Source organism: Diceros bicornis, chromosome X (genome assembly GCF_020826845.1).
Source record: "Diceros bicornis minor isolate mBicDic1 chromosome X, mDicBic1.mat.cur, whole genome shotgun sequence".
In the NCBI taxonomy this organism is placed as follows: domain Eukaryota; kingdom Metazoa; phylum Chordata; class Mammalia; order Perissodactyla; family Rhinocerotidae; genus Diceros; species Diceros bicornis.
In genome coordinates this window covers 35353204-35497382 of record NC_080781.1, presented here as the reverse complement: position 1 = coordinate 35497382, position 144179 = coordinate 35353204, and the positions used below count along the sequence as shown (strand labels likewise).

Genomic DNA, 144179 nt, shown 5'->3' with positions numbered 1-144179 from the left:
TCTGTTCTCCTTATAAAACGACACAACTGAAAACACTGGTTATATTACCAAAGCTTTGACTGGAATGTCATATTTGAGAGAAACATGCAGACTCAGATGTGACCAATCAGCTTGACTTCATGGAATAAAGCCACTTGGAAATATTGGCCTGGTACCTTGCTTACGGTTTCCCAGCAACCTTACCAGGTAAGTAAAGAAGGTCACTTCCCTGGCAGGTGCAAAGAACCTCAGGATATTTTGGGGAACCTCAAGATAAGAGAGGAATTCACCCAAATCTATAGGTATTGCAGGCAGAGTCTGATGACAAGTCCTTGGCTTGGTTTTCCTGGTCTTGAGAGGCCTTTAAAGTTCAATCTGAGATTCCTTACGAAAAGTTCCAGCAAAGCAGATTTAAAAGTGTCTATATGGTCAATTGCCATTCTTGTTGTACTTATGTAAATAATTGGGCCAAGTTTATTGAAACTAGACTTATTTTGCCAACCAATTAGTCCTAATTTGGCTATCTTTGGTAAAAATGAGGGTGATTTTAGAGAGAAAAATTATGTTTCAATAGAAACTATAGTACACATTCATGGATATTAGATTCTAGTTCTGATCATTGTCTTTGAGGTTTTGTTTTATATCTGTAAACTGGACTGGATCCTGAATTCTTCTAGTCTCCTGAAATATCTGGCTACAATCTCCAAACTAATGTTTTCAATTTTTTCCATCATTTTCCCTTGGAATCACTGAGAACTGAAACTGCTCTTTTTCCTGAAGCCCTGCAAACTGAAGCCAGACAACTTGATATAAACTTAAGAGAGATACATGTCTGTTGCTGTGTAAGCCATTCAGAAAGATACCTGAACACCCAATGACATCATCAGAGACATTTCAAACTGCAAAAGATGCTTTGACTCTGATATCTGGAAATCTTTTTGACTGGCTGCCCCCTGGGCTCAAAAACTGGTTTATAATTTGCTCTAACCATTAACTTTGTTTTTCTTTTTGTTTTTCTAGATAAGCTTCTTATTAAATACCTGGTTACTGGCTTATACAATATAGGCCTAACTTTGGGAGCCCATCTGTATCACCATCTTACTAAGAGACTGGCTTAATGAGATGGAATAACCTATGCCCCTTATTAGCAGCAAGAAACTAGAGCAGTTGTTACCCTATATCCCTCAAGATTGAGGAATGAACAATAAAAAGGGGGGATTTGTAACCATGGGTGGTCCAGGACCAGTTCAACTAACCCCATCTCTTATGAACAGAGTGATTAAGAATTGCTTGTCATAAAATTTGTGAAGTCATGTAGCCAGAGCATGCACAGAAGAAATCTTGATCTGAAATGACAGCAGAACCAAAGATTCTCCTCCCCACAGAACCAAAGGACCAGGACATGACTGGAACTTAAAAGTCAGACTCATCAGAAGTGAGAGGTCCCTGATTCAGGAAGATCTAGTGTTAAAATTCCTTCCCCACCCTATCATAAATGTTTAGAACCTTATCATAAAAGTTTAGAACTCTGTCAGAAATGTTTAGAACCCTACCATAAATATTTGAAGCCCACCAATCAAAACCTGTCCTGCCAGTGTTTCCAAGTGCCAGCCTGTTCTCCCTAACCTCTTGAATTTCACCTCACATCCTGAATTGGGGAGACAGATCTGAGGGCACAAGGCCCCTGTCTCCCTGCAGATCAATCTCACAGAATAAAGCTGATCTCTTTTTCCCAAAGGCTGATGGCATAATTAATTGGCTTTTTATGCACATAAGGCAAGAGAACCCCAATTTTGTGTGGTAACAATATTAAAGACCTAAATGAATTGAGAAATATACCATGCTCATGGATTAGAAGACTAATATTAAGACATGATTTCTTACCAAATTATAGATTTGATGCAAACCCAATCAAAACATCAAGAGACATTTTTGTGGAAACTGAGAAGCTGACCCCCAAATTGGGGAATTTTTGGTCAGGGGGAGCTGAATGATCTCTTCTCATTCATTTATTTCAAAGATAGTATGTGTCAAAGACAAATAGGGCTATCTTGGTCTCATATTGCTCTAATCCCTGCCATGATCTCTCTGGGCTCTATAGCCTGTGGTTAAGACTTGACCTCTGACAGTCTAGAAGAAATGATTAGAAATGTCCACAGATAACTAATGCAAGTTAGAGAAAGATAAATGTCATAATATGAGGACATATTTCTGAAACCACCAGATCTTTTCTGAACAGTCATAGGATACAATAACAATAATAATAATAGCAAGGTGCTAAGTGCCCTAAATAATTATCTCATGGATAGGAAAAGGCATTGGAAAATGGAATATACATATATATCATTTTCCCAGAGAAAGCCTGGAGAAAATAAAGATGGAGTGAATGAAATTCAGATAGATCTCAGCAAGAGTGGAAAGACATTGAGCTAAGCAGTATGTACCACAGTGTTAACTTTGGACGTGAGGAGTAAAGCCCCAAGGGGTTCTCTTTGTTTCTCAGGGACTTGAGGTCCCTCCCATCCCATGATGCTCCCTGGCCTAGTGGTGCTAGCTGATCACAAATCTATAAGCTACACTTAGCTGTCTATCCTCTGGTATAGCTGGCTGGGAATTGTGGGAGAAGGGGGGTGGAGCTTCTCACTAGAGTGTTCTTGGATGAAGGAAGAATGGAGCCTCTGTACTTTGGTCACACTGTGGCCTAGCTATCGGAAACAAGTGAATTTTCTGAATTTTGTTTTCAGTCCAGTGATCTATCATTTAGGGAGAAGAGGAAGAAGAAAATGGACAAAGTGTAAATGTAGGAAGATTGTTGGGCCCCTGTGGATGTTACCAAAAAATCAAAGTGATTTAGTACAGAGCTCAGGCAGAGGGAATGGTAGGAGGCTGCAGGGATGTCAAAGGGTTCTTCTTCCCAAGCCCTGGAAGGCTGTACTCAGAGCAGGGCATTGACTTTCCCAGGCCACTTGAGGGTCATCCAGAAAATCCCAGCATTAGTGAAGTGGGCATTTTCCCTCCATCCCATAGCCTCGTCCATTTGCTATCTGATATCTGAAGTCTCCCCAGATGGGGTGTTTATATCTTTAGCTTTAGGACATCCATCTCAGTTCCAATGTTAACATGACTACTCCCAGCCATTTCCTCCCTAGTGCAAATGAAGAGTTTACAAAGGTAGACTTCACTGGGAATAAAAGAAGAGACCAAGACGCATGAAAATATGATCCCATCTTCTCCTGGGCTAGAGGGAGACAGAGTCACCTTGGGGAAAGTTTGGAGAAGGAGAGGTTAGCAATCAAAGCCAACTCCACATTTTGGTCAGGACTGGCTCTGGCAACTGGGTGTGGGGGAATGATCAATGGGCCAGAAATGATGCAGAGTTAATGCCCCCAGGAGCAGCCCCAGTCAATGAGGGATGGGAATTTGGTGATAAATATTGCATGTGCAGCATCCACCTCCCTCACTCTGTGAGACATGGGGGCTGCCTGCTGTGCCATGAGTGACACATTCTTTTGCCTCTAACCCAGGAGTCTCCCATCTTCTGCCAGCATCTATGAATCTGTGGCAGGCTAACTTGTTAGCTTGTCAGTAGGGCAAAATCCCAGACCTTTCACAGTTCTTGACATTTACATCATATAATATTATACATGTATATAGTCTCTATGCATATACATCTTTTCTGGAATTTCTCTGGTAAGCATTTATTATTTTCAATATTTAAAATGAATGAATGACTCTGTTCAGTTCTTGACAATAATGTACCCTTTATTGGCTTCCTTCCCCTTCCTGTCTCACTTCCCAATTCCCCTACTGGTGTTTTCTAGGTTCACCTCCCAAATAAAAAACTGGCACTCAAATTCTTGACTCAGGGTCTTCTTCTTAGACAACACAACCCAAGACAATACGTTCCATAGATGTTTGTTCAACCACCCTCCACACTCCCTACCCCCAGTCTGAAAGAGAGATTAATGCAAGTTTCTACTAGATTGAGCAGACTGAGGGACAGAGAGGGGAAGTAGAGGAAGGGAAAGGCTGAGGCTTTTTATGTATTTCCTGCTTGCAGGGAAAGGGGTGCTCTGCATAAGCCTCACCACTGCCTCCTTTACCTCCTCACCACCTTTGGATGCCCTTTCCCTTGCTTTCCATTGATTTAATTCCCAAATAACATATTCATTTAATGACTGTGAAATGGTTTAGACCCCATGGATAATGGAGTGTAAAGATTGATGTGGGATGTGGTATATTTTTCTGAACAAGAATTATAGTAATAAACATTTATCAAATACTGAATAAGAAACACCAAAAAATATTTAGTTTAAAAAAGCATTCTGGTAATAGATGCAAATAAATAAAAAGCAGGGTCAAATTAAAATGCAAAATAGCGACTAGACAAAAAACTATAAAGGATGGATAAGCCAGTGGGGGCCTTAAAGATAGAGAGCATGGAATTTGATTCAAAATGTTTTTCTCTCATATGCATAATAAAAACATACTATTCATATTCAAGTATTCTGAAAAATGTAATGAGGAGAGCAAATCAAATTTTAAATAATGATGCTTTTAAAAGGCAGTTGGACAAAAAAGGCAGTGGGACCTTTTTAAAAATACAAATTAAAATCAACGACTGTTTAGGGATGACCTTTTAAATTTCAAAGATCTTTTCTCTCCTACCTGGAAAGTCCTCTTTTTCTTCCTCAACCCTCTGTCTATTCAAACCCTACACAGCTTTCAAAGAACCAGCTTAAGTGCCCCCTCCTCCAGAGACCCCTCATACCCTTTATTATCTTTACTACTTGTTTTTGGCACTTACTGAAAATAGCTACCATTTAGTGAGCATTTATTATGTGCCGACTTCTGAACTAAATCTTCTGGGGCAATTGCCTCACTAAACACAACAATCGTTAAGGTAGCTACTCTCATTATCCCCATTTACATAAAAGGAAATGGAGGCACTGAGAGGCCAAGTGACTTGTCCAAGATCACAAAGTGAGTTGCAGAGTTAGGATTCAAACCTGGCTCTTTTTCATTCAGGGACCCACTATACTATACTGTCCCTACCCCACAACCTAGAGCCTTTTGAATTAATCTGTGATTGGCTCATGTAGCACCCCTCCTCTTGGACTGTAAACTTCCCAGGATAGACATTCCTGAGCACGTGCCTGTGATGCCACTATATGTGTCACATTCTACATTAACAGATTTTTTTTTAGATAAATAATGTAACTCATTTTTTTCTACTTATAAATTTAGGAGTTGACAGTTATGTTAAAGATGATCAATAAAATAGGACTTGATGAATACTTCCTTAACATGATAAAATATATATACATTACCCCCAAAAGGCCAGCATCTTACTGAATAAGGAAATAATAGAGGCTTTCATGCTAAAGTGAGGACTAAGACAAGGAGGCCCTTTGTCTCCACTAGTTTTAAACATTGTATTGGAGGTATTAGCCAATGCAGTTAGACAGGAAAAATCAAGTAGGGGCATAATAATGAGAAAAGAAGAGGTAAAATTTATCTTTTTTTGCAGCTGCTATTATATATCTGAAAAACCCAAAAGAGTCAGTGAAAAACTACGACAAACAAGAAGAAAATTCATTTAAATAGCAAGATATAAATTAGCAAGCAGAAATCAAAAGCCTTTACATATATAAACAATAACCAGTTAGAAGAAATAATGGAAGAGAAGGCACCATTTACAATAGCAAAATAGAAAATAAAGTGCCTAGGCACAAACATAACGAGAAATGTGAAACACCTTTATGAAGAAACTATAAAATACTCCTAAAACATTTAATAAGTAGAAAGACATACCATGTTCTTTGATAGGAAAATTTAACAGCATAAATATGTCAATTCTTTGCAAGGTAATCTATAAATTTAACACAATCTCAATAAAATTTCTTTAGTCTTCTTTACTGGAGCCAGAAATGTTGATTATGAAGTTCATTTGGAAGAATAAACAAGCAGGAATTGCTATGCTATCCCTTAAAAAATAAAAGCAATGAGGAGAGATAGCTCTAACAAATATGAAAACACATAAATTGACAAATGGAACAGAATATAAAAAAGCCAGAAATAGAACCATGTGCACATGGAAATACAGTACATAATAAAGGCTTATTTCAATCATGGGAAAAGAAACATTCTTTAATAAGTCACATTGGAACTACTGGATGGCCATATGGGAAAAGATAAAATTTTACTTATTCTTTACACTGGATAAATTCCAGATATATCAGAATTCTCAATGTGAAAACTGAAACTATACAAGAAATAAGAGAAAATATGAGTGAACTTCCTTATAGCCTAGGAGTGGGAAAACTTTCTAATCTATGACTCAAATTCCAGAACGAAAAAGGAAAAAGATAAATAAATTTGAGCAAATAAAAGTAAAAAAGTTTTGCATGGCAGAAAGCATCACAAGAAAAGTGAAAGGACAAATGACAAATTAGGAAAAATATTTGCAACTTATATCATAATCAAGGGGTAAACATCTTTAATATATAATGAGCTCCTTAAAATTGAGGAGAAAAAAGCAACAACCCAATAGAAAAATTGCTGAGAGACATGCACAGATAACTCACAGAAAAAGAAATGAAAATAGCCCTTAGACATACAAAAAGATGTTCAATTTCACTCATAGTAAGAGAAATATAAATTAAAACTATACAGGTATAGCATGTCTCACTGACAAGAATGGCAAAAATTCCCAAGTTTGACAATATATGCTGTTGGCTGCCTGATCTCCCTGAGCACTGGTCCATTTTGAGGGCACAGCATTGGATTCTGCTGCTGGAAGGTTGGGCATTCAGCAGTGGCAGTAGGTAGACTGGCCATGGTGAAAGAGAGTCCATGTTGTTGGGCCCATGTAGAGCCTCCACAAAATGTTGAAGACAAACTTCTAGGAAGGGCTTTTAATTCCACTTCAGGGATTTGGAGTTAGTTAATAAAGGTAAAGCCTGACATTGGTGACAAAGTTGCCACATGCAACCTAGATGTTTAATGCTTTTTTTTTTTTTTTTTGTGAGGAGATCAGCCCCATGCTAACATCTGCCAATCCTCCTCTTTTTTTTTTGCTGAGGAAGACTGGCCCTGGGCTAACATCCGTGCCCGTCTTCCTCCACTTTATATGGGATGCCACCACAGCATGGCTTGCCAAGCAGTGTGTCGGTGCACACCCGGGATCCGAACCGGTGACCCCCGGGCCTCCACAGCGGAGCGCGCGCACTTAACCGCTTGCACCACCAGGCCGGCCCTAGATGTTTAATGCTTTCAATGTCTTACTTTATATAGAAAAAGTCTGGAAGCATATGAATCAACTGATAATAGCTGTCATGGCTAGGGCACGGGGTGTATATTATATATTTAATATATTTAGTAGATGTATATGCAATATACATATTTGATATATTACTTTTATAATTTATATACATAATACATAGTATTCTATGTGATTTATACATGATTAATATATATTTAATTTTAGTAGACATATATACATGTATATGTATTTAATATACAGCTACTTAAATCATTTGGCTTAAAATGTTATTTATAGTGAATATATTTGATCAAGTGCATCAGGATAGGCTGGTTATAAGAAGTAAGGTAACAAATAACCCTTGAATCTCAGTGGCCTAATCCAACAAAAGTCTGTTTCTCACAGTCACCCAGGAACCTAAGCTGTCAGAGCTTCAGCATCTTGTATCTACACTATCTGCAACACGCAGCCTCCTCAATCCCCCTAGCAGAGGAAGATAGACTGGAGAATCATCTAGACTTTTCACCACCTCAGCCCAGAACTGACTCCTCCCCTCACAGCCCATTGACCAGAACTAATCACATGGCTCTGCCTATCTGCAAGGGGGCTGAGAAATGTAGGGCAGAAAATGGAATATTTGGTGAACATTACTAGCTCATAAAGCCTGCTTTTTTATTAGACAGCTAGATAGCCAGACAGATGAAAATTCACTGCAGCACTTGGTGCCATTATACCTAATCTGCCAAATTGGTTTTCTCAGAGGTGATTAATAATTTGGAGACTGAATCAACAAAATGAGAGAGGTAACAGTAATATCACTCACAGCAGGGCTTCATACAGAGCGAATATTAAGCTACAAAACATCTAGAATCTTACCTAAGTAGGCAAAGCATTGTGTTGCCAGTTGGGTTCCTTAGGAAGCAAATTCTGAGATGGAGTTTACTGTATAGGCTGTTTATCAAGAAGTGTCCTTGGGACTAACACCTGTGGAATCAAGCAGGCGTGGGCAGAGAGAAGTTGAGCTGTAACACAGGCCTGATGATGGCCTCATCCAACCCTAAGGGGAACTCCAGAGCTAAAATGGTCCTTCAGAATTGTCTCTCTATGAACTGAGATGGCCAGGCCTTCATACCTATGCATCTATTAGTAATTGGATGTGGGCTGCCCCGGGAAGCACATGACCTTAGTAGATACATTTAAAAATACACACACACACACACATACATTCCTGGCAGCTGGGGCAACAAGTTCTTCATTGAAGAGGGATCAGGACAGCACATCACAGTGTCCTCCACACATCACAAAAATCTATCTGGTTACTATTGCTCTCTCAATAAACATAAGCATTATGTAACTTTTAGAAGCATTTACTGTTACTTGTTTTCTTGCTTTTCTTAAGCTGATAATTAAGAGTATCCTACAACCCAATGGCTACTGACCACCTCCATTTTCTGTGTTGAAAAGACGAAGTTTAAAATATTTATTTTGCGAAATGAAAACCCATTCATAATAGCTCTTGCAATTGCATATTCTAAGAGAGTCCAATCAGAGACTGGGTGTTAAGAGGTCCCGACCCCGGGATTGATTTCCATCAGCTGATTTACTGTGAGTCAAAGCAGAGCCATGAAAAAAGACTTTGAACAATGTCAGTGACTGGGTTCAGACATAGATCGAGATATCTGAGGAAGAAGTGCCAGAGACAAACATAAAGAAGTGACTGTCAAGCCAGCCCTCATAGCCTAGTGGTTAAAGTTCAGTGCTCTCATTGCTTCAGTGGCCCAGGTTTATTTCACAGTCCCAGAACCACACCACTGTCTGTCAGTTGCCATGCTGTGGCGGCAGCTCACATGGAAGAACTAGAAGGACTTACAACTAGGATATACAGCCATGCACTGGGGCTTTGGGGAGGAAAAAAAAAAAGAGGAAGATTGGCAACAGACGTTAGCTCAGGGCAAATCTTTCCCCGCAAAAAAAAAAAGTAACTGTGGGCCCCCTTTGAAGGTATCTACCCCTGAAGAAGAAAAAGGTTGGTACATATAGATAGGGTAGTTTGTACAGGTATAGCGTGATGGCTGTTGCTTGGGGCCTTGCCCAAGTACACTGGCTGCTCTACTGTGGGGAAAAAGGCTGTGCAGATATAAAGCCAAAAGCGCTGGCCACCTTGGGGACCAAGGGACCTCTGGTATGGGCTTCCTCTAAAATCCCCTAACACAGAGATCATACTACATTCCTTTCAGTGATGCCGTATCTTTGCAAAGCTGGGGTTTTGGTAGTTGCTATGAGAAAATCAAGTACCATGTGAGAATGAATGTGCAACAGGAAACGAGTGTGGTGGTGTCCAGGCAGACTCCAAAGTTTGAGAAACTGCACTGCCCAACAGGTACACATATCCCATTAGTAGATAACTGTGGTTTTATAAGAATGAAATAAAAACATTCTTTTTTTTCCTTTCAATATGTGTAGTAGTTTTTCAAATGGCTAGTAAACTGTTAGGACATAAATACCTACTAAGTTGTTTGGATTCAACTACTTAATAAATAGAACTGTTATTTATTTTGGCTTAGGGGCACCATGAACAAATTACTGAGATGTTAAGAGCTCTGTGAACTCTGTGAACTGAGAAAATTCAGGACGTTGAAGCAGTTCTTGGCCCCCAGCTAGTGCTGCTAACTCATGCAAGGAAGTGGACAAACGGGGTCAAGGAGGTTGGACGAGTGTGTGTGGTCTACAGTTGACTTTTTTCAGGGAATTTCTGGGCCATCCTTTCTAGAATCCTGTGAGACAGAAGAGGTGCTCTGACTTTTTGTTGCTTTCCCTAGGACAAAGACAAGAATGCCAAGTCCAAAATGAAGCCTTAAACAACCAGACAAACTCCCTATATAGGTTACGATGAGGTGGGGTTGCCAATGGGATCCTGAAATATAAGGATAGGATTTGCAATTGTTATTTATTCTCCCTGGCTACAAACATGTTGGTAACTCCATTGAAAGATACAGTAATATTTGGCAAATCTTGCTTAAGAACACTGATCACAAATGTAATAAAATCTCTTTTTCATAAGAAGGAAGAGCAATTCTTTGGAGAGTACCAGAAAGTCAACCTTCCATGAGAATTTTCAAAACACCCTCTAGAATACCTACTTTTGTAGATCTAAAACTAGATATAAAATATAGAATAATATTTTCACTTTTGTCCTGCATTAAATAAGCCACATGTTGGCAGCTTCACTAAATTATAACTAATATATATGAGTAGGGAAAAACTCATGTATTTTAATTTTATTTTAACATAAGAGAATTATCCATAGCCTAACCCACTTCCCTGTCTAATAAGAAGGTAGGATCCAAGCTTGAGTAATGAGTGAAGGGGACAAGTGACAGGTACTTGAACAAACTTAATTGATTTCCACTAAAAAGGGTAGGGGGTACTAGCAGAAGAGAGATGAGTAGAGTTGGAAGGTGATAAAGGAGGGAGAAAAAGACAAAAGCTAGCTCTAAGTGTGTCTGAGAGAGGATGGAGGGTTTTGCAGTGAGATCCTTTGGAGTCTTAGCCATGTATGTGAGATGTTGAGGTTGGGGGATAGGAAAAGAAGGAGAAATGGGGAAAAATATTTTCTAAAGTTTCCCTGTATTAAATAGAGAGCCCAAAAATAAATCCATGCACCTACGGTTCCCTGATCTTCAACAACGGTGCCAAGAACACACAATGGGGAAAGGATAGTTTCCTTAATACATGGTGCTGGGAAAACTGGATATCCACATGCAGAAGAATGCAATTGGACCCTTATCTCACACCATATATAAAAATCAACTCAAAATGGATTAAAGGCTTAAATGTAAGACCTGAAACTATAAAACTACTAGAAGAAAATATAGGGAAAAAGCTTCTTGACATTGGTCTGGGCTATGATTTTTTGAATATGACACCAGAAACAAAGGCAACAAAAGCAAAAATAGACAAGTGGGATTGCACCAAACTAAAAAGCTTCTGCACAGCAAAGGAAACAATCAACAGAGTGAAAAGGCAACCTACATATTGGGAGAAAATATTTGCAAACCATATATCTGATAAGGGGTTAATATCCAAAATATATAAGGACCTTCTATAACTCAATAGCAAAAAATAAAAATAAAAATAAAAACAAAAATAAAACCCCAATTAAAAAATGGGCAAAGGATATGAATAGACATTCCTCAAAAGAAGACATGCAAATGGCTAACAGGTACATGAAAAGGTGCTCAACATCACTAATCATCAGGGAAATGCAAATCAAAACCACAATGAGATACCACCTTACACCTGTCAGGATGGCAATTATCAAAAACACAAAAGAGAGCCAGCCCTGATGGCCTAGCAGGTAAAGTTCAGCAGCCCAGGTTCAATTCCCAGGCGTGGAACCACATCACTCATCTGTCAGTAGCCATGCTGTGGCAGCAGCTCACATAGAAGAACCAAAAGAACTTAAAACTATACACAACTATGTACTGGGCCTTTGGGGTGGGGGGGAGAAGAACAAAGGAGGTAGATTGGCAACAGACATTAGCTTAGGGTGAATCTTCCCCAGCAAAAAAAAAAAAAAAGTATTACATTACTTGTAAGCTTGATGAAACATTAAAAAAAAAAGACAAAAGATAATAAGAGTTGGCAGGAGTGTGGAGAAAAGGGAATCCTCGTACACCGTTGGTGGGAATGTAAATTGGTACAGCCATTATGGAAAACAGTATGGAGGTTCCTCAAAAAATTAAAAATAGAACTACTTTATGATTTAGAAATCGCATTTCTGAGTATAACCCCAAACGAAATGAAATCAGTATCTTGAAGAGATATCTGCACCCCCATGTTCATTGCAGCATTATTCACAATAGCCAAGACATGGAAACAACCTAAGTGTCCATCGATGGATGAATGGATAAAGAAAATATGAGATATATATATATAATGGAATATTATTCAGCCTTAAAAAAGAAGGAAATTCTGCCAATTACAACAACATGGATAAACGTGGAGGACATAATGCTAAGTGAAATAAGCCAGACATAGAAAGAAAAATACTACATGATCTCACTTATATGAGGAATCTAAACTAGCTGAACTCACAGAAGCAGAGAGTAGAAAGGTGGTTGCCAGGGGCTCTAAGGAGGGGCCATGGGGAGATGTTGGTCAAGGGGTACAAAGTTTCAATTATGCAGGATGAATAAGTTCTGATGATCTAATGTACAGTAATGTAAATATAATCAACAATACTGTATTGTATACTTGAAATTTGCTAAGAGGGTAGATCTTAAGTGTTCTTACCACACACACACACAGAAAAAAGGTAACTATGTGAGATGATGTATATGTTAATTAGCTTGATTGTGGTTTTTATTTCACAATGTATATGTATATCAAAACATCAAATCAGACACCTTAAATTTATACAATTTTGTCAATTATACCTCAATAAAGATGGGAAAAAAAGTTTTCCTGTGTAATATGAATAGAACCCCCATTTGGAATTTTAAAAATTATTTTATTAAAAAATTAAATTGCTTTTGACATTGTTTCTTGAATGTTGAACTGACATTTCTTTGAAAAGAGCACTTTGTTAAGACTGGACCATGGTATAGCTCAGCTTCATGTGGGTTATATATACAACCATTATTTATTTTAAAATAATTTATGAAAGCTCCTACTTTGCTCAGTTCTAGGGAGAGTGGGAAGTATTGCATAGTTATTAATAGCCTGTGTCACACAGATACCCTGAGAATTAAGGAAATCCCCTTATAAATCTATGCTTTATGTTAACACTCATTCAGATGATTGATTCAACTACCAGAAATCCAGAGATTTTCTCTCATTAAAGCACTTTGTGGGGCCGGCCCCGTGGCTTAGCGGTTAAGCGCGCGCGCTCTGCTACTGGTGGCCCGGGTTCGGATCCCGGGCGCCCACCCACGCACCGCTTCTCCGGCCATGCTGAGGCCGCGTCCCAGGTACAGCAACTAGAAGGATGTGCATCTATGACATACAACTATCTACTGGGGATTTGGAGGAAAAAAAAAAAAAAAGCACTCTGTGGTTCCTTCCTCTTTCTTCATTCATCTTTTCTCCCCATCTTCTCAAATAAAATCTGAAAATGGTGGTAAGTACAAATGAAGTTGAGAACTTAGGCAGAAAAATTTACTCTAAATATAAATTTGGGGCTTAAAATCTATTTAAATGATGCAAATCACATTCTAGGTTATATGTGGAAAATATATACATTACCACGCTGATGAAAGCATGTTCAGTATAGCTTTCTGGTATTTTTCTGAGTGTCAATTTTGACATTACTAGGTGTCATGTGCTTAGATCATCTTATACAAATGAAAACCATTATTGGAATTATTACCTACCTTTTAAAATTCTCCTTATATTTTTTACATTTTTGTCTCATTCATCCTTACACAGTCCATCTGAAATGACCGTTTCCAATGGTATTACTTTTCTGTTTAACATATCTGTGGATAACACTGCAATAGCAATGAGCACACATAGTGCCCAGATCTTCGTTTGTAGAGATTATACCCCACTAAAAAGAACCAAGGCTCCTTGGAGAAGTGGATGATTCTAGGCTAGAGTAGGGAAAATATAAGTGTGGCTTGGAATATCTTGTGTCAGAAAATATGGAAGTACTCAAAAACTTATGGGGTCATGTAAAGGAAAACAGAAGCCAGCTTAAAAGGGCTCCTACTCGCTAAATACAGGACAACTTGTGTGTCAAAATGAATAACGACTGGAATAGATTATAACACATTGAATAAAAAAAAATTCAGGCCAACACTACTCATTAAAAAAATTAAGGTAGGAGGAGGAGGTGAAGGAAAAGTTGTTTACAGAAGAATGCCAACTAATAAATGTAGGATCATTAGAAGTAGAAAACCAACATTTTGCAATCACCATTGTAATAATTGATTCAGGCAAGAATCATCAATAGATGTAAAATCATTGAATGAAAGGTTGTTAGGGAAGAATATAGTCACACAGTCTCAAAGTACCATTGTTACAATTTCTAATTACAAAGAGGGAAAAGAAAGGTACCTTTATAAATGGAGAGGTCTAGTGGATACCACTTGAACCAAATGATCAAACTTAATGTCACCAAAATGGGAAAAATTGATATCATGTGTTCTGTGATGTGATGCACTGAGGACACAACTCATGCGTGAAGTATGCCTGTAAAAAAAAAAAAAGATTATAATCATAAGGAAATAATCAGACAAACCAAATTCAGGAACATTATGCAAAATAGCTGATCAGGACTCTTCAAAAATGTCAATGCCATGAAAGACTAGAAAGTTCGGAAATCATCTTTAAAAGAAAATAAAGAGAAAATGGCAACTAAATGCAATGTGTGATCTTTAACAGGATCTAAGATTTTTAAAAAACAGTATAAGAAGGACACTATTGTTATTGGGACGATTGAAGAAATACGAATACAGAATGCACGTTGGATAACAGTATCATATCAATATTAAACTTCCTGAGTGTGATACTTTTCCTGAGTGTGATAAATGTATTATAGTTATGTAGAAAGATGTCTTCTTTCTTAAGAAAACTATGCTTGAAGTATGTATGGGTGAAATGTCAAGATGTTTAAATCTCTTGGATCTTTCATAAAAAAGTGTGTGTGTGTGCGCGTGCACATTTACCCCAAAACACATTTAAATAGAGAGAAAACAAATTTGGCAAAATGTTAACAACTGGTGAATCTAGGTAAAGGGTATATGGGTGTTCATTGCACTATTTTTATATCTTCTCTGTAGGATTAAAAATTTTCAAAAAAAAAAGTTGGAAAAAGAAAATAACACGTAAAAAATAAAATAAAATAAATATGCTGAGCCAAAGATAAATGCAAGAGACAAAGTTGTGATGGGCAGAGTTAGAAGTAAAGTAAGGACAAACAGTCTAAATCTATAACTTCTCATGGCTTTATTCCTACGAGTCCACCCTGCTACCTCTGAATAGTCTATCATATATCACATACTCTTCAAATTAGGGACCAAACACATTTCCATGTTAGGATCATAAGCTCCCGACCTTGTGTCACAAGAAAAAGATGGATGAGTAATTCAAACACTCTATAGCTTAAACTGCTTCATGTCCTGTCTCCTACAGACGTGGTCTCCAGCGCCTTCTTGTTTGAAAGGCTGACTGAATTTTATTTTCCTTGGCTGCAGGTTTGTCATAGGGACAACACAGTTCCCACAGTTTGGAAGGAAGGCTACATGCCAGCAATTCCAGTCACTATGAAATGTATATTTGAAAGTCAGAGAAAACTTTTTATCTGGTTTGCAAGGCTTTCTTCCTCTAATATTTATATGAACTTTTTCTGCTCATATTCTGCATCTGACTCCTCTCTCTTCCCTCATGGTTTTCCCTTGTCCTGGTGACCTAGCAGAATGTCAATGTTGATTCTTTATGTGTGTCACCCGTGAGCACGTGTGCATACTCCTTCCTCCTTCCTTTGCTCATTATTTATTCATTCATGATAATCACTTATTTATATAGGTCACTTTATTTTAAACGATTATTTTACAAATGTTTAAGCAGATGAGCATTTGTAGGGCAGGAGAGATGAACAAGAGACACAAAACGTATCACAGAGAGCTGGATTAGGAAATAAAAATAAACACAGGCCTGGAATCTCTTCTTGTACCTCAATAATCATCTGGATTTTTCATGTTAGAAATTGTTCTGATCTCCTGATTTCAATTTTACTATTTTAAATACCCTTGTGATTGTTTTGGAATCTACTACCTTGAAAGTAAAGCAAGGTTTGTTTGCTGTTTTCAAGCAGGAACCACAATGGCTACAGAACATGGCTAGCCTGACCAAATTGGAGACTGGAGTCTGAGAGTTATGCATCCAGACTCAGCCAGGCCCTTGGTTGGTCAATCAATTTTTACTGAGCACCTGCTGAGATAGGTAGCTAGGTAGACATGAGCAGCACAGCTGGAGACCTTGCTGCATCAAAGAAGCGTCTTGCTGGCATCCCACAAGATACAGATAACACCTAAGTCTGAGACCTTCAACCATGACGATAAAAATAACGAGTGCACAAAACAAGACATACAAAGCCTTCTGCTATACACCTCTAGAGGACATTGACCTTTCTTTAATTTACAAATTCCATATGCATTATCCCCCCTTCCATGGGGGATGACTGCCATGACAGTTCCAGAGACTCCCCTAAAAGGAGAAAAACTCCCCCTCCCGACATGTGGGTGGAGGAAGAACCATTACCAGATAATGCTAATTCCCTCTAAACAGCCCAAATAAAAATAAAACTAACCCAAGACATAGGGCAGATGCGTTCTCTGGCACTGCCTGCTCCTCACTTGGAGTGTATCTGACCTTTCCTCTAATAAACCTTTGCTTGCTTACTGTTGCCGTCGTGTCGGTGTCTGAATTCCTCTCTTACACTGACGAAGAACCTGGGTGATCAGACTCTTCAGTCCGGTTACACTACTGTTTGGCAGGCACTATGTTTGGAAGTGGAGAGAAAGACCAACTGAGACACAACCCTAACATAGTGGTCCAAAGTATTCTATGTCAGTTTCACACTGGTCTCATCTGAAGAAGAGTATTGGGGAGAAGACGTTATTATTTAGGAATTGTGTTCATCTGCTAGAAAGAGACACAATAAAGGATGGATTAAATAAATTGGGAGGTTATTTTCCTCTTTTTCAGGCAGAGGTAGGCAATCCAGTGGTGGCATGGCAAGCCCATGAAGTCATCCAAGTCCCAGGCTTCTCCTATCTCGCTGCTTTGCCCTTCTTAGCATACAACTTCCACCTTAAAGTTTGCCTTATGGTTGCAAGATGGCCACTGCAACTCTAGCCATTGTGTCCGCATTCCAGGCTGGAGGAAGGAGGAAAAGAGAATTGAAAAGGGGCAGAAGAGCACTTTCCAGGTGAGTCAACTCCCTTTTAAAAGAGTTTTCCCAGAATCCCCACCCAAAACTTCTGTTTACATCTCAATAGCCAGAACTTAGTCACTTGGCACCGATATCTGTAAGGGAAGATCTCAACAAAAAAAATCAGAGTTCTGTGAGTACTTACTCATTTTTAAGTACAAGTCCAGATACTTCTTATATTGGCTTATCTTTTCAATTGGGCCCTGGTACTTTGTAAGTTAACTTTGCTGGTTTCTATTCATTACCCAATTATCTAAAACAATCATCATCTTTCACTTAAAATACATAGTCGTGGGGCCAGCCCTGTGGCGTAGCAGTTAAGTGAGCGCGCTCCACTGCTGGTGGCCCGGGTTCGGATCCCGGGTGCGCACCGATGCATCGTTTGTCAGACCATGCTGTGGCAGCGTCCCACATAAAGTGAAGGAAGATAGGCACAGATGTTAGCCCAGGGCCAGTCTTCCTCAGCAAAAAGAGGAGGGTTAGCTCAGGGCTGTTCTTCCTCACACACACACAAAAAAATCTACATAAAAAAAATACATAGTTGTTAAAATTCTGACTAAGGAAGAGGGATAGTCCAGAAGATGTATCCAAAAAAAGAGTTAATTAATTCTGGGGTGAGGAAAAGGATACATCATATAAGAGAACCTTAATTTTGTAGCTGTCACTTCTGCTGCCAGCACTCAAGGGCATAAAAGGATATCTCTTCTTTATGCTATTAGGGACACAACTTTTTGTTAGCTTAATCATTAGCACTTGCTTGAGATAATGAGCCATGATAATAGGAGTTAGAAAGCCTTAAAAGCAGAGCTGAGGCTCCCCTGAAACAGAGAAGAAATTTTGCCTGTGGACAACAGCTTTGGCTTGTGCCTATGGAGTTCTACTCTGTTTGTGATCTTACCTTCCTGACTGAATGCTCTATGGAACAAGATATGACAGCATATTTATCATCAGAAACAATGGAACAACATCTTTAAAGCACTGAAAGAAAAAAAGTCAACTTAAAATTCTATACCTAGAAAAAACATATTCCAAAAACAAAGACAAACAATACTTTTTTACACTTACAAAACGTGAAAGGATTCATCACCAACAGATAATCACTATAAGACATGTTAAAGGAAATCCTTTAGGCAGAAAGAAAATGCTACCAAAAGGAAATATGGATCTACACAAAGGAAGGAAGAGCACTGGAAATAGTAACTATATGGGTAAGTACCTAACATATTTTCTTATTCTTTAAATGTCTTTAAAAGCCATTTAACCATGTAAACAGAAATAACTAACAACGAAGTGTGGAGTTTATAATATATGTAAAAGTAAAATGCATGACTAAAATAGTACAAAGTCCAGGAGAGGGGAAATGGAAATACACTACTGTAAGGCTCTTAAACTATGCATGAAGTGGTATAATATACTAGAAAATTGACTGTGACAAATTAAAGATCTATACTATAAACTCAAAAGCAAACACTAAAATAACAAAACAAAGAGTTACAGCTAATATGGCAAAAAAAAAAGAAGAAAAAATGAAATCATAAAAGACACTCGATTTGTTCCAGCTTTGGCCATTGGCAGCTCTTTCAGGTTGGTTCCTGTGTCACTTTGACATACCCTCATCTTTTTGTGTTTCTTTTTTTTGGTACTTTCTTATTTTCTGATGCTACAAGATGCTCTCTACCCTGGTCCTAAAGTCAACCATTTACCTAAGGATTCCAGTTCCTTCTATTGGGGATAGTATTTAGAAAACCAAGATCTGGGTGTCAAGTGTGCTTATTGCTATTGGGTGTCATTGCTTCTAGGCCCTCTCAGTGGATAGAGCTAAGTAATATATGTATGTATACTAACCCACATATACACACATATCTATAAATTGTTTCTGTATCTATCTATCTATCTATAGCTAAACATAAGTTTATACTCATGTCTATGACTCTAATCCAGTATCACAGTTCATCTTTGCTTTCCTTTCTTGTTTATCTGTAACTTTCTTCTCTGACAGTAAGAAAACTGGACATACCATCCACCATCCATTTACTTATTTGTTTAATCCCAGTACAGTCACGCATTCCTGAACAAGGGGGATACATTCTGAGAAATGTGTTGTTAGGTGATTTTGTTGTTGTGCAAACATCATAGACTGTACTTACACAAACCTAGATGGTATAGCCTACTATACATCTAGGCTATATGGTACTAATCTTATGGGACCACCATCGTATATGCGGTCCATTGTTGACTTAAATGTTATGTGGTGCATGACTGTGTACATGTAAAGTGATTTTAAAAACTATATCCACACAAAATCCTGTACACACATGTTTATAGCAGCTTTATTTATAATGGCTAACAACTGGAAGCAATGAAGATGTCTTTCATCAGGGGACTGGATAAACAAACTTGGTACATCCATACAATAGAATACTATTCAGTAATAAAAAGGAATGAGCTACTGATTTATTTATCAAGGTGGATGAATCTTAAGTGCATTTGACTGAGTGAAAGAAGGCAGAGAAAAAGGCTGCATATTGTATATATTGTATGATGCCATTCATATGATGCTCTGGAAAAGCCAAGGGACAAAAAACAAATTAGTGGTTGCCAGGAGTTGGGAAGACTTGAGTTGTTGACTACAAAAGGGATGCACAGGGGAACTTTTAGGGTGAATGAATTGTTCTGTATGGTACTGGGGTGATGGATACATGACTGCATTCGAACTGTATAGAATCCATAGAACTGTATATTTCAAAGAGTGAACTCTAATATATGCAAACTTAAAAAAAAAAGAAGCTGACATGCAACTTTGGAAAATGATTGTTTGAATGGAAGTTATAAGGCTACAGACAAAAGGAATGGAACACAGTCATCGTATTCTAGTTAGTAAATTTGTTTCTCATGAGGGTATGCGTTAAGCAATGCACTTTAAATATAAAGACACAACTAGGTTAAAAGTAAAATGATGGAAAAAGAGATATCATGCTAACACTAATCAAAAGGAAGCTTGAGGAGCTAGATTAATATCAAAGTAGATTTCAGAGCAGAGAATACTATCAGGGATAAAGAAGGTCTTTTTATACTGATCAAGGAGTCAATTTATCAGGAGGACATAAACCAAAACATTTATACATGTAATAACAGAGTTTCAAAATATATGAGGCAAAATCAGAGAAAACTGCAAGGAGAAGTAGACAAATTCACAATTATAGTTTATTTAATATCCCTTGTAAATAATTGATAGAGCAAGCAGAAAGAAAATCAGTAAAGCTATAGAAGACGTGAACAACACAATCAACCAACATGACTTAATTGACATTTGTAGCACATGCCATCCAACAAGAGAAGAATACATATACTGCTCAATTGCATATGGAACATTTACCAAGACAGACCATATTACGAGCGATAAAATGAGTCTGAATAAATTTAAAAAGATCTAAGTCATATATAATATGTTTTCTAAGCACAATAGAATTAAGTTAAAAATCAATAACAAACATATCTGCAAAATCCCTCAACATTTGAAAGCTAAATAACACATATCTAAATAACTCATGGGTCAAAGAAGAGATCAAAAGGAAAATTAGAACATATTTTGAATCGAATGAAAATGAAAACACAACATATCAAAATTGTGAGATGCCACTAAAGCAGTACCTAGGGGAAATGTTATAGCACTAAACACTTATATGGGAAAATAAGAAAGGCCTCAAAGCAATTACCTCAACTTCTACCTTAAGAAACTAGAAAAAGAGGATCAAATTAAACCCAAACTAAGCAGAAGAAAGTAGATAATAAAGATCAGAGCAGAAATCAATGAAATAGACAACAGAAAAACAAAAGAGAAAATAAATGAAACCCAAAGCTGCTACTTTCAGAGCAATAAAATTGATCAGTCTTTAACCAAGCCGATAGGAAAAAAAAGAAAGAAAACACAAATTACCAATATCACGAATGAGAGAGGTAAAATACTACAGATTCTGAAGATATTAAAAGAATAAGGAAATATTATGAACAACTTTATGACAATAAATTTGACAACTTAGATGAGATGGACAAATTCCTTGAAAAATACAAACTACCAAGTTCACTCAAGAAAAAACAGAAAACCTGAAAAGTCCTACATTAAATAAATGGAATTTTCAGTTAAAAACTTTCCTACAAAGAAAATACCAGGCCTAGATGTCTTCACCAGTGAATTCTATGAAACATTTAAGGAAGAAATAATACCAATTCTTTGCAACTCTTACAAAAAACTGAAGATGAAGAAATACTTTCCAACTAATTCTATAAGGCTGGCATCACCTTGATACCAAAACCTGACAAGGACATTATAAGAAAAGAAAATTAAAGATCAATATCCTTCATGAACATGGATGTGAAAATTGTAACCAAAATTTTAGCAAACTGCATCCAACGATATATTAAAGGATAATGCATTATGACCAAGCGGGGTTTGTCCCAGGAACGGAAGTTTGGATCAACATACAAAAATCAATTGTATTTTTATATACCAACAACAAACAATCAGAAATTAAAATTTAAAAATATCATTTAGAGTAGCATCAAAAAATATTAAAAACTTAGCAATAAATCTAACAAAAGATACGAAAAATCTGTATACTAAAAACTACAAAGCATTGCTGAGATAAATTAAACAAGACCTAAATAAATGGAGAGAGATACTATATTCATGAGTCATAAGACTTATTATTAATATGTCAATTCTCCCCAAATTTATCTATAGATTAAATGCAATCCCAATTCCAGCAGGCTTTTTGGTAGAAACTGACAAGATGGTTCTAAATTTCATATAGAAGTGCAAAGGACCTAGAATTGCCACAATAACTTTGAAAAAGAGGAACAAAATTAGATTAAAACTAATTGATTTCAAAAACTTATTATGAAGCTACAGTAATTAAGACAGTGTGGGATTAACATCAAGATAGACAATTAGATCAATGGAATGGATTAGAGTCTAGAAATAGACCTACACATATATGGACAAGTGATTTTTGACAAAGGTGCAAAGACAGTTTGGAGAAAGGACAGTCTTTTCCACAAATTGTGCTGAAACAACAGGCTATCTATTTGCAAAAAAACGTATTTGGATCCATATCTCACACCATAAACAAAAATGGATTCAAAATAGATCAATGGCCTAAATGCAAAAATTATAAAACTTCTAGAAGCAAACATAAGAGAAAAACTGTGGCCTTGAGTTATGCAAAGATTTCCTTGAAACAGCACCAAAAACCTGATCCATGAAAGCAAAAAAATAGATTTCATCAAAAGTTAAAACTTCTATTCAAAAGATACAGTTAAGAGAATGAAGAGATAAGCTACAGATTGGGAGAAAATATTTGTAAGTCATATATCTGATAAAGGGCTTGTATTCAGAATATATAAAAAACTCTCAAAGCTCAATAAGAAAACAAACAACCCAATAAATAAAGTGAGCGAAAGATTTGTACAGATACTTCACCAAAGAAGACACACGGATGGCAAATAAGTACATGAAAAAATGCTCAAAATCACTAGTTATTTGGGAAATGCAAATTAAAATCACAATAAAATACTACCTCACATGTTGTAAAATGGCTAAAATTAAGAAGACGGACCATACCAAGAGTTGGTAAGGATGTGAAGGAACTTGTAACTTGTATACACTGCTGATTGGAACATAAAATTAAGACTTTGGAAAACAATCTGGAAGTTGCTGAAAAATTTGAACATACACCTACCATATGATCCAGCAATTTCACTTCTAGGTATTTATCCAGGAGAAATAAACACATATGTCCATACAAAGACTTGTACATGAATTTTCACAGAAGCTTTATTTAATAGCCCCAAACTGGAAACAACCCACTCAAATATCCATCAACAGGTGAATGAATAAATAAATGGTGGTATATCTATAGACTGGAATAATACTCACCATTAAAAAGGAATAAACTATTGATACATACAACAACAGATGAATCTAAAAATAACTATTCTGAGTGAAATAACCCATATAAAAAGAGTACATAGTAGTATAATTCCATTTATATATAATTCTAGAAAATGCAAGTAATCTATAGTGACAGAAAACAGATCAGTGGTTGCCTGGTGGGTGGTGGTGGTGGTGAGGAGCAAGAGGGAGGTGGATGAGGAAACTTTTGAGGGTGATGAATATGTTCATTATCCTGATTATGGTGATAGTTTAATGGGTGTATACATGTATCTCAAAAGTTATCAAATTGTATACTTTAAATATATGCAGTTTCTCATATATTAATTACACCTCAATAAAGGTGTCATAAAAAGGATTTTTCAATGACTGCTCAATATTCATTGCATGGTTGTATTTAGCCATGGTCTCTTTGATTATCTCCAAACTTTTGGTATTATCTTTGTTTATAAACCTTTGCATACATTTTAAGTTATCTTCTTAGGATAATAAATTCCTCAAAGTGGAATTACTATGTTTTTTTTTTGTCTCTCTTTTTTTATTGCTGAGGAAGATTTGCCTTGAGCTAACATCTGTGCCAATCTTCCTCTATTTTGTATGTGGGTTACTGCCACAGCGTGGCTGATGAGTGGTGTAGGTCCGCGCCTGGGAACCAAACCTGGGCCACCGAAGTGGAGTGCGGTGAACTTAACCACTAAATCACCGGGCCAGCCCCCATATTTTGTCTTAATATACATTGATATACATTTACAAATTGCTTTCAATAAAGGTTATATCAATCTACACCCCTACCAGCACTGTACGAATGATAGGCTTGGGTCATTTTAAAGAAATTTATGTTCAAAACTCATTGAACACTTCATAAACTCACTATTTTGCTTTCTGAGCAACCCTTCCTAATACTATTGCTCTGCTCTAAAATTATCTGAAACTACTTACCTCAGTTATCAATTAATTTGCTCAATTATCCTTAATTTTCACTTATTGCTATGCTCTGTCATTTCTCAATTTCATAAATATTCTTCCTTCTTTTAAAAAATTTTTAATAACAGCTTTATTGAAATATAATTCACATACCATATAATTCACCCATTTAAAGTGTACAATTCAATGGTTTTTAGTAATATTAACAAAGTTCTGCAATCATCATCACAATTGATTTTAGAACATCTTTATCACCTCAAAAAGGGACCCTGTATCTATTAGCAGTCACTCCTCATTTCCCCCCAAATCCACCAGCTCTAGGTGACTACTAATCTACTTTGTCTCTATGGATTTGTCTATTCGGGACACTTCATATAAATGGAATGAATACAGTATATGGTCTTCTGTGACTAGCTTCTTTCACTTAGTATAATGTTTTCAAGGTTCATTTACATTGTAGCATGTATTAGTACTTCATTCCTTTTCTATTGCCATATAACATTCTATTGTATGATATACCACATTTGGCAATTCAATGGAGAAAGAATAGACTATTCAGCAAATGATATTAAAACAATATGCAAAAAAAGTGAACCTGGATCTAAGCCTCATATCTTATCCAAAAAGTAATTTAAAATGGATCCTATATCTAAATGTAAAACAGAAAATTGTAAACCTTTTAGAATGAAAAACAGGAGAAAATCTGTCAGTGGTTAGGCAAAGATTTCTTAGATATGACACCAAAAGTATGATCCAGTAAAAAAAAAGGACTTGTATCCAGGATATATAAAGAACTCTCAAAACTATCCAATAAGAAAAACAGCCCAGGGGCTGGCCCGGTGGTGTACCAGTTAAGTTCATGCTTTCCGCTTCGGCGGCCCAGGGTTTGCCGGTTTGGATCCTGGGCATGGACCTACTCACCACTCATCAAGCCATGCTGAGGTGGCGTCCCACATAGAAGAGCTACAACTCTACAACTATGATACACAACTATGTACTGGGGCTTTGGGGAGAAAAAAAAGAAAAAGAGGAAGATTGGCAACAGATGTTAGCGCAGGGTCAATCTTCCTCAAAAAAAAAAAAAAAAAGAAAGAAAGAAAAACAGCCCAATTTTTTTACATGGGCAAAAACTTAAAATACAACCTAGCCATCACACTCCTAGGCATTTATCCCAGAGATATGAAGATTTATGTCCACACAAACCTGTACACAAATGATCATAGCAACATTATTTGTAATAGCCTAAAACTTGAAACAACCAAAATGTCCCTCAATAGTTGAATGGTTAAACATACTGTGGTACATCTATACCATGGAAGCTCTTGCTTACAGTGGTGGTTACACAAATCTGCACAAAAGACAATGTGGCATAGAACTATACACATACATCATACCAATGTCATTTCCTGGTTTTGATATTATATTATAGTTACATAAGATGTAATCATTGGGCAAAACTGGGTGAAGGGTACATGGGACCTCTCTATACTATCTTTGTGACTTCCTGTGAATTTAGTTATTTCATAATAAAAAGGTTGTTTTTTTTGGCAAAAGACCTGAACAAACACTTCACCAAAGAGGATATACAGATAGCAAACAAGCACATGAAAAGATGTTCAACATTGTTAGCCATTAGGGAAATGCAAATTAAAACCACAAGGAAATACCACTATATACCTATTAGAATGGCTACAATTAAAAAATACTGACAATACCAAGTGCTGACAAGGATGCAGAGCAACCGGAACTCGCATACATTATTGGTTAGAATGCAAACTGGTACAGCCACTCTAAAAAACAGTTGGGCAGTTTTTTATAAAGTTAAACTTACGCTTACCACATGACCCAGCAATCCCACTCCTAGATATTTCCCTAGAGAAATGAAAACTTATATTCACCCAAAAATCTGTACATTAACTTCATAACAGCTCTATTCATAAATGCCAAAAACTAGAAACAATCCAAATGTCCCTCAACAGGTGAATGAATAAACAAATGGTGGTACATCCATACAAGGGAATTCTACTCAGCAATAAAAAGGAAAGAATTATTGATAAATGCAACAACATGGATGAACCTCAAAGGCATTGTGCTCTGAAGTCTCAAAAGGCCACATACTGTATGATTCCATTTGTGTGACATTTTCCAAAAGACAAAACTACCGTGATAGAGAACGGATTAGTGATTTCCAAGGGTCAGGGGTGGGGTGAGGGAATGACTGTAAAACAGAGAGTTAGCCAACGTTTTCTGCAGAGGGCCAGATAGTATGTATTTTAGGCTTTGTGGGCTACATATGGTCTCCGTCGCACATTCTCCTTTATTTTTGTTTATTGCTTTTGTTCTTTTTACAAAGCTTTAAAAATGTAAAAACCATTCTTAGCTTCTGGGCCCTAAGAAAACAGGCCACGGGCCAGATTTGACTGGGGTTAGTTTGCTAACCCCTGCTACAATGAGATAGCACGAGGGAGTCTGTGGTAGGCTGTGTGACGTAACTGTTCTATATCCTAACTGTGGTGGTGGTGACGCAAATCTATAGATGTGTTAGAATTCAGAGAAGTGTACGCACACAAAATGTCAATAATAGTGTATATTAAGAAAAAACCCCAGTAACCTATCAGATCAATTCATCTCTGTCACAAGAGAGATCAAAGATTGACTTTTCCCTGAAATACAGAGATCAAGAAATCTTTTAAAAGATATGGCTTCTATCTTTTCTACTTATAAAATTGTTTACTGTACTAATTCCCTCAACTAAAATGGCACCCTTGTGTGAAAGAGATAATGAATTCAGTCGTAACTTATTAGGTTACGACAATGACAACTGTTTCTTTGAGGACAGGAAAGGCACGTGTTGATTATTCTCTGTTACAGAGAGATACATGTATCTATCACTTACAATAATGTCCAGTTTATTAGCTGAGCAATGAACATTTAAGCGCAAAGCAGTATGTGAGTTTCAGCCTTAACACAGCAATTCAAGCTCAATTGTTTTCAAATAAGATGCCCTTGTAAGTGTTAGAAATTATAACTTGTCTTACAGAGAATATGCCCTTTCTTAAGTTTTCCAAACTAGATAAGAGAATCTGACATTTACTTGAATGCTCTGAACAAGAGGGTCACTGTGCCACAGCAGCGGCACTGTTCCCCAGGCCTTGGTTACTGTCAGAGAGAATACTCAGCATAGTGTATAAAAAAATCGAGAGAACTGACTTCTGTGGTCTGGCCAAATGAATACATTTTTAATGCTTCCCTAAAAATTGTCTTTAAGAAAATAAAAATATTTAATCTTTAGTAGTGATTCTCACGGTGGTGCGTGTGTATACCTCAGGGTTGGGGATGCTTTGGGAAATTACATATGGCCTAATACCAGAATCACTGGCCTGGTGAGCCCTTTGAAAAATAGTGTAAAACCTTTCATCTGGGTAGTCTTTCAAACTATATTTATCAAGTATATACTTGAAGTAATTACATGATAGAGAATGGAAATCTTTCCCTATATTTTACTCTGGATACAAAAGGATTTCAAAACTAAGCACAAAACATGAAACATAAAAGGACAATGTATTCCTGTGTCCCTACAGGAGGGTGTTACACAGATGGCCTGCTTGGCATTTCTCTCTGTGCTTCTTTAGGCACCATCTCTTCCCACCATCCCCAAGTGCTGCCCCACACCCAAAACCAAGTGCTGTGCTTAAGTGACAGAACTTTTTTCTCTTTATGCCCATAAATTATGTTCATGCAGCAAAAATTTACTAAGCATCTAGTATGTGCCAGGTAATAGTCTATGTATGCTTGGTATACACAAGCAAACAAAAGTCCCTGCCCTCACAGAGCTTGCATTTCAGTGGGGGGAGATAGACCACAAACAATAAATAGAACAAATTAGTAAATTAGTATGTTAGATACATTTGGATTGCTTAAGGTGACTGGTTAGCTATCTTTGCTAAGTTGCTGATAGATTATAATTCTCCCCTCTCTCCTCTGCATCATCAATTTTCCCCTCTCTACTGGACTGTTCCATCAGTGCACCTGCAGAGAAGTTATTATTTTTCTAATCTTAAAAGGAAGCCCTCTCTTGATTCATTCTGTTCTCATCACAGCAGTCAGAGTGATCCTGTTAAAACATTAGTCAGATGACACCACTCCAAATATTCCAGTACTTCCGCTGCTCACTCAGAGTCAAGTTCTAAACCTTCACATTGCTGGGCATGAGCTGCCTTTAATTATCTCTCTGACCTCATCTCTTTTTCTTTAATAGTTCTTCAATGTCTTTCAGTAAAGTTTTATTTTTGTTGTTTTTTTAATTACATTTTTTAACTTTTTATTTTGAAATAATTATAGATTCACAGGAAGTTGCAGTGATAGTACAGAGAGATCCCAGGTACCCTTCACCCATTTTCCCCCAATAGTTACATCTTACCTACCTGTACAACAATATCAAAACCAGTAAACTGCCATTGGTACAATGTATGCGCGTAGTTCTGTCATTTTATCACATATGTATATTTGTGTAACCACCACTGCAATCAAGATACAGAACATTTCCATCACCATAAAGAACTCCCTTTTGCTACCCTTTTATAGTTACATCTACCTCTTCCCCTCCCCCACCACTTTAACCCCTGGCAACCACTAATTTGTTCTCCATCTCTATAATTTTGTCACTAGAGAATGTTATATGAATAGAATCATACAGTACGTGACCTTTTGAAATTGGCTTTTGTTCACTCAGTATAATGCCCTTGGAATTCATCCAAGCTGTTGCATGTATCAATAGTTACTTCTTTTTATTGCTGAGTAGTATTCCATGGCATGGATGTACCACGATTGTTTAGCCATTCCCCTGTGAAAGACGTCTGGGCTGTTTCCAAATTTAGGCTATTACAAATAAAACTGCTATTAATAATCATGTACAGGTTTTGGTGTGGACATAAGTTTTTATTTTTCTGGGATAAATGGCCAGGAGTGTATTTGCTGGGCCATATGGTAAGTGTATGTTTAGTTTTTAAAGGAACTGCAAAACTGTTTTCCCGAGTTAGTCGTACCATTTTATATTCCACTGTCAATGTATGAGAGATCCAGTTTCTCCACATTCTTGCCAACACTTGGTGTTGTCATTATTTTTTTTCCAGGTTTATTGAGATATAATTGACATATAACATTGTATAAGTTTAAGGTATACAACATAATGATTTGATATATGTATATATTGCAAAATGATTACCACAATGAGTTCAGTTAACATTCATCATTTATTCATTTGATCAGACCACAGAAGTCAGTTCTGTGTATACTGTGTACTATATACTGTATGATCTCACTTACATGTGCAATCTAAAAAACCAAACTCATAGAAACAGAGATCAGATTTGTGGTTGCCAGAGGGAGGTGGGAGGTGGGAGAACTGGGCGAAGGTGATCAAAAGGTACAAATTTCCAGTTAGAAGATAAATAAGTTCTGGGGATGTAATGTACAACATGATGACTATAGTTAACGACACTGTATTATTGTATATTTGAAAGTTGCTAAGAGAGTAGATCTCAGAAGTTCTCATCACAAGGAAAAAAATTTTGTAACTGTAAGAGGTGACCCCATCTCTTATTTCTCTTCCTTCACTCACCCTGCTCCAGCCACACTGGCCTTCTTGTAATTTATCCAACATATCAGACAAGCTCCTGTCTCAACGTCTTGGCATTTATTCTTCCCTCTGCCTGGAATGCTCCTTCCCCAGATACCCTCACCTCCTTCAGATGTTACTTAATGTCACCTTCTTATTCATCTCCACACCACCACCACCAGCACCCCTGCCTAAGACATCCTGTCCTTCCTGGCTTTCATTTTTCTCTTTAGCACTTAGCACTATTGATATAGCTCTTTTTATAGCTATATCTATATTCTATAACTTTACTTATTTATCTTGTTTTTATCTGTTTTTCCCACCAGAATATAATCTTATGAAAGTATGAATTTTTATCTGTTTTGTTTTCTCTTTAGACTCAGTGTTTAGAACCATCCCTGGCACATTGTAGGTGCTCAATAAATATTTTAAATGAATCATGTTGCCTACTCTAATTAAGTGTGTTTCAACATGGAATTATTCTACTTTAAGAACTATAATGCTGGCCACTGGGCAAATATTTTCTACAAGCTGTTTCTTCCACATCTTTCAATCAGAACGTTTTTGACTATATAAATAGTTATAACTCTAAATAATAAAAGATAATATTGTCTGTCAAGTCCCCATTCAACGTATTTATATGAGTTGTGAATGTGGGCTCCTCCTTCTTCTTTAGACTCTAGATCATAATGAGCCAGGGTTTTGTTTGTTTTGTTCTTAGGTATCTATTCTTTCTTCTCTCAGCAATTCCTTTGTGATCTCTCTCCTTTCTTGTGTCACTCATCTTCCCCTACTCCCTGCCCTAAAAAATTTGGGAGACTTGTTGATATCCAGGAAAACCTTTCATCTTTTACCTTAATCTCTTTTTCAGTGTTATCTCAATTTTGAGCAGGCTTAAGTGAAATAAATTATTTCTTAGATACAGATATACAGTTTTATTCATCAAGCTCTGTTTACTATAAATCTCTCTCCACTGACAACACGTACAAATTGCGTTGGTAGGATGAAGAAGGAAGCGGGGAGGCTTCTGGAACTAGCATCTGTGTTCCTCAAATATCAGAATTGCTTGATGGTGTTTAATGAGGCACTTGCCCATTAATTTTAAGCTGGATTTTCAAATTATTTGGACATCATCACTCTGCAATGTATTTTTTATTTTCCTGAGTAAAACCTTTAATTATTCTTCCTATTTAAAGCATACCCAGTTATTATGACATTGAATTGGAATATACTAAGCAGTTGGAAAAATATTTGAAACTAGATTGATTTAAAAATTAAGATTTGCTTTCGAATGTATGGACATTAAAAATATTTTGCAAGTATGTGTGTTTCCTTCTATAGCTCCTAAATAAATATAATGACTAGAGAAGTATATCCCCTACTTTTTATTATGAAGGCTCAATATTCAAAACAAATCCTTTTTGTTAATCTTTACTTCTTTGATTATTTGTAATTTTTAAAAAGTTACTCTTAGCTAATGAATTGGAATTACACTTCACACTTGGGCACCATTAAATTACTAAGTGTACTAGGGATTTTTTTAAGGTTTAAAATGCATGATGCTAATCTTCTTTCACCATACACAAAAATTAACTCAAAATGGGTCAAAGATCTGAAGGTGAGACCTGAAACTATAAAATTCCTGGAGGAAAATATAGGTAGTACACTACTCGCCATCAGCCATAAAGGGATCTTTTTGAATTCCATGTCTACTCAGACAAGGGAAACCAAAGAAAAAATAAACAAGTGAGACTTCATCAGATTAAAGAGCTTCTACAAGGCAAATGAAACCAGGATCAAAATGAATAGGGAACGCACCAGCTGGTAAAAATATTTGCAAACTACATATCTGACAAGGGATTAATCTCCATAATATATAAAGAACTAACACAACTGAATAGCAAAAACACAAACAACCCAGTCAAAAAATGGGCAGAGGAAATGAACAGACACTTCTCCAAAGAAGATATACAGATGGCCAATAGGCACATGAAAAGATGCTCAACATCACTAATTATCAGGGAAATGCAAATCAAAACAACACTAAGATACCACCTCACGCCCGTTAGAATGGCTATAATCACCAAGACAAAAAACAACAAATGCTAGTGAGGCTGTGGAGAGATGGGAACACTAATCCACTGTTGGTGGGAATGCAAACGGGTGCAGCCTCTATGGAAAACAGTATGGAGATTCCTCAAAAAATTAAAAATAAAAATACCTTATGATCCAGCTATCCCACTACTGGGTATCTACCCAACGAACCTGAAATCAACAATCCAAAGAGGCTTATGCACCCCTATGTTCATCGCAGCATTATTCACTATAGCCAAAACATGGAAGCAACCCAAGCGTCCCTCGACTGATGAATGGATAAAGAAGATGTGGTATATATATACCATGGAATACTACTCAGCCATAAAAAAAGACAAAATCGTCCCATTTGCAACAACATGGATGGACCTGGAGGGTATTATGTTAAATGAAATAAGCCAGAAAGAGAAAGACAAACAGTGCATGATTTCACTCATATGTGGAAGATAAACAAACACACGGACAGATAGAACTGTTTGGTGGTTACCAGGGGCTAGGGGGGTGGGGAGTGGGCACGAGGGGTGGTGGGATGCACTTATATGGTGACTGATAAACAATAATGTACAACAAAAAATTCACAATAAAAAAAAGTTGAAAAAAATGCATGATGTTAAGCATTTGGGGAATTTAAGACAAAAGTATAAAGTTATTTGTGGAGAAATTTAAAATGTTACACAACTGCTAAAATAAAATTCTTGGGATAAGAATAGTGTGTGTGGAGGTGGGTTTGAAATATCCCAAGACCAACATTTTACTTTTTAAAAATGAAAATTCCCTGTTTTAGTCACTGAAAATTCTAATCACATAGCATGCCAGATTTTAAAATATTTATTTTAAAATTTAAATCTATATATTTACCTTCTTATAAATCATCTTATGGTGCAATCAAAGGCACAGTTATTTGGTTTAAAAGTATCTACCTAGAGCCTCTAGATTACTTTTACTGGTTTCAAATTTGTTGGACTTTAATTTTATTGAGTAATCACTTGTATTTAGGTCATGAGTATTTGCATATTTTACTTGTCTTCTGATGGCAGTTGAGAGTAAAATCCACTCTCAAGGTCCCCCTCCTTGAACAGAGAATATACTATAATAACAGGTCTCATTATCCCACCATTATAAAAACCTCAAACATCTTTATTTGAAGTATTCAAATTACATCTGTCGCAACACCAAAGCACCAGCTCATTAATTGCCTTTTTTCTCCACTCATAACTACCTGCATAAAATATAACTCCAGGCTCCCTAATGAACTTAATTTTCATTAAATTTTTAAAAAAGAAATTATCAAGTTGAAGTAGCAGAGGTAGAGAGTGTCATTTTTTTGTTATTTACTCCCTGTCCATTCCCAATTATTTCTGCCACCTGGTGCACAGAAGATGTGGTCCAACAAAAGGGATTATCACTCACACAACACATACATCTGTCACAGTCCTGGTCCTAGGAGTTGACATATTTCACTTTTGTTCTTTGGTTTCTCATTTTCACGTTCAAGTTATTCAGCTCCTAGCTTTTCTTTTTAAATAGGAGTTATTTATGCAACAAAACTAGATGATAAATTATCCCCCCCAAAAAAACGGAATATGAGCAAGTAAGGACAAACTAGTGACAGCTACAATACCTACAGTATCAGCTTATGTGCAGAAGGAAGCATACAGAAGCAACAGGGCCTCTCACTGACCTGAGAACAACAAAATAACCAACAGGTACTCACTGAAAGCTCATGGAGCCAACATGAGGACAGGAGCTAAAACTGTAAAGGGAAGTGAGTACCCTTGGTGGGTCTGCAATAAGGTCTAAGAGGGCTAAAACATATGAGCTCTTAGAACTAACCAGCCAAAGCATCTTTTGAGGATAAAGATCCACACTGAGGGGATCTGCTGATGAATCTAAATTGAACAGGATAGGGACAATAGAGACAAAGGAAAGAACAGATCCAGAAAAAGTAGGGGAGGGGAACAGAGGTTAGAGATCTCAGATATTAAGCCACCATACTTTTGGACACTTCACAAAAACAACATGAGAGAGTTCTAGCCATAAAATTTTAAAATCCACATCTCCCTTCTAAAAGTTCAGGAAAATGAAATTCAGTTGAAAATAAACAACATAATAAAATAAAGGACAGAAACCACCTAGTCATCTTGATAGGCACAGAAAAAAGCATTTGACATTCATAATACAAACTTTCAACAAACCTAAAATAGAAGGCAACTTCCTCAACCTGATAAAGACATGTACAAAAAACCTGCAGTTAACATCATACTTAATGATGAAAGACTGGATGTTTCCTCTTAAGATTGGGAACAAGGCAAGGATGCCTGTTCTTGCCACTTCTATTCAGTATTGTACTGGGTGTTCTGGCTAGTGCAATCAGGCAAGACAAAAGGCATCCATATTGTAAAGGAAGAAGTAAACCGTCTTTATTTGCAGATGATATGATCCTATATGTAGAAAATCCTGAAGAATTCACACATAAAAACCATTAGAATTAATAAATAAGTTGAGCAAAATCACAAGATACAAAATCAGTATATAAAAATCAATTATATTACTATTTACAATCAATGAACTATCCAAAAATGAAATTAAGAAAACAGTTCCATTTACAATAGCATTAAAAAGAATAAAAATACTTAGGAATAAATCTAACAAAATAAGTACAAGCATGTACACTGAAAATTTAAAAACACTGATGAAGGAAATTAAAGAAGATCTAAATAAATGGAAAAGACATCCGATGTTCATGGATTGTAAGACTCAGTATTGTTAATATGAAAATTCTCCCCAAATTGATCTATAGGTGAACACAATCCCTACCAAAATTCCAACAGATTTTTTTTTTGCAGCAATTGACAAGCTGGTTGTCGGGAGACAATTCTGTATGGATATTTCACAGTTCTGCACAGTCTAGGTCTTCGGAGCAAAGAACATGTTTGAACAGCAAAGGCCTGGGAAGCTAGAGATTTAGAAATGTGTCTCCCCAAGAGACATGTGATTACATTCCAAGGTAATAAATCTAGAGACATTTCCCTCCCTTTCCCAGAGAAGATTTGTTTACATTCCAGAGTAAAGATGAAGTCATTATCTCTCTCTCCCTAAAGGGGAGGATAGGTAGATGTGCCAGTAAACCTTATATGAGCTTAGAGTCTCATAATTTTGGGGGTCCTCTCCTGTGGTGAAACTCACTGCATGTGCAAGTAAACATCTGACCTTCATTTGTGTTGCCCTGTGGAGAACTGCCACATGGGGAACTGATGCAAGATGCTACTCTGGATGCTGCTTCTACTGTGAGTAATAAACAATCTGTGTCCCTGACACAGGGGTCTGATGTCTTCTGTCAGTATATGTATATGAAACTGCGACAAACTAACTTGTTAGTTTGAAAGTAGGGTAAAATCTCAGATCCTTCACAGTTTCTGACTTAATGCTGATTCTAAAATTAAATGGAATAAACCTAGAATATCCAAAACAATTTTGAAGATGAAAAACAAAGTTGGAGGACTTTCACTTCTCAATTTCAAAACTTATTATAAAGCTATAGTTGTCAATACAGTGTGGTGTTGGCATAAAGACAGACATATAGATTAATGGAAAATGATTGAGAATCTAGAAATAAACTTTTATATTTATGGTCAATTGATTTTTGACAAAGGTGCCAAGGCATTTCAATGGAGGAAAGGATAATCTTTTCAACAAACGGTGCTGGGAAAATTGGATATCCACATGCACACCATACTCAAAAATTAATTCAAAATGGATCAGAGACCTAAATGTAAAAGCTAACACTACTAAACCTGTAACAGAAAACAGAGAAAAATCTTAAGGATTCTGGTTAGGAAAAGATTTCTTAGATATGACCCCAAAAGCATGATTCATAAAAGAATAAATTAATAAATCCAATATCATCAAAACGCAACACTTTTGAACTTCAAAAGACACTAATAAGAAAATGAAAATAAAAGCCATAGACTGGCAGAAAATATTTGCAAATTACATATCCAGATAAAGGACTCGTATATCCAGAATATGCAAAGAACTCTTACAACTCAATAATAAGAAATCAAATAAACCAATTTTACAAATGGACAAAAAGCTGGACTTGTTCCTTACACCTAAAAGAGATCACTGCCTGCTAAGAATGATTGAGTAGGATCCAGAGTCTCACAACATATACCCAAAATATCCAGGATACAATTGAAGATGACTCGTCATGCCAAAAACTAGGATAATTGCAACAAATGCCAACACTGAGATGACTCAGATGTTGAAATTATCTGACAAGGATTTTAAACCCTCAATCATAAAAATGCTTCAATGAGCAATTATGAACACTCTTGAAACAAATGAAAAAAATAGAAATTCTTAGCAAAGCAATAGATGATATTAAAAAAGAACCAAAGAGAAATTATAGAACTAGAAAATACAATTACTGAAATAAAAAACTCACTAGATGGGTTCAATAGTACACTGGAGAGGGTCGAGAAAAGAACCAGTGAACTCAAAGACAAATCAATAGAAATTACACAATCTGAACAACAGAGAGCTCTCACAGTTAGGTCTTTGACACATTTTGAGTTAATTTTTATATATAATGTGAGGTGTTGGTCCAAATTCATTCTTTTGCATGTGGATATCCAGTTTTCCGGAGCATCATTTGTTGAAATGGCCAATTGATTTTTGACAAAGGTGCAAAAGCAATTCAATAAAGGAAGGCTAGTCTTTTCAACAAATTGTGCTGGAACAACTGGACACCCTAGGGGAAAAAAAGAAAAAAGAAAAATGAGCCTTGACCTAAACATCACACCATGTACAAAAATTAATTCAAAATGGACCATGGATTTAAATGTAAAATGTAAAACTATGAAACTTTCAGAAGAAAACATAGGAAAACATCTTCAGGACCCAGGACGAGGTGAAGAGTTCTTAGAAATGACACTAAAAGCACCATTCATAAAAGAAAAAATTAATAAATTGGACTTCATCAGAATGAAACTTTTGTGCTGTGAGACACTCTATTAAGATGATGAAAAGACAAGCCACAGCGTGGTCGAAAATATTTGCAAACCAAATTTCCAGCAAAAGCTTTCTCATAGAATATGTAAAGAGCTCTCAAAACTTAACAGAAAAAAAATCCAGTTATAAAATGAGCAAACGACATGAACAGACATTTCACCAAGGAAGAGATATGGATGGCAAAAAAGTACATGAAAAGATGTTCAACATTATTAGTCATTAGGGAAATACAAATTTAAACCACAATGAGATATCACCACAAACTTATTAGAACAGCTAAAATAAAATATAATGATAATACCAAATGCTGGTGAGGATGCAGAAAAATTGGATCTCTCATACACTGGTGGTAAGAATGTAAACTGATACAGCCACTCTGGAAAATAATTTGGCAGTGTATTAGTTTCCTAGTACTGCCATAACAAATTACAATACACTTGTTAGCTCAAACAACAGAAATTTATTCTCTCAAATCGAGGTGTCAGCAGGCCCATGCTCTTTCTGAAGACTGTAGAGAAGAATCCTTCCTTGTCCCTTCCTAGCTTATGGAGGTTCTTGGCAATTCTTGATGTTCCTTGGTTTATATCTTGGCTTATCACTTTAATCTTTGTCTCCATCATCACATGATCTTCTTCCCTCTGTGTATTTCTCTATCTAAATCTCCCCTCCTTTCTCATATTCATCAAATCTAGTCATTGGATTTAGGGCCCATTCTAATCCAGTATGACCTCATCTTAACTTTACATCCTGACTAACACATGGACCTTAAAATACTCTACCTCAAATTTCCCCTTCCAATTTTACATGTCATTGCCAATATTTTAATTCCACCTTTTTTTAATACACCCAAATGAATCATTATTGTCATCTTTGTTGTTCTTTCAATAGCCAATGCCTATTTAGATTTATCTGCATATTTGTCAATTTCTTTCCCACATGTTTACCAATTTATTTGTTCACCATAGCTTCCTGCATCCTACACTGTCCTTCAGGATTCAAAATATTTCTTTCCAAAGTGAATCCTTCAGAGGTTCTTAGGGTGAATGATAAGCTCCTTCTGTCTTTGTCTGAAAATGTCTTTATTTTATCCTTCTTTGAATACAAAATTTAATCACATGGTGTGGTGACTATGAAAATATGCCACTAAGATCTCTTGCTATGAGAGTGTAATTGACAGATGGCTTACTCTGAATCCACCACCATACTCGCATGGAGGCCACATGAGGCCACACTTCACACAGGCTGCTCTCAGTCAATGACTAAGCATGGCAAGGATAGGCAGACCCATTCCTGCAAGACATGTGACTCCTCTGAAGGGCTCCTTTGGCTTGAGGACAAAATATACATAGTAATAAAAGTCTAAGTCCCACCCTTGCCCACATTTAGTGTTTCCGCGCACCGCAACCACATTCACACAGATATACTATTTTTTATCAAGTTTTTGTGTACCCTTTGAGTTTTTTATGGAAATATAATAAAATATGAATACATAGTCTTATTTTCCTCTTTCTTAAACAAAAGTCTTATTTTTCTCTTTCTTATAAACAGTGCCCTGGGTCTTATATATTTTGTCTTCCAGGTCTCCTCAACTGCTTTAAATATTTTTAATGTTTGTGTCATTCCGTGTCACAGAGTTCTGGAACATTTACTTAAATCTATTCTACAATTCATTTATTCTCTTTTTATCTGTGTCTAGTTTGATTTTTAACTCATCCATTAAATTGCTTTTCAGTGCCTGTATTTTTTAATCTTTATATTTCTATGGTAATTTTTTTCCTAAGCTATCTGTTCTTTTTTCATAGTGTCTTGTTCTTTTCTTAGCATTTTGATCCTTCTTTGGGGTTTCTAATTATCTAAAATATACTGATTTTATATTCTCTTTCAAATTTTATTCTATTATCTCTGGTTTGGGGACTCTAATCCTTCCACTTATTATGTCTGCTGATTTCTGCTTGTGGTGGGTTATTTCCTTGTGAGGCTTTATAGTTTTTTATTATAAGTGGTGGGTGTTTATTCTTCTTTGTGTAGTCATTGCAACCTTGGCTCTTGGCATTTCCTTTTGCCAGGTGTTTCAATTAGGGTCCAGTCAGGAGACAGAAACCACACCAGAAATTTGAACATAATTAATACAAAGAATTATTAATGAGTTAAAGGTGATTACTAAAAGGATAAAAGAGAACTCTGAAGAATATACGAACAGCTTGCAGGGAGCAGCTACTAGCTCTAGAGTTGAGGGAGAGGATCCAAGGATGGAAAAAACTTGAAAGAGCACTGCCCCTTCCCCTACCCCTATGCTGAGACTCAGACCTTGTCAGACAGGGTGGGTTGCAGCTCACTGAATGGTGGAAAAGTCCTCTGAGGTGCAACAGGTCAGAGCTAGTCCATAACTGGTAGGCCAAGGCTAGAGATCAGGGAGCTGCTTGCCAAGATGCTGGTGAGCTGGGGCCAGTGAGCTAGGGCTGGCGATCAAGGAGCTGCCTCTTTGGGTGCCAGGGAAACTCACTGGAGGGTGTCTGCCACTGGGTCTCCTGTACACTGCTGGCAAGGATGCCACCTGCTGGGAATCTGGTGAAAATTGCTGAATGGGGGGCACCACTTGGTCTCCTGCAACACCACTGACAGTTGCACCATAGATTCAGGGAAAAAAAAAGACACCAGACCAGAAAGAGGAGCTCCTGCCTCTGCTATGCTTTGTACTGTTCCTCCAGCACCCTCACTTGACAAAGGCTAATATTATACCATCTGGCAAAGGAGAAATGTTTACAAGGTCCATTATCACAAAGCAGGGCAAAGAAAGGTGGATTTAGAGCTGAGAGGCAGCAAATTGATAACTGGCACATCAGGTTCTTGAGGAGGTATCACTGGATCAGGACAAAATTTTTAAGTTGATTTTATAGTTTGGGATTATCAAACTATGTGGGGAGTATAAATGTGGACTTCAAACCCAGAAGAGGCATATCCCTTGGATTTTGATTTTTCAGGGAGACTCCCTCCCCTTAAAGCTTCCCATATAGCACTGCTTGCTCGTGAAGGAAACCCCACTCCCATGTGGCAGGTAATTATATAGCCATAACAATGTCCATGCAAAAATCCTTATATGTTTTAGTACTGAAAGAATTACGTTACAGATTAATTAGATAACTGAAACCTATCTGGAACCTCTCATTGCTAACAAAGCCAAATTCATTACATGGAACAAAAATCCACAGACAGAATAATAAAGTATCTCAAACAAATATAAGCACAAAACCAAGAACAACCAAGGAAGAAAGTTAGCAAACTCCCCGGATGGAAGAAACAGTTAACACAGCAAACCAAAGAAGACTTTAAAATTAAGTATATTATTCCCAGAGATATTCTAGAGGAAAGTGTATGAGGGAAAAGATAAAACTAGAGCTTTCCGAAATGAAATATATGATAATTGAAATAAAAAACTCAAGAGATGGGCTAAAAAGAATAACAAATACACCTAGGAATGATATTAAACATATTTACTGACTAGTCTGGCACAAGTATCAAACAATTAGAATATACACCTAACCAGTAAGACTCGGAGCAGTATGCCCTAACAGTGTATACTGGCTTACTTTCAGCCTTAAAGACAGATGAAGATTGAGCGAGGAGATTTTTCCAGAATACAGAGCATAGGAGCAAAGAAATAAAAAGTATAAGAGACACATCAAGAGACATGGAAGATAGATCCAGAAGTTTAAATATCCACATGATAGTGATTCATCGTGGATAAAACAGAGATAGTGGAAGGGAAGGAATGAAGAAACAAATGAAATATTATCAGAGCTCACAAAAGATACCAATCTTCAGGCCACTAGGTCCCGCCAAGTGTACAGATAGAATTTTTACAAATTCCTCCACCTGGATACATTATGGTGAAAATCTGAATTTATAATTTAAAGAAAATCCTAAAAGCATTCATAGGAAAAATAAATTGTTTACCTATAAAGAAATGAGAATACAATTGGCAATAATGGAGGCTATGAGACCATATCTTGAAAGTTCTGAGGGAAAATCATTTTGATCCTAGAATTTTATACCAAGCCTCACCAGCATTCAACTTTGAGGGCTAAATGAAACATTTCTGTTTAGCACCTCTAAATTGTTTTTTCCCAGACCCTAAAAACTGCAAAATTTCTGTGTCTAGATATGTAAACTATTTTTGAAAGAATTATTTGAAGATGTACTTTGGCAAAATAAAAATGAGTCAAAAAGGAAGAAAACAAATCTAAGTAAATATTGCTACATACTGCAAAAAAAAAATCAATAGTCCAACTCAATTCCCAAGTGATCTCAGTAGGTGAGGGGCACAGGGAGAAGAGGAGACTGAATGTGTGTCAAGGTTCTTATTTTGTTGGGGTAGTGTGTGGAGTTAGAGAAAAGGATATAGATGTTTATTAATGCTACATGTTTATGAGAAATAAATTTAAATAATGTAACAAGAACAACTATATGAAACAAACAGAATTACTCAGTAAATTATTTGTAGCACTACATTTACATTATAGCCTCTTAGGTAGGCCCATCTGAAAATGGTCCCTCTAGTCTTAGAATCTTTAATCTCAATTTGAAAAAAGGGTTATTGGAAAAATAAATAATAGCTAACATTTATTAAGCAGTTACTTTGTGCCAAACACTGTTTTAAGTACTTTATATGTATTATTTCACTTAAACCTAATAAAATAACTATAAGATAGAGAAAGGGCCATTATTCCTATTTTACTGGTGAGAAAATTGTGATATCTGGTAGGTAAATAACTTGCTCAAATAAGTCAGGATTTGAACTCAGGCAGTCTGATTCCCTTTTTTTTTTCTGCTTGACGAAGATTCGCCCTGAGCTAACATCTGTGCCAATCTTCTTCTATTTTGTATGTGGGTCGCCACCTCAGCATGGCTGCTGACAAGTGGTGTAGGTCTGCTCCAGGGAACCGAACCCAGGCTGCCAAAGTGGAGCGTGCTGAATTTAACTAGGCCATGGGGCTGGCCCATAGGTGGTCTGATTTTTAACCTCCTTCTTATGTACTATTTTGCTGCCATATTGACAGAATCTTCAGCTTTACTTATTTATTTAGTAACTTTTTGAGCACCTCTGAATTCCAAGGCAGTGGGTGAATAAAGGAGGGGAGGCTAGAGGTGAATAAAACACTGTTCCTACCTTAATTTACCCTCTTGCAGCAAGTGGGTATATAGAGAAAGCAATATGATACAGTGTTAAGAGAATGGATTCGGGCGTCAGATAGAGCTGAAGGTGAATCTTCACTCTAGCACTTACAAGCTGTGCACTCATGACCAAATTACTTAATCTTCCTAGGCTTCAGTTTCAACAACCATAGAATGGGAATAACAATAGTACCCACCTCAGTGGGTGGTTGTGAAGATTGAGATATCCTATGTAAAGCACTCAAGTTATTATTTTAGACAATAATAATGTATCTTGGGAGCTCACAGATCACTTCCAGTTGGGGAGATTAGGGAACACTTCACAGGAGAGAGAATATTTGAGCTAGGTTGTGAAGAACAAATAAAATGTTTAATATGCAGAAATGGGGAAAGAGGTCTACTCAGGCTGAGCTAACAGCATGAGCAAATGCATGGAGGCAGGAAATTAAATTGGGTCAGATCATACAGTACACTAAAGGAAAGATTGGTATATAAAGCTTGAACACCGGCTTTGATTTGTATTTTGGCAAAATAAATGAAACAAGATTATGAACCCCTCGCAGACAGAACTTCTTTGATTTCCTCCTTAATTTTGCCACCTTGTGTCCCATTGGATAGAACTGAATAGCCTAGAAGTTACATGTGTTGCACATGTGTTGGTAGGCTAACCCAATGTTTGTATCCATCTGCTTTTGCCCTTGCCTTGTCTCCATTCTAGAGGCTACAAAAAACCTTGGTTTTCCAGAATCCCTTGAAGCCAGTAGTGGCCATGCTTCACAGTCTGACTGAAGAACTATAAGCAGAAATCTGTTGGAAGGATTCTGGGAGAGTTTTGCTTGATAATAAAAAGGACAAATATCCTGGGACCGTTTCTTTTTCTCTATTTCATGCCATGTCTGGAGTTGCAGCAACCAGCCTGTGACACTGAAGTTATGGAACAGAGGATCCTGATACAGTTGAGACATTGAACCAATTCCCCAGCAGCCACAAATCTCCAGACACCTTGTTATCTGAGAAAAGGGAACTCCTGTCCACTGTTAGCCACAGTATCTGTTCTTGCAGCCAAAATCATTCCTAGCTGATACAATGGGAGATGTTCTAGCTTTGAGAATTTTTAAAAATAAAGTAGAACTAGTTTTTACTCAGCTGGAGTTTCATTTATTCTATTTTTCTCAAGTCAGTGCCCACAGTCCTAATGATTTTGAAACCTAATCTAGTATTTGGCTGAGGTCAGTCTGTAAATGGGCTGTGACAACCACATACAGAGACAGATGGGTTTAGTGTTCTGTGCCACTACTCATCAATACAGGTTTCTCCGTGGTCTCTCAAATCTATTTATTATTTGTTCTATCTGGAAAAGTGTTCTGTTGTCAGAAAAAATTCTTTGACATTAAATAATGACCTACAATATCAGACTAATTGAATGCAACATCCATAAAGAAGAAATAACTGACTGATATGAAAATTCAGCATGACAGAACTGTTACTTTGCTACCAAATATAAGGCAATGTAGTCTAACTTTTCTGCAGTGAAAAGATTGTTATACAATGATTCCAGGGGATGATAAATGCTTAACCCAATATCAGATTTCAAGGTAGACATTCATTCACATGTATTTTTATATCTTAGTGGCCCTCATAGTCAAATAGTTTGGATTCAATATAGTCTAGGTTCCAATATAACAACTATATTTCTGGTTGTTTGGGCTGGCAAAAAGATAAAAGATAAAAATTAAGAAAACACATAAATGAAATTACTGAAGCATTGACAACCTCATAATATTTGGCAGTCTTATTTTAGACTTTTTTTTTTTTTTAAGATTATCACAATCCCTACTCAAAGGGTATTGTGAAGATAGGAACTAACACCTAGTAAGCATTTCCTGAAGGTGTTAATTTTTTTTTTTTTTGAGGAGGATTGGCCCTGAGTTAACATCTATTGCCAATCTTCCTCCTTTTTTCCTTTTTTCTCCCCAAAGCCCCAGTAGATAGTTATATGTCATAGTTGTACATCCTTCTAGTTGCTCTATGTGGGACGCCACCTCAGCATGGCTTGATGAGTGGTGTGTAGGTCCACGCCCAAGATCCGAACCGGCAAACCCTGGGGCCGCCGAAGAGGAGCACGTGAACTTAACGGCTACGCCACAGGGCCAGCCCCTAGACTCTTGGTTTAGTGAATATGCTGCTATACCATTACCTATTTCTTGATAGTACCTAATTCAACAGTCTTTTGAGAAAATTCAGAGGAAGTAATTTTGGCAACTTTCATAAATATCAAACCAAAACCAAAGTTATAATTCACGTTTTATTGAGGAGCATTGTTTTCTCTCTAAATTTTGCTTTTAGCTTAGAATTGGGAGTTTCCTTCCCTTTTAGCTCATTCTATCTTGTTCAAAAATCTCTAGAAATAATGAGCTAAATTTTTTTGAAGTAAAAATGAATTCTATACAAATCTTTCCACTGGTTTACGGGAGAGGTAGCCCACCACAGGTCTCAAGCATCCTTGCATGGCCTTGCTAAGTGTGCCACACTAAGGCCTAACCATCCCCTGGTACTGAGTAGTTTCTACAGAGTCACGTATACAATCAAGTTGGTCAAGGTGACCAAAAGATGACTATGATGTGACTGTTTGCTCCCTGGGAAAGGGGGGACTGGCTTGTTCGATGCTTGCTACAAACATGCTGAGCTCTTGGCACTGGGCTCCTCAGCTGCAGCTCAATCCACTATGTGTGTAGCCTATCTCATCGCCTCGTGAGACTCGGGGGCATAGGAACTGGCACTACAATGCTGATGCTCCTACTGTTTTCTCTGCTGTAATAAAATGTTTTACTCTGATTTATTGAATCTTATTGTCTACTTTTTTGGCATCTGTGGAAGTAGAAGGTTTACTCTGGGTTAGCCCAATCAGACAACCAGGGACAAACCTGCAGTGTAACAAAATCAGGTTCACTGACACACTGCAATGAGGGAGATCACCCCAGAGGAACCATGGGGCACCTCATCGAATAAAGGAAAAGATAGAGTCATCATAGAATTTGGGGGAAGGGTGGAGTTTAGGTGAAATTTAAATGAAGCAGTGTTTTTGTAGGCTCAAAGCAAGGCTATGTGTAAAGAGATCAACATCAGCTCTAAGCTGCAGTGTAAACCCTTGGATTCCTTGGAGTCTACCAAGTTAGGATATATGTGGAATACTGAATCCAGAACCCCTATCTGAAGCTCCGCACCCAGGGTGGAAATTGCAGCTGTTTCTCTAGCTCAAAGTGACTCAGATCCTCCAGGCCAAGAGTGGGGTGCTTTATTCTTAAAGATATATTTTCAAATAGCCAAGTTTCTGATAGTGTATGATTTTAGAGAACAAAGTTTCTCAGTGAGTATGGCAGCAGAAGTCACCAAAGAAGGTGGTTATTATGACATTTTACACCTGCAGCATGTCCTTGGGAGAAATATTTCCTATTGACTGTGCAGTCATAATTTTTAAACCCCAAATTCAGTTATATATATTTTAAAACCAGAGTAATAATTAACAGTGATTTTTAGGAACTTAAAAAAAAATAAGAAACTTTTGTCAAAAGTATTCAAGAGTTTGCTAGAAGTACAAAGAGTAAAGAGAATATTTTTGGTCTTAACAAAATACGTCCTACAATTTTTAAATAGGTCATAACAGAAACCTCTGTTATCTAGGCAGAGAATTAGTTGGTTGTTTTAAAAAGAAAACCCAAATCTAATTTTCCTTTTTTGGTATATCATCTATGTAATAATTTGCAGCAAGCTACTTACATGCCTTTTTAAATAAATAAATCTATGAACATTGAATATACCCTAATTGTTTTTGACCATTTATAGGCCTTTAAAAATTAATCTTAATATACTTTCACAACAAGGTAAAATTCATATAACATAAAATTAACTATTTTAAAGTGCACAATTCAGTGGCATTTAGCACATTCACAATATTGTGCAACCATCACCTCTATCTAGTTCCGAACATTTTCATCACCCCAAAAGGAAACCCTGTTATCTATTAAGCAGTCACTCCCTAGTCTCCCCTCCCCCCAGCCCCTGGCAACCATTAATCTGCTTTCTGTCTCTATGGATTTACCTATTCTGCATATTTCGTATAAATGGAGTCATACAATATGTGACCTTTTGTGTCTGGCTTCTTTCACTTAGCATGTTTTCGAGGTTCACCCATGTTGTAGCATATACTAGTATTTCATTCCTTTTTATGGCTGAATAATATTCCATTGTATGGATATACCACATTTTGTTTATCTTTTTATCAGCTGACAGACATTTGGGTTGTTTTCATCTTTCAGCTATTGGGAATACTGCTGTGGACATTTGTGCACAAGTATTTGTTTGTATACCTGTTTTCAATTCTTTTTTTTTTTTTTTGTGAGGAAGATTGGCCCTGAGCTAACATCTGCCAATCCTCCTCTTTTTGCTGAGGAAGACCGGCCGTGGGCTAACATCCATGCCCATCTTCCTCCAATTTATATGGGATGCCGCCACAGCATGGCTTGCCAAGCGGTGCATCGGTGCGTGCCCAGGATCCGAACCAGCGAACTCCGGGCCACTGCAAGGGAGCACATGCACTTAACCACTTGCGCTACTGGGCCGGCCCCTTCAACTCTTTTTTTAAATTTATTTTATTTTTATTTTATTTTTTATTTTCTTGTGAGGAAGATCAGCCTTGAGCTAACATCTGATGCCAATCCTCCTCTTTTTGCTGAGGAAGATTGGCCCTGGGCTAACATCTGTGCCCATCTTCCTCTACTTTATATGGGACACCACCACAGCACGGCTTGACAAGCAGTGCATCGGTGCGTGCCCGGCATCCGAACCTGCAAACCCTGGGCTGCCGAAGCGGAGCACGCGCACTTAACTGCTGTGCCACTGGGCCAGCCTCTATTTTTATTTTTTTATTGAGGTCACATTGGCTTTTAACATTGTGTAAATTTCAAGTGTACATTATCATATGTCAGTTTCTGTATAGATTTCATTGTATTGACCACCAATAATCTAGTTTTTATCCATCACCATACACATGGCCCCTTTACCCCTTTCACACTCCCCTCCCCCCTTTTCCTCTGGTAACACTAATCTGTACTCCTTATCTGTTTATCTTCCACACATGAGTGAAATCATATGGTATTTGCCTTTCTCTGACTTATTTTGCTTAGCATAATACCCTCAAGGTCCATCCATGTGTTGCAAATGGCATGATTTTGTCTTTTTTTATGGCTCAGTAGTATTCCATTGTGTTGTTTTCAATTCTTTTTGAGTATTTATGTAGGAGTGGAATTGCTGGGTCATATGGTAATTATATGTTTAACTTTTTGAAGACCAACAAAACTGTTTTCCACAGCAGCTGCACCATTTTACAATCACTCCCTATTCTCTCCTCCCCCCAGCCCCTAGCATTTTACATTTCCACTGTCAATGTGTGATGGCTCCAATTTTCCACATCCTCACCAACACTTGTTATTTTCTCTTTGGTTTTTTTTTTTTTATTAACAGCCATCCTACCAGGTGTGGAATGGTATCTCATTGTGGTTTTGACTGGCACTTCCCTAATTATTAGTGATGTTGAGCATTTTTTCATGTATTTATGGGCCATCTGTATATATTCTTTAGAGAAATGTCTATTCAAGTCCTTTGCACATTTTAAAATTGTACTGTTTATCTTTTGTTGAGTTCTAAGAGCCCTATATACATTCCGAATACTAGATCCTTATAAGACTTATGGTTCACAAATATTTTCCTCCATTCTGTAGGTTGTATTTTCACTTTCTTGATAGTGTTTTTTGATGTACAAAGTTTCTAATTCTGATGAAGTCCAATTTATTACTTTTATTGCTTATGCTTTTGGTGTCATATCTAAGAATCCATTGCCAAATCTAAGGTCATGAAGTTTTATCTCTATGTTTTCTTCTAAGAGTTTTATAGTTTTAGCTTTTACATTTAGATCTTTGACCCATTTTTGAGTTAATTTTTATATATAGTATAAAGTAAAGGTCCAATTTCACTATTTTGCATGTGGATATCTAGTTGTCCAGCACCATTTGTTGAAGAGACAATTCTTTCCCCATTGAATGGTCTTGACGCTCTTGTCAAAAATCAATTGGCCCAAGATATACAGGTATATATATATTTATACATATATTTTTAAACTCTCAACTCTATTCCATTGATCTATGTTGTTGTTTTCCTGTTTAGTGACTTTTCTAAATTATTTTTGTAAAGTCTGTATTCTTTGTCATATGTGGCCACCTAAGTTTCTGTTCTGATAGTTTTGTGGTCAGTTAGCGTTTTGACAGTTTCCTTAAACACCTGGAGAGAAGAATAGGAGGAGAAGGAGGACGAAGAGGAGGAGGAGGACAAGAACAAGGAGAAGAAGGGAAGAAAAAGAGAAAAAGAGAAAAAAAACCCCAGTCTCTGCAGATTGGCTCATGTGGGAGCACTCCTTCAATGCTTAGCCAGGCCATTTAGAACTCTGCCTTAGGCTTCATGTCCTGCTTGCGTGGACCCTGAAGACCAACCAGAGGTGAAAGCTTAGGGTCTTTTCAGGGTTTTTTTGAGCATGCATCCAGCCCTGGGCATGCATGTGGCCTTCTTGATTCCCAGGTATACAGAGGAGCTTTTAAAAGTCCTTAATCTCTCATGTACCTGCTTTCCCAATCTCTTCCTTCCCAGGCTTTATGGTCTGCCTATCTGTTGTCCTGACTATTGTCCCTTGCCCCAGGCTGCTACAGCCAATACTGGGGCCTTTAAAAGCTTTTGGCAAAAGCTGCTGGGGAATCCGCCCCAGGCCCAGTAATGCTCCGAGTTGAGGGAAACAAAGGTAAGCTTTGTGCAGGTCCTTTAGGGAGATGCCAGACAAGTCAAAACCCACAACTACAATTATTTGGGAATAAGGTCCATATTGCTCTCTTAGGCACTAGCAACCTGCACCAGGAGTATGGGCTGCTGTCCTCCTGGCTGCCACCAATCTGGGGTTGGGGGGAGGGATACTAGGTGGGCAATTTTAAGTGCCACTGGGCTCTCTTTCCACAATACAGCAGCTTTTGTCTTCACCAAGCCTTCCTCTGGTTGTCATATGTGTTTGACTAGATTCTAGAGTTGCGCAAAAGTTGATGATAGCTTTTGCCAGCTCATTAGTTGCTTCTGTGGGAAGATGCAGCCCTGGAGTTCTCTACTCTGTAATTTTCATGACAATACTCCTTAATATACTTTTATATAAATGTGTTTGGATGTAAATATATAGCGATATAAATAGACAATAAAATTAAAGTATAATTAGTGTTAGCGTATTAAATAAAATAATATACATATTATGTTGAAATTACTATTTTAACAAACTAATAATTTCCTTAATTAACAGATAAATCCTATCCATTTTCTTTTACATATATTCATATTTTATGTAATTATTATACTGTGTATAGTCTTAATTGTTTTTATTATCTCCTTTAATCTACACAGCCAACTTTTGTTTTCTCTAGACCCAGAGAAAATCACTATACAGGAAACCAAGAACCATCTAGCTAATTTTCCCTGAATACACTTTCTTAGATTATATTTATAAATTTTAAGGGGACAAAATAAGCACATATCATCCAAAGCACTGGAACATTCTGTTAATTTACAACAGTTTTATAATATATAAGAATAAGGGTAAACTGAAACTATGTTTAGTGAACAAAGTTTTATATATTTTTGTACTTAGAAATTGTCCAAGCATCAAAAGATTATTTGTCAATGAATTCAACCTAATATTTAAAACCTTAACAAATGTTAACTAAAGATCTAGAAATTATAATTTTAGCTAACACATTAAGCCCTTATGATTCGTAGAATTATAAGAAATTTATAAGCTCAAACTCGGGGCCAGCCCTGTGGCTTAGCGGTTAAGAGCGTGCGCTCTGCTGCTGGTGGCCCGGGTTTGGATCCCGGGCACGCACCGACGCACAGCTTCTCCCGCCATGCTGAGGCCGCATCCCACATACAGCAACTAGAAGGATGTGCAGCTGTGACAAACAACTGTCTACTGGGGCTTTGGGGGGAAAGAAAAAATAAATATAAGCTCAAACTCGTTTAAAAGACATCTGTCACTAAATTTTCATTTAGTCAAACACTATTTTATATTTTGTCACCTTTAAAATTTTGTGGAAACAATAAAAACTTAATTTGATCTATAAAACCAATATAGGAGACTTAGGAAGTTTAAATCGAGAAGTTTGGCCTTAGTTTTATATAAACTAGAACACTTGCTTGCATTAATTCTATAGATTAAAACCAGGAGAAGACATTCTTCTTACCTTGTAACTATAGTAACAAAGGCTATTATTTAAACTTGTGATATATTTTTTAAAGTGAAAGAAACACAGTTTATTAATTTTTTTTTCTTTCTCAAACATTTATGACTATTTACCTGTACTAGATATTCCTGATGGACTGGGGAGCTGTTAAAGACCTGGCTGGTGTGTTTGTGTAACTAGGGAGCAAGGATGAATGGCAGCAGCTAGGCTGTCTCACATGCTTCAAGCTACATGCAGACTATTCAGTTGGGACAGAATCATGCCCTCAATGAGGCTTGCTACTTTGGATTTCTGTTTCAATGACTACTTTATGGCCAACCCAGGAAGATCTCCCCAAGGCTGATAAAAATCCTATGGAACAGCAAGGAAAAAGCCATTCAAAGCCTGAGTGCTATAGGTGCTCCAGATTGACTGCAAAATGGACAGAATGACAGCCTCCATGATGAGCCCCTCACTTCAGAGAATGGCTGAAAAGATGCTGTGAGCTACCCCCCTGCCCCAAGTGGAAGACTCCACTACCTTTGTTTTTAATACTTGGAGGCTCTCTGTGGTAGGCTGTGATGACATTGAGCCAAAAGATGCCCAGGATAGGGGCTGGCCCTGTGGCATAGCAGTTAAGTGCTTGCACTCTGTTGTTGGCAGCCCGGGTTCGGATCCTGGGCTCACACCAAGGCACCGCTTGTCAGGCCATGCTGTGGCGGCGTCCCATATAAAAAGTGGATGGAAGATAGGCACAGATGTTAGCCCAGGGCCAGTCTTCCTCAGAGGAGGATTGGCATGGATGTTAGCTCAGGGCTGATCTTCCTCACAAAAAAAAAAAAAAAAAAAGATGCCCAGAACAAAGATGGGCACCTCAAAACAGGCAAAGACTCTGCAATCTGAGACAAAACTAGGGAAGGGAATATCAAACTCCCTCCAAAAGGACCCATAAGACAATGTGGATGTGGCTATTCAAGCAGGAGGTTTCCACAGAAGAAACTGATAGGGTGAATGCCCAAGAAATTTGGTCCAGATATTGAGCTATGGTAGGGGGAGCCCCAAGTAGACAGTTAGCTGTCCACCCAGTTAGAACTGGAAGTGCCTCCATAAAACCAGCTCCCTCCACACAAATTGTTCTCTCTTTTGGAGGAACTAATAAGCCAAGTGGCTGCCTTAAAACAAATTCCTCCTTCGGTACCTTTACTGCTTGACTGTGAACTATGTATTCTGATTTAACTGCCTTTAAGGAGAAAGGCGGCTAGGGATGGGGCTGAAGTTTCTCCACCTTCAGGGCAGACCGGAGGCCTTAGTCTGAACGAGGGTACAATGAGGTGGGGGGGCAAGGAAGTAGGATAAACACTTTTATGACTCATTTGAATACCAGTGCTGGTTCACAGCCATGCATTCAACTGGCCAGATTTGGAGATGGAATAAAATGAGAAAGAAAATTAACTGTAACCATCTGAGTCAGGCTGTTCAGACCCTTGTAGTACACCTCTGGCAAAGGCAGGCTGCTTCTGCTTGGAGGTGCCCTGTGGTGTTCTGGACTCACCGCCACTCCGACACCTACCCACCACATTTCATTTGAGAAACAGCTACTGGTCGGCTATTGGGCACTTGGGGAGACTGAGCGTCTTACACAGTACCTCCAGGCAGCACTGCACCTAGACATTCTCATTTTAGGTTGGGTCTACTCAATGCTAACAGAGTTGGAAAGGCACAACAGTCTTTTCTTATTTAATGAAAATGGTATAGTCCAGAGAGAAGCACGCCTAGCCCCACAGGTGTGTCCTCTTCACATGAAGAGATCGTGGCCACACCTTTAGAGGCCAATGTAGCTCCCTCTCCTAGATCACTTATAGGGGCAGCTACCTAGGGAACCCACTTCCAGAGAGTCCCTAAGGATGCTTGGGCTGGGTTTACTGATGGCTCAGCCAAACTAAAAGCTGATGATGTGTCTTGGGCAGCAGCAGCTGTCCAGCCCCAACAACTCTGGGAGACCAACTATGGTAAGGGCTGGTCAGCACAACGGGACAAACTGAAAGCTATCACCTTTGCCTTAGGCAGTATGCCTAAGGACCACACGTGTTATATTGTCACTGACTCTTGAGCTGTGGCTAATGCCCTAGATCTGGTCAGGCACCTGGGTGACAACTGACTGGTATAGTAAAAACACCCCTCTATGGGGCTGTGAGCTCTGGAAAGCCACTGCCACAGCCCAACAGGACATTTATGTAGCCCAGGTGGACACCTGTGGAAAGACTTCACACCCAGATGAAACTTGTGAACAGGTTTTTGGGACCCCCCCCTCCCTGATCTAACAGGCGAATCTAGCAAGCAAAGTGCATAGGCTTTAAGTCAGTACAACAAAATCCAAGCAGCTGTGCAGGCATCTTCAGCCTGTGTCAAACGACCTTGCAACCCCACATCTCAGGACTGAAGATGCCAGCTGGACAGATCCACAACAGGAAGAGATAAAGGGGTACCTCGCTCTCACATTTCCCAGCTGCATTTCTTAGAGATTGAGGGAATAATTAATGATCCTGGTCCTTGCCACCCTCCACACATAATGTCAGCATCTCCGAACTTGTTTGATGTATAACCAAGAAATTCTTGTGTATGTCACCTTCAATGTATAATCTAGAGAAAAGCCCAGATGTACTCTATCCCTTTTTTTAAAAAAAATCTAGTTGTAAGGCTTTTTCTTTTCCTCTTCCTTGCACGTGCACTGTTTGTGAAAGAGATATAAGCTGCACTTAAACTCACACCCCTCGGAGCAGTTCCATCAGAGCGCTCTGTTGAACTGTTTTCCTGGGGTTTGAATTCCTCACGCTGAGTATTGAATAAACTTCTTCGCTAATATCACCTAGACTCTCTATTTCAGTCGACAGACTGAATGGAACCATATGGGAATATCTTCTTTGGAACGGTTCCTTAGGGAAGGTCAGGACTGAAGGGGTGGGAGCAACGGGAGACTGGTACTCCCTATTTGTGATTCCACCCTGACAATCTCTAGTCACTCCGCTTCTTTTTTTTCCTCTGGTCCTAGTGCCTGGGAAGCCTAACTGGTTTCATCTTAAGGTGGCAGTTAGACAACAGGGGAAAGGTGACTACAACCTTCTGCTTCTGCTACCACTTGGTTTCAGTTGTTGGGTGTGGAAGAGTGCTGACCATGAGGATGACAATCAGTTGGTGAAATTCATGAACCCTAGAGTATCCCTACAGTGGCCTGCTTGGGCAGTGATAGGGAACATCATGGTCGTTGCAAGTTCTACCATTGTGCCCATCTGAAACAGAAGAAGGTCTGGGTGGAGGTGGGAGATGGCTGAATGAAGGGAGAAACAGTGGCACTGACTTAGAACGAATGAACTATGTGGTCATGGACAGAGAACAATAAGCCTGGTACTGAGGAAGGAATACCTTCGTCCCTAGGAGGTGTGGGGGTAGTGGGAATATGTGATGCTTTCTTTGTCCCCTAGATCCAGCACTGCAGCATCGCAAAACAATCACATGGTCCACCTGAGTCAAGCAGCAGCTGCAATTGACAATATGACCCTGCTGCTGAGTTTATCATCTCATCCTCGTGCTATGAAAACAGAATAGCTCATGTGAGAGTGGCTGGATTGGAAGTGTTCTGTTGTGCTGGACACCCTCACGATAGCAGGACTATTCAGCTCTGCCCAACACCCTCACAAAAGCAGGACTGCTCAGCTGTGCCTGATTCCTCAGCTCCCTCTGCCTATGTGCACCAGTGTAACCCTGACTGATAAGAATTAAGGCGTTCAGCCCTTGGTCCTGGTTCCTCAGCTGTGATGGAACTCACTGAGCACAGAGTCTCCATCTGGACCCATTGCACCACTCCGTGGGACTTGGGGCATGAAAGCCAGAGCTATCAAGCTGATGCCCCTGCTATTTGCTGCGCTGAGTTTTACTCTGATCACGTGGTCCACTTTTTGGCACGTATGGATGGCAGGTTTACTCCTTGTAACCCACAGGTTGGGGGTTCTTCCCTAACAAAGATAGAACAAGGCAAGATGAGATTTTTATCTCTTAATGAAGAACATAATAATTGCATTCTAAATGGGCTCCTTCCCCCAATAATAATAACCCTCTTTTTCTTCTTCCTTTGTTTACCCATTAGAAATCGTTTATTTAATAAAAATTTAAAAAAAAGAAATCATTTATTTAAAAGATATGGAATTTGACAAAGAGGTATCTGCACTCCTATGTTCACTGCAGCATTATTCACAATAGCCAAGACATGGAAACAACCCAAGTGTCTGTCGACAGGTGAATGGATAAAGAAAATATTACTCAGGCATAAAAAACAAGGAAACCCTGCCATTTGTGACAACATGGATAAAACTTTGAGGGCAGTATGCTAAGTGAAATAAGTCAGACATATAAAGACAAATATTGCATGATTTTACTTATACGTAGAATCTAAAAAAGCCAAACTCATAGAAACAAAGAGTAGATTGGAGGTTGCCAGGGGCTAGGGGGCAGGGTACATGGGGAGATGTTGGTCAAATGGTACAAACTTCCAGTTATAAAATTAATAAGTTCTGGGGATCTAATGTACAGCACGGTGACTATAATTAACATGTATTGTATACTTGAAAGTTGCTAAGAGAGTAGATCTTAAATGTTCTCACCACAAAATTTTTAAAAAGGTAACTAGGTGAGGTAAGAAAAGATAGTGAATTTTAGCATAGCTAGAAATTTTTAAGATTATAAATTTGTGTAAGTTTTTTTTTTTGAGAGCTCCTTGGAAGCATTCTTATTTCAAGGCCTGAAACCAAAATTGTTAAAATATTTGACACTTTCATCTCTTTTATAAGCAGTTATAATTGAAGTTTCTTTTTTTTAATGTTAAACCCTATATAAATTACAACAATGTTTTAAAAATCAGAAATATTGAGCAGATATATATTAAAGGCTGTTCATTAGGAAAGAAAAAAAGATCTGGGCCTTTAGTTGACTACCCATTCTCAATTTCTTAAAACATTTTATTATGTATATTCTCACACATACAGAAAAGAAGAGAAAGAACAGAGTATAATGAACTCTTATGTATCCATCATCAGCTTTAACAACTGTCAACAGTCTACCAATCTTATTTCATCTACCTCCCCCAACTTTTTTTTTCTGAAGTATTTTAAAAGAAATCCTAAACACTTCATTTCACATGTAAATATACGTATGTCAATCTTAATCCCAAATAAGTTAACACAATATAAATAGAACTACAGTGTATAGATGAAGGAGTATATCTGTCCCATTCATCCATTAAAGCCAGATAGCTAGGCACCATGCTAGGTGCTGGAGGTATCAGAGACAGAGCCACATGAGGGCAGGAGAAGACAGAAAGTTCATAGGTTAGTAGGTAAAAAAACAAATACAGGAATTATTGCTCCTAAGTGATGATGATGAGAATAGTTAATATTTACAGATCACTTACTGTTTTAAGCCCTTTGCAAACGTTAACTCATTTATTCTTCATAATCATCCTGTGATGTAAATACTATTATTACAGATGAGGAAACTCAGAGCAGTGAAGGAACTTACTGGAGAGCATTCAGATCTTAAGTGGTCGAGCCACGATTTTATTCTAAGAGGTCTGATTTCAGAGGCTGTGCTCTAAGGAAAAAAAAGAGAGAAGTCTACCTTAATATTGTGGTAAAAACAATGTTATTTGTTCACCAAACCATTTCATTTTCTTCCTAGGCACATGGGAAGACTGTATTTCCCAGCTCCCTAGCCTTTAAATGGGCCATGTGACTAATTCTGGCTAATGAAATGTGGGTGGATATAAAATCATCTCCTGGTTAAAGTGATGGCTTCTTGAGATGGAAGGAGCCTGGATCTCTGGGTTAAGACTTAGAGGAGAGTCTCTCCATCAGGTACATCTTGACTGAACTTTGGGAGCATGAGAAATAAACTCTTACAGTGTTAAATCACTGAGATTTTGGAGTTGGTTTGTTATGGCAGCTAGTGTAAATTGTATGAATAGAAACATTTTAATTTAAACTTTAAAAATTATTAAATATGTAAAAAATATTGAAAAGTACAGCATACATTAATAATCATATCTCTATCCTCAGATTTAACAGATATTAATATTGTCACATTTCCTTCAGGTTTTTCTTCAAGAAACCCATTAGATATAACTAATAGCTAATAATCAATAAGGCATCACCTCATCCCTCACCCCTCCCTAGAGGTAACTACTATCCTGAAGGTGGTGTTTATCATCCTCATTTACATTTTTTACTTTTACTACAATATGTTAAATTATAGTGTTATTTTGTGTGCTTTTAAAATGGACAGAAATGGCATCAAAAAAGATTGCTTTTTTCATTCAATATTGTTTTTGAGATATATCCATGTTGGTACATGTAGGTCTAATTCATTCATTTGAACAGTTATGTAGAAATGTAGTAATTCACGTATCCATTCTCCTGCTGAGAGACAGTTAAGATTGTTCATATTTTTTTGCTTCTACAAACAATGCTGCAGTGAACTTCCTTGTACATGCTAATATCTGTGGACAGATTTTTGGGACCCCTTCCCTGGTCTAAGAGGCGAATCTAACAAGCAAACTGCATAGGCTTTAAGTCAGTACAACAAAATCCATGCTGTACTGTGAAGCAGCTGTGCAGGCATCTTCAGCCTGTGTCAAATGACCTTGCAACCCCACATCTCAGGACTGGAGATGCCAGCTGGACAGATCCACAACAGGAAGAGATAAAGGAGTACCTCGCTCTCACATTTCCCAGCTGCATTTCTTAGAGATTGAGGGACTACAGCATCTCTGAACTTGTTTGATGTACAACCAAGAAATTCTTATTTGTGTTACCTTCAATGTATAATCTAGATAAAAGCCCAGATGTACTTTATCCCTTTTTTAAAAAAAATCTAGTTGTAAGTCTTTTCCTTTTCCTCTTCCTTGCACATGCACTGTTTGTGAAAGAGATATAAGCTGCACCTAAACTCACACCCCTCAGAGCAGTTCCATCAGAGTGCTCTGTTGAACTGTTTTCCCGGGGTTCGAATTCCTCAAGCTGATTATTGAATAAACTCCTGCACTAATATCACCTAGACTGTCTATTTCAGTCGACATATCATATAGTCAGGAGAGACCTCCCTGAGGATTTACTCATTTAAGCTGATACTGGAAGGATGAGAAGCCAGCCACATGAAGAGCCGGGAAACAATCGTTTCAGGTGTCTGGAACAGTGGACAAGTCCTAACACCTTAGGGAAAGGCACGTACTAGACCCAGTGAGGTTACAGAGCCGTGAGTGAGGGAAAGAGTGGCAGGAGATGGAGGTAGAAAAGCAGGCAAGGGCCACTCTGTTCGTGGCTTTAGAGGCCACAGTAAGAAGTTTGGGTTTTCTTTTATACGCAAAGCCATTAAAGCGTTCTCATTTTTTCTAGGTTAGTCAGACCATACTCACAGTATTATGAGTTCCTTCCCTCAACTCCACTATGAATGAAGCATCTGTTGAATGAATACACTTACCACTTTTACTCTCCATTTTGGAGGAATTGATCTCAATATCATAGAAAAAGAAAGAAAAAATTACTTTTCAATTCCTTTCCCGCCTTTTTGTGTCTGAGCAGTAGCTGTATGTTTCAAAATGATCACAATTTCATTTTTTCATCAAAAGGGCTTAAAAGGAAATGTTCTTTTTTTCTTCCACATTTTGGGATCAATTTGTTCCTTTTATTAAAATCAGATTGACTTCATGCAAGATCTAAAGCGTTTAGGTCAATTTAAGAGCTGAGGAAATATGCTGTTAGTTCTTGAACTATCTGAGATGTGATAGACTCCGATGACCAAACAGAGGAACAACTGAAAAGTGTGCATGAAAGAATTAGGTACATATACTACAGTGCCAAACATTGTACTGTAGGCTTAAAAATTATAAATTACACTATTTCCAAAAGTGGTTTGAATGTGAGTCATTCCTTTAGTAACTCAGCCAAACATGCTAACATTTTCTCTCCTTCCCCATTCATTTCTTCTACTAGTACTTCCTATATTTGCCTAGTGATTATACTATCAGGTTGAGAGGTGGGCTATCATCTCTTTTAGGAGCTTTCATTTCCATTACTTCCCTGATTTCCAACAATTCAAGCACAAGTTTCACAGTCTTATTCCTGTATTTTTGCCCTATTTTCCTCTAGAATACCTTTTCTAGTAACTAGTACTTTTCAATTTTTTTTAAAGGAGTTCAGAAGCTCAGTTCATGGTCTTATCTGTTCGATCTCAGACATTTTTAGAACACTTTTGAATTTATTTGGAGGAAGATGGGCCCTGCACTAATATCTGTTGCCAATCTTCCTCTTTTTCTTTTTTCTCCCCAAAGCCCCAGTACATAGTCATGTATCATAGTTGTAGAGTTGTAGCTCTTCTATGTGGGATGCCACCTCAGCATGGCTTGACAAGCAGTGAGTAGGTCCATGCCCAGGATCCGAACCGGGGAACCCCAGGCCGCCAAAGCGGAACTTGAGAACTTAATGGCTATGCCACTGGGCCAGCCCCTAGTACTTTTTAATTTTTAAAGATATCTATTCAACATAGAAATTTCAATAAAATCTAATCTGATAGATGTGGGTGAAGTTTTCTGTGTTCTACAACAACCTCCATCCACCCATTAATTTTTTTCTTTTATTTGCAAGTTGCTTGTACTCTCTCTAGGTAGAACCTTACTGCCAAATAGAATGAATACCAAAAGGCATGGTGTATAATTGTTTAACATATGCAATCCGGCAGAGTTAAAAACCTAACATCACAAAGAATCAGAATCTGAGTGTTAGAAAAGACCTTCAGGACCATCTTAGACAACCACCTATCTTTTTTGTGTATGCGACCACCGGGGTTTTTTCACTGAAGTCAATAGTTTTCAAAAGAGGAAAAAAACCTTCAATAAAACAAATCAAAACAGCTGCAAAAGAAATGGTACGATTCTAGCAAACTTATAAAAATGTGTTTGTTCCCTGAGGTTGCTTGCATAGGGATGGTTGATAGTCTCTGCCCTCCGGCAACTGCACATGGAAGGGTATTAAGTAATCCTAACGCCTTTTGATAAGTACCCTGATGATACTGTGTGTAAATATGCTTTAGGACTACAAAAGAGGGAGCAAGAGATTACACTCCAAAGGTTACACCTTCAGAAGACAGGTGAATGGCCTTCAAGAATGACTAAGAATCACACAAGTGGACAAGGATGAGAGTATTTTAACCTTCGAAAACAGCAAAAGCATCTCTTACACCTAAGAGTTAGAGATAGGAATCTGCACAAAGATGTCCGAGAAGGGGCGCAGCAATGGACGCTTTTTTAACAGTGGATTTCTACTCGGCTGCACACTAGAAACACCGAGGAAGCTTTTAAAAACCCCGAAGCCCAGATCTCGCATCAGACCAATTAAAGCTGAATCTCTGGGGGTGGCATAAGTATTCGTAGGTATAAGTATTTTTAAAGCCCTCCTCCACCTCCGTGATTCCAACCTGCAGGCGAGGTTGAGAATCACCATTTTAAAGCAAGAAGCAAAATATTAAACGTGAATTTTGAGGGGGAAAGAGTGGCAGTAGGGCATAGATGAACCGAAAGCCCTTGGAGGGCAGGGCGGCTACTGCAAGAGCAGTGACAAGAACTGAGTGACAGCCAGCGGTAGAGGATTTAAGGGCCGTTTCTGCGGTCGAACTGCCGAGATTTGAGGGTCGGTAATAAAATCAGCATATATCCAACTCCATCAAAGTGAAGTTATTCTGTTAGCGGCCCTGCTCCTACCCCAATCATATTTTCTCGAATATTTTCCCACAGTTAAAAAAAAAAAAAAAATGACGGAAACGTTTTCTATCCCACGAAAGGCGCATGGGCAGACTGTGGGCGGTGCAAAGATCTGAGAAATCACAAGCGCGCAGCCGCTACAATTTCTTCCCGATTCCAGAACCACAACTCACAAATACCAGAGCGGGGGAGCACTCCCTAGCCGCGTTCGCAGCCCACAGCACAGCGCTGCTAGATACCTCAGGCCAAATTGGAGCCTTTTAAACCCCGGAGGGCGGCGAGGGCAAGGGCGCGGCAACTGATGACGCTCGCGGTGACGACGCCGGCTCCGCCCTCACACCCGCTTCCGGCGGCGGGCGGCCCCCGCTTCCGCTTTTGCCGCCCGCGCTCCGGCCCCGCCTCACTCCCACGCACCCCGCTAGCGTTCCGGCGCCCTATAGCGGGAGAAAAGGCTCAGGTTGCGGTCGGAAGTCCCCCTACGGGTTCCCCTTCCGTTCCGCTTAACGACTTCCGCTTTGGGCCGTCAACATGGATGCCGCGGCTGCCTGGCAAAGCGGCATCTGATCCGTTGCGGAGGCGCAGCTTCTCGGCGGCGCCCGCCCTGCTTCCCCGCCCTGCTTCCCCGCCCTCCCTGCGTTCCCCCGCCCCTCGCTCCCGTCCCTGGAGCCGGCGGGCTCATCGCTACATGGGGGCGGGCCTCCGCGGCCGGCGCACGGCTTCCTGTTCAGAGGCGGCCTGGCAGTAGGTGGCGGCGACTCTGCCCGCGCCCACTTCGGCGCGGTGACCGAGCGCCCGGGAGGCTCGAGGGCCTCATTTTGTGCCGCTGCGCCAAGCCCGGCCCTGCGCCGCCATGGCCCCAGTGCAGCTGGAGAACCACCAGCTGGTCCCGCCCGGAGGCGGTGGCGGGGGCAGCGGTGGCCCCGCGTCAGCCCCGGCGCCTCCTCCTCCCGGAGCCGCCGTGGCGGCGGCCGCTGCGGCTGCGGCTAGCCCTGGCTACAGGCTGAGTACCCTCATCGAATTTCTGCTGCACCGGGCCTACTCGGAGCTCATGGTGTTGACGGACCTGTAAGTGCCGCGAAACCCATGCCTGCTCCCCAGCCCCCCCTTCCCGCCCAACCGGCTGAGAGGTTCTCACCTCCCTTTCCCCAAGAGGCTGCTGTTTTCCCCTCTCTACGGGCTCTTAGTCTAGAATTTCTGAACTCAGGGGGCTCAGCGGAGGTGGAGGAGCAGCTTTGCATTTGGGGTTTTTCTGGACATGAAGCAACGGAGGCTTGTTAATTTGCATGTTATTATGCTTTCACTAAAAATTCCGTCTTTGGGATTTTTTGCTCGAGTTGCCAACAGAAGCCTATTGATTTCTTGGCTGGAAGCTTTTTAGCCCAAAGCCCAAGATTAGGGTTTAGGAATACATAATATTCGAGCTTTAAAAAAAAAAAAAAATCCTAAAGACAGGAAATCTGTTTTACAGCGTCTTGACTGTACATTTTAAATGTAGGTTGTAATTGCTTCTGATAGAGTTTGAACTCAGGAGATGTATTGTAATCCAAAATTTTGGGTTCCAGGGTGTTTTTTCTGGAACGTTTGAGAGTGTTTGAAGTTTTCACGCATTTAGTGTGAGTAAAAGATTTTTTGTAACTGGCCTGCTGTTATTGTCTCTTGGAGTATGAAGGGAGTTTATAAATCACCAAGTTACCAATGAAATGCCTTGGGACATGAGTAGGATGTTAATCCCTTCAGAATAGGATCAGAATACACTGTAATGATTTTCAGTGTGTGAAAAGAACTATAAAATTGGGGAGTATAAATACTTTACTATTTTACATTTTTTAATCCAGGTTCAGAAAAAGTAAGAATTATTAGTTTTTGTCTAGATTAATTTTTATTTTTTATCTATTGCTAGACTCCAGATCAGTGTTTTCTGTTGAAGTACATTAGTTTGTAGAAATATGACTGTAAAGTGTCACAGTAATTTGTTACTAGAGACTGTTAAAATATTTGTTTGCAGGTGATTAAAAGAATTAGAATACATTCCACTTATTCCTGGGAAACATCATTCTCACTGAATTTTGATATACTGTACTTTATTGAATGGGACAGAAAGAAGCCTACCCTTGTCTAATGAGAAACTTAAATATCTGTGATGATCAGGGTTTATTGTAGTAACATACTTCTCTGCACCATCTATTGATGGATTTCGTAAAAATCCAAGAGTATCCATGAGAAAATTTGATGTGTGTGAAGGTCACCTGTCCTAAAATGTTGAAAATTGCTATCAGTGGTTGTGTGATTTGTGTAATTTGTTTTTCCATAGTGGATTTGTGGACATTCTTTGAATTATATTGTGTCCTTCTTACTATTTTAGGACTTAGTTATGAAGAGAGAAATCTCTCTTTTATTGTTATAGAACAAGTATATAGTTTTAGTCCCACACTCTTTATATAATGATGATTCTCATACTTACATCTCCAGCGCAGACCTCTCCACTGAACTCCAGACTCTATATCCAGATGCCTACATTTGAATACTTAATGGGCATTTTAATGTACCTCGTCCAGAACCAAACTCCTGATTCCACTCGATTTCCCCAGACCTTTCCTCTCACTAAATAGTATCTCCATTCTTCCTGTTGTTGCCTAAGCCAAAAATTTTCGAGTAATTCGTAGCTCCTCTTTCTTCCCATCCCACACCCAGTAGTACATCAGCAAGCCTTGTCATCTCTGACTTCAGAATCTGACCACTTTTCAACATTTCCATCAAGTGTTAATCCTTCACCCGTGTTACTGTAGTAGTCTGCTAAGTGGTATCTCTACCGTACCCTTGCCCCTCGACAGGTTTTCCTCCATTAAATAGCCAGGACGATCCTTTTATTTATTTATTTATTTTTATTTTTTTATGAGGAGGATCAGCCCTGAGCTAACATCCACTGCCAGTCCTCTTTTTTTGCTGATGAAGATTGGCCCTGGGCTAACAGCCGTGCCCATCTTCCTCTACTTCGTATGGGACGCTGCCACAGCATGGCTTGACAAGCGGTGTGTCAGTGCGTGCCCGGGATCCGAACCTGCGAACCCTCGGGCCGCCAAAGGGCCACCAAAGTGGAGCGCGTGCACTTAACCGCTACGCCACCAGGCCTGCCCCAGGACGATCCTTTTAAAACTCTCCGGCTCACAACTTTCGGGTGGTCCCCCATCTCACTTAAGAGTAAAAAGTTTCGGGCCGCCCCGTGGTTTAGCGGTTAAGTGCGCGCGCTCCGCTGCTGGCGGCCCAGGTTCGGATCCCGGGCGCGCACCGACGCACCGCTTCTCAGGCCATGCTGAGGCCGCGTCCCAGGTACAGCAACTAGAAGAATGTGCAGCTATGACATACAACTATCTACCGGGGCTTTGGGGGGAAAATAAATAAATAAATGTTTAAAAAAAAAAAAGTAAAAAGTTTTTATTGTCACGAATATGTAGAGTGATGTAAAATTTATAGTCCAAATCAGGACACTTTTGAGCGTGAAAGGTGCTGTTAATAATAATGTCAGAGCAACAGGCATAAACTGGGACTATCTTGAGCACACCAGGACATGTGATCACCTTACCTTTAAGGCCCTGCACTATCTGTGCCTTCTCTCCCTTACCTCTTTAACTTCATTCCTAACACTCTTCTCCTTGCTTATTCCCTTTCAGCCACGGTACCCTTCTTGATGTTTCTTAATAGTGCCAGGCATAGTCCCACCTTAGAGCCTTTGCTCTTCCCCTAGAAATCTGTGTGGTTTGCTTTCTCATTTCCTTTAGGTCTTGGTTCACGTATAACTTATCAGAGAGACTTTCTCTGACCACCGGTGAAAAGTACTCTGCCCCTTCAATCTATCGTTCGTTACTCACTACTTTGTCTTTCTCTACAGCACTTATCCCCACCGGACATTATTCGTTTCTTATCTGTCTCCTCCCCATTGGAAGCTCTATGAGGACAGGGATTTTGATCTCTTTGCTACTTTCCCCAGGGCCTAGAACAATGCCTGGTACATAGTCGGGGCTTAACTAAGTATTTATTGATTTAATACATCAACGAATGGATTTTTAGAATTGTCATTTTAGACCATGGAAAATTTAATGGGACAATTCACTGTTGCTCTTGGTACATAGGCATAAAATAACTTTTTTCTCTTTTGATTTGTGATAACTAAAATTAGTTTGGGAACTAACCTTGGCAGTTCTTAAATCATGTATTTTTCCTTGTTCCAGGTAGAAACTGTCAGGATTAACGTATTAATGTAAAACCAGTGTTCTAGGTACACTTTATAAGAGTCATATTTCTGCCACATTTGATGCTTGTCTGTGAACTATTGAAAGTAAAAAGGTCAGCCTAGGCAATTTTAGGTGGTTTGTTTTTGGCCCCAAATTTCTGGTTTTTTCCTTGTGCTTGTCCACTTCCTCTTTCCCCTCAACATACATGCTCTCATCTTAGAGTTTACACTCTGCCTTGACTTTTTAGGGACTTAAGTTCTACTCTTTTTTTTAACCTCTTTTAATTAAAATCAGAAAATGCTGGGATCTCAGTCATGTAAACTTGTCTTATCACGCTTTGGTATAAATAAGTTTCTGTGACTTACTTCTTCCAAAAATTTGCATTTTACAGCTTTTGCCCCAAATGGTGGATTTGTTATCCATAAAGGAATTTTAAATAGATTAGAAAAATTGGGGGAAAAGGGATGCAGGCAGCAAAACCTATCCTTTGTCCCTGAAATTCTACCACCTCTCACATGAGATGATCCTTTTCAGGTCTCTGGGGCAGGTGGGAAGTGCTGGAACAATGATTCCTGTTCTTTCTACCCCCAAAGGCTCTACTCTTCTGTTTCTCCCCCTCTCGTGCACACACAAGCATCCATGGTTCTCGTTCTCTCCCTCCCTTGAAGACAAGGGTTGTGGCTTTGAGAGGAGTGTTCTCAGGAGCTTTTGCATGTAGAACTGTCCAGTTGCCGTCTTATAATAAGGCCTTAATTTCTGCTTCATCCTCTGATCTGCTGGTCCTTCCAGCTCCTACCTAGTTTCCTTTATCACTCGTATCATAGCTTCAGCTTCCATCCCATTGTCTACCCTAAGAATTATAGGTAACTACAAGCCAGAACTCATTTTAATAGTTTCCCCTCCTTGTACCTTGACTCTTTGGAGGTGGTTTTAATTTTTTTGCACCTGTGGCATGTGAGTGGGAGGAGAGGATCTAAGCGGCTCAGTGTGTATTCTTCAAGAAGCGATTAGATGTAGGGGAGACTTTAGAGTTATTCAGGCTGTTAAATCTTGGACCATGAGATAGAGGTTTACAGAATGTGGTGATTCAGGAGGCAGATTGGGACTTCTCTAAGCATCAGTGGATGCGAGAGTGTTAGATGGTATAATTTATCAGGGAAAATGGTGGCATTGGTTGCTGGCTATCGGTAGTGGAGAACTAAGAAAAAAGAAATCAATACCTTACTGGAGCTGTTTACAAGTAATATAAATCATTTACAACTAACCACCATGCAACGTCATAATTACTGTAAACCCCTTGGCTGACACTGGCCCTTTTGTGTGGTTAGCTTACGGTTTTCCCACCATAACAAAACATGGAGGGATTATTGGTTGGAAGCAAGGTTCCATTAGGTACGGGAGGCTGGCAACTAAGTAGTACTCTGCATCCGTGGCCATTTTGGTCTTAAAAGAATATTTTCTCTGACACTCGATGATATAGTGTGCTAATGTAAGACTTGGGCTTTTTAAATATTTGAGGTTCATGTACTACTTTTTGATTTTGAATTTTGAATGGAGAGAGATGTTCCTTTGTTGGTTTTTCCCTTATAACTGTATTGCTGGAAATTAATAAAAATAAAAAAGAGTAGGTAGGGGCCAGCCCGGTGGCGCAAGCGGTTAAGTGCCCGTGCTCTGCTGCGGCGGCCCGGGGTTCGCCGGTTCGGATCCCGGGCGCGCACCGACGCACTGCTTGGCAAGTCACGCTGTGGCGGCGTCCCATATAAAGTGGAGGAAGATGGGCACGGATGTTAGCCCAGGGTCAGTCTTCCTCAGCAAAAAGAGGAGGATTGGCAGATTTTAGTTAGCTCAGGGCCGATCGTCCTCACAAAAAGAAAAAAAAAAAAAAGAGTAGGTAGCCACACAAGCCTATAGAGGCTATTTATCCATTTTTTTCTCAAACACTAAAGTATTTAAGAGAGTCAAAGTAAAGACCATTATTATATTTTGATGAATATGTGCATATATTTAGTCAATTTCTTTTTTTCTTCTTCTTCTTAGACTGCCAAGGAAATCTGATGTGGAAAGGTGAGTATGAAAAAACCTTAAATCTGTCTCTTCGTTGGTATAGCTATGAGTGAGTGAGTGAGAGTGTGTGTGTGTTTATATGAGAGAGAGTGGGAGTGTGTATGTGGGTATGGGTGGTAGGGCCGTGGATTGGAAACCTAGGCCCAGAGAGCCTAGGGTGATTTTTTTACACCATCTGTTTTGGGAGCCCTGGGAAATGTAATTTCCTCATCCTTGACAATACTTGGTGTGAGACCAGCTCTAGACCTTTTGTTATAGAAACCTTTATTGAGTCACTGACCAGGTCAAGTCCCTGAGGGGGCTAGGAAGATGTAGAAGATATAGTTCCTAATGGAAGAAGCTGAGGAGCAGACTGGCTTTAGAAAGTTGGCTGCAAATTTACCATTTGCTACAATGATGCTATTAGATATCTTTAGAGAATTGATATTTGCCTACTGCTATTGCTATTTTATAGTTGAGAGAATTTTGATTCAGTTGGAGTTTGGGGCTTAACACATAACGAAACACTAGTGTGTTTCCATAGGCCAAAGGAACAAGATAAATTAAGATTTTAAAGAAATCATGTGATTGGGATTTAAATTGTGGCTACAGTATAGACTGCTTGACTATATTTTTGGCACTACTTATGCTCCTTGGTTGATTTTTTTTTCTTTTTTTAATACCAAGTCACTAGGGAGGATTTTAGCATTTATACTCTACCCCCAACTGACCTTTCTGATAGAAGTTAGACATACATCAAAAAGGTAGAGGTGGAAGAGACAATTGAAGCATACCTGTGTTATAGTTTGGCTGGTCAGTTTTAAAGGAAGGAAATGAAAGTCAGGGTTTGTTCTGTCCACTGTGGGGCAGGAAGGGAAACGGGGCCTTGGAAAATCGACTCATGCTGCCTATCACTTGAGACAACATGGTGTCAGAAAAAAACGTTATAATAGTTTACAAAGGGAGACGTCTCCTTTCCAGTAGAGGAGCTCATTTGGGAAAGCTAATTAATAATATACAAATATGTTTGCTCTGGAAGAGAAGCAGAGACCTTGCTTATTCTGTAAGCCATTGCTGAGTTAGAGTGACAGTACTAGGCTCCTAGCACCAAGGTGGCTGCCAGAGCTTAATGTATATTTAACATTTCTGCTGTGTCCCAGTCTAACCTGTGATGCTCTGCTTGTTTTATCTCCTAGGATCCTTCACAGACACTGGCAGAGTCCTAATTGTATCTGTGTCCTTGATTCTTCTCTTTACACTACCAATAATCATATTGCTGGCTGAGCTTTAAAGAAGCCTTTAAGGTTGTTTGTGGGCTATGTACCCTCTCAATAGGAGGTAGACTCTGAGGTCTTCAGTTAGGCTTATATATCGGCAAAAACTTGTATTTTGGTGTGTTACATCATGGTGTTGCTGTTGGTGAGATGCAGAGATGTGGGTTGGATCTGTAGGTCATTGAACAGCTGAATTAAGATTAATAAGTCAGAGTCCACTTGGAGGGAGGTTGGAGTCCTGCTGGGTCCTGTCGTCAGTCCTAGCCTGTCGGATATTTTTTTCAGTGTCTTAAGGTAAACTAAGAAAGGTGTGATTATCAGTTTTGTAGCTGACATGAAGTTGAGAGGTCTAGCTAACACATTGATTGACAATGTAAAGCTTTTAAGGCTTTATAAGGAGATGATAAAAATACTGACGAGTATTGGGAGAAAAAGCGTTGTAGTGAGAATAGCATAAAAATAGATATGGACAGACCTTCCAGCTTTTATTTTTAGTACTCAACTTCTTTAACTTTGCTTGGATAATTTAATATCTTAAGTTTGTCATTGAAATAAATTTGGTAAATTTTTACCATAAGCAAGTTAAGTTCTTTGATTATTCAATTTTTTAAATCATGCTCTTGCAAGATGGGAAATAGGCCCCTGCTTTTGTAGAAAGAGTACAGTTTCAAGCTTTGGTAAAGATCTATTTCAGGGCCGGCCCCGTGGCTTAGCAGTTAGGTGCACGCGCTCTGCTGCTGGCAGCCCGGGTTCGGATCCCGGGCGCGCACCGACGCATCGCTTCTCCGGCCATGCTGAGGCCGTGTCCCACATACAGCAACTAGAAGGCTGTGCAACTATGACATACAACTATCTACTGGGGCTTTGGAGGAAAAAAATAAATAAATAAAAAATTAAAAAAAAAAAGATCTCTTTCAATTCCTTTCTCTTACCAAAAAGGTTACTAATTCATAACTCATAATTTCAATTATGAAATTCATAATTCATAACTCCTAATTTGGTCCCCTCTCTGACCCAGTTAACTTCTATATAGTAATTTTATATTTGTGAATTTAGTATATTTTAGTAAACAACTTTTATTGCAATATAAAATTAATTTTAGGGGCCAGCCTAGTGGTGTAGTGGTTAAGTTCGCATGCACCGCTTCAGTGGCCTGGATTCACAGGTTTGAATCCTGGACGTGGACCTACATACTGCTCATCAAGCCACACTGTAGTGGCATCCCACATACAAAAAATAGAGGAAGAGTGGCACAGATGTTAGCTAAGGGCCAATCTTCCTCACTAAAAAAAAAAAAAAAAATTTAAAAATGTGATTTATTGCTAAAACATTCTTTTGGATTTATTACTCTGAGGTGAAAAATAAAGCATATGTAGGCAGTATACAAAATGTGACAATAATTTATATTGAGATAAATATTTTAGGTGGTTCATTTCACTGTAATGATTGTAAACAAAAATTGATTTGTGTTTTAGCTAAATGAAATAAATTGTGAAATACTCTTTCACATATGTGGTTGTTTTATTTTATAGGAAAATAGAAATAGTGCAGTTTGCTAGCCGGACACGCCAACTCTTTGTTCGATTATTAGCTTTAGTAAAATGGGCTAATAATGCTGGCAAAGTGGAAAAATGTGCGGTGAGTTAAACTTCTGATTTTATTTTATATAAAATAATTTTTTTGAATATTAAATTATAATAGACATAGTTTCTAATTTTAGCTTTAACTTATGTCTGCTGTTTTGTTTTGAGAGACATTACTTATGTGAGTAATCATATTTCTGCATGATAATGTATAATATATTTCTGTAGAAACTTAGTATTTGTTTATGGACACCTAATCAGAAAAAACAGTAGATGATGTCTGGAGCTATCACTATGCTTGAAGACATTAAATATGGAACTTGAACTAAAGGAGGAAAATAGCTTCCATTTGTACGATTCCTTAGTGTTTGCAAAGTAGTCCCTTAAGTTTTGCCTATTGATTCTTGGCTGCCTCGTGAGAATGGCAGAGCCGGTATTTTTTTCTTATTTTGCAGATGAGGAAATAAGGTTCCTAGAAGCTAAATGGCTTCTTCAAGTTCTCAGAGCTGATGACAGCATTTATTTGTTCATTTGTTTATTCATCTACTCATTCTCCAAACTTTTATTGAGCACGGTATATAGGGTATGGGATGGAGACTTAAATAAGACACAGTCCCTGCTTTCAAGAAGTTCATAGTCTTTGGACTGTTGAAGCGCTCTTTTGAATTCAAAGGAGTGACACGTAGTGAAGTGTACCAAAGATGTTAAAATTTGCTGGGGAACAAAAATGTTTTAAGCTATGTTCAAGAAGTGTTAAGGAGGGAAAACGTCAGTAGGGATCTTGTGTGGCCTGTTGAGCGCATACCTTCGAGAGAATGGTGTGGTGTTAACAGATGAGACCATGATTACTCCTTCCTGTTTTATTTCAGTCACTTCTAATGAGGGGAATGGAGTTCATGTTGGAAGGGGTAGAGTAATTATCATAAAATGAATAAAGTCCCAAAATAATGAGAGTATTTACTCACTTTAATTGAAGTCAGCTCTCCAGGCCCAGCTTTACAAGGCCAAGTAAGCTTCTAGCCATTGTCAATTATATTTGGAAAATGGGGGAAAGTGGGTAGATTCTCTAAGTAAGCTTGACACTGATGCTCAAAAATTTTTTTCAATCAATTATGTAATGACATTTAAAAATTTTATCAGTTTTTATAGGTGAAAGCAGAAAAACAACTTTACATTGGTTAAATTATATTCAATTCGTTTTTAAATTCTCGTAAGTTTATCAGGCTTCCTGAATAAATTAAAATTAGCAGCTACCCAGTCAATATAGAAGTACCATAATAAATTTATTTTTAGCACCCTGACAAGCTAAGTTGAAAATATTTTTATAGTAATTTTATATTTGTAAATCTATTGGGGTTTGCCTGTTCCATAAAATTTCACTTCAGAAAGAAATCTACAACACAGTTGCACGTGATTTCCTGACATCTCACCTCAGTTTGAGTCCACTGCATTTGCTATCCTCAGTTTCACCAGGTTCCCTTATCGTTAGACATAAAGCTTATGTGAAAATTGCTCAAGTGAAAAGAAAAAAGAGGTTATGAAGAAGTTGAGAATTTAAAATTCTAGAATAATATTCTTTTTTTTTTTTAAGTCAAAAACAAAACCTGATTTACATTGAAATTAATGCTCAATTCCAGTTCTGCTAGCTAAGTCAATAACAAGACTGGAAGAATTCTGTAAGACACTTTCTAGCCACCTATCTTTTTTCTCTAGTAGTAAACTGATACCATCCTTCTATATAACATTGATCAAAGGTTTATTTAGGGGGAGAGTATTTTGTACTATATGTTAAGTTTTCCTTATGTGGGGAGAAAGGTCCTTTTATTGATCTGTTGTCTGTTGGTATGATTGGGAAATTAAAGTTTGTAGACAGAGAGTCTTTTGTATACTGTAAAGCATCATACAAAGAATAGTTTTTGTTATTAATAAATAGGCTTATTCCAAACCTATTTATCAGAAAGTTTACAATTCATTTCATTGTTTTGGAAATTTGGGCACCAAGTCTAATGAATCTCTTTTGGCTGAAATGAAGAAACATGGTATAGTATTTCTGAAAAGCCTAAGGTTTCTTTTCAATAATTAGTTAATTTGGGGTAATCTTTTCTTAAAAATGTTCAAACTTTCAGGGAAAAGTTAGGTTTTACTGAAGTATATCAAATCCCAGTGTTCAGTTTTTCAAATCTGATGTTAAATCTCTAATTATACCATGGGTGTTTAAATTATCTGTTTGATACTACTGAGTTGTGCTTCAATAACATAGTAACAAGCAAAATCCAAAACTCTTGGTTTTGTTATTGAGCCATATTGTATTCATCTTTCATTAATTCATAGTATAGTATTCTTCTATCAGTTTTTTAAATTGGCTGTTCTAAGAAGTCACATTCTGAATAAAGTCTCATATTGAACTTACATAAAGTTTTGGTATTTTTGTTTTGCTAGTCTAGATACAGATGTGTTTATGTCAGGGATAAAGTCCATCAGCTGGAGAATTAGAGGATTATTCATGTTTTGACACTTCTTTTCTCAAACTAATGATTATTTAACTGGTCTCATTAGAGGTTCTCAATGGATAATGATCTTTAGCTATGCCAGACATATTATATGTGTAGCTGAGTGTATAAATACACAGTTTATAGAACTCTAAGGATAAAACAGTCTGGGTAATGTTTTATCTAAGGAAAAGAGAAAATATCTCTCATTCTCCTAGAGTTTTTTTTAAAACAGCCTTATTGAGATATAATTCATATACCATACAATCCACCCACTTAAAGTGTACAATTCAATGGTTTTTAGTATATTCACAGATATGTGCAACCATCACCACAGTCGATTTTAGAACATTTTTATCACCTCAAAAAGAAAACCTGTACTCTTTAGCTGTCACCCCCAAAACCTCCCCCCAGCTCTAAGCAACCACTAATCTACTGTCTCTATGGATTTGCCCATTCTGAACATTTCATATAAATGGAATCATGTGGTCTTTTGTGACTGGCTTCTTTCACTTAGCATAATATTTTCAAGGTTCATCCATGTTGTAGCATGTATCAGTACTTCGTTTTTATAGCTGAATTGTATGGATCTACATTTTGTTTATCCATTCATCAGTTAATGGACATTTAGGTTGTTTCCAGTTTTTGCCTATTATGAATAATGTTGCTATAAACATTCATGTACAAGTTTCTGTGTGGACATAAGCTTTTGTTTCTCTTGAGTATATACCTAGGAGTGGGATGGCTGGGTCTTAGGGTAACTCTTTGTTTAATCATATGGAGAACTGCCAGACTGTTTTCCAAAATGGCTGTACCGTTTCACATTCCCACCAGCAACGTGTGAGGGTTCCAGTTTCTCCATGCCAACCCTTGTTATTGTTGACATTTTGATTCTAAGCCATCCTAGTGAGTGTGAAGTGGCATCTCATTGTGGTTTTTATTTGCATTTCTCTGATGACTAGTGATATTGAACATTTTTTCATGTGCTTTTGGCCATTTTTCTGTTTTGCTTAGAGAAATGTCTGTTCGGTACTCAGTTAAATTTTAAAGGAGATTATTATTAACCATATTAACAGCTGGTATGTGAGTATTTTAAAAACCAAAAAAAAAAAAAAAAAGAACATAGTGATTGTTAGGGACCTACATGGATTCACTAATAAGTTACTCAAAACTAAAGTTTTAGCTTTATTAATTTGATTTCTAAGTCAAAGGGATATAGCTGAAGCTAGTATATTTTGAGTTGATCAAGGTAGTTTAGAGTGTTTCATTAATTACCCATGTTTAAGGTGGAGCAGTGTGGGCTGGATAAACTGTGGCACCCCGCTAGGATTGATACATGTCTTTCTGGAGGGCAGTCTTTAGTGTTATTTGGCCTTGGCTTTGGTCTGATAAGCATTTTTAGTGTCCTGAGTAAAGGGAGACTTGGGATGACCTAAATCTGAGTAAAAACCAGTTCAGAGGTTGAGAGAAATAGGATTCAAAATGGTTTTAAATATGTTAAAATCAGACAGATGACCGTGTTGCTTTAGGTTCAGGATGGGAAAGGGGACCTTGCTTGATAGAGATCATGTACAAAAGATAAAGGCCTTTTAGTTGACTCCAAGCTTGCTATGTGTTAGCAGTATCATGGCTGCTAATAAGAAGTTAGTGTTGGTGGCATTGATAGAAATCCATTTTCCTAGTCATAGAAGGTAGCACTTCTACTGGGCTATGCTGGTCTAAGAGTTGGAAGAAACATTTTTTGGTTCCAGCTTGTCTGATTATTGACTGGCTTTTTTTGGACACGTGTCTGAACCTAAGTCTCAGTTTTCTCATCTCAAAGGTGATAGTAATTATCTGGTTCTGTCTATTTCCTAGAGTTGTGAAAATCAGATAATAAAATGAGTGTGGAAATACTGAGAAAATGTAGGGCATTATGTGTGCATGATGCAGTATTAATTTTGGACACCACATTTTAAGTTGGCCACTGATAAACTGGAGCATTTCCAGGCAGTGGAACAAGGATGATGAATCAGGAATTTGGAGATGTGAAGACTAATTGAAGTGACTTGGAATGTTTAGCTTGAAGATGGGGTGGGCTTCCCCTGTTTTAGGGACACAAGAGACTTTAAGTGTTGTTCCAGAATAGAACTAGAAGATAAAAGTTTCAAGGAAGTAGTTTTCAGCTCTGTGATGAGCTCTACTAGTTTAGGTGCCCTTATGACATGCATTGAGTAGAGAACTGATGGAAAGGATTTCTGTATTGGGCATGAAGTTGGCCTAGATCTCATAATGAGCAGTGTTTATTGAGTGTTTTCTATGTTCTAGGTACTATTCTGAAGGTTTCATATGCTTTAACTCATAATCTTCCGAACAACCTTATGAGGTTAGAAATCATCTCCATTTTACAGTTGGAAAAAAATGAGGCACAGAGGGATTAAGTAATTTGCCCAAGATTATAGGGCTAGTAAATTGCGGAATTAAAATTGAGACTAAGACAGTCTGGGTCCAGGAGTCGATAGTTTTAACTACTTCATTAGCAGCCAACTCTAAAAGTCTGTAAGAGTAAAAAACATTTTATTCTATTTATTTTTCCTAACTTGTTATATTATGTATGTGAAATGTTAAGAATGGAGAAACGAGGGGCTGGCCTGGTGGCGCAGCGGTTAAGTGCGTGCGCTCCGCTGCTGTGGCCCTGGGTTCTCGGGTTCGGATCCTGGGCGCACACCGATGCACCGCTTGTTAAGCCATGCTGTGGTGGCGTCCCATATAAAGTAGAGGAAGATGGGCACGGATGTTAGCCCAGGGCCAATCTTCCTCAAGAAAAAAGGGGAGGATTGGCATCGGATGTTAGCTCAGGGCTAGTCCTCCTTGCAAAAAAAAAAAAACAAGAATGGAGAAACGAATTGAAAAACCAATTGATAGAAAATTATTGTTTTGTTAAAATATTTCTTCTTCAAATTACTGGGAAAATTTTGGAAGAAATATTTTGAAATATGGGAAAACATATATTAATTCCCTTTGAAATTTACTTTGGAATGAATAAATATTTGAAGTGAAAAGCGGCTAGTTTTCAAGGAAGCTTAATACATTTACCTTTTGCTTTAAAGATGATCTCCAGCTTTTTAGATCAGCAAGCCATCCTGTTTGTGGACACTGCTGATCGCCTGGCCTCGTTGGCTAGAGATGCTCTAGTCCATGCACGCCTGCCTAGTTTTGCCATCCCATATGCCATTGATGTACTGACTACTGGGTCTTACCCACGGCTGCCAACCTGCATTAGGGTAAGTGCATTCCTTCCTCCCCCTTACCCCCAATCTGTTCTTAAAAGTTGAAGGCTTTGGCGTTGGATTCTACTGTATCATTAAGTAGCCCAGCAAAAAACTGTTCTATATTTTTAAAACAAATATTTCATATCTTTTGCTTTTTTTCCTCTATAACTAAAATTGTAGTTTTTTGAAATAAATTGGGGCCAGAATGTGAGTAGCTATCAAAATGGATGAATCTTTTTGTGTATGTGTGTATGAGGGTGAACAGATGTGCGAATATAATTTGCATCTGTTTCAGATGTGAAAATACTGCCTGCTAGTTGCTTTTTGGAAGTATGTTTTAAAATTTATTGTTGTGGTAGTTGTTTACTTATGGTGCTATTGTATTTTATACTTTTAAGAAGTGGTGGAAGTCATCTAGTGACATTAAGTTGGTTTCATAAATAGAGCATGAAGATCATGTTATTACCGTAGTAGCTGGGTGACTGGTAGAATCATTGGCACTCCAATGCCTTGTAGTAATGGTCACTATTATTGCATATAGACTGCAGAAATGAGTGTTGAGATTCTCTTGGGTAAGGTAAGAAAATATTTTGTTAAGACAGGTGCAGGTAAAAACTATGTCTCTTCATATGTTATTTAAAAACCACTTAAATTTTTTGTAGGATAAAATTATTCCTCCAGACCCAATTACCAAAATTGAGAAACAAGCCACACTTCACCAGCTGAACCAGATTCTTAGACATCGGCTTGTAACCACAGATCTTCCTCCTCAGTTAGCAAATCTTACAGTTGGTATGTACCTGAGGCTTATTTTTTAAGAATTGACTTGTTAGAATATTTTTTAAACAACTTTTGGGATTTTATTCAAAGAATTATCATTGTGAAGTATTGACCTACGGTTTTGGTGGTGTTGGAATCTGTGACTTGTCTGCCATATCATTTCTCTTTAGTACCCGCAGATACAATGCTGGTATTTGAAGCTGGGAAGTGGGTAAGATCACATGGGGCTGGAGGAGAGACTCGATCCCAGAGTTGAGCCTCAAGAAAATATTGTTCATTGATGTTAGAAGAGTCGCCTTTGGTTTCTTGATGACCTGGAAGTTGGCTACTGCTTATGCAGGAACCACGGAATTGTTTGAACACTTAGAAAAGAATCTTCAGTCTTTTTAAAATTTCTTATTAGCGAGACTAAAAGTTCTAGGTTAGCAGGAAGCTGCTTATTTTCTAGCAAAGTAGACTTCTTCTTCTTCTTCTAAAAGCAAATGGCCGGGTGAAGTTTCGAGTTGAAGGAGAATTTGAAGCCACTTTAACCGTGATGGGAGATGACCCTGATGTTCCATGGCGTCTTCTCAAGCTGGAAATTCTAGTTGAGGATAAGGAAACCGGAGGTAAATCATAAATACTGATTTAAATCATAAGTAATGATTTAAATGTTTGGTGTTTTTATATTATTGAAACATTCTTACAGGATAATAAATGTGTTTAGCATTTTATCCTGTAATTTGAAGCAGATTTTATAATAATCATAACTATCGACTGACCATAGAGGTTTCAGTGTTTCTCAAATATAATGTTTTTTTATGGTTTCCATAGATAATTTCAGTTCTTTTTTTTTAAATTCATTTTTAATTAGTATACACTTCCTTGGTTGGTGCCATGACACGATCTGTACACTTTTCTGATTAACCACCTTCTTTTCTCCTGCCAATGGAAGATGGGCGAGCCTTGGTTCATAGTATGCAAATCAACTTTATCCATCAGCTGGTACAGTCTAGGCTCTTTGCTGATGAGAAACCTCTTCAGGACATGTACAACTGCCTACGTATCCTTCTGAAATTTCAGACATGTATTTGTAAGGATTTTGTGTCTCCCTCTTCCCCTACAATTCCATTTGTCCCTAGTCCTGAACTTTAGCAGCCTAAACTCTCCTCCTCCCCTTTTTGAGTAGAAATGGGACTGGGGAACTGGCCAGTGTGAAGAATAGTGATACGTCTATAATAAACCAAGTTTTAAATTTTACTGTTGACTTTGCAGGTAAAAATAAAAAATGATGAGTTAGAAATAGTACTATTTGGAGAAAAAAAGTAGCACTATTTGGTCTACCTATATTCTCTAGACTATGATGAATTAAGGGGCAACCTGGATCTTATAATTTGTTTATATTGGTTCAAAATTAAATATAAAACCTTTTTCTAAAATTATACCACAAATTGTAACACTTTTTAGGATAAGTCGTTGGAGATATATAATTCCAGCAATTTCCTTCATAGCCAGCTTTTTGGGAATAGAGCTTTTGTTAAATGAAGTTTGCTTGTACTTCATTTGCTGTTGTAGTAATATGTTATATTAGATTTGCTTAACGAGATCCATCAGATTCTTTCTGCTTATCACTTCAGTTAGAAGTGCTACATTCCCAAACTCTAATGTTAATCCGAGAGCGGTGGGGAGACCTTGTGCAGGTGGAAAGGTATCATGCTGGAAAGTGCCTCTCCCTCTCAGTTTGGAAGTAAGTAAAGTTGGTTCTGGTGGGTTCATGCTATGACTGTAAATACTCTGTCTTTTTGTTTCTCTTTTTCTCTCATACATTTGATTTACTATATATCAATAGCTGTTCATCTCTAGCAACATGATTTTGTATAGTATAGTCACGTGGTATTATATAGACCACATAGGACATCCGTAATTGACACCTTTCTTAGAACATGGCATGTTTTAAATACGTAGACATTTATCTATTTGTACTAAGACTGGCTGTTCTTAAAAAGTTAGATTACTCTGGGCTCGTACCAGATTGCTAAAAGACCATTAGTTTAGATTATTAGGTATTATTTTTAAAAACACACTTGCTTATCACAGTTGTACATTTTGAATTGCACCTTTTAAAAACTTTCTTGGGAGTGTTTTAGGGAGAATCAGTATCAGGCTATTTATAGTCTTCGATTCCCTGTTTGAACTTTGCTTGATTCCCGTTTTCTGTAAAGGAATCAGAGGTGAATAGACATCACTTAGAAGATAGGCTGTTTTGTTTTGGGGCTTTTTTGTATGTGTGCCTGTGTTTTACTTTTAAATTCTGTGTCTATTTTTTAAAAATGCAATAAATCAAATATTGTGTTGGATTACAGAATAGCTATCTTCCCAATATTAATTTATTTCCTCCACAAACAGTGAGGGCCTGCCATGTTCCAGGCTCTGGCTAAGGTGCAAAATAGATTGTCTCTATTTTATTCAAAGAGTTAATGGGCTGGGCTAAAAAAAATTATTTCTTTTTTCTCTTTAGTCAACAGGTTCTTGGGAGAAAAACAGGGACGGCATCTGTTCACAAAGTTACAATTAAAATTGACGAGAATGATGTCTCCAAGCCTTTACAGATTTTTCATGATCCTCCTTTGCCAGCTTCTGATTCCAAATTAGTAGAAAGAGCCATGAAGGTGAAAGATCTCAATATATTTCAATATTGGTTTGATTGAATAAATATATTATAACTTACCATTTAAACTTTTAGCACAAATTCTTTAAAATACCTAATTGTTCCTAGGTGTTAAGAATGTTATGCTTCTACATTAGTTTTTTTTAACATCTAATATTATGATGTATAATTTTTAAGATGTTCTTTCAAATTTTGTAATTTAGATCAGATCACCATTTTATTTTTAAAGTCCAGCATTTGATCACTATGATAACTGATACATAAGGTATCTTGATTGGTACTCACCAAAATGTTAAGCTACCAATACCATATAAGTTTATTTTTTTGACTTTAAGTTTACTCTCTTTTACTGATTAACACTTAATCAGTGTGATTCTAAAAGGAAATATCGTGAAGCACAGTAATCTCAGGCTTTTAGAGTAAAAATGTTTAAGTTGCACATACCATTCTGTTGTTGTTGTTTATGCAGATTGATCACTTATCAATAGAAAAGCTCCTGATTGACAGCGTCCATGCACGAGCTCATCAGAAGCTCCAGGAACTGAAGGCCATTCTTAGAGGCTTCAATGCCAACGAAAACTGTAGGTTCTTTTAAATTGGCATTTCTGTCTTTTCTTTTGTTTAAATTAATATCCACTTTTCTTTTATGAAGGGTCTGTCTTAATATGACTTTTTTTTCCTGATATACTGGTTTTGTTGTGGAGGCTGGGCATTTCTGCATTTTAACTTGTGATCTGTCAAGCTTGTCCTAATTTTTCCCTTATTTTCTTCTTATTTAGCTTGGCCTTATTTTCAAAATATTTGCATATTGACTTCCCCTTAAAACTTTTTTTCCTATTGAAATGGAAGATATTTTAACATTTAATATGACTCTTATTTTTAAAGTTTCTTCTAAGGATAAGGCAACTTTGCAAATATTTGTAATGTATTTATAAAATATGCCTCTTTGAGCGGAGCAGAATTTGTCTTTTTAAAAAATTTTTTGAATTGTTAATACATTAACAGGGTTCAGAATGAGAAATACAGGTAGACAGACACACATAGTGAAAAATCTTCTAAGTTTAATTACCTACTAAGTATATTCAGAGCTTTGGGGGACAATCATCTAGAAAGTAAGCGCTTTTGTTCTAGGAATATAGTTTCGCAGTATCATAAGGAACATATTTACTATCCCTACCCGTTGTTTTTGGCCATGATTACCTTGTGCTCACAGTGAACAGCCTTTAATTAAGTGAGATGATGTAGGCGAAGTGCCATATAAGTATGAAGTCTTTTTTTTTTTTTTTTGGTGAGGAAGATTAGCCCTGAGCTAACATCTGTCGCCAGTCCTTCTCTTTTTTGCTGAGGAAGATTGGCCCTGGGCTAACATCTGTGCCTGTCTTCCTCCACTTTATGTGGGACACCGTCACAGCATGGCTTGACAAGCGGTGCGTTGGTGCGTGCCCGGGATCCAAACCCCGGGCCGCTGAAGCAGAGTGCGCACATTTAACCGCTGCACCACTGGGCTGGCCTCTAAGTATGAAGTCTTAATGGCGCTAGTAGCAAAAGTACTGCCTTTCATCATCACAGAGCCCAGCTCAGTCTATTATACTTAAAAAAGCAGCTTCTTGGGTACAGACTAGTAACACTGGATTAAAACTGCTTTGATGAAGTAGATGAAAACGCTGCCTGAAGAAAAGGCAAAGTCAGGGAAATAAGTTTATATTTAGAATACAGTATTCATTCAAGGAAAGTGAAAGAATAGAGGTGAAAAAGAGGGTCTAAGATAAGCCAATGACTAGAGGGAAGGGCAACTTAAGTTAATAAAAATGCAAATACAGGCCTTAAAGAAAGGGTATGCCAGACATCTGGTGAATGTAGTGATTAAATATATTTTGAGGGGACATGTACCCTAGCTCCATCAGGGTTTAACATTAGATTCATCGGATCTTAATAATTTTAATTTAATTATAAGATGCAGTATAAGTCATCATTCCCTGCCACCACCCATTTTAATCCCTCAAATAAAGATGTTAAATACAGGCCTAAAATTTATGATTAGAAAGTATAATTGAAACTGTCATTGGAATTAGAACCCCCCTTTTTGTTATTTTTTTAATAGATTTATTAAAATATAATTTATATACAATTCACTCATTCAGTGGTTTTTAATATACTCAAAGAGTTGTGCAGCCATCACCGCAACCTAATTTTAGAACACTTTAATCATCCCCAAAAGAAATCCTGTACCCATTAGCAGTCACTCCCCATTCACCCCTACCCCCAGCCCCTGGCAACCACTGTTCTACTTTCTGTCTCTAGATTTGCCTGTTGTGGACATTGCAGATAAATGAAATCATATGTCTTCTGCATATTATTTTTAGTATAATGTTTTTGAAGTTTGTTCATATTATAGCATGCTTTAATACTTAATTTTTATTGTCAAATAACCTGTTGTATGGATAGACCACATTTTGTTTATCTATTCATCATTGATGGACACTGGGGTTGTTTCCACTTTTTTGCCTATGATGAATAATGCTGCTGTGAACATCCATGTACAAGTTTTGTGTGGGCATATATTTTCATTTCTCTTGGATATACACATAGGAGTGGAATGGCTGGGTCATAAGGTAACTCTGTGTTTAACCTTTTGACATGTTTAACACCACTTTATAATTCCACCAGTAGTGTGTGAGGGTTCTAATTCCTCCACATCCTCGCCAACACGTTATTGTCTTTTTGTTTCTAGCCATCTTGGTGGGTGTGAAGTGGCATCTCATTGTGGTTTTGATTTACATTTCCCTAATGATTGTTGAGCATCTTTTCATACATCTTTGGAGAAATGTCTATCCAGATCCTTTGCCCATTTTATAATTGGATTATTTATCTTTTTATTATTGAGTTATGAGTTCTTTATGTATTCTGGATACAAGTCCCTTTTCATGTATCGTGATTTGCAAGAATTTTCTCTCATTCTGTGGGTTGTCTTTTCACTTTCTTTATAGTGTCGTTTGCTGCACAAAAGTTTTTAATTTTGGTGATGTCCAGTTTGTCTATTTTTTCTTTGTTGCTTATACTTTTGTTGTCATAACCTGAAGAATCCATTTCTTAACCCAGTGACATGAAGACCTACTCCTATGTTTTCTTCTAAGAGTTTTATGGTTTTAGCTCTTACATTTGGATTGCTTTCTGAATTAATGTTTGTATATGGTGTGAGGTAGGGGTCTAGCTGTGCTCTTTTGTATGAGATATGTAGTTGTCACAGTAACATTTTTGAAAAGACTGTTTTTTCCTCATTTAATTGTCTTGGTGCCCTTGTTGAAATCTCCTTTTGTTCTTAAAGAAAACTTTAGAGTATTTTTGTAATCTTAGTTTTTCTAATTTCTAATTTTTCAAAATAGTAAAATTCTAAAATTTCATTTGTTGGGATTGCAAAAAATAGGGGTTTGTGATCTTTTGATAGGCTCTGGTTTACTTTAGTATCATCTGTAAACAAGACTTAGTAAGTTAAAAACTCAGTAGGATTGCCCAGGGGGTATTCAAATTACTTAGAAAAATAGACTCTAAGCATGTGTTTACATAGGAATAGTTTTGTGTGCTGTTCGTATAAGTTGCGAAGATTTTTCTTCAGCATTTTGTAGGGATGTCGCTGCTTGAATAGCCAGAAGATCTGAGTTCAGTTGCGTGCTCTTGAACAAGTCGCTTATACTCTTTGGGCCCCATTCTCCTCATCTGTAAATTGAGGATGTTAGTCCAGGCTCTTCCTAGATCTCTAACTCTAGTGGGAGTGTGCTGCAGCAGTGATTTTCAAGCCCTAGGTGTCTATAGAGTCCTCGCTGTTAGAGAAAGATGCTTCAGAGACTGTTCTGGAGGAGAGGGAGGTGCTTGCATATGGGGTTGAGCCCCTCAGTCCTGCTTTAATCAGAACATTTCTGAAAATGAGGACTGCTATAGGAAAGGGTCTACTAACCTACCATTTTAGGACCTAGGCTTTAACTTGTTTTTTATTTATTTATTTTTTAAACATTTATTTTATTTTTTTTGTGTGAGGAAGATCAGCCCTGAGCTAACATCCATGCTAATCCTCCTCTTTTTGCTGAGGAAGACCGGCTCTGAGCTAACATCTATTGCCATTCCTCCTCCTTTTTTTCCCCCAAAGCCTCAGTAGATAGTTGTATGTCATAGTTGCACATCCTTCGAGTTGCTGTATGTGGGACGCAGCCTCAGCATGGCCGGAGAAGCGGTGCGTCGGTGCGCGCCGGGGATCCGAACCCGGACCGCCAGTAGCAGAGCGCAAACACTTAACCACTAAGCCATGGGGCCGGCCCTTTAACTTGTTTTTTAAATTCATGTTCACACATTTATACTGTTCATGTAGTCTTACTTGATGGGAAAGTGTGCTTTAGTCAGATCCTTGACTGGTACCAGGGGCTGTTCTTGGAATCCCTTAGTGTAATCACCCTTAATCAGCTGGCTTTTCTTCCAGCTCCTCACTGGAATAAGCTGAGGAGATGAGTAGCTCAGAGAATGGAGCGTTTCAAGGGATTGCCAAGGGAATGCACAGAAAGCAGATTTTAGACAGCCCAGATGGCCCAAATGGTGTGGTGTCTTGAAGGCAGGAGGTAGGAGTGGGAATGGCTCAGGGGAGAGTAGGCAGGACTTTGGAGAGAAGTTCAAAAAAGGCAGTGCAAGGCATTAAAGGTAACTTGCCATGTGGCCCCATCCACAGCATTGCCTGACTCTTGGAAGCCAAGGTGCTCTCCTTGTGTCGTGCTCTGTCAGTGCTGGAATCAGGGTATCGAGATCAGCTGGTAAACTGTGAACCACACACAGCCATTCCTAATTGGGCTTAGTTGCTTCTCTTCAGTCTTCACGCTTGTATTACTGTCTATTGGTTCATTTTCATCTTGTCCTCAGTAAACAGATATGGAGAAATAAAAGAGGAGATATCTATCTATATAGATACAGATATATAGATATAGGTATATTCCTGCTGCAGGAAAAAGTAGCCTACAGTCCTATCATCTTCCACTGCCTTTAATTCTCCCTTCTATATTTTATTCATAGGTGTCTCCACTTTTGTATACCTTAACACCTGTGCCTTTAAATGCTTGGGGCCTTACATATTTTATTTTCTGTAAAGAAAAATATGGACATTGGCAGTCATAAAATATGTTCATAGATATACATCAAAGTATTTTCTATCTTTTGGGCTGTGTTCTCTATATTCTCTCATGCCCTATCTTTTGAAGAATACTCAATTTTGATAATTAGATTGAGATTATGATTGTTATTTTAATTGTCAGAACTAGTTTTACTCCATTGCTACACTTGAAAGGTTTAGCTTTAAAGAATACATTCCTACCTCATTAGGAATTATAACAGTACAGGTATGTTTTTAAAAATCAGCAACCCTGCTTCAAATCTATAAGCACTTTTTATTATATTAACATAGTAACTTCAGCAAAACATGATTTGAACTAATTTGTCACACTGGTCTGAATTATAAAATATTGTAAAAGAAATTTCTATTTGTGCCTTTTTTTTTCTTTTTTTAGGTGAGAGTTCTGCTGGACCTGCATGTTAAACATTTGTATACAAATATGTATTCGATATACTTGAAAGCAGTTTATTTTTGTCTGGTTAAATATATCTCCTGCAATCTTTTTACTTTATTAATTTGATAATTTGTTTGTATAGATAGTAACAATGGTAATTTCACCCATTTTAATTATTGCAAATTCATAATAAGAGGTTTCGGTTTGTTTCTTTGATTCATATAAAGGAGTACAGATAATGTACATTGTTGAGCACTTTGCTTTTTAAAACACCTTTAAAAATTTGTCATTTCTTCCTCCTAAGGACCCATGGCATGGACAGGAAGATGTTATTGTCCTTGTTTAACAGAGTAGCACAGAGACGTCACACCTGGTGAAAACCTGGGCCTATGTTACCATTCTCCTCACTGCTGGCCTTTCTTCTGTGTTGTAGCTTTAGAGGAATATGGTGACCAGAAGAGCGTATTCCTTTTACAACTCCTCAATCTGATCAGCACATGGTGTGCTTTCAGTGCTTGGCTCCTTTACTGGATTTTGTTATGCCAACTTGTGGGATTAAGGGAAAAGTTAATTGGGTCTGGTGGAAATGCTATGAAACTCTAGAACAAGTATATTGGCAGCTTTGGGAATTTGTTTAGCAATTGCCTATGTTCTTATTTCATCTGTGACTTGAAAATGAGGTACATAAGTAACTTGAAAAAATTTTTTTCCTATGTAATCAATAATGTTTAATAGCTTTCAAGTGTTTTTTTAAACACATGGGCTCTAATTGCCAGAAAACCTCTCTTTATGAAGAATGGCATTGAAAATATTTAGGCCATTCTATTTACCAAACAACTAATTTTCTTCCCACTATATAAAAAGAAAATCCTTAAAAGTTAACTTATTAGTAATTACTGAATGAAAGTAAAACTAGAACTCAGCTCACTGGTGAGGTTAAATGTTCACTAGCTATTTTAACCATTTTTAAGGAATCTTAGAATTTTTTTGCTATAGTATTTAAGAAAAATATGTTTATTTCAAGTCACCTTGAAGATTACATGCTTCCCTTTAAGCTGCTGATTGACATAATAGTACTATTCCAGTTTTGCAAAATCATGTTTTTCCTCTAACAGTCAGGATTGTTCAATAGTTGGTTCATTTCTACTAACTGAGAAATATTTTTTTTAAACATTCAGATAGAAATATAATTTTTAATTCTTAACTGTTCAGCTTCCATAGAGACTGCACTTCCAGCTCTCGTTGTTCCCATCTTGGAGCCCTGTGGTAATTCGGAGTGTCTACACATTTATGTAGATTTGCATTCTGGAATGTTCCAATTGATGCTTTATGGACTTGGTAAGTTACTAAATGATATAGTCACTCAGTGTAAGGAAAAATATTTTTAACAAAAGCAAAATAAAAATTTTCTGTCATTAGGTATTGGGAGGGGTGGTATAAGCAGTGGAAAAAGTAGATCTGGAAATAAAAACTCTGGCTGATGTCTGTTCCTTGGGACCCATTTTAACTCTGCTTTGGATTTTCTTGTACCGGGAGTTAAACTTCCCACTATGAAGTACATTCATGTTGTTTCTCTTATGTAAAAGTGGTAATGTTGATGGCTGATGTTTTTTAGTTTAACTATTTTACCACTAATAGTTGGTTGACGTGGAGATGATTACAAGGGATTCTAATGTCCTTCATGGCTGAAGAACTCATTTATGACAGTATAAACATCTAAGATGACTTAGGGTACAGAATCCTGGAGGAAAGGATTTTTTTCTGGCTTAAACACGGTAGAAATTAAAGTTTGTTTTCTAACATATTCTGTTACCAAATTGGTGTTCTCAAATGATAAAATACTAGGAACTGAGTGTTTTTTAATTGCTAATGGAACATTGTTCTTGAATGTATTAGCACATTTGCCATTTAAAATTAATATTGAGCTAGATAAGACTGATGAAAGTAAAAGGTTTTCTAGTTATATTGTATGGCTATAAAGATAGATTTTTCTATGAACTGCTCGTGGAAAACTATCCTCATTACTTTAAATCACGTCACATTTATGATGACTAAATGATGTAACACATTTAACTATGGTTCCAAACCAACAAGGCAATTGTTTGTTCTTCACAACTTTTTATTTAACTGTTTTGTTGATTATTAATGTAGTACATACTCAAAAATAAAAAACCTATGTAAAAATGAGAGAAGGAGCAAAAAATAGTTACCTGTCGCCAATCATTGCTATTTTAGGAGATGTATGCTTGTCTTAGTCAGCTCAGGCTGCCGTAAAAAAGAACCACGGAGTGGGTGGCTTAAACAACAGAAATTTATTTTCTCATAGTTCTGGAGGTTGGAAGTCTGAGATCAGGTTGCCAGCATGATCACATTATGGTGAGGGCTCTCTTCCTGGTTTGTAGATGTTGGCTTTCTCGCTATATCCTCCCATGGCAGGAAGAGAGAGAGCAAACTCTGGTGTCCCTTCTTATAAGGGCACTAATCCCATCATGAGGGCCTCACCCTTTTGACTTCATCTAAACCTAATTAACTGCCAAAGACCTCACCTCTAAATACCATCACGTTAGGAGTTAGGGCTTCAACATATGAATTTTGGGGGGATACAATTCAATCCATACCAATGCTCTTCTAATTTTTTCTATACTTTTTTCTTTAGTTGAAATCATTTTATATTTTGCTTTTTGCTCAACATTCTATTATTAGCATTTTCTAGAGTCATTAAAAATTCTAAATGACATTTAGCAAGCTAATCTTCAGCCAACAGTTCTTGCTTTTGCCAGAGACCATTTGTGTTTGATAAACATTTTTAATGAAGTTTTATAGTTTTTATAATTTTTAAGGTTTTAAGTCTAGTAATACTATGAGTTTTAAATACATATAAGTTAAAAATATTAATTAACTAGACTAAGAGTTTCGGGAATTAAAATACAGGCAAAGAATTAATTCATGTGTTTGTTACTTGTTCTTCCTGCTAGTGTACATTTGCTGTTAATTAGTTGTCTTAGCTATAACTCTCCCTAAATGTTAAAGAGAGACAACAAATTAGGTTAGTTTATACCTGATGATGCCTTTAGTTTAGTTTTTCTCTGACTCAAAAATAACACTACTTTCTGCCTTAGACAATTTTCATTTAAGTTTTGGGCTACCTAGGTATTTTGTGTCTCATGTAAGCAATTAATTAATGAAGTGCTTTATTCTATAGACCAGACCACGCTGGATGACATGGAGAAGTCTATAAATGATGATATGAAACGGATCGTTCCTTGGATTCAACAACTTAAGTAAGCTTATTTATTTAGCTCAAGACTAAAAATGGAAACGTATTTGGCAAGATATATCTTCTTCTCCATTATTACTCTTGATCAGTCACTGTCCTTAATGTTTATGACATGAAACTTGAGCACCTTTTGGTACTTAGAATCTAAATTCTCTTGAAATAGGTCCAAGATGGCAGTGCTTCCTATTAAATTCCCCTCTAGAGCAAATACAGATATGAAGGGCATAACACTCAACTTTCATTCCTTGCCACATTTTCTCCTGTACGAGCGCTCTACAGATCACTTACACAATGAATTTTATTGTATCTAGTCTTCTCTGCAACAGAGTCTTATTTGTTCTTATCCAAGATAATCTTCATGTTGTGAATCTACCAGCTGATAACTTTCAGAACAGTCATTTCTACTTCTTTAATACTGTCATTCAGTTTGTCTCAAAATCTTTTGAATGCTTCATACTGTTAAACTAAATAAAATTGAAAATGGAGCTAGCACTAATTCTATGACGCTTCATTACCACCCTGGTACACAGGTACCTTGATTGCAACTCAAACAAATTCTCTTTTAAAATTAATAAAACAAAATTCTAAGGGATAAAAATAAATTTCAGAGATCAAAACCCAAACTGGCAAATGGAGAGAGGGGAGTGACTAGACTGTTCAGTGGGATCTACTGATTTTGTGATCTTCTAGCCTATCCCTTCTCCTGTGCTGGTTTTGGTTTTGTAAATATTTGAAGAATTTGATATAATCAAGTAATTTTTTCATTAACAAGACATGATTTTTAATGCCAATAGATACATAATATTATATGAACCTTCTTTTGAACAACTGTTTGGTTTATCTGTATATGGAAAATGATGGTATGCTGGGTAACAATTTCTAAAATTTTTAGTAGTTAGCATCATTTTTTGTGCATTTTGGCCAAACAAGGTTTAAGTACTTAAATCCTTAATAATTCACATCTTGTATAACTTGAGGTTGTTTATCTGGCAGTTCCAGCTAGCAGAAATACGACCTAAAACCGGAAAGCTAAGTCCCAAAAGCCTTAAACTTATCAAATGTTTGTCTATACTTAAACTCATGTAATCTATTCATAAGAAAGGTCCCCTAGTTGTCACTTGTAATAGTGCTTCTCAGATGATCTTTAGTGAATGACCAGTTTACCACTAATCTATCATGAGACATTAATTTTTTTAAATAACTTTATTGAAGTATAATTTGCATACCATAAAATTCACTCATTTTAAGTGTACAATTCAGTGACTTGTAAATTTACTGAGTTTTGCAACCATTAACTGCAATCCACTTTTAGAACATATAGAACATTTCCATCACCTCAAGAAGTTGCTCATTTACAGTTAATCCCCATTCCCAGCCTCAGCCCTAGGCAACTATGAGTCTACTTTCTGTTTCTGTAGATTTTCCTTTTCTGGACATTTCATGTAAGTGGAATCATAAAGTATATGATATTTTGTGACTGGCTTCTTTCACTTAGTATAGTATTTCAGGTTTTATCCATGTTGTAGCATGTATCAGTGCTTCATTCCTTTTTATGGCTGAATAATACTCCATTGTATGGATAGACCACATTTTGTTTATCCATTCATCAATTGATGGACATTTGGGTTGTTTCCACTTTTTGGCTATTATGAATAATACTGCTATGAATATTCATGTGCAAGTCTGTGTGTGGACTTACATTTTCATTCCACTAAGAGTGGAATTGCTGGGTCATACTGTAAATTTGTTTAACTTTTTAAAGAAACTGCCAAACTAGTTTCCAAAGTAGCTCTGCCATTTTACAATCACATCAGCAATGTGTGAGGGTTTCCATTTCTCTATGTCCTTGCCAACACTTGTTACTGTCTTGGACTATAGCCATCCTAGTGAGTGTGACAAGGTATCTCATTGTGGTTTTAATTTACATTTCCCTAATGACTAATGATGCTGAGCATCTGTTCTTGTGATTACTTTTTTTATAATATGCAATGAAAACAAATTCTAGAAAAAAGATGAAAAAACATGTACAAAATATAAGCCTTAATTTTTTTATTATTAGAGTCAACAGACATAAAATTACATTTTAATAAACATAATCAAAACAAACACTGTAAGAAAAAAGAAAATTCAAAATTTATACACATTTTTTATTGAAAATACACATATAGGCAATATTAATGTAGAAAATTGACTCTTATGCTCAAATTTTTTGTTCGATAAAGTCATAACAAAACAAAAAGTCAGGAGTAAAATAGCAATTCCATATACACTTTGAAAAGAATATTCTTGTATTTAGAATGTATAATGTAACAAATGAGCTTGTTTCTTGCCTGTTGTAACTTATCTAGGTTAAATTGATGATGATGCTAATCACAGGAGATAATGTATATCTTAACTGTTTTTGTGTTTTTCTTTTAATAACATACGTAGTAGAGATACCAGTCTCACAAAGGTATGTTGATGGGACTGGAAGTAAAGATTTGAAAGTAATTTTAGCAAGTTCAGGATATTCATTTTTAACTTTTATCCAAAATGAAACAAGTATTCATGTATTTTCAAAATTTATCTTTATTTCTTCATTAGTAGCCAGTTCTAGTAGTTGATCCTGTGAAGTTGCAGTTAAATTCAAGTTGTTTTTCAGGGAAAAAGGTGGTTTCCAGATTTTATACATTATTGGGTAATAGTTGACAAACTACCCTTAAAATGTCGTATATTATAACATGGTTTTACTGCACATGACTAGTATGCGGTTTGTACCATATGCAGCTCACCTGAACTGGTGAGCAACAGAACCTGAACTGGTCTATACCCTGTTCAGCAAGGCGAGCCTACTGATCATGAGCTTGGATATTGTGGCATTGTTATGTTGCCGTGGAGGTTTCTAAATTTGTATTCTTATTTTCTATAGTCTCATTATGGGTCAGTGAGAGTTGGTGGACCAATCCTTTTATCCCTTATTCACGTATTATATGGTGTTCTAGCCTCAAGGATAGATAATCAAATAGAAGGAATGAGAGGAGTGCTATAAAAAGCATCAAAGTGAAATCTGGTGGCTTAACTGAGAGAGAGGAGAGAAAGAAGGAAATTAATACTTACTGGCACCTGCTAGGTATACTTGTCACTTGACACACAGTTTAAAAACTGGAACTATATATCTCCAGTGATACCAGAAAAATGAAGTACTTTTATACTTGTTTATTGTTTGTTGTTCTATTTTGTTTTATAAACACTTCAGGCATTTTATAAAGGATGTTGAGATTAGTTTGTGCTGTCATAAACCATAGGAAATCTGTCATCCCCTATAATAAACTGATAAGAGTGTCTCAGCCTTAATACTAGTTAATTCTACCTTATAACTAATCAAAATCATTCACATTGCAGTTTAAACTCCTTAAACTAGAACTAGAACTAATAGTCCAATATAAAACTAGAGAAATGATTCATCACTGTGGTCGTGTATCCTTTTACTAGTTGGGTTAAATTTTAAATTAATTGGTTTTTTAGTGGTCTTCAATAATCTATTTATAAATCAATAGCACACAGTTAATCAGAAAACTCTACAATTTTATGATTTGGATTATCTCTTTTAAATTAAGGTTTTGGCTTGGACAACAGCGTTGCAAACAGTCTATAAAACATCTGCCTACAATAAGCAGTGAAACGTTGCAGCTGTCCAATTACTCAACCCATCCTATTGGAAACCTTTCTAAGAATAAGCTTTTCATTAAACTTACCCGTCTTCCACAATACTACATTGTAAGTATGCAAAGGGGTGATTTAGGTGATTGAGTTCAGTAATTGTATTAGTATCTTTAATGATTTATTGTTTAATTTAATTTGCAATATTTTATTGCGTATTTGACTTTTGTATAGTGATTTGCAACTCAGGAGAGCGAGGAGAGAGGACAATCGTGTCTCTAAGAAATTATATAATGATCAGGCAGGGTTGGGGAATATAAGGTATGCCGCCACCCCTCACCCTAGGACTCTCCGATAGTGAGGCCTGGTTTCTGCCTGGAATGAGGCGTCTCCTCTGTATAAGAAGAAAAAATTTGAAAGCAACTACTCTGAAGCTCTGGAGATGTTTTGGTGTCAGATAAACTTGTTTGATTTTAATTGAATGTTAACTTGCATAATGCAGACTTTTAAATATGGGCTGCCTCGAGTAGCTTTATTTTCTCATCTTTCATTGATTGAAGGCGTATATATCCGTTTTACTGACTGCATGTACCTTTCAGAGCACAGTAAGATCTTTTCTTCTTATTTTTCACTCTTTCTAGGTGTTTTCCAGTTAGTTTCTGTGAGATCTTTGAACTGGTTAAGATTTCCAAGAATTTGAAATATGGACTCCCTTAGTTTATTTCCTTGCTTGTAGAAAGTTCTGTGTACGCCAAGTAGATACTTTTGGCTAAGACTCAAAGGTGTTTGAATTATAATTCAGGATTGTTGGTTGAAGGTAATGGGAGTAAATTTTTTTAAGGTTTTGAGTTGTACTTTTAAAAGTATCTTAAAAAGGTACCCTGTATAGCCTGACATATCTTAAGTTAGGGTTACTTATGTAGTCTAATAAGTCTATCATTGATGTGAATTTCACTTTTTTCTGAATTTTAAAACACCAGCTATGGAACTAGATTTGGCACGTGACAAAGGATTATTGTTTCAGTTCTCAGTGAGCTGCCTGGTCTACATGTGAAATGATATGCAGAATACTCACATAATAATCAAACCTGTGAATACACAAAGATCTCTTATCCTCAGCCACATACAAAATAAAATGGTTATAATTTATTATTTTCTGACCTATTTTATATCAACAAAAAGCCAGGCTTTGGTTTCAATGATTAGTGATTTATTATAAAACAATAATTTGTTTCACGTGATTTAGATACAGAACTGAATGTATGTTACTCTTCATCCTCTCTTAGGGATGACACATTCGTAGAAGTTGGAAAAAACTGCTACCATGGACATTAAGAAGAACAGTGGAAAGGCTTGCTGCCTTTAAATGTCTTTCAGCCATTTTATTTTGTCAGCTTTAAGATATACTTTACCTACAGTAAAAATTCAGACTTTTTAGTGTCTGAGTTTTAATAAATGCATACAGTTTTGTAACCTCCATTTCAACAGAACAGATCCATCACCCCCCCAAAATTTCCTCATGCTGCCCCTCTATAATCAAACCCTCCCTTCACTCTCAGCTCGTGACCACTGACCTGTTTTATGTCTCTGTAGTTTTTGCCTTTCAGTCAAATTTCTTTCACTCAGCATAATGTCTTTGACTTTCATTGATATTGTTGTGTTTATAATAGTTCATTCCTTTTACTGCTGAGTAGTATTCCATGGTATGGATGTACCACAGTTTGTTTAACCAGTCTCCTGTGATAGGACATCTAGGTTGTTTCCAATTTGGGGCAGTTATGAATAAAGCTGCTATAAGCATTTGCATATAGGTTTTTTTGTGAACTTAAGTTTTCATTTCTTTTGGATAAGTAACTAGGAGTGGAATTGTTGGGTCATATGGTAAGTGAATGTTTAGCTTTAAATAAGAAACTGTCAAACTGTTTTCCAAAGTGACCAGACCACTTTGTGTTCCAGCCAGCAATATATGAGAAATCTAGTTGCTCTACTTCTTGTCAGCACTTGGCATTGTGATTTTTTAAAAAATTGTAGCCATTCTGATAGATGTGTAGTGGTATCTTATTATAGTCTTAATTTACACTGCCCTAATGACTAATGATGTTGAATATCTTTTCATGTGCTTAATTGCCATCCATATAGCCTTTGGGGAAGTGTCCATTTTACTTTTAAGTCTTTTATTTCCTCAGGTGCATAATTGTGATGCTTAGGTGTTGGCCAAACAGTTTCCTGAAGAGAGTAGGGGTGGGAGAGGGAGGCAGAGAGAGAGACAGTAAAGTGTATGTTGGTTAAGAGCCTTGTCCAGTGGCATTTATTTCTCTCACTAAAGTATTTAGAGGACTTTTCTTAAATTTTAGGCAGACCTTGTAAGCTGCTATAGTGGGTAAGAGCAAGGTCTCTGGAGCCAGACTCCTGGGATCAAAGCATGAGTCCATCACTTCTTAGCTCTGAGACCTTGGGCAAGTAACCTGACTTTTTTGTGCCTCAGTTTCCTCATCAGAAAAATGAAGATAATAATCCCTACTTCACAGAGTTATTAGGAGGATTAAATGTGTTAACATCTGTTAAGTTCTTAGGACAGTACATTGCACATAGCAAGCCCTATATCAGTGTTAACTATTGTTGATGTTGTTGTTATCCTTATCCTTACAGTGACCAGATTTTTCACTTGAAAAATCAGGGTTTATTTTTATATCCTTCCAAGTATGAGAGAGAGCTGTCATCTTTCTCTGCCATAGTAGTGGAATTCCTAGGATGTTTTAATGGTGAAGGGAGACAGGAGGGCAATTTAAAATAGATACCACTCTAGAAAATCTAGCAGATGCACTGGACTTAAGCATAAAATGTTTTCAGCTTATAAGCTATGGTGTGAATATCAAAAACACCTAATAGTCTAATGTCCCATTTGGTATAGTTTATGATTACTTTTAGTGTTCTTTGGTCTGATCTGTTTTTTAGAAAGCAAATTATATATTTACTACAAATGCTTTTTTTGATGTTGTGATTGCTTTGTTCTTGTTTAAAGAAAAAAGACATCTACATTAGATTTATAATTCTGAGCCCTACTTGGTATAAGGAGGAAAATGTCCAACACTTATTATTTCTTTGAGTCTCATTTCTGATTTGGGCCTTTTTAGGTTGTGGAGATGTTGGAGGTTCCAAATAAACCCACACAGCTGTCATACAAGTACTACTTCATGTCTGTGAATGCCGCAGATCGTGAAGACAGCCCTGTCATGGCACTCCTGCTGCAGCAGTTCAAGGAAAACATCCAGGAATTGGTTTTTCGTACAAAAACCGGGAAACAGCCTAGAACTGGTAACAAGCACAAGGTATGATCACATGTGGAAATGAGCACAGAATTTGTGTATATTAACTTTGTTGTGTTCTTTAACCATTTTTAATATGGGAAAGAATTAGATATGATTTTTAAGAGATTGGGCAACAATAAGGTTTAAGTAATAATTATCTACATTTCCTTGAAAATGCTTTTAATTAATAATTAATTATACACCATTTTCCACAAGAGAACTTGTTAAATAGACAGTGTTTACTACTAAATTTCCATTGTTTAGGTCAATATTTGCTCAGTAAATATTTGTTGAATGAATAACATTTTTTTTGGCTAACTTTGAGCTTTGTTACAGTAGTTTAACTGCCTTAACTAATTGCATCACATGTACTTTTTTACCCACTTGTGTTCTTTATTAAATTCTAGTTGTCTGATGATCCGTGTCCAGTAGAACCCAAGAAGACCAAACGATCAGGAGAAATGTGTGCCTTCAATAAAATCCTAGCTCACTTTGTCGCTATGTGTGATACAAATATGCCATTTGTAGGACTTCGGTTGGAGGTAATTTTTTTGAACAATTTTGGCTACTCTAAATGAAAGAGTAATTTTTAAAATGCCTTGCTAAAGCTACATGGATTCCTTTAGGAGAACCAGAATGGTGGTGATCTTGTTCATTTTGGGAGGAGTGGGGTTGAAATCATAGCATCTCATGGTATACATTTAAAACATGACTTAAATTATTTTATCTCTCTGATTCCAAATTGTGGGCCTTCTGCTCTTTGTGAAAATGTAAAGTAAATTCTTTCCAGTTAAAAAAAGGACAACTTTTGAGAATTAACATCTTTCATATACCTCTTAGTAGGAGCATTATTTAACTCTCTTAGAAATGGTCAGTTGATAAAGGGGTGGCTTAGGTGAAGCCATGCATATTGCTTACACACTAATAAAATTGGATGTTCCTTTCTGTGAAGCAGGTCAGAAAGAATATTAAACCAAGAAGCAATAGCCTTATGCAAAATTAGTATCTTTCAAGAATACACAGTTGTGATATCTAGCATGATCCCCAAACATAAAAGTAAAGGGAGGTAACACAACCTGTAGTTTTATATTTCCAAAAAGGGCTTTGGCCAAGGATCGGCATCCCTTAAAAGTGATACACTAAAACCTTAATTATTTTCCTCTAGTTTAACGTTTTACTTTTTGTAAGACTCTTCCTCTCTCTAAGTTATTGTGAATGCAGAAGAGACCTGGAAATGTGCAAGTAGATTATTTCAGTTGAGCTTATGATGATAGTCTTGGGAAGACTTGTTGAAAACACTTTCATGCTTTAGAGTAGGGATCAGCAAGCTTTTTCGGTAAAGGGCCAGATAGTACATATTTTAGGTGTTGTGGATCATATGGTCTCTTATTACAGCTACCGAGATCTGCTGTTGTGTGAACCAGCCATAGTTGTTATTTAAACAAATGAGTATGGCTATGTTCCAATAAAACTTTATTTACAAAAATAGGCAGTGGGCTGGATTTGGCCCATGAGCTATTGTATACTGACCCCTGCCTTATAGGGCTTCGGGATATGAAGGCAGAGGATAAGGTGTGAAATTGTGAAGAGCAGCAATAGCCCAGAGAAATCCAAGCCCAGAAACAGGCACCTAAAATAGAACTCATGTCCTCAGTGTCCCAGCTCCTAGAACAGTGAGCTTGATGAATGTCTTCTTGTCTGGGTACTGGCCATAGCTCCTAAACTGTACAGACTGTACAGTTTCCTGTACAGTGTCCGTGTTTCCTATCTACTTGACTGTGTTCTTGGGCTTTTTCATTGTTTATGTGGATTGATTACATGAATGTCATTCGGTTACTACCTTTGCAGTAGGAAGGGAGGCTACCTGGGATCCAGGGGCAGTGTAATGCCTCTCTGCCTGCCTGCTCTCTCCCCTCCCTTCCCACAGGCTACAAATTGCAAAAACTTGTGTCTCTGTAGTGCCCGCATAGACTAAGACCTATAGACATATGTCCTGTCTGTCCTCCTTCTCTGTGCTTCTATACCTGTTGCACACATAGGACATGTAAGAGCGTTCTATAGTACAGGCAGACCTCTTTTTATTGCACCTCACTTTATTGCACTTTGCAGATGATGTGCGTTTTACAAATTGAAGGTTTATGGCAATCCTGCGTCGAGCAAGTCTATCGGTGCCATTTTTCCAATAGTCTCACTTCATGTCTCTTTGTCACATTTTGGTAGTTCTTGCAGTATTTCAAACTTTTTCATCATTATTATATTTGTTATGGGGATCAGTGGTCTTTAATGTTACTATTATAATTGTTTTGGGGCACCACCAACCACGCCCATATAAGATGGCGAACTTAATAAATGTTGTGTGTGTTCTGACTGCTCCACTGACCAGCCGTTCCCCCATCTCTCTCCCTCTCCTTGGGCCTCCCTGTTCCCTGAGACACAACAATATTGAAATTAGATCAATTAATAACCCCACAGTGGCCCCTAAGTGTTCAAGTGAAAGGAAGAGTTGCACGTCTGTCACTTTAAATCAAAAGCTAGAAATGATTAAGCTTAGTGAGGAAGGCATGTCGAAAGCCAAGACAGGTGGAAAGCTAGGCCTCTTGAGCCAAACAGCCAAGGTGTGAATGCAAAGGAAAAGTTCTTAAAGGAAATTAAAAGTGCTACTCGAGTGAACACATGAATGGTGTGGATAGAAGATCATACCAGCCACAACATTTCCTTAAGCCAAAGCCTAATCTAGAGTAAGGCCCTAACTCTCTTCAATTTTCTGAAGGCTGGGAGAGGTGAGGGAGCTGCAGAAGAAAAGTTTGAAGCTAGCAGGGGTTGGTTCATGAGGTTTAAGAGAAGAAGCCATCTCTATGACACGAAAGTGCAAGGTGAAGCGGCAAGTGCTGATCTAGAAGCTGCAGCAAGTTACCCAGAAGATCTAGCTAAGGTAATTAATGAAGTTGGCTACACTAAACAACAGATTTTCAATATAGATGAAACAGGCTTCTATTGAAAGAAGATCCCATCTAGGACTTTCATAGCTAGAGAGGAGAAGTCAGTGCCTGGCTTCAAAGGACAGACTGACTCTCTTGTTAGGGGCTAATGCAGCTGGTGACTTGAAGTTGAAGCGAATGCTCATTTACCATTCTGAAAACCCTAGGACCCTTAAGAATTATGCTAAATCTACTCTGCCTGTGCTCTATAAGTGGAATAACAAAGCCTGGATGACAGCATGTATGTTTACAGCATGGTTTACTGACTATTTTATGCCCATTGTTGAGACCTCCTGCTCAGAAAAGATTTTTTACAAAATATTACTGCTCTTTGACAATGCACCTTGTCACCCAAGAGCTCTGATGGAGATGTACAACAAGATGAATGTTGTTTTCATGCTTGCTAACAGAACATCCATTCTGCAGCCCACGGGTCAAAAAGTAATTTCAACTTTCAAGTCTTATTATTTAAGAAATACATTTTGTAAGGCTATAGCTGCCATAGATAGTGATTCCTCTGTTGGATCTGGGCAAAGTAAACGGAAAACCCTCTGGAAAGGATTCACCACTCTAGATGCCATTAAGAACACTGTGATTCATAGAAAGAGGTCAAAATATAAATAATTAACAGGAGTTTGGAAGAAATTGTTTCCAACCCTCATGAATGACTTTGAGAGGTTCAAGACTTCAGTGGAGGAAGTAGCTGCAGATGTGGTGGAAATAGCAAGAGAACTAGAATTAGAAGTGGAGCCTGAAGATGTGACTGAATTGCTGCAATCTCATGTTAAAATTTTAACAGATGAGGAGTTGCTTCTTATGGATGAGCAAAGAAAGTGGTTTTTTGAGATGGAATCTACTCCTGGTGAAGATGCTGTGAAGATTGTTGAAATTACAACAAAGGACTTAGAACATTACATAAACTTAGTGATAAAGCAGCTGCAGGGTTGGAGAGGGTTGACTCCAATTTTGAAAGAAGCTCTGCTGTGGGCAAAATGCTATCAAACAGCATCGCATGCTTCAGAGAAATTGTTCGTGAAAGGAGGAGTCAGTCAATGTGGCAAACTTCACTGCTGTCTTATTTTAAGAAATTGCCACAGCCACCTCAGCCTTCAGCAGCCACCACCCTGATCCATCAGCAGCCATCAACATCAAGGCAAGATTCTCCACCAGCAAAAAGATTACAAGTCGCTGAAGGCTCAGATGATGGTTAGCATTTTTTAGCAATAAAGTATTTTTTAATTAAGGTATATACATTGTTTTCTTAGACATAATACTATTGCACACTTAATAGTACAGCATAGTGTAACCATAACTTTTATATGCACTGGGAAACCAAAAAATTTGTGTGACTCACTTTATTGCAATATTCGCTTTACTACGGTGGTCTGGAACCAAACCCACAATATCTCCAAGGTATGCCTGTACTCTATTGAACTCAATCAACCTCTTAAAAACTGACCTACTTTTTCTTCTCTCAATGAAAAAAACATGTTAAAGACAACAGCAAGCATATTTTCTCCTTGAAATAACTTATACTGAGATGTGAGTAACTAAATTTAATCTTACGAAGGATGTTTATATCTCTGATCCATAGAATAGAGGCAGTGTTTTTGAGCCCTCCCACACTTCACTGCTTTTGAATCTGAGCCCCTACTATCTATTTGATTAGCAGCTATTTGCCCTTCTCAGGCCCAAAAAGCAGGGCTCAGTCAGATACTTAGGGGTGCCTTAAATCCTTTCTGGAACAAGGTGGGTGTAAATAAATAGTCTGCCATAGAAGACCTGGAAACAGCTGCCTAAAGCAAGCATTTCTTTAGTAGATCAGATGACTTCCTGGCATACCTAAATAATCTGTAGTTCCACTGGTAGGGTCTCAGACACTATGCTTGCATTCATCTCTATAACTCACTTTCTGAATCCTCCAATTGGGAAAGATATCTCATTGGATAAATGTGTAAATTGGAAATCTTTTCTTCTTGGGTTTCGTGCAGAAAATAGTTTAATTGGTAAAAATAAAAATGTATTCCAGAAAAGTTATAAACTAAAAAAAAAAATACCATTTGTGATTAAAAGTGAGATATGACTGACTCAAACTTTGTTTTGAACAAGCATAATTGAATTACACAAGAAAACCAATCTTATTTTATAGCTGCATCATTTAGAACCACCAGAATTGATTTTGGATTACTTTTGGCTTGATACAAAAATTAGATCAATTCTCCTGCATTTCGAAGATTTGCCACCCATGGAGGTGTTTTTTTAACTAGAAGCTCTGGGTCATCTTTAATTTTCACCGGACTTAATATAGTTTCCCAGGAAATCAAAGGATGTGGGACAATGCTCATGCTTAATATGTTGTAACTTTGGGACAGAGTGGCCCTAGAACAGATGCCATGAGAATAGAGACAGTGGTACTTAGAAAAGGTAGTTTCCTTTGTAGAATTGGTGGTCTGATGTAACTGTACTTTTCTCTTTCCAGTTGTCCAATCTGGAGATTCCACATCAAGGGGTGCAAATGGAAGGTGATGGCTTCAGCCACGCAATTCGCTTATTGAAGTAAGTCCCTGTCATGTGTCTCACTTGGTGCCACACATTGCAGTCACACTGCCAGAGCTGCTCCTCTCCTTTCATGAGACAGATAAAGCAGTTCAGAACCTGTGGATGTCACAGATTTCTGCATAGAATTTCTAAGGTCTGGGGGAGGATTCTCTTTCACTTGCTGAGTGGAGATCCAGCACCACTTGGTATTTTAGGATGTCTTTTTTCTGCATTTCTTTCATTCATTCATCAGATGTTTACTCAGTACAACTATGTGTCAGGCTTGAATTCCGATGGGGCCCTTCAGGATGCTGGGGGTTCACATAGCAGGGGGTTCTGGCCTAGTTCAAAAGTCAGGAAGGATATCCCTGAGGAAGTACCAATTATAGTCTAACTGAAGGAGAGGTGAGAATTTGCCGGAGGAAAGGGAGCTAGGGTGGGAGTGGACAGTCCTAACCAGAAGGGATGACTGCTAATGTGAAGGTTTGGAGGTAAGAGAAAGCTCGGCGTCCTGGAACTGAAAGAAGTTCAACATGGCAGTAGTTGGGAGAGATGAGGCTAGAGATGTAAGTAGGAAGGGGTCATATCCTGTAGGGCTTTGTAAGTGTCCTTAAGGAATTTAGACTTTGTCCTAATGGCGATAAGAAGCCATCAGATGATTTTAAGTGGAAACTGACATCATTAGATAGGTGTTTTTGAAAGCTAACTCTAATAGCTATATAGAGAATAAATTGGAGGGGAACAAGACTGAAGTAGTGAGGCCAGTTGCTGAAATGGTTCCTACCAGAGTTGTTGGTAGCTTGGACCAGAGAAGGTTCCACAAGGACTTGGGGGATGAAATATTCAAGGTTTGGTGATTAGATTGATGTTGAAGGTGAGAAAGAGGAGAAGGTAGCAAAGATGACTCTTAGTTTTTTATTGGGCAAATGATTGATGATTGTGGTATTTTCTGAGATAAGGGACATTGAAGATGTGAGTTTGAAGGGGCTTTGCTAAGTTTGAGGTGCCTAGACATCCCTTTGGGCAGACAAGGGTGTGTCTCAAGCTCAGGCGACAGGTCTGGGCAGGAGAAGTAGATGAGTCATCACCAAGGTGGTAGTAATTGAGCCGGGATAGTAAATTAGATCACCAGGAAAGAGTATACAGAGGGAGATGGGCAGAGGATTTGGTTCTCAACAGATAGAGGACAAGGAGCCAAAGAATGCTTAGAAGGAAAGCTAACACAGTGTGTATGCTGTATAAGGTGACCAGGATGGACTTTCAAAGCTAGCATGCCATTTAAGAGAGAAACCTTTTTGGTGCAGAAAACAGTTTTCTTTTTTTGGCATTTGCATTATTTCTTAGATGTTGCTTAATAACATAAATCATGTAAGCAATTTTCATTTATTGAATTCTTCTGTCTACCAAGACATGACAGCTCTGCAGTTTGAGCCAGCGGGGCTTTAATTTTTGTTACTTGGGAATCAATTTGTTTCTGTGGAAGATGGGAAGGGCTAGCAAATAGTGTGCACTCCACCTGTGTGTCATGGTGCTCACTTTACATAAAGAGTTGAAGAACTAGAATAGCTTCCCCTCCTGGCCTTTTTTTTTTTTTTAATTTTAATTTTAATTAATTAATTAATTTTTTTGTGAGGAAGATCAGCCCTGTGCTAACATCTGCTAATCCTCCTCTTTTTGCTGAGGAAGACTGGCCCTGGGCTAACATCCGTGCCCATCTTCCTCCACTTTATATGGGACGCTGCCACAGCATGGCTTGACAAGCGGTGCGTCGGTGCACGCCCAGGATCCGAAGCAGCGAACCCCGGGCTGCTGCAGCGGTGTGTGCGCCCTTAACTGCTTGTGCCACTGGGCCGGCCCCCACCTCCTGGCTTTCTTAACGCCATCAGGAGAGAGAGCTGTTCTTATAACAGAAATCAGTGGGAAAATGTAATACTTCTAATTTAATTGCCTTTGGTTTTGAATTCCTTCTGCCTAAAATATAGGGTTTTTTTTTCACTCTTCTTGGCAGCTGCAGATAACTAGATGATGTTAACATTTGTGTTCTATTCTTTAGTTATATTTTTCATGTTTGGCAAGAGTTTTTTTTTTTTTTTTTTTGTGAGGAAGATCAGCCCTGAGCTAACATCCATGCCAATCCTCCTCTTTTTGCTGAGGAAGACCAGCCCTGAGCTAACATCTATTGCCAATCCTCCTCCTTTTTTTTCCCCCAAAGCCCCAGTAGATAGTTGTATGTCATAGTTGCACATCCTTCCAGTTGCTGTATGTGGGACGCCACCTCAGCATGGCCGGACAAACGGTGTGTTGGTGCACGCCCGGGATCCGAACCCGGGCCGCCAGTAGCGGAACATGCACACTCAACCGCTATGCCACGGGGCTGGCCCCGCAAGAGTTTTAAAATACCTTGCTGTCAGCATTTTTATGAAAGAAATTTTAGTCCCCTTTCTTCTTGAACTCAAGAGAACTCATAACAGTTCTACCTAGGAAGGAAGCACTTCATATTTTTTAGCTTCATTTTATAATAATTTTTAAGAAAGTCTTTACTATATCCTGGCTATTGTTTTCTTTATTTAAAACTTAAAAGGAAAATATATAGAAATGGATAAATTAAAGATATCTGTTTGTCTCGTACAAGCTGTCCTTTATGGGGGTAGGGGATAGAAATGAGGAAGGACAAAGTAATGATAAATGTCTAAACATGATTTTATTAAATTAAAATCTGGCATAGATCTAATTAGTATGTAATTGCTCTAATGCATTTAACCTTCAGAAACACTTCTTTTAACCTTTTAGTCCTAGATATATTATTATATATATTATAAATGAGAGTATGAGTTGATACTTCAAAACTTTAAAATTGAGCACATTTTTCTCCTCTTTGCTAAAAATATGTTCTGTTCTTGTTCAGCTTATCTCCTTGAAAATCTATTAAGCAGGCCTCCTTGCTGTATCTCTGAAAGTATCATGGTAAACACCTTAGATTGCTCTGGTTTATGGACCTGGTGCCTTGTGCAGATTCAAAAGAGCCTTGATCCTCCAGCACAAATGACACAAGTCTCAAGAGCAGCACTCTCACAGTGCCTAGTTTTGAGCTCCTGAGCAAACTTCCCGCCTTCTCTTGAGCTAACATTACAGCAACAGGCAGTGGCGCTGGTCCTCTAGCCACACCCAGAAGGTTTTTCCTCTTGTCCGTTGTGTTTCTTTGCCTCTTGTAGCTTATGCAAATAATGCATAGGCACAGCTCTATTTTGCAAGTTGTGTGACTCAGTCTTTCTGCATCTGCATGTGCAACCTTATAAAACCCTCTTCACTTTCGTTGTAGGCACAGTTGTGCTTCTTTTACTAGCGCTTTCAGTGATCGCCTCACTTTTGCACCACCTGGATATAATGTGGTTACTGATGTTTGTAAAACCTCTCAGAACGAAACTGACACACAGCACATGATGGCCGAAAAAGAGCAGTGCTGACACACATCTGCCCTAGAAGACCAAAGCCCAGTTCCTGGATTTGTTCAGTACTCGGAATGACGGGGGGGGGAAATCAGTCAGGAGTAGAGCTGTTCAGATCAAAAACCTTTTTTGAATTGGCAGAAATTTTCAGATAAGATTCTTAATTTTATCTTCATCAGTTCTTAGTTTTTGGCGAATATAATAGTATTTTGCATTTGTAACAATTTTGTCAGATCTCCTTTTGGGCAACCTTTTGTTTTTTTTCCCCTCACATAATCATGCGGGGAAGATTAAAGTTATAATTGTAGTTTATTTTTATTCTCTCTGTTGCATTTATAACCTTCAAAGTAGAGCCAGGTATGTCTGTATCATAGATTAAGAAAGAGACATAGAATGCATTTTCATGTTGTCCCTGAGAGCATAAATTGAAAGGACTCTTTCTCTTACCTTGGTTCATCGTTGAAAACATGCTGGCTTCTGTGTGTTCATTTTCTGACCAGATGGATTTCATGAAATACCTATTTTATGTGAAGAAGATAATGTACTGCATTTTTACTTTCAAAGTCTGAATTTACTGCTTTTTAACTCCTATGTTTTGAGGGGTAGGGGCAAGCAAAAGTCCTCAGTATACCAATTAAGTTGAAAAGCGTATATGCAATGTATGTGATTTCTATAATAACTACCCTAAATAACGTTAGACAGAATCTTTCTGGTAGTGATAAAACGTATGTAGTATGAAAGATTTAACTTTTGAAAAACTTAAGAGGAGCTGTGGTGAGAAAATTTCAGAACTACATTAATTCTATTTTTATGCAACCTGTATAGCTTTCTTTCTTCCCCCCTACAAATTTTTTTACCATATGCAATCTCTGTCTCTTTCTTGCTCTATGAAGTGTTGTATTCTAGGTCAGTGGTTCTCAACCCCAGAGTGATTTTGCCGTCCAGGGGACATTTAGCAATGTTTGGAGATATATTTGGTTATTAACTGAGAAGAAGGGATGGGAGGTGCTAACTGGTGTCTGGTAGGTAGAAGCCAGGGCTGCACAGGACAGGCCCCCACAACAAAGATTTATCTGGCCCAAAATGTCAATGTTGCCAAGATTGAGGTGTTACATTCTGAATAAGAGGATTGAACCAAGATTCCGTATTTCCAATTATATTTTGCCTTAGATATTGATAATTGTTATACCAAGACTGAGAATTAACCCACGTTGCCTATAAGCTAAAGGATAATGTGTAATTAAATAATGTATTATCTCCTTATTTCATCCATTACTGAAATAACTCATTAACAGCTAAAATATATCACCACATAACATTTTCTGACAAATAAGATAGTCCATAAAGCTGCAGGAGGAAAATGGATAGGTAGGTATTTGAAGACACCAAAGCTAATACATTCCTCTTGTATATGTGATATATGTAAGTGACAATATATATGTTAAATGAGTTAATACTTGTAAAACTCCATCGCAATGAGGAGTTTATCCATCTACAGAGGAGGAGAAAGGGGGGATAATAAACCTGGAATCTTGTCATGGCAGTCAGTGATCAAGACTTGGTTTTACTGCAAGGAGGAACTAACATATGTGAGTACTTGCTGTATCAGCCACCATAAGCACTTTATATGTTTTGTCCTTTTAAAATCAATGGCCCATAAGGTAATTATTTATTTCCATTTCATAGTTGGGAAACTGAAATTCAGAGAGGTTAAATGTGGCTGAGTCAGAATTAGAATGCAGGTCCCTGACTCCAAAGCCCATGTTCTTTCTGCTATATCATCCTGCCTTCAAAGGATGGTTTTACAAGTATTTTGTTCCCCTTAGCTTTTCCTTGAGGATGTTCTAGGTAGATTTTGTAGAAAGCCAGTATCCTTGATTTTCATTCTGAAGAGTTATAGTCTTTTCTAATAAAAAGATTAAGGATGAAGACAAACATCGTTAAAATGAGAGTCCTAATCCATGTTGTTGTGAATGGAAATGGGTTAAATGCTATTAATTGCTGTGAATTGCCATGAATTGCTTCCTTCCTTTGCAGAAGGTGCCTAGTAGTGGAGTTTGAACTGAACCTCTAATGTGATACCCTGCCTGTCATTGTGTAAATTGTGCTTTTGTCTTTCTTGATGTGAAGTACACTTCATATGCTATCTTTCATCACCAGAATTCCTCCCTGTAAGGGTATAAATGAGGAAACCCAAAAGGCTCTGGACCGCTCTCTTCTCGATTGCACTTTCCGATTACAAGGTAGAAATAACCGCACGTGGGTGGCAGAGTTAGTGTTTGCAAATTGTCCACTTAATGGCACTTCTACCAGGGAGCAAGGTGAGATGATGCACACACTTTGTCTTTGCATATTTCTGGATTTTTTTAGCATTGATTGCTATTAATCTTCTCTTTTAATCCTGTAGGACCATCCCGGCATGTTTACCTGACATATGAAAACCTGTTATCTGAACCTGTTGGTGGTCGAAAAGTGGTTGAAATGTTCCTTAATGACTGGAATAGCATCGCACGATTATATGAGTGTGTATTGGAATTTGCACGTTCTCTACCAGGTACATGTGATAGTCTTCCTTTGGGGGCAGGGAAGAAGCACCCCCCCGCCTTTTTTTAACTGAAGAAGTAAAGCATGCACGTTGTAAAAAAAAAATTCAAAAGTATGTCTAATGAAAAATAAGCTTCCCTTTACCTTAGACTTCCATTTCCTTCCCCCAGAGATAATCACTGTTAAGTTTCTTATGTATCTAGAAATTTTTATACACAGGTATGCCATATTATAATAGTAGTCAATACTTACTGAGAATTTACTATGTGCCATACAATGTAATAAACACAGTGCTTATATTAACTCATTTAATCCTCACAATCACCCTGTGAGGTAGGTATTTTGTTATTCCTCATTTTACAAATGAAGAAAACAAGTCACAGAGACTAAGAAACTTGCTAAAAATCACATAGGTAGTAAATGGTGGAGCTGGAATTGGGAACCCCTAGCCCCTGTGCTGTACTGCTTCAATATCTCGGTACCCCTGTCCTGGCCCTTTTTGTAGAAATGGAAGTCTACTATCTATTTTACTAAATGATATATTTAGAGACCTTTCTATCTAAGCATATAATATTGCCAAACTGCCCTCTTTTTCAAATATATATTTTAAAATTCTGCATGTATAATCTTAATCTCCTTTTCGTTTACTTTCTGTTTAGATATACCTGCTCATCTAAATATTTTCTCAGAAGTTCGTGTTTATAATTACCGAAAACTTATCTTGTGTTATGGAACCACCAAGGGAAGCTCAGTAAGTCTATGAATTAATTAAAACTGAAATTCCTCTCACAAATCTTTTAAAAATTAAGAATTCAAAAATTATGAAAACTGCCTTGAAATAATTAAAGGATCAAGTAAAAATTAGGAATAAAATAGTAAATTTTGAATACTTCTTCGATATAAGTATATACTATAATGCTTAACTCTTTAAAATGGAAAACAAGAATAATACCCTCTTTGATGGGGTATATAATCTTAAAAGTTTTGGACAGGGTAATGTACTTTTGGTGTTTGTATTTTTTTCTTCACTGATTTCACATCTGCTTCTTTAGCAATGTAATTACTGTAATAAAGATTATGTATGATGGTTTTGAACAATATGGTATATCTATGCTTTTGGTCACATGATTATTAACATTGTTTGGTCCTATCTTAATCTTTTTTTTGTGTGTGAGGAAGATCAGCCCTGAGCTAACATCCATGCTAATCTTCCTCTTTTTGCTGAGGAAGACCGGCCCTGAGCTAACATCTATTGCCAATCCTCCTCCTTTTTTTTCCCCCAAAGCCCCAGTAGATAGTTGTATGTCATAGTTGCACATCCTTCTAGTTGCTGTATGTGGGACGCGGCCTCAGCATGGCCGGAGAAGCGGTGCGTCGGTGCGCGCCCGGGATCCGAACCCAGGCCGCCAGTAGCGCAGTGCATGCGCTTAACTGCTGAGCCACGCGGCCGGCCCAGTCCTATCTTAATCTTAAAGGTATTCCCCATAATCCATGGTTCCTTATTTTTTCACCACCCCATATATAAAGCCCTAGAAATTTAGTATAAAACCTCAGCTTTCTGGCTTCTCTCTGGACTCTTCCACATCAAGTAATATCAGAAATTACTGGAGTGTTTTAAAATATGTAAACTGAAGGTGTCTGTGTTGGGGACGGCTTCCTTTCCCTTTATGACAGTGCTTACTAAGAGAGTAACGGCTCTTCACTTCAAGAGAAAAATGAAAAATAAGAAACACCAATGATAATTTTCAAATAAAATTTAATCAAAATTTTTTCTTTAGCGCTTTCTCTTTCTGTTTTATTTACTAGAATGTACTGGTCCATAGTAACAACATATGTGGAGTTTGCAGAGTCCAGCCTTATTAGTTGCTTTCAAAAAAGACCTCATTTAGATCTTTGGCATTTTGCCTTACTGTTTAAACATTATTTTTTTCTTCTACTTGAATCTGTTATGTCCTCACTTTCTGAAACATGTAATCTCTTTGATTTAGATTAGTATCCAATGGAATTCTATACATCAGAAATTTCACATTTCTTTGGGAACTGTTGGCCCAAACTCGGGTTGCAGTAACTGTCACAATACCATTCTCCATCAGCTTCAAGAAATGTTCAACAAAACACCAAATGTGGTTCAGTTATTACAGGTAATTAAGTTTATTTTCTGTTTAAAAATAAGTCTCAGTCCGTGTTAGTGTCTCATGTAAAACTCCTCAAAAAATCATGTGGTCTTAACTTGTCTTAAATGACGAGAATGGGTGCCTTGTGTTTTATATCTTGCACTCTTTTTGGAGAATTTTCATTGATTAAAGTGCACACAGTGATCTAGTTTGTGTTCTCTTCAAGGGAAAATTTTATGGAATGTGCCAGAAGGATGTTGTCTCATTTGTGACGGTTATACATTGAAAATTCTGAGGTTTTAACATTCGTACAGAAACTGCCTGCTCTTACTGTGTTTGTTCCATATAGGTATTGTTTGATACTCAAGCTCCATTAAATGCCATCAACAAACTCCCCACTGTGCCGATGTTGGGCTTGACCCAGAGAACCAACACTGCCTACCAGTGCTTCTCCATTCTGCCACAGTCGTCCACCCACATCAGGCTGGCCTTCAGGAACATGTATTGCATTGATATATACTGCCGGAGTCGAGGTGTTGTGGCAATACGGGATGGTGCCTATAGTCTTTTTGATAATAGCAAGTTAGTTGAAGGTTTTTATCCTGCACCAGGACTAAAGGTAACAGACTTTAGTGTTATAGCATGAGTCAACATAAATATGATCTCTAAAAACCCCTTCAAGGGGAAAATAATTAGGAAAAGCAAAAAATTCCTATTTAAATTTAATAAGTAGCCATGTTAATTCATCATCTGTGCAACTTCATTCTGGAGGAGCTAGAAGTTCTGATCAAGTGCTGTGCCTATGTGTATGAGATGATAAAATATCCTTTCCTTTATGTCCTTACCCTGTGATGAGTAGAGTGGAAAATACTGAGGAGTCCTGTTTCTATTTGGAACTTTAAGGGACTTTAAAAGTAGTCTTTATCATTGATAATTGAGAAAGTTTGATGATCAATTCAACTATGATGCTTTTTTTAAAATGTTGGGTCCTGGGCCGCAATCCCTGGAGATTCTGGTATGATAGCTCAATTGTATGTGCTTATAGTTTTGAGTCAGATAGTTCCAAATGGCTTGTTTTGAAAATTAGTCCCCTGCAACCCACTCTTGCTATTTTCTTGCTCTGTTTTCAACTCTATGTAGCTGATTCTCTTGGTATTTACATACTTATCTCTAAATAGCATGCTTACATTGCTGTTGGTTGACTTCTTAGTTGAGGGTATTATGAGTCTCACAATGGAAGATGAGGATTTAATTGTTTTTTAGTTCTTTCTTACATGTCCCTTCCCCCTTCTGGGCTGCTCCTAGTACACATACACTTTCTGCCTTTCCTCCTGTCCTTTAATATGGTTAAGGAGCAATTTTGATTAATTTTTCAGTGTTCACATTATTATGAATATGTAAACATATTCTACCAGGCTTACTATGACTACTTTTCCTTCTTGCTCAACGTTTTATTTTCCTGGGAATTATTAATTTACCTTTTTTTTTTTCTGCTTAGCTTTCTCTGTACTTATCACTAACTCAACTTTAAAGTCTCTCCCATGTATGTAACTCTTCCCTCAGTACGTTCACATATCAGATACCTTCCCCGTTTCATCTTGAAGAAATCTCTTCCACAGTCCTCTGACCTCCAATCTGGAGTGGTAACACTCCAGACCTTTTGCACGGTTTTAACTTAGGAATCTTCAGAAGGATGGTAAAGCAGGAAATTCCTTCATTTCTCTCCTGTGGTGCCTGCCCAGTGGCTTGGACTGCACGGCTTTTTCTTGGTTTACTCCATTGTTTTGGTGGAATACTTCCTACATAACTTCCTGGGAGAAAGTACATGGGAGGTTAATTTGAGACCTTGTATGTCTGAAAGTGTCTTTATTAGTTTACCCTCATCTAATTGAGAGAGTGGCAAGGTGTAGAATTCTAGGTTGTGGTCATTTTGAAGGTATTGTTCCATTGTTTTCCAGCTTCCATTGTGACTGTTGAGATGTTTAATCCTGTTCTACTTCTTGAACCTTATGTGACTAAGTGGGCTCCTTGAGTCTGGAAACTTACATCCTTTTGCTCTGGGGAATTTCCTTGCATTGTTTGTTAATTCTCCTTTGTTTTCTTTGTTCGCTCTTTCTGGTACTGCTACTATTCTGACGTTGGGTATCTTGGACTTATCCTCTAATTTTCTTACCTCTTCTGTTTTTTATCTCTTTGTTTCTAGGCGATTTCCTCATTTTATCCTTCCAATCCTATTTTTTATTTCTGCTGACCTTTTTTTTGGCCATTTAAAAAAAAATTTCCAAGAGCTTTTTTTTTTGTTTCTAAATGTTCATTTTATGACATCCTGTTCTATATGGCTACATTATCTTCTCTTACCTCTTTTATTCCTACATAATCTCCATTTCATCCACCTTGCTTTTTTTTTTTTTTGGATCTCTTTTGTATTAGTGTCTTTCCTCAAATATTAAGTGATTCTTAACTCTCTGCTCTTATTTAAAGGTGAGACTTGTTAACTGTAGTCTTCACTGCAGGATGATCTGCTTGGGCCATTTCTTTAGGTAACTCCCAAAGTCAGTAGCTTTAGGTCTTTTTGTTGGGGTGGTGTGAGTACCAAGAGAAGAGTTTCTAAGTCTCTGCATAGATGGCATGCATTGGGCTCCCAATTTTGGGCAAGTCAAATAAGAGAAGGAAACTAGTACTCTCAACATTCAATATGTAAACTTTAATCTCCATTTTTAACATGGTACTCCTTCTCTCAATTATTCTGGAGTCCCCCAAGTCAGAGACTCTCCGCTGAGGTGGTAGAGGTCAACCTAACTCAATGAAGTAACTAACAGAGGCTCTGGGAGGGTTTCACTGTCTCTTAATTAAAGAGACTTCCACCCAGTCCTTGTTTTTGGTCCCACCTTCATCCCTATTTCCAGAGGTATCTGGTGCTGCCAGTTCCTACATGTCTTGGAGATAGAGATGGAAATAGCTTTGCTTCTTGGCTTTCCCCACTGCTTGCCTAGGATACAATTTCCTCACATTGAATAGTTCAGTTACCACTCAACTATCTGCTCTGCAGCCTCCAGAATTTATTGCTATTTTTCTCTTCTCCCATTCTTTTTGTCTTTGTGACTTATTGCTTTAAAAAATTTTTTTTAGTTTCAGTGGGGTATTGGGAAAAGATGAAATGTATGTTGTGAATCCATCATCTTTAATTAGAAATCAGACTATGTACTTTTAAAAGCTTTCTAGTGATTCTGATAAGCTTATGATCTATGTTTTTGAAGATTGGGAAGGTGGAGAGTATTAAAAGACAGAAAATCTGTGCTTAAGACACAAACTCTGGTAGCCTTGCTTAATTTTGATGACATATTCCATAAAACAAGACTGTCCCACTCTTGATGGTTCAAGTCATGTAAGATAAAAAGGGAAAAGGTGGCTTAGTTTCTTTATTCAGTTTTCCTCTGTAATATTTTCTAGCTTAAAAAGTGAGAACTCTCCCGGTTCGGATCCCGGGCGTGCACCGACACCGCTTGGCAAGCCATGCTGTGGCGGCATCCCATATAAAGTGGAGGAAGATGGGCATGGATGTTAGTCCAGGGCCAGTCTTCCTCAGCAAAAAGAGGAAGATTGGCAGATGTTAGTTCAGGGCCAATCTTCCTCACACACAGAAAAAAAAACTCTTCACTAAATAGGAAGTTTTCCAAGTCATTGAAGTTACTTATATGGCCAACATACAACTTTTCATTTTTTTCCCCATTTCTGATTCAGAAGTTAATAAGAAAATGTCTTGACCTGGTGTTAGGAGATGCCAGGGTGTACTTCTTTCTTCAGCATTTTGCTTACACAATACTTTTTAGTTGATATGATTTTTTAACTTAGATACTGTTTTTGTTGTGGTGGTAACCGTTTTCCTCAATTTCCCCCCTTCCTTCAAAATTATCAATATCTCTTCCAGGTTGTTCTAATAATAGTGGCCATGTGTCAAACATATTTCAGAGATGGACATAATATGTTTCTTTCTGTTAAAACATTCTAAATGATTAAAAATATCTTACTAAAGTTAGGTAAAATAATCTAAATTTTACCTGTTTATATCCATAGACATTCCTGAATATGTTTGTTGACAGCAATCAGGATGCTCGAAGAAGGTCTGTAAATGAGGATGATAATCCCCCTTCTCCCATAGGAGGAGATATGATGGATTCTTTAATCTCACAACTCCAGCCGCCACCCCAGCAACAGGTGATGTCTAGCTGAAATTCCAAATGGTATCGCATTTGTGTAATTAACAGGTTCTACAGGTGTCTGGGCTTCTTTGTTGAAAGGCAGGGAGGTCGTTGGTGGGCTCAAGATGCCCAGGAAATCCATATGAAAATATAGTGACAGAGGGAGGTGAGGAGAAGGCTTCTGGTGATGGGAAGTGAATAGAACCAGAAATAGCATTAACCATACCCGAAATAGCATTTACCTCAGACTCACGCACTTAAAATGATGTCAGCTGATCACCCATGTGATCACAAAAGAGGATGTCCAAATGGCCAGTAAGCACAAAAAAGTTGTTCAACATCATTTGGCATCACAGAAATACAGATTAAAAGCACAGTGAGATGATACTCCATACCCACAGAAATGGCTTTAAGAAAAAAATTGATAATCCTTCCCAACATTTGGTATTAGGAGCAACTGAAACTCTCATTTGCTACTGAAGAGTGTGTAAAATGGTACAACTACCTTGCAGTGGTGTTTAGCAATATTCCAGAATGCTAAAGCTGAACATTATTCATACATGTGATTTAACAATTCTACTCTTATATATATACACAACAGAAATGCATCAGTAGAACACAAGAATGTTCATAGCAATGTTATTTGTCAAAAAAATTTTAAACAAGGAAACTATCCAGCAACAGTAGAATGAGTGAATAAATTGGAGCGTATTCATGCAATGGAATACTTTACAGAAATGAAAAAAAAAACTATTACTACATGCAACAACATGATGAATCTCACTGACATAACGTTGAACAAAAGAAGCCAGACACTAATGAGTACATTCAGTGTTAATATGAAATGCAAAACCAAGCTTGAGTGATGGAAATCAAAATAGTGCTTACCTTTGGTGAGGCGATAAAGACTTGGAAGATGTATGAGGGAGGCTTCTGGGGTTCTGGTAATGTTCTTCAGTATCTTGATCTATTTGGCATTTACATTTGTTAAAATTCATCAGACTGTACATTTAAGATTTGTGCACTTTACTATATGTGATTCATACTTCAACTTTAAAAAATAGACTAGGATTACATTGTCCTGGGTTTTTCATTACTCCACCAAATGTAAGATGCACTTTTTTTTATGTACTGCCAGAAACAACACTGCCAGTTAAACTATGACATACCATGAATTGAAGGACACACCCTGATTTCAGAGATGTTAAAAAGTGGGAAAAAAATTATCTTAGAATCAATGCAATGTTAGATAAACGATATAGATAAATTAGTGATATGGTAGATAAAATGAACAACAAACATCTTGAGGGATATAAACAATGGTATTGCAAGGTCGAGAATGAGGATGTCGCTATTTTTAAAACATTTTGAAAGTGAGGGTGTTTTTAAAAACTTGTGTTATTGATGGGTATTTTGATGTATATTTTGATATTTTGATTGTATATTGATGAGGCATTTTCATACCTCACAACTTCTCTTTGGTAACCAATGAAGTGTGTAAATGTTAACACTGTAGCTGTTTATTAGGGAAAGCCACACTCGCATACCATACGCGGTTGGGTATTTTACCAACATTTAATTTTCTTCTCTTTAGCCATTTCCAAAACAGCCAGGATCATCAGGCGCTTATCCTCTTACTTCGCCCCCTACATCTTATCACAGCACAGTTAACCAGTCTCCCTCTATGATGCACACACAGTCTCCAGGTAAGATATTACTTATTCTCTTGTCATGTTCAACTTTCAAAACCAAAATACACACACCCACTGAGAAGCACTACACATGTAGCCTTAGACTTCAGAGAGAACTTTTCTAGTCTGTGGCTAGATATTTGCCATTCATTCATTATGGCAGAGTTATGAAATCTTTGTTCCTGATTCAGGAGCACTTTGAAAGGTTTGAATTAAGTGGAGGAATTGTCATGCAGAGCCAGACTCATGGCACAACTCCAAGAAGAGCTAATCACCACATGATCTGTGTCAGAGGTTGACACACTGAGGCTTGTGGGCCAAGTCATACCCACCATCTGTTTTTGTAAATAGTTTCATTGGAACACTGCCACACACCCATTTATGTAGTGTCTGTGTTTGCTTTCCTGCTACGACGACCCCTTTCAGAAAATGTTTGCTGAGCCCTGGTATATGTGAATGGTGCCCTGCCCCCCAGAGTTGGGCAGTGCACAGCCTGCTTGTCGAAACAAAATGGCTCTGTTGGCAGCCCCGTGAAGTGCGCTGTAAAATTGCTTGAGAATGCCAAATTTTTACTTTTAACTGAACAATTCGTTGGTATTTCTTAAGCACTTGCTCTATGCCAAATGCTGCACGGTGCTGGGGATTCAGCAGTGAGACAGACACCAACCCTGCTATCGAGCTTATCATCAAGTGGGGAAGATTGGTGTCAGATTTCTTGGGTAGATGATCCCTTACTTGCTCATCAGATGGTTGGACCACAGATGAAGACTTGGAAGTTGTTGCCATGTCATTGAAGGTCGCTGAAGCCCGAGTGGGTGGGTGAGCTCAGCCCCTGAGGAGCACTGGCAGTCAGTGGTGTTGGAACCTGAGAAGGAGCAGCTAGGGAGCAAGGAGGAAAACAGGAGAAACAGGAGAACCCCACAGAACCCAAGGTGGAGAGCGTGTTTCCAGGATATGAGTTGAGACTGGTTTGGCATAGAAGGAAGGAGAAATAATTATTCTGAAATAATTACAATAGCAGACAGATATATAGTGCTTACTGTGTGCCAAGCCCTGTTGTAAGCACTTTGCTCATTTAACCCCCGCAGCAAACCCATGGTGTAGGTCCTATTATTATCCCCATTTTATAGAGGAAAACTGAGGCATGGAGAAGTTAAGTCACTTGTCTAGGTCATGCAGGTAAATATGTAAATATAATACTTAAAGGTTAATCAAGTTGATTAACATTTATTAAATGTAAGGCACTGCATTAGGTATTGTAGAACATAAAAAAATGTGAAATTCTCTTACATAGTAGAGAATTTGAAACCTGCTGATATTGAGGATAGTTATGGTAATGTAGCAAGTATTTTAATGTTGCATTTATCCATAGTTTTGGTAGCTGTAGGTCCCCCTTTCATAATCCTAAATTAAAACTAGTCCTGTGGCTAAATACCATCTTTAAGTTCATGTCTCCCAGTTTTTTATATCTCTCATCTAGGCCTCTCCCGTGAACTGGAGTCCCATTTTCCAGCTATCTGTTCAGCATTTGCTTGTCGATATCTAGTCAACATCAGAAACTCAGCATGGCCGAAACTAAGCTCCTCTGGAACTAACCCCCTGACCCTGCCCTGTGCAGCTCCTCTCATAGACACCCCATCTCAGTAAATGCTAGCTTATTCCTTCCTGCTACTTAGGCCAAAGCTGTTAAGAGTCATGTAGGACTCCTCTTGCTCTCACACCCACATTACCAAATACTGTCAGCTGTATCTTCAGAATTTATCCAGAATCTAACCACTTTTCACCATCTCAGCCTTCACCCTTGCCCAAGTCACTAACCATCTCTCACCTGGATTATTGCAGTTGCCTCTAACTGGTTTCCCTGCCCCTACCCCCTGCCCTATAGGCTGTTTTTCACACAGCAGCTAGAGTGATCCTTTTGGAACAAAAGTTAGTTTAAGACTCCTCCGCTGCAAATTATGCAACGGCTTCCCATCTCATTCAGGGTAAACCCTAAGTCCTTGGAGTGGCCTACTAGTCCCTGTGTGATCTGGGGACCTCCCCACCACCTCTCTGACCTAATCTCCTCCCATTCCCCCCTTGCTCACACTGTTCAGCCACACTGGCCTCCCCCTGTTGTTTATAACTACTGCTACCTTTGGGGCATTGGCACTAGCTCTTCTGTTTGCCTGGAATATCTTATCTCCTGGATATCCTCATGCCTTACCCTTCACTTTGTTTGTGTCTCAGCTCACTTGTCCCCTTCTTAGGTCTTCTCTGGTTGCTTTATATAAAGAACAGCACCCACCTCCACCACTACACGATATTGTCCCCTTACCTTGCCCTGTTTTTCTCCGTAGCACTTACTACACCCTGATGTATATTTGTTTGTCTTTCTCATTCTACTAGAATATAAGCTCCACGAGGGCAGAAATTTTTGTCTCTTATTAACTGCTGCATCCCCAGTGCCTACAGCAATGCTTGGCATGAAATTGATGTTCACGCCTGCTTGTTGAATGAGTGAATTAAAAAGTACACTGGATATTTAAAACAAAAAAAAATCAGTCAATATAAGAGCTAGAATTTGGGCCCCATGGAATTGATCTCTCTTTTTTCAATAATGAAATTGTTCTAGTTTTTCTTTGTGCTATTTGTGGGAGCTTTACTACTCGTTTCTTTAGTCTGTAGAGAGAGTCTTAACTTGGGGTCCTTGGACAGGACATAGTATGTGTCCTGCGAGATCATCTGTAATTATTTTCCTTTATTAGGAAATCTGCATGCTGCCAGCTCCCCCAGTGGGGCTTTGAGAGCCCCATCACCAGCGTCATTTGTTCCAACTCCTCCCCCATCCTCGCATGGAATCTCAATAGGACCAGGGGCCAGTTTTGCTAGTCCACATGGTGAGTCCATACATGGAAATCTCTATAGCGTAAGAGTTTGATGTGAAAGTAGTTTTTGTTAAATTATTTTCTTATTGCAAAATTAGCACTTAAAGTTTATTGGGGAAATAGCAAAAGAAAATAAATTTTTCCTAATCCCACCACACAAAGATCTAACAGTTAGTCTGTCTGCTTTGGACTCGCTCGCTCTGTCTCCCTCACTCTGTCTTGCTCTTTCTATCAGGCACCCCCTGCTTGCCTGCCTGCTCGCATCTCTGTTGCTCTCGCTTGCTCTCCACCTGTTTGCTTGTTGTCCCCTCAAATACCACCCCACCCCCCCAAAATTGGGACCCTACTGTATGTATTGTTTTGAGACTTGAATTTTTTAACTCAAAAATTCTATTTTGCATTGGTTCAAATAGATAAAGAATAGAAGAGGTAGCCAGTGAAGTGTTTTCTTTCAATTCTACCAACCACCTTGTTCCTCTTTCAGAGGCATTTAGTGCTATTAATTTCTCATGCATTCTTGCAGAGGTGTTTTATGCATACACAAGCAAATACACGTAAGTGTTCTTTCCCCCTCTTTTACACACATGGCAGCATACTGCACACAGTGTTCAGTGCCTTTTTTCACTTAATATATCATGAATACCATGCCAAATCAGAACATAAAGAGCTTCCTCAGTTTTTACAGCTGTGTAGCATCTGTGATTTTACTCTTTATTATTAATATTTGTGGGAACATTTCTGTCACTAAGAATTCTACATTGCCATACTAAATGGCTTCATAGTACTCCCTTGTCTGGGCATACCATAATTTAACTGCTCTCCTATTATTATACGTTTAGAAGGTTTCCATTTTTCACAACTAAAAATGGTGTCATCTCTGCTCACGTGGTTATTTCCTTAGGTAAGTTCCTAGAAGAGGAATTGCTATCTCAAAGGGTTTGAGAAATTCTAAACATATTGCAGATTGCTCACCTGAAAGGCTGTACCAATTTCCTCTAGCATCATACAAGAATGTCTGTTTTCCTGCATCATTGCAACATGGGGTATTATGATTTTTAAAAATCTTGGTTATTTTGATAGATGAAAAACGTTATCTTATTGTTTAATGTGCATTTCTTTGTTAGTGAAGTTGAACCTTTTTTTTAATTTTCATTAGTCTTTGGTATTTCTTATTTTATGCCTGCCCCAGTTTATATCCTTTGCCTGTGTTCTTGTGTTTTTTCTTACCGATTTGTAAGACCATTTACTCTCTGATATTTGGTGGAAGTATTTTCTCAGTTTGTCATTTGGTTACAAGGGGTATAAATCATATGTTAAAGGTATCTGCAGGATGAAATTTAAATATCAAATTATTCAGAAAGTTGCTGCTTTCAAAACTTGATTCTTGGTTCATTTCTTAGTCAGTTTAGCCTTTCCTAAATAAAGGAAACGGAAGATTTCCCTTTCCTCAGCCTTCTCTGAATAGAATGAAAACATAATTTGTCAGGGTTAGTTTAAAAATACAAGATTTCTGCCTTTAAAGGAGCTTTGAGATTTTTTTGCTTAATATTTTCAAGCATATAGTAGGGTGGTTATATAGCATAAAGTGGATTGTTACATATTACGCATGTTGAAGCTTGTGTGAAGGTAAATTTTATCCTTTCTCAGTCTTTTTAATTTTTCTAATTTTTGTACCATGTTAAAAAGTACATAAACTGCACAAAATAGAGATTCAGATGTGCCATGTTAAGCATCATGCTTCAGTGAAATATCTTATTGGATGCAAAAATAAAATTATCACCATGTAAGGTGTAAGCATTTGAATGCTGTCAAATATTTTTCAGTTATTAAAATACAGGTTTTGAAAACCATTTGTTTACGGGTTTACAGGAACCTTGGACCCGAGTTCTCCATACACTATGGTGTCACCAAGTGGACGAGCAGGGAACTGGCCAGGGTCTCCTCAAGTGTCCGGCCCTTCGCCAGCAACACGCATGCCTGGAATGTCACCAGCCAACCCATCACTACATTCTCCAGTTCCAGATGCTTCTCATTCCCCTCGAGCTGGAACAAGTGAGTGTCATCAACATTTTTTTATGTTTGCTTTTAGTATAACCAACAAATGATCTATTTTATTCCATCCTCACATTTGAAAGTCATGACCTACTTGTTGAATGGGGATATTTATTAACTTAAACTTTTTATCCATTTAGTAAATTGGTTGTAACGATAGTTAATTTGCAAAGTCAGGCAAAATGTAAGAAAGAGAAATGTCTCCTCCAGAAGTCTTCTGAGGTGACTCCTAGTACGTCTGTTAGGACTACTAACTTAGCTGCAATATTAGACCTTAAGAGATAGCTAAAGTTAACTGACAAGGTTATGCAAATTAACACAGAAGAGAAGAATTGTACAAATATGTTTGTTAGCTTTTGCTGCATGACTTTTAGTGGCTTAAAACAACCATCATATATTAGCTCACTATTCTGCAGATCAGAAATTTGGGCTGAGCCCAGCTGGGCAGTTCTTCCAGACTCTGCTGGACTCACTCTTGCGTCTGCAGTCAGCTCCTGGGTTGGCTGGGGCCTGATTGGTCTCAGGTGGTGTCATACTTGATTACAGCCTTGTTCACTAGCGGCCAGACAGGGTTCCAAGAAAGTGAGTGGAAGCCTAGCCTTGCAGCTGGCACCGTCTCACTTCCACCACATTCTGTAGGCCACAGCAACTTGCAGGGCCAGCCCAAATGCCAGGTAGAGAAACAGATGCCACCCCTTGAAGGAGTTGCTGCAAAGTCACATTGCAAGGGACCTGGCTACAGGGAGGAGAGTCACTGTGGCTGTTTGCTAACAGGAAGCTAATACGTGATTGGTAAACCACAAGGAGTAACTACAACAGTATGGATTGCTTTAGAATATCAAAGATTAGTAATAAAGGCAAAACAGAGAACAATGAAATAGTATGTTTTTGTAAATTGAATGACATGTTTTCCTTCCCAAAGGTTCCCAAACGATGCCAACAAACATGCCTCCACCTCGTAAACTACCTCAGCGCTCCTGGGCGGCCTCCATACCCACCATCCTCACTCACAGTGCCTTGAACATTTTATTGCTGCCCTCTCCAACACCAGGCCTCGTGCCCGGCCTGGCAGGTAGTTACCTTTGTTCTCCGCTTGAGCGATTCCTTGGATCAGTCATCATGAGAAGACACCTTCAAAGAATTATTCAACAAGAAACGGTACGGGTACCTCGTGAACTCATAAGTGGTAAACTGTCAAAGGCGAGTGCTAAGTTGTCCTGCAGGATAGGATCTGAACTAAAGTGATATTCCCTCACCTCTTCTAGCCAGCTTGTTAGAATTGTGCTTTTCACCCTGCCCTAGCATTAAAAATGGACTCCACTGTTTTCTTTTACCTTCTTACCTTAACATATTTCTGCATTTTATAGTTTACTGTGCTCTGGCTAACATGGACCTGGAGATAGGTCCCCACAATACCATAGGACAAGTGCGCCCAGGATCTGGCTTTGCAGAGAATAGCATACAAGTAACTATTTGCCCTCTGAAATCCCCTTGCAGGCAGGCTGACTTTGAGTCTGTGTCTCTACTGAAATAAAATTATTTATGATCACAAGGATGAAAGCTACTTTTTAAATAGATGAACAATTGAATTGATTTCAAACCCTTATAGAAAAAGACTTCTAGCCTATCCGTTGGTGGTACCCTTAGGTGATAGAGTGGAGAGCACCAGTTCTAGAGTCAGGCTGCCTGGGTTTGTAGCCAGGCCATGCCACCTGCTAGTGTGAGCTGGGGCAGATTTCTTCACCATTTTGATAATAGTAGATGATAATATCTACCTAACTCATAACAGTTGTGGGAATTAGAGATATTTCATATTAAGCCCTTAGCATAAGATCTTGGTATTTAATACATAATTAGTTGTTTATAATTATTAATATATGTATATGTTGATGAGGTAGTCAGAATGGTGAATGTTTAAAATATCCACTCCGAAGATGGCACCACGCTATTTTGCAACCTTTATGTGCAGATTTGAAAAAAAATAAAAGTTTTAACATCAGGTGAATAAATTAACATTTAAAATAGTAATCATCAGACCTGTGATCTAGCCTCACCTCTGCCACTTATGTGCCATGTAAACTTTCAGCTCTTTGAACCTCATCTGCAAATCACCATATTAGGCTAGAGCAGAGGTCAGTAAACTACAGGCCTAGGGGCCAAGTCCTGCCCTTCCCCTGTTTTTTGTAAATCAAGTTTTATTGGAACACAGTCACACCCATTCATTTACATATTGTCTATGGCTGCTTTCAGCTATGATGGCATCATTGAGTAGTTGCGACAGAGACCATACAGCCTAAAATATTTACTCTCTGGCTCTTTACAGAAAACGTTTGCCAACCCCTGGGCTAGCATAAGGTTCCAATCCAGCTAACATTTTGTAATTGAACTCTTTATTCTTTTTTTCTAATGTGCCATTTTTTAAAAACTTATTATTGTGGAAAATTTTAAGCATATTTGAGAGAATAGTACAGTGAACCTCTATGTTCTCATCACCACCTTCAACAGTGAACTCATACCAATATTGTTTTGTCTATAGCTCTTCCCCCTAGATTGTTTGACAGCAAATCCCAGACATCATTTCATCCATAAATACAGTTTCTTTATCATCAGATGTCTAATTGGTGTCCAGATTTCCCAAGTTGTCACAGTTTTTACTGTCTGAATCAGAACCCAAACAAGTTTTTAAGTTCCTTTTAAACTATAGGGGGTCCGGCCCCGTGGTGTAGCGGTTAAGTGCATGCACTCTGCTGCTGGCGGCCGGGGTTCGGATCCCGGGCGCGAACCGATGCACGGCTTGTCAGGCCATACTGTGGTGGCGTCCCATATAAAGTGGAGGAAGATGGGCACAGATGTTAGCCCAGGGCCAGTCTTCCTCAGCAAAAAGAGGAGGATTGGCATGGATGTTAGCTCAGGGCTGGTCTTCCTCACAAAAAAAAATAAACTATACGTTCCCTCTCCGTTTCTCCTTACACAGTTTATTTGTTGAAGAAACCATATCATTTATCCTCTAGAATTTCTCACAGTCTGGATTGCTGATCGCATCCCTTTGGAATCATTTAACGTTCTTTTGACCCCCATTTTTTTTTTTTTTTTTTTTTTTGTGAGGAGATCAGCCCTGAGCTATCATCCGCCAATCCTCCTTTTTTTTTTTTTTTTTTTGCTGAGGAAGACGACCCTGGGCTAACATCGGTGCCTATCTTCCTCCACTTTATATGGGACGCCGCCACAGCATGGCTTACCAAGCAGTACTTCGGTGCGCGCCCGGGATCCGAACCAGCGAACCCCGGGCCGCCGCAGCAGAGCGCGCGCACTTAACCGCTTGTGCCACCAGGCCGGCCCCTTGACCCCCATATTTTTATAATGAACAATCCTACAGCTCTAACTACTGAATTCAGGCTCAAGGTTGTTGTTGTTTTGCAAGAATATTTCATAAGTGGTGTTATGGTCTTCCATCAAGAGACATGTAATGTCTGATTGCCTCTCTCTCTGCGACGTTTTTTGCAGTTATTGGTGCTCACTGTATCAAAGCTAGATATCTTTGTTTTGGAACAGGTATCAACTTAGTTGTTTCCCTTTTGAAACACTTCTCTCGGCAACATTTTCATTTTCTCTTTATCTTACATATTGTCTCACATGTTAATTTGATGTATCCTTCTTGTTTTGTAGCTACAGCTGATAAATTCCAACGAACCTGGAGTGATCATGTTTAAGACTGATGCGCTGAAATGCAGAGTAGCCCTTAGTCCCAAAACCAACCAAACACTTCAGCTAAAAGTGACACCTGAAAATGCAGGACAGTGGAAACCTGATGAACTTCAAGTTTTGGAGAAATTCTTTGAAACAAGAGTATGTGTTTATTAATGCATAATTTTATTGTAATCAATGAAACAGAAGAGTCAAGGTAGAATGAAGAGTAACTTGTATTTATCCCTGTAGGTTGCCGGACCGCCATTTAAAGCCAATACATTAATAGCTTTCACCAAGCTGTTAGGAGCTCCTACACACATCCTCAGAGACTGTGTGCATATTATGAAGCTAGAGCTGGTAAGTTACAGAGAAACACAAACTTTTATAGCCAGGTCTGTTTGAGGAGGTTGGAGTTGGTGGGAGCAGTGTTTGTTGGTTTTCACCCATTTATGTACTTCCATTTTTCTTTTAAATTCTTAGTTTTTAACTTAAACTTTGTCTTTGAATAAATAACACAATTCTCTTGTATCTTTTGAATTTAGAACAAGATGATACAGTGGGAAATTTCCCACCCATCCCTGTCCAGCCATCTAGACCCCTCCCCACAGGCAACCCGAGTTACCAGTGGCTTACCTTTTAGAAAAGCAAATACATTTAATATACTCTTCCTACTCCCAGATAATGAAATAATCCTCCCATTGTTTCTTCTAATACTGTTAGGGATTCATTTTTTAAATTATTTATTTAAATTTTTGATCCATTTTAAATATATCTTGGTGTCAAATGTGAGGTATGGATCCAGCTTTTCCAGATGCCCCCAATTACCCTAATCCCATTTATCGAAAAATCTATCTTCTCCCGGGAGATTTTTAATTCCTCTTCTTTCCTAGGAAAGTAGACAATTATATAGATGGAATCCAAGTGGCAGCTGATTATATTTTTCCAATCTCACAATCCTTTCATTTTAATGTTTCTAGTATTGCTTGGGGTAGTTCCAAATAGCTCTCTCCTTTTCTCAGTTGGTGTTTTACTGTTAATATTGGGACAGCAATGTTCCTTTGCTAATAGTCTAAACATTAGGCTTCTAATCTGATAGGCTATGGGAAAGGTAATTTATATCCAAAAGAAATCCATTTGAGTTTTTAAAGGATTCATGTGGCTAGAAAAGCACCAGTGAATATAATTTAAAATTACTAACACAGCTTAGTATGTTTTAGTGAAGGAGTTGGAAATGAGACTGGTAAGTCTAGATTGGCACCAGTTAAGAAGGGCCTCATTGAATGCCAGGTCTTGGTCCTGGTCGAGTAGGGGTGGGAGAACAGCATGTGTCACTGCATGTCACTGAACGTTTGTCAGCTAGATTAGAACCATGCTTTAGGACATTTGTCTGGCAGTGATATAAGGATGGACTGGAAGAGGCAGCCATTGAAAGGGACTGGAACCATTAGGGGGCCACAGGAGAAGTTATGAAGCCCTGAGCCTGGTAGCATCAGTGAAAATAGAGATGAGGGAACAGATGTCAGAGATGCTATGGAAGCAGAAGCCATAGGCCTTGGGAATTAATGAAGTGGGAGGGAAGGAAGGGGAACTTATCACATAAATCCAGTTGACTTCTCAGTAACTTCACATATATATTTCCTTTGAAAAAATGTAGATTATCAACTTTATGTTCTGTTGATAATTGAGTATAAAATAAAATTCTTTCTAACCTTTCAGACTCCTATACTACAGTATAATTTTAAATTTTCATATCATTTTACCATGATTTATTTTTTTTCAAAACAGTTTCCTGACCAGGCAACACAGCTAAAATGGAACGTTCAGTTTTGCCTAACAATCCCTCCCAGCGCACCACCGATTGCACCTCCTGGGACGCCTGCTGTGGTGCTGAAATCCAAAATGCTATTTTTTGTAAGTACCACCCGGCATGTGTGTGTGTGTGTGCAGAGCTTCTGAGGAAAAAGCCACGTGAGGATAATAGAGCAACTTTTGTATAACTGCAGAAATTATCTGTTGCTGCCAAACATAGGCCCAGATGCCTTAATTGTCAGTTTAGACTTCATGTAATCCTGGTTCCTTTAGTAATGACAGACTTGAACTAGATAATTGTGTGATGCAGTTGCATCTTAGTCATAATATTCAGTTGTTTGTCACTGTTCTTGTCATATTTAATTTTCTTTTGCTTGATATATCTTAATCTGACAGTAGAGTAAATGATAGTACCTTTGATAAATTTAGTCAAATGTTTTATTTTCTTACGATGTTTTTATTCTCTTTGTGTGTGTTGTGTGTCTGCAGCTTCAACTAACTCAGAAAACATCAGTCCCTCCCCAAGAACCTGTTAGTATTATAGTTCCAATCATTTATGACATGGCTTCAGGTACAACCCAGCAGGCAGACATTCCCAGACAGCAGAACTCTTCTGTTGCTGCTCCCATGATGGTCAGCAACATTCTGAAGAGGTTTGCAGAGATGAACCCACCACGACAAGGTACATGACGAGTAGATGGTATTTTATTGCATATACGTTATAAAAGTTCTTTTGAGAGATTTCCCCTTTCCCCCTCTGCTCCCTCTTTACCCACCTTGCCCCCCAATCCTAGTAATAGAGCTCTGGTTGCCATGTCCCTCTTAATGTCTGCCTGTCGCTTTCTTCCTTTCTCATTGGTTCTTCATTTTTGTCCATGTCTCTGCTGCCTGGACTTTATTTTTGTTAGTGATTTACTATTGGGACTGACCCAGTTGCTAATGCCAGAAGCTTGTATTTATAGCACACATTGCCACAAAGCCCTAGGTTAGGATGATAGAATTTTCCATGGCTGTGAATTTCTGCCCTTCCATCAATACCTGCCACTCTGTACATCACCAAGTTGAAATGCATGTTGATTTCTCATATTTCATGGTTCGATCACAAATAGAATAATATCATTCAAAGTTCTGTATCTTCTAAATGTTTTGTGAAGAATAAAAGCTGATACAAATGGCATCACTGCTTTTTGGGCTTCTTATATGAGTGTCAGGTGGGTGCAAGTGAACCTTTTCACCGAGTGCACAAGGAAGCTCTCAAACTGAACATTTTCAAGGAAACCAGAATGTTTCTGGCAGATAAACAAGGTCCCTTCAATACTGTAGTAGCCTACGCTTAACATGTAACTCCTGGCAGTGCTGAATTTTTTGGTTACAAAACATAAAGCTCAGCAAAGAGAACTTTTCTTCCATTTTGCTTATTTTTAATATTAAGGAAATTAAATTTAAATTAAATTTTGCTTATTTCTAATATTAAGAAAGTCCTCTATATCTTTCAGTTTAGAATAGTATGATAACAGAACTGTTTTTAAATGAGGGAAAGTTGTTCTCTGAAACATTTTTAGGTACCACAGTCAAAATTTTACTAGAAACAGAAATCATGGGAGAAATTATGTTTTTAGCTATTTCCCCATATTGTATACATAGGCAAGTTCTCACTCAAGTGTAGTTTATAAGGAATGCACTGGACAGTAGAGAAGGGTATGCTTCTTTTGTTGTACTACTACTTCTACTTCTTACAATTTTCTGCTTTCATCCTTTGACTTATGTCTTCTTTCAGCTAAAAATAGATCCTTAAGAGTCAAAGTTTAAAGCTATCAGAAGTTTCAAAGTAGCAGTCCAGTAGAACTTTGCTAATAAACACCATTCCTTCATAAGCAGATGACTATCGTTATTATGTCTTGTGGAATTTAAAAGGAAAGAATGTTTTGATCCTATTGGGATCAAGCAAGTTTTTCTACCTATCAATAATGAAAATGTGTTTTTAAAAAAGAAAAAGATATAACTTCTTTTATTTAAGAAATTGTTGTGATATTTTGGAAGTGTTTTTCTTTTGCTCTTTTATTTCTACCTTAGACTAGGCAAACCTTTGGATTTCCTTTTCTTTCTGTACCTTAATTTTCCAGTGGTTGGAGAGAAGGTTGCAGTAACTTGCACAGGGTCACTGCACATCCTGCCCTTTGCCAGAGGCCATTATTCAACTGAGGGCTTCAGTTCCCTCACTTTTGGCCACTGTAGTGTTAGGCTATGCTCTAGGGAAGGGATTCAGCTTTTGGTTTATAATAGTTACAACTAGTTTTGGTTTATTATATTTAAATATATGTAATATTTACAAGAAGTAAGAGGCAGGGTATTTGGTTTCTTTGAGCAAAGGGGAAGTTGAGAGGATGACTCATTAGCCTCCCTTCTCCCCCAAATAAATCTTGTTTCTAGATTGTTGCTGTGCCACACTTCAGCCTCCCTCCTTTCCTCCCAAACCCATCACTTCGCTCCCACTGGTAAAGTGCTTTTAAGAAAAATCACTTTATTTTGCATTAATTGATTTTAATGTTGAACTCCAGAAGTTGACCGTTTCCTTGAAATTTGGGAGAAAACTCCAATAGATGTCATAGAACTGCACTGTCCAATATAACTACCACTAGCCACATGTGGCTATTTAAATTTAAGTTAATTAAATTAAATAAAATTTAAAGTTCGGTTCCTCAGTCACACTAGCTACATTACAAATGCTTAGTAAACTACAGTGCACATACAGAATGTTTTCATCATCTCAGAAAGTTGTACTGGACAGTGCTATCATAGACATTTTTATCTGGCCTTTAAGGCTACATTAGAAGGACACCATTAGTGTTGTAACTAATGCATAAATATAAACTAGATCTTTTCATGAGATTCAAAGTGCATAAGCAAGTTGTCAGCAGCCTTGAAGCCCAACTTCAAAGGCTTATCCAATGCTCCAGTGTTTCCATAGAGAAACTCGAGGTGTATCTTCTTTTTTTTTTTCTTTTTTTGTGAGGAAGATCAGCCCTGAGCTAACATCCATGCCAGTCCTCCTCTTTTTGCTGAGGAAGACTGGCCCTCAGCTAACATCTGTGTCTATCTTCCTCCACTTTATATGGGACACTGCCACAGCAAGGCCTGATAAGCCGTGCATCAGTGCGCGCCTGGGATCCGAACCCGGGCCACCAGCAGCAGAGCACACTCACTTAACTGCTACCCCACGGGGCCGGCCCCGAAGCGTATCTTCTTAAATTCAAACCTAACTGGGACTTGCCCAAAATTTCCTCATGAGGAAAAAACAAAACCCAAACCAAATATCATTTGATACTTAACACCAAAGCTTAATCCCCTATAGTCTGTGCAGTTAAAATTTAGTCTTTTATTTTGATCTTTAAAGTTCTTGCTAATTTTAGAGTTAATTACCCCTACCCCCACCGGTGTGTTAACATCATCTTTCCTGTATTTCGAATAGCTAATGACCATTTTTCTCTGTTGCAGGTGAATGCACAATATTTGCAGCTGTCCGTGATTTAATGGCTAATCTTACACTGCCCCCTGGTGGGCGTCCATAGACACTATTGTTTTTAAACCAGGAAGGCTGACAGATGAGACAAAACAACAACAAAAAAATATGAATTCAGCCTTCAGTTTAAAAAAGAAAAAGGACTTTTTTGACTTTGGTTAATATTCTAAACTGGCAACAATTTTCAGGGTGCACTTCTTTCATCAAAAAGACCATCAATCTTTTTGTATAGTGAACTTGTATAGTGTGTTTAAATGGGGCACATTTCAAACTAGGTAATACGTCAGTGTCCGCTTGCCAATAATAGATTTAATATTCTGTTTTATACTATAAAGTTATGGAAATGCCAAACTTGTTTATTTAATTGTTTTCTTATGTTTTGGGTGTAATAGTCCTTTTTTGGTTTTTGTTTTGTTTTTTAAGGCAGGTCTGTCATTTTTGAATACTGTAAAACTGTGATAAACTTTATATTGAAGCTGTATTTTAATATGACCGCTTTGAATCCTTACGTGAAAATGTTCTGGGAGTTGTTATAAACACATCCCAAAGAAGCAATATTTAATAAAACTAGGTTAAAAAAAACAGTGACACTCACTTGTGTGTATATCAGCTCTGTAGACTTTTCAGGGCCTCCCTTCATCTTTAACCTGATGGGGCCAGTAGTTAATTTCTAATGATACGTGTCTGAAATTTGACCAAAAACATCTTCTTTGTTTCAAGGTTAATTTATTTTCTTCAGACATTCCTAACTTGACTGGTGGTGAACATTTAGTACTTTGGTTGTCTTTCACAGTAGGATTTTGGATAAAAAAGAAAGAACCCAGTCTTTGAGAAGAGACAGTGAGTAGTTCATATTGATCAAAGGTCCCAGATACTGCAGTCATTCTCATCTGTTGAGGATGCAGGAACTTTTCGGTTATCCTGTAAAATTCCATTTACAGGATGCTTCTGCATACAGCATTAATTAGGAAACAAAGAACTTGAACGCTCTACTCTTGCATGAAATTTCTATGATGTTTCTTTATCTTGCTTAACTTCTCCCACTTGCCTTCCCTACCAAAATTGGGGTTGTTCTAAACAATCCCGGTTTAATTCATTGTCAACAAAACGATAAAATATTTTGCTTGGAAGAAACCTGGTGCAGTCCTCTCACTTTGAAGAATCCAAGATCCAGTGCCTATCCAGGGTCAAATGGAGATTCTGGTACTGACACATCTCAGCAGAGTTTCTGTTTGGAGCACTGTATTGTCTCTCCCAGTCAGTCAGGGACTTTTTTAAGCTTCAAAGAACATGATTGGAAGCAAAGGTCTTCTGGTGACGATGTTATTTGGGAAAGTTTTTAAAATAATAATACCATGCCGAGTTATCCGATCACTGTGACATTGGTTCTCCAGTAAATTTTAGATGCTTTGTCTAAATCCATTTTAAGCTGATTTGAGCTTCTGTAACTATCAACTACCAAATTGTAGTTTCAAGCATCTCACTGCAGCTGTATCATATCTGTTCTCAACTTTGCTTGATTCTCCGCTCATTTCTGGTCAGAGTTGAGGCCTTCTTTGCCTTTCTTCTATATCTTCTGCATTCATCTGCTGCTTCTTGCCCAACTCTGCCCCTAGTCAGGAGCAGGTGACTAAACTTTTATCCTTCAACTTACCTCTTATCCTTCTGTTTTCAGTTCTCCTTACAATGGTAGTCACATCAGTCTGGCAATCGGAGATGTCTTTATCAAGGGTCAGCCCTTCTCTATTTGGAGCTGAATCCTTTCTTTCATGTGGAAATCTACATGTATATACAAGAAATGTATTTTTATCTGCAGGATAATATTGTCTCGAATTTGATTAATAGAGTTAACTTTTCAAGTATTTTCGCTTTTAAGTGTGATTTTGAAATGTTAATTGCATTTTTAAACATGATGCATTCAGTGGACACTTGTATTCCTAATTATAACTCATCTCTGAATGCATTGTGCAAATCAAAAGTAAGATAGGATTCTGTGAACAGCATTTGCTTTTGATGCTTATGAAGAATAAACCCATGAATACGAATTTTGATATCGTGCTTGGTATTTGGAATTGGTATACACTTTATTAAAGCTTGAAAACATTAGAATTCAAGTCTTAGGTTTCATCACAAACCATGTCTTTTGCCTCTTTTGTTACCCAGGTTCTATCAAAGGGACTGGATGCCCATAGTGATTTTTCCTAATAGGTGGTTTGGGTCTTAACTTAAAAGTGTTTTCAGTGTGATTTTAGTAATTTCAGTAATAAAATTTATACAAGTTTCAGAGAACTACCAACTCTCTCTAGTTAATTTTTATGAAGATGTTTTGGATAGTAGTCTGGTTTAGTATTAGTTTAATCTTGAAAGAAGAAATTGGTCTTGATTGGCACCTTTTTTCCATCTGCTGAAATGCTGTTTCGGAATGTATAGAAGTACTTTCAGAATTAGAGAGGGAGAAAGTGAAAATTTCAACAGAACATATCAAGTTATTAATAACAAGGGCTGAACCTTATGTTTGAAAACTAACTCTGAGTGAGCTAAGTGCAAGCATAAACTAAACTATACAGGATTTTAATTTAAATATCACTAATAACTTGACTGTGTTGCAGTTAACACAGTAACCTGTTCAGCCACAGGATACTAACAGTTTATTAGTCATTCTTTGGACCATGGTTAATTTGATAAGTTCAAGAAGTATAATTTTGCTACTCTAAATTTGGATCCAATTCCAGCTTAAAAAGTTGTCCCTTTGGGCCGGCCCCGTGGCTTAGCGGTTAAGTGCGCGCACTCCGCTGCTGGTGGCCCGGGTTCGGATCCCAGGCACGCACCGACTCACTGCTTCTCTGGCCATGCTGAGGCCACGTCCCACATACAGCAACTAGAAGGATGTGCAGCTATGACTTACAACTATCTACTGGGGCTTTGGGGGAAAAAATAAATAAAATTATAAAAAAAAAAAAAAAAAGTTGTCCCTTTCATGATTTTTCCCCCAAAGAAATACCTGTTACATTTTACTTTAATATTTATCATCCAAGTGTTCTTGATATAAAATCAATATACAGAAAATTTTAAGAGAACTTATATTCAGGGAACTTAAGGGACAGAAAGGAAAAATGTTAATGTATATTTCATTGTTTCTTGTGAAATTTTCTTTTTCATTTGGTTTGATGGGAGTGTACGGTATGTCTAAGGGAATGATTTGAAATTTACTTAGGATGGATTTACTATTGAGGAAGAAAAAATTAGCCGAGGCCAGCCAGCATTGTGCTGCACAACTCCAGGAGACCATGATCTGCTCACAATTTTCTGTAAATTGCCTCCACTTCCAAGTGGCCAGTGATTTGTTAAAATACCTTGCCCAGGAATACGACTGATTGATGAGAGGGCACATTAAGGTCAATATAAAATAATAGCTAATATTTACTGAGAGCTTACTATTTCCAGTCACTGTTCTAAGTATTTCAGTGTGTGTTTAATCCTCACAACAACCAAATAGGATAGGTATTAATATTAATGAATATTAATATTCATCCTTTTACAAATGAGTAAACTGAGGCCCAGAGAAATGAAGTAATTTGCTAAGATCAAATTAAGTTTGCCTAAGATCAGCTAAGAAGCGGCAGTTTGAGTCCAGAGCTAGCGCTCCTAAACCACACTGTGCCACTTTGCTGTGAACCACGAAGTCAGGGGAAGGCTTCAATGTTTAGACTCTTCTCTCAGAGCCTTTTTGACTACACACAATTTTAACATTTTTTTCTAAGCTCAAGAAGCTCAATAAAAGCAACTAAAACTGAGATGACTTCTTGTCATTTGGAGTTGACAATCCATTGCCTTCTGACCCTCCTGGCACTTATTTGGAACTTAACTAAGACTGCCTTATGCAAAGAGCACTAATTATCATATAACCAAGAGTACTAAATAATCATCTGAGCTCCAATGCTTCGGGGCCATAGTGAAAGAAGCCATTATCTGGCTCGAGGCGATGCAGCCCTCCAGAATCCAGGTGATGCGTCGTGCTGTTTGCCTCTGCTAGGTGGCCCAATGACGGATGTTTTTGACCTTTGTGTCGCCTTGGCACACCGCAGGCACATAATAGGTGCGCGATACAGGCAGCTAGCGGGTCGCGTTTCACTAATGCCCCTATTTGCTACAGTCAATCTGTGGGCTTAGGAACAAGTTAAGTAAACTTTATAGAACTGTACAATGCAAGGAACATATGTAATTAAAGAAGTGTGTCTTGAGCACCTACATCTCAACAATAAACAAAAAACAAGATCACGGACATCAGGAGAGGGAGTCGAATCGGGGGCCGGCGGGGTCTCAGATTGGGGTAACAGAGAAGAGGGCGCAAGAGTTTCAGGTAGAGGCTTTCTGGGCAAGCACCGGGGAAGTACATGGCTGCTGTCCCCGAAAACTGGGGTGGGTCCGCCGTGCCCAGGAAGCCAGGGGGCTCCACCCCGGGGCTCGAGGACGCCGCGCGGCGCGCCCTGCCAGCCCCGCCCTACACGTGGGGGAGGCCTCTGGGCGGGGACGCACCGAGGGCGCCGCCTAGGCTTCTGCGCCTGCGCACTGCCGCCCGCCCCGCCCCTCGCCCTGTAGTCTCCGGGGCCGGAGCGGGACATGGTGCTGTCAGAGCTGGCCGCGCGCCTCAACTGCGCCGAGTACAAGAACTGGGTGAAGGCGGGCTACTGCCTGCTGCTGCTGCGCGGCTGTCTGCAGGGCTTCGTCGGCCGCGAGGTGCTCGCCTTCCACCGCAGCCTGCTCGCCGCTGCCCCCGGCCTGGGCCCGCACGCCACCTGCCGCAGCGGCTCGCGGTGCACCCCGCGCGCCCGCCAGGTGAGCTCCTGGCCCGGAGCCTTGACCACTGCCCTCCACCCCATCCCCGTCCCCCTCCCCGTTCCCGAGCGCAGTGTCCCGTGCCCTCCCCGGGGGGGCCGACCGCAGTGACCGGGACTCAGATGCCCAGTCGCCGCCCCTCCCTCCCGGGCCCCTCCTCACCGCCGACCCCTGTAGTTTCAGCCTCAGTGTCAGGTGTGCGCGGAGTGGAAACGGGAGATTTTGAAACATCATACCAGCAGAAATGGAGACGTCCACTGGGGAAACTGCCGGCCGGGCCGCTGGCCCGTCGACGCCTGGGAAGTGGCCAAGGTAAGGACCTGCGGTCGGAGGGGAGGAGGAGGTGACTCACCAGGTAGGGGTCACCTGGAGCCCTGGGCGTCTGTTGAGTCTGTGTGGCAGCCTCGGCCTCATAAACTGATGCAGAGAGAAAGATTGGGTGTTTAATCTCGGAGGCTCAGGGCTGTTATATTGGACCCAACCCAGTTTAGTAAAGTAGAAGCTTTCTTCTGCCTGGCTGCTTCCTGAAGGCGTTTGAGTTTGCTACTCCTGCTTGGAAAGCGATAGCAAAGATTTCAACAGGAGATGCTGGGGCAAGATGTAGAGCAAGGATCATGGGCACAGGCACAGAGGGAGAAGCATGTAGGGCGTTTTTGAGGGTAGGCTCGCTGGTAGCTCATTTTGTCTATAGGATGCCATGAGGATGGCAGAGAAGCCAAGGGAAATTAGGGCTAAGATAGAAAGGACCTTAAGTGCTCGGCTAAGGAATAAAACTTTGGGGAGGCGGGGGTGGGGTAGGCAGCCAGATAGAAGGAGATTATTAGTCCTGTTTTCAGATCTTGGCAACTTGACTTACTGGTTGCGCTGATTGCAGAATTTTTTTTAACTCTGATAATTTGCCAAAAGGGCAAGTAGGGGGTGATGAGTGGCAAAGTGGCCTCCTAACAGAGATTAACTTTTGGAGTCAGTCTACATGCTGGTTAGCAGCAAGCAGCTGCTGTAGTGTGACATGGGGCCAGCCTCTGTTCCCAAACCTCAAATGAAGAAATTGGACTATATCAGTGGCCCCCAGACTTTTGGCTCTCCTGGACCAGTAAACCCACCATACCTACACCTTCTTCTCCATTTTTTTTCATTGCCACCATAGAGTTGCTAACTTCTACTTTTACTTTGAAAAGAAAAAAACAAAACTCTACTGTGACTCTTCCTCACCTGTTTGGTCCCTGTTGCTACTTTCATACCCTCAGAATCCTCTTGAAGCCCATGCTGCCTGTTTATGCCACTCTTTCACCATCTTCATTGCTGTCACCTGCAGACCTAGTCCAACCCCATCCTCTCAGTTCCTGGGCTCCCTGCTCTAGCATCCTCTGGTCCACTCCACCTCAGCCTCCCACTTGCATGCTCAGGGGCTGTGTCAGCACAGGAAGTTGCAATGTCCAACATCCTGCTTGCCCTTGGCACACTTATTCAAACACCCTCGCCCCACCCCTTGCCCAGCTTCCACACCTTTGAGGCTTCCACTGCTTTCCCAATACCCAGCAGCCTCTGCCCTCCTGGCTTCCTTTGTCTTCCTTTGTCTCCAGATTCCACGGTCCATCATTCTAATCAATCCCTTGCAGTTGTCTTGGCCTTTTTTCTCCTTCCTGTGAACTTGCCTGGCCCAACTCCAGCCCTGATGACACCATCATCTGCTTCTACTCGGGAAGAATCTCACAAGGGAGCTCACTGGTTTCACTTTCAGTTCATGATCATGAGCCCCAGCAGTCTGGCCATGTCTCTCCATAGGCTCCTATTCCTAGAGAGGACTGTTGTAGCCTCACCAAGCTCCCACTCCTGTTCCTCCACCCTCACTCCCACCGCTAACCTTGCTCATGCTTCCTGGAGTTGGATGCCCTCAGATACATGCTTCCTCATCTTTTTACCAGACCCACCAACCTACCTCTGTGTGCACCATCTTCTTCCTTCTGTTACAAAGGAGAAAGGGTGTCTCTCCTCTTATTGCCCTCTCCCTCCACTTGTGTGTTGGACCTTATCCCCTCCCACCTGCCCAAGGACTTTGAGTCTTCAGTTATCCACTCTTCTTCCCTCTCAGCTTATTCTCATCACCATACAAACAGCTTTAATATTGCCTCGGTTTATTTCATTTAAAAAAAAAAAGATTAAACAGTTACTATATGACCTAGCAATTCCACTCCTTGGTCTATACCCAATGAAATGAAAAGATACGTCCACACAGAAACCTGTGCACGAATGTTCATAATAGCATATTCACAAGAGCCAAAAGGTGGAAACAACACAAATGTCCATCCACTAATGAATGGATAAGCAAAATGTGGTCTATCTGTACAGTGGAATATTATTTAGCCATAAAAAGGAATAAAGTACTGACACATGCTGCAACATGGATGAACCTTGAAAACATTAGGCTAAGTGAGAGAAGCCAATCATATATTGTATGATTCCATTTATATAAAATGTCCAGAATAGGCAAATCTATAAAGACAAAAAGTAGATTAGTGGTTGCCAGGGTCTGGGGAACAGAGGGGGGTAAGAGCTAATGGGTAGAGGGTTTCTTTTTGGGGTGATGAAAACGTTCTAAAATCGACTGTGATGATGGTTGCACAACTCAGTGAATATACTAAAAACCACTGAACTGTACACTTTAAAAAACGTTTTTATTGAGGTATAATTGACATATAACATGTTAGTTTCAAGTATACAACATAATGATTTTGATATTTGTATGTATTGTGAAATGATCACCACAATTAAGTCTAGTTAACATTGGTTACCATACTTCGTTAAAACTTTTTTCTTTCTTGTGATGAGAAATTTCAAGATTTACTCTCTTAGCAACTTTCAGATATGCAATACAGTATTATTAACTGTAGTCACCATGCTGTACATTACATCCCCATGACTTCTTTATTTTATAACTGGAAGTTGTACCTTTTGACTCCCTTCACCCATTTCGCCCGCCCCCCAAACCCCCTGCTTCTGGCAACCACCAATCTCTTCTCTGTATCTTTGAGCTCCATTTTTTGTTTGTTTTGTTTTGTTTTAGATTCCACATGTAAGTGAGATTGTATGGTATTTGTCTTTCTCTCTCCGACTTATTTCACTTAGCAGAATACTTCTCAAGCAGGACTCTGCATCTCTAGCCCCTAAACCTACACCCATGCCCCACCACCAACTACCTACAGTCATTCTTGTTTCATCTCTTCCCCTCTCACTACCCCCATTGTTTGTACCTGCAAAATATTTTTGGAATCTTCCTTCTCTCCGTCTTCATGTCACAACTCTCGCCCTCTCCTGCCTGGCCTCTGGCTGTAGCCTCCCACCTGGCTACCTCTGCGGCTGTGGTCATCTCTGGTTTGTTCACACAGCAGGATGGTCTTCAAGTGGGAATTAGATCATTTTCTTCCCTTGCCTAAAACCCTTGGATGGCTTCCTGATGTCCTTAGAATAAACTCCAAACTCTTTTCTAGAGCCAATAAGGCCCAGTAAGATCTGGCCCCTGTTTATTTCTCCAGCCTTGTCTCCTACTGCTCAGTGAAGAGACAGGAGAGGGTAGTGAGAGGCAATAAGGTGCCTTTCTTACCACTGTGCATTTACCGTGTGGAACACGGTGGTATGCGATACAATTTTAAGAAATAGCTTTCTGTGGCAAGGAGGCAGCAGAGCTTCCCTATCAGCTTGTAGTTCTGAAGAAAGGGAATAAGTACTAGAATAAAACTTTAACATGGAAGACACAGGTTTATCTTGGTGAGAAGATGCCAGATGGGACATACCTTATAATGGAAAAGGAAAACCCATGCCTGGTTTTGAGGCAACTAAGGCCCCTCTGACTTTGGATTTTCCTCTCAGCCACAGCTGAAATAAGCAACGTTTCTTTTCTTCCGTTTTACTGAATTAGTGTGGTACATTAGTTAGCTTCTTTGTTAACATTTGTAGCATCCATAATAGGCTTCTTTCAGAGTGTTGGCACGTCAGTAGCTATTAAGACATAGAAAGACAGTGATGGTACTGGCCACCGTACCTTTTGATAGGGGCCATTCAGTGTATATAAAATTCTTAATTATGTGAGGCTCAGGGGCAGTATTCCACCAGCATCAGGAGCATAGACCTGACCCTCCTTGGGGTGTGTCAGCACCTCCCATGAGTCTTCGGAATACCATCACGAGCAGCACTGCAGGAGGCATCGTGGCTTCTTGCCTACTGAAATGTGTTTTCAAGGGAACAAGTCTCTTTATCCAGAGTTCTTATTGTGAGGAATTTTTCACGTCATCTTTTCTAGTCCCTTGGCAGGAATGTACTCTTGAGCTTCTTAGCTTGGTAGAATTGTTGCATTCAGAAGTAAATGTGGAAATATTTCAGGAAAGAAATATGCCCAGGCCTTGCTATAACACCATTTTTGGGGTCCGTGTCAAAAAATCCTATGAAAGGCAAGATCATGCTAGAACGAGGCCCTTCTGGTATATCTCGTATCTCAAACCCTGGAAGTCATCTGTAACTCATATGTAGGTCCTGCTCATCTTGCACCATCAGCATAATAATTGCCAACATTTATGGCCTGTTTATTAGCATGTGCCAGGCACCGTTCAAGTGCTTTACCTGCATTAATTCATTTAATTCTCGCAACATCCTTCAAGGTAGATGAGGAATCTGAGCGTAAGTAACTTGCTCAAGTTCACACAGTTGGCAAGTGGCAGAGCTGGGATTTGAACCCAGCTCTATTGCACTCCAAAGTCCAGACTTTTAACTTTATACAACCATGCCTAGCTTTCTCAAGTCATTTTAAAGTGGCCACTTTGGAGTAACTATTATTTTTAAATTTTCAATCTTCTTCAACAACTCAGCCATTGAAACTTCAGTAAGGAAAAGAAAAAAGGTGCTTTCTACCCATTCTTCCTGCTTTTATGTCCTTAAGAAAGGACAGAACACCAGTTATGTCAAGTGTGTAAGTGTCTCTAATAGCAGAGAGACAGATAGAGCAACCTTTCAGTTATTGCCCTTGGCCAAGGCTTAGCTGTCACACTGTTTCCTGACTTGTGTTTTGGACTCATGAGGCTCTAACTTGAAACCTCAGTAAGAGAATTTCAGTCATCATTTGGGAAACAGGCCAGTAACATTTGCCCCACTAGCTCCTCGAGTTGGAGGAGACTCAAGTGCCCCTTGTGCGCCCCCTTCTACAGGCCTTCATGCCCCGAGGACTGGCAGACAAAACAGGCCCCGAGGAATGTGATGCAGTTGCTCTTTTAAGTCTCATCAACTCCTGTGATCACTTCATGGTTGATCGGAAGAAAGTCACAGAGGTAAGAGCTGTCAGATTTAAAACGATACAGTGCGAGTCTGTCGGGTGGGTACTGCGAAGACCAGCCGGGAAACACACCATGTGATGCTAAAGCAGCCATGCAGACATAGTGCATGTTCTCTCCCCAAAACAGTGGTGTGCAAAGAAAGTTAGACTTTGGTTCAAAGTTGGCATCGCTATGCAGGCTAGCGGGGCTCACATCAAGTGCACCTTCGGTGATGTCCAAGAACCCCTGTGCAAATACAGTCAGGAGACTGACCCTTTAGTTCTCCCTAATTGAAGTTTCCCGACAACTTGCTGTTCTACCTTTTGACGCTAAAATAGATGAACCTCAGATTTCTCTTCCCTGTCCTGCCATAAAGAGAAGCAAAGTAATTTTCCATGTTAAAAAAAAAAAAATACAAGGGCCGGCCCCGTGGCGTAGTGGTTAAGTGTGCGTGCTCCACTGCTGGCAGCCCGGGTTCGGATCCCGGGCAGGCACCGATGCACCGCTTGTCAGGCCATGCTGTGGTGGCGTCCCATATAAAGTGGAGAAAGATGGGCACAGATGTTAGCCTAGGGCCAGTCTTCCTCAGCAAAAAAAAAAAAAAAAAAAAAAGGAGGATTGGCATGGATGTTAGCTCAGGGCTGATCATCCTCACAAAAAAAAATAAAACAAAAAACAAATACAGAGCACTGCATCATTCTGTCCATTGTATGCCAGCATTTGAATCCTGCCCTTCTAAATCTCATTGGCTAAACAGTTGCAAGGCCAAGTTACATAGAACTGAAGAAAATACAAACACTAATGGATAAACAATGTCAGAATAGATTGCTATGCTTGTCAGATTTCCTCTGGGAGATTTAGACTTTCTCTGCTTCACCAGAGAACAGCTCTTGCACATTTATTACTCTGAGGGTCATTGAAAAGAGTTTATAGCATATGTGGATTATTTATAATATGTAGAGGAAATACATGTATATTTTGCTACCATGCCAGCAGCTGAAAAGATGAAGAATCCTTTATGACATCAGCAGAGACAAAAACTATCACAGTACTTTGATATCTTTTAACCAAAAATTGGGAAGACTTTACATGAATTATATATTAATATATGATTGGACAGAACTATTTGTCATAAAATAGAGGCAAAAGTTGATTTTCTTTTCATCATGGTTTTCACACCAAAACCTCCCTTGGCCCAGCTTCCTGGAGCTCCAACAATATTTTAAAGATTTTTGCACTGTCTGCTTTGGGTATACCCAGAGCCTGTAGTCAGTACTCTTGCTCTTTGGCAGGTTGTTTTAAGTTAAGGGATTTTGGGGGATTGGGAAAGAGGTATCCAACCAGTCACAAGATGTCAAGGGCTAAAGATAGTGGGACACTTGTTCGTATTTCTTACCCTGATTAATTTGTTATTCAAGTGGCAGGGGGTTGAACATCCCTTCGAGCCTTGACAACGCCCACAGGCCACACTTGTGGATTTTGTAATTAACAAGAGCCTTTCTGCAATTTTTCTTTGGAAATACAAAATCTCAGTTTACCCCATTGTTTGACTTTGAGGCCTTTTATCTTTTTTGTCTTTCTCTAGGTGATTAAGTGTCGTAATGAGATCATGCACTCTTCAGAGATGAAAGTGTCTTCTATGTGGCTTCGAGGTTTTCAGATTAAGATCCAAAATTTCCTGAGTGAGTTCAAGAATATCCCAGAGATTGTGGCCGTATACTCCAGAATAGAACAGGTAAAAATCATATTTAACAGTTCTGGCATAAAGAACTAAGGAAAAAAAACAACCACAGTCACTCATTTAGAATTTGAAGTTTATTAGATTTAAATGGAATTTTAGAATGTAAGTAGGGGAAGAAATGTTGATATGAAATCTAGAATTGTGCTAGGCTGAGGCGCTTTTCTGTGGTCACAGGATGTTATTACAGTGGATCTACTCAATGATGTCGAATTGTAAATTGTTTGAGTAATCCATGGAATACCTTTTCCATTCAATCAGTTCCTATATTTGTTCGGTAATCCAACAGCTGTTGACATCTGACTGGGCTGTTCACATCCCCGAGGAAGATGAGCGAGATGGGTGTGACTATGAAACACGAGTTTACCTGAGTGAGAGCCAAGTGAATGAAATAGAAATGGAATTACTAAAGGAAAAACTGCGAGAGATATATCTTCAAGCAAAAGAACAAGAGATGTTGCCTGAAGAGGTAAAAAAAATATTACATCCTCTGTGTGAGTAAATAAAACAAAGGTGCCAGGGAGGAAAAGTGGCATCATTTTCACATATTGCCAGTATGTTTTTGATTTATAAGTCAAATAATTTCTAGAAATGAATATTCTTTTTGCACAGATTACTATTACCCTTAAACAAATATTTTCACTTAATCAGCAAACATTTGAGTGCTGCATATGTGCCACAAAGTGGAACAACACTGTGGTACGGGCTACCACAGAATTCAGAAGAAAAGACACTGAGGGTTCTCTGCAGGTCAGGGGGGATTGCAAAAAAGGATTTGCTGAGAAGGTGCTGTTGAGCTGGGACTAGCACAGTCAAATAAGAGTTTGGCAGATTGGCAAGAGAAGAAGGGTATTCTTGGCAGAAGGAATAGCAATTGCCAAGGCATGAAAGAATGGCCTGGGCCTGGGCAAGCATAGGAGGTATGGTCAGATGTGAGGGTGCTCAGGTAGGTGGAAGCCCTATTTTGAAAGGTTTTCTATGCTGCACCAAGGCGTTTGGACCTCATTCCCGAAAAACAGTAGGGAGCCAACAGATGTTTTTAAGCAAGAAAGAGTAAATGAAATAGATCAGATAGGGCTTTTAGAAAGTTAACTCTTCTGGCAGCTGGAAGTTGGAGACTAGCTAGGAGGCTCTTGCAGTCATGTGAGGGTGAGAGAAAGAGGACAGAAACCAGAGGTGTGGGGAGGAGCTAGATTCTGGAGGCATTGCTTGGGCAGAGCTGATGGCTCCTAGTGGCTGCTTAGATTACTTGGAGCATGGCATGGGGCTGGAAGGAGGTGGAGAAGGTGGGGCAGGTTAAAGGATCAACAAGGTGTCTAGCTTAGGACGCTGCAGGCTAATGATGGTTTTAAGTCCTGATAGGGAGTACAGGAGAAATGAATCCCCTTTGTGACATGCAAAGTTTAAAAAAAGACGAACAGTAATAGAATTGTATTCCAGGAAGATTCAGAAATATTCCAGCACTTGCTAGATTAGAATTCTAGATCACCAGGGGATGTTGAACAAATCATTTTACCTCTCTATTCCACCTTGTCTGAGGAAAGTAGTTTTGCTGATTATCTCATTAAACATAGACAGAGTGTTTATTTAATATAAAATGTGTATTTCATTCATTAAGCCATGCTCCTTACTGGTCCATATGCCTATGTTAACTGTTCTGACCTTGACCCAGATGCTTTATTTAGCGTGGTGAGCTCCTTTAGCACAGGGACTGGGTACCACTGGTTATTGGGTGTGCCCACCCTGGCACACAATAGGTATTTAAAATGATGAATAAGAATGTTAAATCTTCTGTTTTCTGAATCCGTGTGTTTCATCTTGCTTTATATTAAAATGCCATTAGAAGCAGCCCCAGTTCTCCTGCTGCTGCTGCTTTCCGAAGCAGAGCAGAGCAAGAGAAGACAACCGAGGGATCAGGCTCAGGGCCCCTGAGTTGTCAGTAGTTCTCCCTTCTCTCTTGAGGGAGCTGCAGGTCTTTTCCTGTTTGTGTAACAAGGAGCAAAATGCATCAGTAGCAACACACTCAAGCCAGGAGTCTGTGTAAGTTGGGAGCTGGAAGAGAACCTGGCAGTCTTATCATATCCCCTGCTTTACACATGAGCAGTGACCCCAAAGAGCAGGTACTGTCGGATGCAAGGATGCAAGACCACATGCTGGGGTGTGAGGGCTGGCCCCGGGGCTCTCCCTGCTCTGGTCCTCTGCCTTTCCACATGCCCGCGCTGTAGATCTTGTATCACCAAGGAGCTAGCAACTGTAAATTTCAAACTCTCATTATCTCTGTTTTACAGAGAGGAAATTGGGGTTAATTGGCTTGTCCTCTGGGTCCCAAAGTGTCTAGATAGAGTTGATAAATTCTCATTTTTCATACTTTCTGTTCAGTAGACCATGGCATTTCTCTTCATATTTCAATTGATCAAAATGTAAGTTCTGATTTATTGGCATGTTATCTCTAAGAAGTTGGGGGGTGGCTTTCCACGATGGGTGAACTGACCTCTTTTGAAAGTTCAATACCATATATGGTTGTCCATGTTCTCTAGGGTTAGTCTCCAATGTCAGAGGATTCAATAAACCAAATTTCAGTGAATCTAAAATGCCATCAATTGAAAGACACACCATTAATTCGGTTATTTCTAAGAAAGAAAAAATTGCCAATTTATTGTAAGACACTATCAATGGTAAGATGCATTCTCATTTGAGATGTTAAAATATGAAAAAATATGCATCTATAAATCAAGAAATACAGTGATTATATTATGACCACAGGACTTTTTTTTCGAATGTTTAACAAGACCTGTTTCTGATATTCAGTAAAAGAGTAGAGCTAGGATTGGAAAGCCAAATTGAGAAAAAATGGTTAATGGTGGTAATTTACTGTGAAGGTTCCCGCAAACACATCACAGAGCATAGGAGTGCCAAGGAACACATCGCAGAGAGAGCTCCTCATCTCCATTCTTTTCTGTTCGATTGACGAGCTTTAATGATATATAACATTATAAAAAGGGGCTCCCATTAAAGTACACTATGCGTGTATAACTGGGATTGTAAAATGCGTTCTGCTTCAGAGCCAAATGGGAGCAACAGCTGCTCAGGCCCCTCAGGACATGTGTGGAGTGTGTCCACCATGGGCCCATCTGCGACAGAATTCAGCTGCCACTCAAGAGCCCTTCACGTTGTCCCGCCAGCCCTCGGTGCTCTGTTAGGATCTGGGGGCTTAAACATTTAGCTCGAGATCGTTCAGCGCAGTAAGTGGCTAAAAAACATGTAAAGAATTTGCACGTTCTTTAAAATCCTTACTGATTTCTTAAACCCTGGTGAGGGAACCACCTTCACAGAGATCCATGGAGAAGCTTGAGGAGAAGGGACAGTGACAGAATGTACTCGAGGCAGTCGGAGAAAGGAGCGAAAGGACACTTCATTTTTTATATTCCAGAAATATTTACTGAGCGAGCGCCTACTATGTGCCAGGCACAGTTCTAGAAGCTTGGTATGCATCAATGAGCAAAGCAAAGATCCCTGAAGGGGGAGACAGACAGTATACAGACAACATAGTAAATAAAAGATGTGGTGCATTAGAAGAAGGAGAAGCACCGTGTCGAGCCAAGTATGGGGGATCAGGAATGGCAGAGTGGGGATGAGTGTCAGAGTGGCCTCATTGAGAAGGTGAGACTTAGCAGTACCTTGGAGGAGGTGAGGATTAGCCATGTGCACATCTGGAGGAAGAATGTTCAGGCAGAGGGAACAGCAAAAAGTTGAGCAGGGTGGCTGGAGTGGGGTGAGGGAGAGAATATTGGGTGAGGAGGTGACAGAAGTGGAGGTGGAGGAAGCAGGTCACATTGGGCCTTGTGAGCCATTGGAAGGACCTAGGCTCTTACTCCTGAGAGGGGAGCTGTGCCAGAGTTCTGAGCAGCAGAATGACATGGCTGTTATGTTGAGGGTGCCCTGTGGGAGGACGGGAAGAATGATAAAAGCAGGAGACCTGTTAGGAGGATGCCACAGTTACCAGGTAAGAGACATGGTGTTCGGACCAGGGTGGAAGTGTAGAGGTAGTAAGAAGGTGGGCAGATGTGGCATGTGAGAGATAGAGAGGCGTCAAAGACAAGTCCAAGAATTTTGGCCTAAGTGACTGGAATAATGGAGATGCTAAGCATCTTTTGCCTAGAACAGTGCCTGGGACATAGTCGAGTCTCAATAAACATTTGTTAAATGAATGTAGGAGGGAAGGAATGTACCAGACACAATGCTAAGTGCTTTTAGTAGATTATTTCTAATCCTCACGAGAATCCTAGATGGTGTTGGTATCATCATCCTTTATTTGTTTACATGGAAGTGAGCTCAGAGAGGTCGTGCCTTGCCCAAAGTTACACAGCTGGTTAAGTGACAAAGCTGGGCTTCAATATCCGAAGTCTGTCTGGATATTCCGTAATTTTTCTAGTACTTTCAGTTTTTCCATCTTGACTTCCTCTTCTCCCTTTACATATAAATTTGCACAAGCCTTCACCATTCTTAATTTTTTTTAAAAAAACCTCCTTTTGACTCTTTCTCCCCACCCACCCCACCCAGCTAAAATAATTGCCCCTCTTAAGCACATTTCAAGAGCAGAGAGGGTCAAGAGATGACAGCAGAAAGGATCACAGCTCCCAAGTCATCAAATGAGAAGGTCTCCAAACAGGGGGAGGGAGGACCCCACTCCATCTTGAAGCGTGTGTGTGGTGCACAGACCCAGCCAGCACAGTCGTGGGCATCTGATGGGA

General features: G+C 38.5%; 2 protein-coding genes across 5 annotated transcripts in view; both read left to right on the top strand.

The window, feature by feature from the left end:
• The first annotated feature begins 60498 nt into the window (after positions 1-60498).
• MED14 (mediator complex subunit 14) lies at positions 60499-129843 on the top strand. Of its 4 annotated transcripts, XM_058535655.1 has the most exons (31): positions 60500-61114; positions 66316-66342; positions 69128-69233; positions 74757-74930; positions 75581-75710; positions 76178-76306; positions 76633-76740; positions 77292-77424; positions 78196-78346; positions 78815-78926; positions 85098-85223; positions 87088-87166; positions 90759-90918; positions 93936-94130; positions 94517-94651; positions 99567-99643; positions 105232-105392; positions 105479-105625; positions 106275-106366; positions 107604-107756; positions 108079-108348; positions 111804-111944; positions 113523-113634; positions 116367-116498; positions 118356-118538; positions 119461-119696; positions 122205-122384; positions 122475-122582; positions 124011-124136; positions 124524-124716; positions 127530-129843. In XM_058535655.1, the coding sequence occupies exons 1-31, from the start codon at positions 60900-60902 to the stop codon at positions 127601-127603; spliced, it is 4365 nt and encodes a 1454-aa protein (XP_058391638.1). In that variant the 5' UTR covers positions 60500-60899; the 3' UTR covers positions 127604-129843. The 4 variants fall into 4 exon arrangements, with proteins under 4 accessions (XP_058391640.1, XP_058391638.1, XP_058391639.1 ...); XM_058535657.1 differs by lacking the exon at positions 108079-108348 and having other exon boundaries at positions 60499-61114; XM_058535656.1 differs by lacking the exon at positions 116367-116498.
• Positions 129844-132155: 2312 nt separating this feature from the next.
• CXHXorf38 (chromosome X CXorf38 homolog) overlaps positions 132156-144179 on the top strand; it is a 17993-nt gene continuing 5969 nt past the window's right edge. Inside the window, exons 1-5 of the mRNA XM_058535660.1 lie at positions 132156-132390; positions 132568-132702; positions 137586-137705; positions 139276-139425; positions 139718-139897. Of these exons, the coding sequence (XP_058391643.1) occupies positions 132175-132390; positions 132568-132702; positions 137586-137705; positions 139276-139425; positions 139718-139897 (801 nt within the window). The 5' untranslated portion in view covers positions 132156-132174. The remainder of the gene's footprint in view (positions 132391-132567; positions 132703-137585; positions 137706-139275; positions 139426-139717; positions 139898-144179) is intronic.

Excerpts from the sequence above, each read along its gene's own strand:
- MED14 (XM_058535655.1), top strand. The coding sequence starts at position 60,900 with ATGGCCCCAGTGCAGCTGGAGAACCACCAGCTGGTCCCGCCCGGAGGC. Across the intron at positions 74,931-75,580 it reads GGCTGCCAACCTGCATTAGG|GATAAAATTATTCCTCCAGA; the intron begins GTAAGTGCATTC and ends AATTTTTTGTAG. Across the intron at positions 113,635-116,366 it reads GATGCACACACAGTCTCCAG|GAAATCTGCATGCTGCCAGC; the intron begins GTAAGATATTAC and ends TTCCTTTATTAG.